The 144,179-nt window shown below is 44.8% G+C and overlaps 1 pseudogene across 1 annotated transcript; it reads right to left on the bottom strand.

Moving 5' to 3' along the window:
- Positions 1 to 31,339: 31,339 nt before the first annotated feature.
- On the bottom strand, positions 31,340 to 137,163 carry LOC147437408 (poly(ADP-ribose) glycohydrolase 1-like; annotated as a pseudogene). Its single transcript, XR_015184857.1, has 11 exons — positions 136,850 to 137,163; positions 97,821 to 98,000; positions 68,963 to 69,067; positions 68,676 to 68,883; positions 68,493 to 68,597; positions 61,379 to 61,497; positions 61,112 to 61,255; positions 34,528 to 34,630; positions 34,128 to 34,388; positions 32,004 to 32,066; positions 31,340 to 31,913 (listed from the first exon to the last, which is right to left on the bottom strand). The product of XR_015184857.1 is annotated as a poly(ADP-ribose) glycohydrolase 1-like (transcript).
- Between the last annotated feature and the right edge of the window lie 7,016 nt (positions 137,164 to 144,179).

Genomic DNA, 144,179 nt, shown 5'->3' with positions numbered 1-144,179 from the left:
TTCCTGGGAAAATTCGGCAGAGTTTCCCCTGTAAACTGACCTCTGAACCAATATCAACCTGTCAAATGAACCAAGAAAGCTTCAGATTCTGCATAAATTTCGGCAGAGTCTCCTTTGTAAAATGGCACTGGTGTACTAAAAAACAGACCAAAAGCAGCTCAAAAACAGTGTCTCTCTGACACTGTAAGCTGTGGGTAAACCTGTCCTGCACCTGTACTGTCTCTCACTGTCCTGTCAGCATAAACTACGACAATGCCTCAACGGCAGTAAAGCAAAGATGCAATCCCAACTGTCTAACTCACAGTCAATACATCCTAGCTGCATATCTAAGGGTGCTCGAGGGATCGCTCCAAGACCTGTATCACCGAAAGGATCTCAACATTCGAGAATCCCCCAGCTCAATAAAACCTCGCTCAACCCTCAACAAAGGCTGCAGTAAATCTGACAGTACATAGACTTCCCACAAAGTCATACATCCACAAATTTCCCACTGTATGCTGTAACCGCTGTGGCGGTTGTTTGTGGCGTGACTCACAGCCAGCAAACCCTCAACAAACATACATCATCTCTGACAATACATCCCATGTGGAAGTACCTGCAATGTCAGGATGAAATCTGGAATATCAAGCAGCAAACACAAGCTACCTGATGAACTAGTGGATGTCGCCTACAGTCTGTGCGTAGATGCGCCTGTGTCGTATGTGACACGCCTCCAAGAACTGTGAGCCGTCCTTCGATGTGTAGACAACCACAAATCAACACTCTGGGAGTGTCAATATCCTCAGCACCTGCAGTCGTAGGCCGAAAACCCCAAATTTGCAAAGTCGGATCTGCATCCGCTGAGACCACGTAATCGAAAATGGCCTGTGCAGAACTTTGTCGAAGCCGAACGGTGGCCGAGATGACCTCAGAATGAAATTCTGAGCACACCGAGCCCTTTGGGCGTTCCCACGAGATTTGGGGCCGTGTCTTCACTTTTCGAATTTCACTCCAATGTGAGCTGGTGACTCTAGCCTCTTGCAGTGCTGCCCCGAGCCTCGATCTGAGCTCTGATACCAGTTGAAGGAGTACGAGCGGAAGTGCGATGCAAGAGAGAGTGCGAGAAGAAGAGCACGACGATATGGTGAACTCGCTCTACTGTAATGTGTAGAGCATAGTGAGTTCTTATTAGGTTTTAACAAGAGAATATGTGTACATACCTGGCGGCCCGTCCACTTACCTGGGCGACCACATTGGGCTTTATACCCCAACACGATGGACAAGACGTATTTCTTTGCAGCACGTTCGTGAAGTTGGTGAGTTTGATCCATTTGTTATAGATCGAGTTGTTGCCAATTACAACTCGTCGAACTCTGACGTTGGCCAACAGGCAGCAATCTTGCAACCCAATAGATGTGTTCGCAGGCGCTTTGGTCAAGCAGCCTACGTGAGGCCACAAGATGTAGCCTCTGATAGCTCGGAGGATGGTCATGCAGACCAAATCCCCAACAAGGCAATGTTTGAGCCTGAGATCAATGAAATGATTAAGCCGATCATGGATTTAGAAAGGCTTATCTATGATGATAGGAAAAGTGAAGCCGATACACCAGGAGCACGTGTGTCTAGAATGAAGGCGCTCCTGGTTCTTCTCAACATGCAGGCAAAGTTTGGATGGAGTGACACTAGCGTCATAGCGCTTTTCAGGTAATCTATTACAACGTTTTTACTTTAATAAAAAATTCTAGATGTAATGATATGATAGATTACTTACACAAGTGAACCGCATTTTTTTGGTTGTGTAGATTGCTCAAAGAGCACATACTGTCAGTTGGTACTGTGATGCCAGATTCCAGAGAGGAAGCAAGAAAGATCTTGTGAAACTTGGGGATGGATTACAAATCGATTCACGCTTGTCCTAATAACTGCATTCTTTTCACCCAACAACAAGGATATTGAACCAAATCAATGCACACAAGATTGAGAGACTACCTTTACCAGCGTAAAGGAGGCTTTGTAGAAGACTCAAACACAACATACACAATAGGTAGACAAGCATCATCACGACTTGTAGTTGAAGGAGAATAATTTGGTGCTACTTAAGTTTGAGGAAGCGTGCCTACAAAAGAGGAAGGGTGAGGAGAGGTTTTTCCCAACGCTTAGTATGCAATACTATGGGCCCTTTGAAATGTAGGAAAGTTAAACAATTTATCCTTTTGACTAAAGTTGCAAGCTGCTTGGAGCATTCATAATGTTTTTGATTGAGTCTCTTGAGACTTTTCAAAGGTCAAGTGCCAGAGGACAGGGAGCCCAAGGAGCAACTAGAACTAGAAGAGATGGAAGAGATTCTCATTCTAGAACAAGTCCCAATGAACAAGGAATGGAAAGTGAAGGTAAGTTGGTCCGCTGACATTTGGTAAAGTTAAGGAACTATGTGGCTCTTGTTGATGCAAAATGGATGGAGGAGGACTTTGTAGAACTAGACCGTGAGGCTTTTGGTTTATCATCACTGACTATTCTCAAAGTGAATGTCAAATCAATCGCTTTAATTAGTGCACTACATGATACATTAGAGAGGAGCACTCCACTCTTTTGTCACATATTGATTGGAATAGAATAAATTTGCTAATGTCTTCATGATATTTTGGGGATATTGGCACATTGACATTGGTCTGCTGAATGAATTTATTGAAAGATGTACATTCTAGTGCATGGGTACATAGAGTCAATGTCTATTGAGCTATTCTTTGTCCTTTGTGTATTTTGCAAGCATTATCGAGGGAGATTACTCTTCTTTCAAGAGGGGGGGATATGTCACATGTGATGACATGGCACCCTATAGTGGACTAAGGCTACTAGAAGTGGACCAAGCATTAAAATTAAAACAAAGTAGCCACATTGCATTGACCAAAGTTTGGCACTGATTTTTGTGAATAGCACCAAAAATCACGGAGTGTCACATGGAAATTTGTACGCAAAAGAGACATTCTAGGGGGGGTGACCTTTTTACAAGAGGTAGCTTTTGGTGATTGTAGCTTTTGGGGGTGCTTGTTTTTGGGCCCTCTTGTAAACATTTATAAGGAATATGAGGGTTCCTCTCTAGCAAGATTAGCTTGAGAGCACTGCAAGAGATAACCCTCGATAAAGTACTTTGTGATGGTCAAAGCACCAATCAAGAAAGAAATATTGCAAGGGGTACCAGTGCATCTGAAGTAGAACTCCACCACTTTGTGCTTACTCTCCTCTCTCTCTCTCTCCTCTCTGTGTGTGTGTGTGTGTGTGTGTGTGTGTGTGTGTGTGTGTTCATGTGTTGCTATTGATTCCTTGCTTGGATGTCCCCTACAAATTTTTTATATTAGAGACCAACCTTGGGAAAGTATAACAATGGACTTTATTTTTTATCTTCCGAAAACTTAAAGTGGGCATGATGGTATTTGAACCATAATCGGTAGATTTAACGATCAAGCTCGTCTTCATATACGAGTAAAGAAGACAATGAAGGCGACCACATGGCTAAACTATTTGGCTAGAAAATTTTTCAATTACATGTCATGACTACTTCTATAGTATCAAAGAGATACCATAGATGGGCAATTGAAGATAGCTAACTTAGTGGGTTTGAGCTTGTTGAAGTCTTAAATATTTGACAACAACATTCAGCGGGATAAGTATTTGCCTCTATTGGAGTTTTCTTACAACAACACTGTTCAAACATCTATGTGGAAGGTGCCATTTGAGATTGTCAAGGGTGGCAGAAAGGTTCCACCTATTCTTTGCACCAAGGACAAAATTTTGGAACTAGATCCACAAGATGTGGAGACTAATTCTTCCAAGGTAAAAGAGGTTTCACAAAAGTCTCAAGAACGGCATAAAAAAGCAACAAACAAGAATCGTCACGACTGGAAATTGAAGGAGAATGATTGGGTGGCACAAAATCTAGAGACTAATTTTGCCAAGGTAAAAGTGGTTTTGCAGAAGTCTCAAGCACATCATAGAAAGGCAACAAACAACTAGCATCACAACTTGCAAGTGAAGGAGAATGATTGGGTGCCACTTTCATTTGAGAAACCATGCCTACAAAAGAGTCTTGTACTTTTGTGATGATCATCAATCAAGAAATAAATACCAACAGGGGCACAAGACTCTGGGGACAATGCATCTAGAAGCAGATGTCCGCCACTTTCACTACAAGAGGTTGTGTGCAGTTGTGACGTTTTTAGTGATAGAAATACATTGGGTTTTTATACTCCTCGGCGTCGCTAAGACCATCGCAAATAGCATCTCTACAGGAACGTCGCTATACTTGTTGCTATATAGAGATGCTTACATGCTATACTTGTTGCTATATAGCGACGCTCATAGCGATGTTATAGAGCCTTATATAGCGACGTTTGAGAATAAAATTTTTTGGTGGCAGGGAATTCACCCACCAACCATATTGATTGTTTCGATGAGAGAGTAAACCTAAATGAATCCAAGATAAGCCCAGATTCACCTTTGAAAGAAAGTGCAAGGTATACACCCAAAGTAGTCACCCACAAGACAATATAACCATTAACTCCATCATCCATAGTATTGTTCGCAGAATAAAGACACAAAACAGACAAAAGTAAATTGATGAAAGTAAATCAATGACAATTGTACACATCATAGGCAAAATCACTTGATTGTTAAGCTTTGCAAATGTAATAGTTACAACACGGCTGTCATTATTGAGGAAATATACATGGTTTTGCAATAGTTACAAAAAGACATATACACGTCATCTCATTATACATACGCTATGACAAAAAGAAACTAATACTATCTAGCTACGGCTAAACTGACATCATTTAATCAGACGTCTCATCACGTCCAAGCAGCATATTTGTCGGATTCTGCAAAAAAAAACAATAAGACAACTTTTTGTAAGTATAAACATATAATTTACAAAACAATACAACAAATAGAAAAGAGTAAACCCTAATACTAACCATGTCGTTGTGAGAACTCAGAATGTCCATCAGGGCGTTTAAGCCCTTTTTGCCTACGTACTCCCGCTTGTAGGGTGTGGGGTCACGTCCTGTCATCGACCACTGTTCAAAACACACAAATAATCCATTATGTTAGAATTTAAAAGTACAAATAGATGTAACTACCAAACATAAAGATAAATGCAAAAAAAATTACAAAATCGGCCTCAAATGATGCCCACCCTTCGCTCCCCAAGTGGTGCGAGCTCCCTGCCTCTACTCGTGTTGTGGCTACCTCCTTTTGTTGCTTCCACTTGTCAGGATTATCGTGCGCTGCTCGCTTTGCATTCTTCCAATCTTCTTTGGCTAGCCAATCCGGTATGTTCCACCCATGCTTTATTTCTTTTTTCACTTCAGAACCCTTGTGCTTGCAGTATTTGCGCATTCGAACCTTCATCAGGTCTTCATTGAAGCGATCATCTCGTGTTGACACGGGAAACTTGTCATGCAGCATGCTAATGACTCTGTCTTTTAATTCACTTGGTACTTCACTCCAGGTGTTTAGTATTTAGTATCTAAACCCCTAAGAGCAAATACTGTGCATGGGGAAGATCACCTTCTTGCCTTCATCATCCAAGATGATGCCGTCGCTGAAGTCGACGAAGTCGGCAAGCCCTCTCACCTGTGACACATGAATCTGGGTGTCCCGACAGGGGTCTCTAGCGGCGTGTCGATGGGGGTACGGACATCAGGTGTCTCCGCTGGAGTCTAGGCCCCGAAGCAAGGAGTGTCGACTGGGGTGACTCCCAGAGGAGTAGGTAGTGGTGTGTAGCTTGGAACGATTGATAGTTGCACAAAACCTGGCGTAGATGGCGATGCCGTAGATGGTGTGGAGGCGGGCACAGAAGGGGAAGGTAAAGAGCCTCTTCAAACAGGAGGTGGTGTCAAGGCATCGGCAGTGGCATCCCCAAAACAACCGCCGCCGCTGCCACTAGAGCGTCGGTGCCTAAATGAGTGTGAAGATCGTCTCATCGACACCGAAGCTTCGGAGCGTGCTGAATGCTCTGAAACAGAGGGAGATGCTAAAGAAGTAGAACAACGTGATGGTGCTCCAGAGCGATGATGATCACCACCTCAGCGGCTTTTGATTGAGCATCTTCTCCAATATCCTCCATTGATGCCGCTGTGATTGGCACATGGTAGCCCTCATACGTCCGTGCACTACGAGGGGCTACCTCTATGACATACCACCAATTTGATGCAGACTTTGTAGGATGAAATATCACCTGCCAGAGCCACATAACTTACATAAGAGCTTCCAAGCACATAACTTCTAAAATTGGATAGCTTCCAAGCACATAACTTACTTGTTCACAATGCTTGGGTAGTACAAAAGTGTCTCTTAGGTCGGTCCATTTTTTAGTTGAATCCACCTCAAGGAAACCAAACTCTCCTCTGCGCACAGTGGTGTTGTGACCCTCCATGTTTATCTTGAACCATTGCACGTCGAACAAGTCGACAAAAAAATCCTCTATAATCAAACCTCAAAATCTCTTGAAGCGTGTCGAAGTAAGTGAGTTCCGCCACCAAGTATCTGCATCAGAGGACCGTCGTCGACTAGACTGTTCAAATTTTGCCATGATTCCACAACCTTGAATAAAACAATTTTTGTTGATTCGTTCCATGCTTGTGCGACATCCTCGGTGGCTCTCTTCCCAAAAAGCCGTCGCGTAACACATGATTCTCTGGAAGATACGGTTGACGACCTTCATAGATTTTCTTCTTCGATGAGGGTGCTCGACGTGCATTCAGTCTAGGTCCACATGTGACAGATGCTTTGTATCCGCTTGTTTGAAGCCCTGCATGTATACACATGACAATAGATAAGCTTGAGAAAAACCAAGATTTACAGTGTTTGAGTTTGAGTGTAAATCACCTGAGCATTTTGTTAGTTCGGGATAGTCATGCATGGTCCACATTAGAATGCCTATGATCAAAGCATTCTGTCGACGTGTGTGTCGGCTCATATCCACCACTTCTATGTCAATCCACAGTTGTTGTAGCTCTTCCAATAGTGGACGAAGATACACATCTATATTCTTCACTGTATACCGCCCCGGCACATTCAAGCTTAGCCACAGGTGCAACTTATTGGTAGTCAACCACGGGGGAATATTGTAGTTGAAGATGACAACGGGTCATACACTGTAAGATGTTGATCTTTGACCAAATGGATCTACATTATCCATAGCTAGGCCTAGGTGCAAATTTTGAGCTTCCGTGGCAAAATCCAGCCATGTTTCGTCTATATGTTTCCAGGCTGCGCAATCTGCAGGAATCCGTAGCACACCATCCAAAGATTTATTCTCCTCATGCCATGATGCTAGGGCGGCCATGGACTTACATTCAAAGAAATGCTTGATGCGAGGAAGCAGAGGAAAATGTCACAAAACCTTTTGTGGAATTTTTGTTCCGTGGAGATCTACTCGATATCTCTTGGAATCACATTTTGGACACTTCTCCATGTCTATGTATTCCCCAATGGTACCTTCCACATAGATGTTTGAATATTATTGTTGATTTGTAAGAAAACTTCAATAGAGGAAAATACTTCTCCCACTGAGTCTTGTTGCCTAATATTTAAGACTTCAACCAATCTAAAACCACTGAGTTGGCTATCTCCGATTGTCCATTTGTGGTCTTTGCATAATACTATAGAAGTAGGCATGCCATGCAGTCTAAAAATTTGTAAGACAAATAGTTTAGCCAAGTGGTCAACTTTCATTGTCTTCTTTATTGGTACCAAGATGAGCTTTCTTGCTGAATTTTTCAATTATGGTCCAAATACCATAATGCTCACGCGGAGTTTTTGGAACATAAAAACTAAAGTCCACTACTATACTTTTCCAAGGTAAATCTCTAATAGATAAAGGCTATTGGTGTAGCAAGCTCGGACATCTAAGCAAGAAATCAATAGCAACACACAAACACACACACACACACACACACACACACACACACACACACACACACACACACACACACACACACACACACACACACACACACACACACACACACACACACACACACACACACACACACACACACACACACACACGGGAAGAAGAAGAAGAAGAAGAAGAAGAAGAAGAGAGTCGGTAGGAAGTGGTGGAGTTCTGCTTCTAGATGCACTGACGCCCCTTTTAGTATTTCTTTCTTGATTGATTCTTTCACCTTCTCAAAGGACAGTAGATGAGGGCTCTCTCTCGCAGTTCTCCCAAGCTAATCTTCCTAGAGAGGAGCCCTCATATTGCTTATAAAGGCTTATAAGTGGGCCCAAAAATAGGCACCCTCAAAAGTTACAATCACCAAAAGCTACCTCTTGCAAAAAGGTCACCCCCCTAGAGGCTGTTGTTTTTGTGTATGAACTTCCACTTGGCAGCCTGTGATTTTTTATGCGATTCTCAAAAATCAGCACCAAACTTTGGTCGATGCAATGTGGTTACTTTGTTTTATTTTTAATACTTGGTATTCTTCTAGTAGCCCTAGGCCACTATAGGGTGCCATGTCATCACATGCGACATATCTCCCCCTCTTGAAAGAAGAGTAATCGCCCTTGATTATGCTTGCAAAATAGTCAAAGGACAAAATAGTCGATAGACACCGGCTCTATGTACCCATGCACTAGACTTCACACATCTAGTACTTGCACAAAGACGTTATTGAAAATGCACATCACATTCACATCATATTCAGATGATATCCCCGTCAAGATCTTAGATGAAAATCATGATCATCCTAGCTTATTTAGCAATCACATCCATACTATGATGATCTTTTCATGGATGTCTTGATGTAATAAGCCTTGTTAATATTACATTCACATCACCCATTAGGTGAAACACATAAAATACTGTAGTCACTTCATCTTTTTGACTTGTACTCAGACAATACACATATGAGAGATCATATATAGAAAGTTCATTTTAGGAATTTCCATTTCAATGTACATCTTTTCATAAAGTCGTCTAGCAAAACACCATCAACGTGTCAATACATGACTAAATCTCATTGAAAATCTATGACAAAGGAGTGGAGTGGATCCTCTCTCATGCAACATGCACTACACCAAATTTAACCTGCTAATTTGATGTGCACTTTCAGAATAGTAAGTGCTAAACCAAAAGCCTCAGGGTCTAATTGCAAATTACTCCTCCTTCATCCATTTTGCATCAAGAGACGAATAGTTCTTGACCTTTACCAAATATCAATGGACTAGCTTACCCTTTAGTTTCCTTTCCTTGTACGTTGGGACATGTTTTGGAATGAGAACCTCTTCCATCTCTTCCACTTCTGGTTGCTCTTTTGGCTTCCTGTCCTCTGGCACCTCACTTTGAAAGGTCTCAAGAGACTCACATGAAAAACATTGTGAATGTTCCAAGTATCTCACAACTTCATCGAAAGGATACACCGTTTATCTTTCCTTGTATCTAGAAGGGCCCATAGTATCACATACTAAGCTTTGAGGAAAGCCTCTCTTTACCCTTCCTCTTTTGTAGGCATGATTCCTGAAACTGAAGTAGCACCCAATTATTCTCATTCAACTACCGGTCCTAATGATGCTTGTCTACCACTTTCTTATGTTGTGCTTGAGACGTCCACAAAGCCTCCTTTACCTTCACAAAAGTAGTGTCTAGATCATGTGCGTACTGATCAACTTCAAAACTTTGTTGTTTGTGCTCAAAATTGGTGGAACATTTCTAGCACCCTCAACTATATCAAATGGCGCCTTCCCCATAGATGTGTCTCGTGTTGTTCCAAGAAAACTCTAACAAATACAAATACTTTTCCCAATAATTTTTGTTATCATAGCTATAAGACTTAAGCAAGTCCAAACCCATTGAGTTGGCTATCTCTGATTGTCCATTTGTCTATGGATGAATAATGATGAGAATTTAAGTTGAACACCTATATTCTCCCACCCTCCCCTCCGAATCAAACTGGTGAATTTTGGGTCTCTATCTAACACTAGAGCAGGTATGCCATGAAGTCTAAAAACTTTTGTGAGAGAAACAATATCACCAAATCATCAGCCTTCACTATCTTCATTACCAGTATGAAGTGTTCCTACTTATTGAATTTGTCGATTACAATCTAAATAGCATGCCTACTCTAAGTCTTCAGAAGACCATTGTTATACTCTCCTAAGATTGTGTTGGAATTAGGGTTGCAGAGAAACACACACACCTTGGAGAAGACGAAGGAAGCTCAAGGCACACAATAGAGAGTGTTACTTAGTGTGCAATGGAAAGATAGATAGCCCTAGAGTGATGGGCGTATATACAATGCACGGGGGAAAAAACCTCCTAAAGAGGGAAAAAATGCCCCGGCGGTCCTAGTGTGTTCACACACATCACTACCACATGTATATGGTAACAAATCCCCCCTGGAGTGATGCGGTGAACGAGAGCTGGCACATGAGTAAAGGGAAGTGCCATGCCCTGAGGACAGGATCAGTCCACAAAGGGGAGTAAGCCCAAAGCTTTGAGGAAAGCTTCAAGCTTCTCACGAGACAATGCCTTTGTGAAAAGATCTGCAAGGTTGTCCTGTGTTGGCACATAAGCCAAGCTGATCTCTCCTGCTGAGAGCCTCTCCCTGACATAGTGGTAATGCACCTCAATGTGCTTTGTGCGAGCATGAAAAACTGGGTTCCTCGCAACTGCCAATGCGCTCTGACTATCAATGTAGATAGTGTTGGTAGTGTTCTGTCCAACACCCAAATCAGCCATAAGGCGTCTGAGCCATACACACTCAATCGTAGCTGTGAAGACTGCCCTATACTCAGCCTCACAACTCGAAGTGGCCACAGTAGGTTGCTTCTTGCTCAACCATGATATACATGAACTGCCAAGCATGAAACAAAAACCACTTGTGGACACTCGCGTGTCAAAACAACCAGCCCAATCTGAGTCTGAAAAAGCATGTAAGTCTGGCTGCAATGATCCCCCCTTGGGATAAAACAAGCCAAGATGTAAAGTGCCACTAAGGTAGCGGAAAATCTTCTTGACAGCCTACCAATGCTTAGACCCTGGGCTATGCATAAATCTGCTAACCTGTGAGACTGCAAACTGAATATCCGGCCTCGTGTTGCATACATAAATGAGGCAGCCAACAACAGTTTGGTAAAGAGTGACATCAACAGGATCGCCACCATCATGTAGACTCAACTTCAAACCTGTTTCCATGGGAGTGGCAATAGGTTTGCAATCCTCAAGTCCAAACTTACATAGCAATGTCTCTATGTAACTTTTCTGACACAAGGCAATACCACCATCACACTGCTTAAACTGTATACCCAAATAATGATGCAACAGCCCCAAATCTTTCATCTTGAAAGTAGCATTCACATCAGCCTTAAATTCAGCAATATGTCTCTCATTTGGTCCAGTGATCAGTAAATCATCAACATAAAGAACCACGATGAGAAATACATCACCCTCACGCTTTACATACAATGTGCTTTCTGTTGGAATGTTACGAAAACCTTGTTTGACCAAATGAGTGTCAGCTTTCTCATACCAAGCACGAGGAGATTGCTTCAACCCATACAAAGCCTTGTTACATTTGCACACTTTGTCCTCTTGTCCTTTTATGACAAAACCGCGAGGCTGCGTTACATAAACTTCCTCAAATATGTCACCATTCAAGAAAGCAGTAACAATGTCTAATTGATGTACATCCCAACCAAAATGAGCTGCCAATGCACATAGAAAACACACAGTAGTCATACGACAAGTGGGAGCAAAAGTCTCTTCATAATCTATGCCTTTTTGCTGTGCATAACCCTTTGCAACAAGTCGAGCCTTATGGTGATCGATCTCACCATCCGGTTTGCGTTTCAACTTGTAAACCCACTTCGTACCAATGGCCTTTTTGCCAGGAGCCAAATCACATAAAGTCCATGTGTCATTTTCTATAAGTGCATCATATTCTGATTGCATGGCAGCCATCCAATTTTCTGAATTCTGTGCTTCATCAAAAGTCAGAGGCTCCTCAACATCATGTAAACTAGACACAGCCAAAGCATAACAATCTGATGCATAAGATGCATGGCGAGAGCCTGAACGAGTACGACTAGACAAAGGTGCATCCAATTTACTGTCACGCAAAGTGTGCACCAGCCATTTTGGCATACCTCTAGCCTGCTCATTTTCAGCCCTTTCCTCATCAAGTACATCATGTACATCTGCATCAGTAATAGGCTGATCTAAAACATTTTCAGAAACCCCCATAGGTTGTACATTTGCCTCATTGGAACTTACATTCGTATTTCCACCTGTGAGCTTACATTACTGTCTCTAGTACATGACAGCAAGGGCTGAACAGAATCTTCCACAAACACTACATCCCGAGAAGCCAGAATACGTTTTGTTTGCGGATGATACAACCTGTAACCTTTGCTTTCAGCACTATAACCAACAAAAATACATTTGACAGCCTTATCATCTAATTTTCTGCGCTGCACTTGTGGCACCAAAGCATATGCCAAACAGCCAAAAACACACATGTGCTCAATAGAAGGCTTTCTATCATGCCATGCTTCATATGGAGTAATAGACTGCAAAGCTTTCGTAGGACACCTGTTTAGTACATAAGTGGCACACATGAAGGCCTCAAGCCAAAAAGAATGCGGTAAAGCTTGACTTTTGACCATACATCGTGCCATTTCCGTCAGTGACCTGTTTTTCCTCTCAGCAACACCATTTTGTTGAGGTGTATAAGGCAATGTACATTGGTGTTTTATCCCACGACTAGCTAGAAATGCATTAAATTCATGAGATATATACTCCCCCCCTCGATCGGAACGGAGGGTGCCCATAGTACATTTTGAGACATTTTCAGCCATAGCCAAAAATTGTTTGAAGCACATAAAAACTTCAGACTTCGCTTTAAGCGGAAATACCCATGCATGCCTGGAGTAATCATCAATGAAAGTCACGAAGTATAGGTAATTGCCCAAGGACGGAGTTTGCATGGGCCCACAAACATCACTATGCACAAGCTGCAACCTGCATGTGGCCCGAACTGAACCATCCTTTGGAAATTTAGAACGCTGCATCTTACCCAAAATACAGCCGTCACAAACATGTTTGACAGGTGCTTCAAGAGGTGGCAAAGATGCAACCATATCAGATTTCTGCAAACGCAGCAAACTGGCAAAATTCAGATGACCAAAACGTGCATGCCAAAGTTTTGCATCTGAAATAGCCCTTGAATATGCAACAACATTTGCAAAGTTTTGTCCACACTTGTCATACAAAGTGAGCTTATACAGCCCACGGCACAAAAGCCCAGATGCAACAATTTCATCACCAAAACTGAGATCATGAACTGTACATCTGTCATCCACAAATTTGACTACAAGTCCAAGTCTAGCAAGTGCGGATACAGACAAGAGATTCTTCTTGATCCTAGGTACATAAAGTGCATCAACAAGTGTGAAGGAACTGCCATTAGCAGCAGTGAGCACAATCTTTCCAACTCCCTGAACTGGATAAGAGGCATTGTTGGCACAAGTGACTAAATTCCCATGAAGGACAGACTCGAGAGAGGTAAACAATTCACGATGTGAGGTAATGTGCTTTGTAGCACCACTGTCGAAATACCACACATGTGAATCTGCAGCAACTGACAAGCATGCATCATGGACAGCAGGATTGTAAGTGCACTCTGCGCTAAAAGCCCATTCTACATCAACATCAGCAACACAGTCTCCTTTCACAGAAGACTCAACAATGGCTGCATTTGTAGTGGAACCAGCCTTTGCATTGGAACCACCCTCTTTCTTCTTAGCCTCTTTGGCCTTCAACTTAGGACACGACTTGATCAAGTGATCATTGGCTTTACAATAATGGCAACGCATCTTCTTTTTGCCCTTATCACCAGAATTGCCAGACGAAGTACTGCCAGCAGAAGCATTAGGAACATAATTTTTGCCACTCGCAGCAGAACCATAAGAAGTGGTTGCATTGCTGTTACCACCCTTTCTTTGAGAAGCAATAAAAGCATGTTCAACTGCACGTTGTCTAGTCCTGTTTTGTCTGGACAGTGACTCTTGCAACAGCAATGTGCATGATGCATCAAACTTGACAACTTCTGGATTTCCTTGGGTCATCAGTCTCCAAGTACTGGCAAAAGTCTGGTAGGAATCTGGTAAGGCATCAAGAACAGTCTGCACAAGGGAACTGTCTGAAATGACTTCACCTGCAGAAATAAGCTGCTCATTGATATCCTTGACACTAGCAAGGAAATTGTCCAAGGAAATTGCAGATTTTGCTGAACGGATGTGAGGAACAATGGTGCGCTTCACAGACAACGCAATCAATGCATGAGCCTACGTATCCTTAACATCCCAACGAGCTTGTTTTGCCGTAGGCAAAACAACTCTAACAACAGCAAGACCTGCAACATCCTCAACATCGCCTACATCCTCAGAACCAGGACGTACATCAATGCCCTGCACAATGTTCCAGACACCTTTTGACACAAGAACATGTTGCATCATATAAGCCCACATAGGGTAGTTGTCCCCATCTAACCTGTCCTCAGCAGCAAACATCTTGAACACATCTGTGTTGTTGTTGTCAGCCATGGTAAATGCTGCACCTGATGTGAAAACTGCCCGAAAATAGGAGAAACGGAGCGAGAACAACCTGTGCTATATAGCACAAACCGTAGAAGACTATAAGGCACCTGTTATGCTGAAAACGGCTCTGACAGAAATTCTGCACAAAATGACGAAATAGCCTATGCAGTACTGCCTGTAGTGGAAACGGAGGCCGAAATGAGCCCAAATCAAAATTCTAAACAGACCAAGCTCTTCGAGGCATCCCAAAATTTTTGCCGACCTGCGAACGCTCGCCAAAGCTCACTGAAATCGGAGAAAGTGAGCAGGCATGTGCTGGAGCAGCTGGAGACTAAGCCCAGGAGGACGTGACCTGCTCTGATACCAATTGTTGGAATTAGGGTTGCAGAGAAACACACACAGCTTGGAGAAGATGAAGGAAGCTCAAGGCACACAATAGAGAAGGTTACTTAGTGTGCAATGGAAAGATAGATAGCCCTAGAGTGATGGGCGTATATACAATGCACCGGGGGAAAAACCTCCTAAAGAGGGAAAAAATGCCCCAGCGGTCCTAGTGTGTTCACACACATCACTACCACATGTATATGGTAACAGGTTGTTCAAGAATATGTAAATGCTTTATGAGTCTTGCAGATTTGTGCCTTTCAAACTTTTGACACACCAAATGAGTGCACACAAACTCGTCCACATCCTTCTTGACCTGAGGCCAATATAAATACTTTTCCATCCCTTTCAAATGCCTCTATGCCCAACAAAAGGAGGATTATGGCAATGTGCCACCACCTTTGTCCTCAGACCACGTCACATACAACATAGTTTTCTGCATCAAGTAAACTTCCTTGATAGTATATCCTGCAATTGTCATCCCACTCTATACCCGATCAAAGATGCTTGCAAAGCTGAGATTTTGTAGCATTAAGATTGATAATTTTCTTAAAGTGATGATGATGTATTGTCAACATGGCTAATATGTGTGGCTTTTGTGAGGATGTGTCTACCACCAAATTCTTATTTCTAGTAACATGAACGATCTAGAAATGACAATGTAACAAAATGTTTGTCCATCTCATCTGCTTATTAGAAAGCTGTTGAAGTATCTCAAACTATGATGAATTGTAAACAATGTGAGATCTTCTTCAAGTAAGGAATACCTCCATTAAGTCAGAGCGTGCATCACTACTAACAATTCCTTGTAAGTTTGTGCAACCCTCTCAGGTCTAGAGAACGCTCTACTGCATTAAGACCGCACCCACATTGCTCATAGTAAGCATCGCCATAAACCTCAAAGTGTTTCACTAAATCTGGCAATATCAAAACATGGCCAATCATTAACTTCTCTTTTAGCTTATTGAACGCTACAAATTTTGAGAGTCCCTAGGTGATTAGAGCACCGTTTGAGTCAAGGTATGCAGAGGCAAAGCAATCTTTGCAAACTTTCTAATGAACCACCTGTAATATGAGCACAAACCCAAAAAGCTTCAAACTTGATGCACATTCTTAAGATCTTGCCAATTCCAATGGCCTCTACTTTGGTGGGCTCTATCTATACACTCTCTAGTGAGACAATGTGTTCCAACCCGTGTTTCCATAGTGAGAAGACCAATATGCATCACCAAATACTTGTACGATCCGAAGCATTTCTTGAACGCAGTCTTGTATACATCTCCACAAGCGCTTGTGATTTGATATGTGTAGTGCAAGAGACTGATGGTGAATGCTCAGTATGAGTGCTCAATGCATAATCAAGGTTCCTTTTACTTCATGAGAGAGTTCATTTTACTTCATAAGAGAACTATGCAATAGAATAGAGAGAAGAGAGAATGGTATTGTGAGTGAAGGTTCTATTAACTATACAATAGACTAGAGAGAGAAGAGAGAATGATATCGTTAGAGAAGAATCTGTCAGTGATAGAGAGAAAAGAAGACTAATACCAAATGGGGTTCCGACCCCCCTCCAAGGGCCCCCCTCTCTATCGCTACAGAGGTATTTGCTTTTGTTTGCACAAATATTGATAAATGGTCTTAGATATTGGTGCAATCTTGTTGTAGGTGCTTGGATCTACAAGGATAAGGGCCAAAAATGCAAAATGCTAAGGGAATTGATGGAATCTGCAATTGAAGACGAGGCTTTGGGCTGATCTAGTGTAGTCAATGTCGAGGGTGTTGATGATAGGTGGAAAGGATGGGTGAAATTTGAAACACGCTGGCTGAATCTGAAAACGCTGAAGTGATTGGTTGAATCTACAACAATACAACGAGGTTAGGGCTTTAAACTATTAATTCTAGGACTGATCTAGTGTTGGAGGGCTATCAAGTGTTGTGGGCTCCTGTTGGGCAAAAATGCTATGGGTGCTCGATGTGTTGGTGAAAATGCTAGGTTGTACTTGTGCTAGTGGATACTGGTACTGCATGTACGTATTGGAAAGGGGACCCCCAAGGTCACTTATATAGGTAAAAGTAGCTTGGTCGAGCAAGCTCATTAAAAAAACATGACTTGCTTAAATACTGCTATATGTCACATTTAGTAATAAGTCATTAAACTCACTAGAAGCAGTGCTTTGTATGCAGATACTACCTAGGCCTATTTACTGATGATTTTTATGGTAACACTCCCAAGTGACTACACCTAACAGACACTGGTGTTGCTCATGTGCAATTAGAGGGTATGAAACTACTCTAAAGTGCTTGGACATGCACGTCATGCGTACAATCTCACAAGGTGCCATAACACTTCATAGACCATATGAAACCCTAGAAGTAGGACTTATAGCTTGTACACTTGCACATAGGGTTAAATGTGCATGTGATATTTCCCAATCGCTTAAGCGATGCAAAAGCGTCGCGCTAAGGAAATTGCTTAAATGATGTATCTGTAGCGACGTCATTTTTGTTGCTTAAGAGACCAAAAAAGCATCCCTAACAACAAAGTATCCTAGTAGTGATTGGGATGTGAGTGAAAAGGGGACCCCCAAGGTCAATTACATAGGTAAAAGTAGCTCGGTTGAGCAAGCTCATTGAAAAAAACACGACTTGCTAAAATGCTGTTATATGTCACTTTTAGTAATAAGTGAGAAATAGGTGACAAATCTTTTTTTTTGCAGAACTCACGATTGTGAGTAATTGTATTATAGAGTCACCAAAAGATAACAAATCAGCCTCAAGCTCATGCCGAGCCTTGAGGGATAAAGGGTTACAGCCGAGCTTAGTTACAAGTACCTCCTACGACCAACCCAAACTTTTACAAAGTGGGGTACGATTGGATGGCGAGGGTTTCCCTAAGCCAATCTTCTAAGTTATTCCTTTTACTTACCACATAAATTATCTCCTTGCTCTCTTGTACAATCTCTGAAAAGCTAGCCACCGAGAGGTCGCTATCAAAGACACGATAGTTCCTAGCCTTCTAGACATTACTAAAGAAGCAATATCTGACAATTTGAGTACAAATTAGAAGTGCAAAACTACGAAACTGTTTGCCACCAAGACACAAATCCCTCTTGAAAAACCCTATCTTCCACGTCCTTTGTATCCATTTTCACATCTTTCTTGCAAGAACACTAACAATCAGGCATTCCATGAAACGGTGGCTGAGGTCTTTGCTAGCCAATCTGCACCCTAAACATCTGTCAGGCCCAATACCATGCGCTTTAATCTTGATGCATGTCGGCAAGGCTCCCCACAATACCTTCCATAGAAATATCTTCATAGATTGAGGCCATTGATGATTCCAAATGTTCTTTTGATCTCTACCCATCGAGCCTCCGGCCATTGTTTCTTCCATTGCTTCTTTAAAGGGGTGAACCAATTAGCCTCATGAATTAACTATAGGTAGATGCCCTTGGTATGGGGTTTAGAGAATCGGCTACTCATGGGCCATTTCCAAGATTTCCACTCAAAAGTAGATTCACAGATAGGCATCAGAACGTTGCCCAGGCCTTCCACAACCCTATTAACAAGTAGCTTCTCAGTGTTATTGAGTTGAAATTGGGCAACCACCTGGTCAGAGGAGTTCCAACACTTGCTATTTCTATCCCAGAAGGGGCCCAGTCGTTGAAGTCCTTTATTGTTCAACTTTCTTGCAATTTCTCTCCAATAAGGGTTTAGGATGACCTCAGCAACTTTAGACAGCCAGGGGGTTCAATGGGATATGGAGTTCTGGAAGTATCTGGTTAGGGAGATCAATCTAGACTTCTCAATACTACACTTTGACCCATAATCCACAACAAATCTTTGCACAATCTTGAGGGCCTTCCTGAGCACGTGAGGGCAGGATAATAGGAAGAGGAGGGAGTCGTCTACAAACATCTTGTCTAGGAGCTGGTCGTTACCTGGAAGAGTTAACCCTTGTATTTCCCCCCACTCATTAGCAGCATCTAGCATCATCATTAGAGGATGCGGCCCAATAGCAAAGAGAAGAGCGGCCAGGGGCATCCTTGCTTGATCAATCTTTTTGCTTCAAAGGAGCCCACAATTCTATCATTGATCAAGAGATCAGATTGGCTACCCACATCCAGCATGTGTATAAGCTGACAGAGGCGTGGAAAATTTTACACTAAGATCTGCAAAGATTGGGCCAAAGATATGTGACCTCAACTCAAAGAAGCCAGTGTAGTAGGCTTCTTCAAATGTCTCCATGGAGTATGCTAGTAAGAAGGTCAAGTGAGAATAAAATCCAAATAAGACATCAATGGATGGCTATTGGGAGAGTTCAAAGCAAAGGCTTGTAGCACATTTTGAAAAACGCATCCATATGCTCGGCATTGCTGAATGTTGAAGATCTTTCGCGTCACTACATATTTGAAATTTGGTACACCTTGTATCTAGTCTTTTCCATGGATAGTCTGAAGGAGTACGAGCGGAAGTGCGACGCAAGAGAGAGTGCGAGAAGAAGAGCACGACGATATGGTGAACTCTCTCTACTGTAATGTGTAGAGCATACTGAGTTCTTATTAGGTTTCTTACAAAAGAATATGTGTACATACCTGGCGGCCCCTCCACTTACCTGGGCGACCACATTGGGCTTTATACCCCAACAACCTCCCACTTAAAGTCCAATGTGGTACTTTCAGTGTGAGAGAAGCTACTATATAAGCTAATATACAAAAGATGTAGAGAAGTGATGTACTACCCTACACCTAACTGCTTGCGAAAATGCGCAAAGCTCTCTGAGGGAAGTCCTTTTGTAAGTAGATCAGCAGGATTTTCTGTGGTGTGAACTTTGACAAGCTGAAGTTGCTTATCCTCGAGCATTTCCCTGATGAAATGATACTTCACATCCACATGCTTTGTCTTTGAGTGATAAATTGGATTGCGAGCCAATTGTATAGCACTTTGACTATCACAATATAACACCGGCATCTCTTCTTTGATTCCCAAATCTGTTACTAGTCAATTAAGCCAAATTGATTCTTTGCATGCCTCTGATGCTGCAACATATTCAGCCTTTGTAGTAGACTGAGTAACACAATCTTGTAATCTAGAACGCCATGATACTGCTCCACCAGCCAATGTAAAGACATACCCTGACGTAGACCTTCGATTGTCTAAGTCACCTGCATAATCTGAGTCTGTAAAACCCTTTACACTTAGCTCCTGACTCCCATAGCATATACGCATACTCTTTGTATCTTTCAGGTATCTCAATATTCCTTTCACTGCCTCCCAATGTTTCTTGCCTGGGTTTGATATATATCGACTTACTACTCCCACTGCAAATGCAATGTCTGGGCGAGTAGCAATCATTGCATACATCAAACTACCCACTGTAGACGCATATGGAATCTTATCCATTTCAGCCTATTCTTCCTCAGACACAGGACAATCTTGTTTGCTAAGTTTCACATATGGTGGCAATGGAACACTCAATGCCTTTCCCTTCTCCATATTGAAACATTGCAAAACCTTGTCAATATAATCTGTTTGAGATAACCAAATCAACTTCTTTGATCTGTCTCTCTCAATGCGCATACCAAGTATATGACTTGCCTCACCCATGTCTTTCATGTCAAACGATTTTGCCATCTTTGACTTCAAAGCTGAAATTTCTTCCAAGTGCTTGCCAGCAATCAACATGTCATCCACATACAAAATAAGGATCAGCCAACTACCATCCTTAGCCTTCTTTGTATATAGACAGTGATCGAACTCACTACGTTTGTAGCCTTGAGAAAGCATAAACTTGTGGAATTTATGGTACCATGCCCTCGGTGATTGTTTTAATCCATAAAGACTCTTTAACAACTGGCATACCCAATCTTCCTTGCCTTTCTCAACAAACCCTTCTGGCTGCTGCATGTAAATTTCCACATCTAAATCAGAATGCAAGAACGCTGTCTTGACATCCATTTGGTGCAACACCAAATCTAATATGGCAACCAATGCAAGAAAGCATCTCAATGTAGTCATCTTGACCACCGGAGAGAAGACTTCATCAAAGTCAATGCCTTGTTCTTGCTTAAAGACCTTGGCAACAAGCCTTGCTTTGTACTTTGGCTGACTATCATGAGCAGTAATCTTATACCTGTAAACCCATTTACAAGGTAGAGCCTTTTTGCCCTGTGATAATTTAACTAGCTTCCATGTCTTGTTTTTATGCAGAGATGTCATCTCTGACTGCATGGCCAATTGCCAATTCCCGGAGTCCTTCATTTGCACTGCTTCCTTGTAACATGAAGGCTCATTGCAATCAGTCAACATGACATAGTTCATAGATGGAACAAACCTATCAGGAGGTCGCGTGACACGTCCAGATCTACACACAATAGGTGGCTCAGGCTCAGCCACAACCTGTGGTTCCACTCTATCCTGTCCTTGCTCCTCTTGAGCCCTGACATTTTGTCTTGCACGTGCAGGTCCATCTTCTTGGAAGACAACTCTTCTAATCTCCTCAACCCTCTCTGGTTTAGAATGATATTTGGATTCATTAAAGTGAACATCATTGCTGCAGACAACCTTTCTGGATTCGGGATCCCAAAGTCTGTACCCCATCTCACCAGAATTACCATAGCCTAGAAAGATGCACTTTCTACTCTTTGGCTCATGTTTGTTCCTAAATTCCTTTGGAACGTGAGTATATGCCTCACAGCCAAAGACTCTGAGATGCTTGTATGAGGACATTTTTCCTGACCATACCATCTCTGGCACTGAATCCTTCTGCAAAACCTTGTTAGGAGATCTATTTACAAGATGAACAGATGTTGATATAGCTTCAGCCCAAAACCCATTTGGCAGCTGTGCATTAGACAACATACTTCTGACCTTCTCTTGTATGGTCCTATTCATCCTCTACGCAACACCATTTTGAGGAGGATTGTAAGGAGCAGTAAGTTCACGTTTTATACCTTTTGACTCACAAAAGTCCTGAAGGCCTTTGAAACATACTCTCCACCATTGTCAGTGCGTAAGCATTTAAGCTTTTTGCCACTCTGATTCTCCACAAGTGTCACAAATGTTTTGAAAACACTAAACGCTTCATCCTTGTGCTTGAGAAAGTAAACCCATACTTTCCTAGATTAATCATCTATAAATGTCATAAAGTAAGAAGCTCCCCCTAGAGATAGGTTAGGCATAGGTCCACACAAATCACTATGAACAAGTGCCAATTGTGTATCTCTTCTACTGCTTCTATGCTTATGTGGCTGTTGTGTTTGCTTACCATACAGACAATGTTCACAGAATGCAAAATCATTAAATGAAAAGCCAAGCAAATAACCAGAACGAGACAAGATTTCCATTCCCTTCTTGGACATATGTCCTAACCGGCTATGCCACAAAGAAACGTTCGGCTGCTCGGTTACATTGATTACATTTTTAGAGACATTTGATACATAAATCATGTAAAGTCCTCCAGACTTTACTCCGTGTGCTACTGTCATAGAACCCTTGGATATCTTCCACATGTTCTGTCCAAAAGTGGTGACGTAGCCAGCATCATCAAGTAAACCTGTGCTGATCAAGCTCTTTGTAATTGCGGGAACATGTCTCACATTCTTCAGCGTGAAAGAAGAGCCATTCTGAAACTTCAATTGAACATCTCCAACACCTAAGATCTCACATGTCTGCCCATTGCCTAGCCGAACATGATCTTTAGTGGTCACATAAGAAGTAAACCACTCCTTGTTTGGAGACACATGAAGTGATGCCCCTGAGTCTATAATCCAGTCACTCAGTGCATTTCCATCAGATGCGGTAAGAAGAGCTGAGTCCATTGTATTCTTCAAGAAGTAGATGTCTCCTGACACTAGACTGTCATCCTCTGCAACAGTGTTTGTCACATTTATTTCTTGAATCTTCACTGAGGACTTGTTCTTCTCACCATGGTCTTCAGCTTTCTCTTTGCCTTTTTTTGCTTTCCATTCTTTGCAGTCTCTTTTCATGTGACCCTTCTTGCCACAATGGTAGCATTCTATGTCACTCTTGCCTTTAGCACTGCGGGACTTTCTACGAGACTGATTCTTCTTTCCACCTTTGTACTTTTCTTTGGTCTATTGTCTTTCTATTGGTTTCTTCAGTAAGCAGACTTCCTTCTACACCTGCTATGTTCAAACCATCTGGAGCTTCAGAATTACTCAAAGCTGTGAGAAAAGTGTCCCAACTTTTCGGCAATGTGATCAACAGGAACATAGCTCTAACAAGCTCATCAAACTTGACACCTTGAGCTGGCAACTGGCTATAGATTGTGTTGAATTCATTCAGATGATTGGACATAGGTGTCCCTTCTTTCATCTTCAAGTCAACAAGCTTCTTAAGCCAGTATACCTGTGAAGCTGCACTCTGCTTCTCATAAAGATCACTCAGCTTTAACCATGCTTGATAAGCCGACATCTCGTCTGCTACATTGAAGTAAACGCTTTCTGCCAAAGTCAGCATAATGGTAGAAAGTGCCAATTCATCCATTTCGCTCCATTCATCTTCGTCCATATCTTCTGGTTTTATCCCCTTGAGCTTTATAGGTTTTATCTGCTTCTTTTGTACCAACACGTGCCAAATCTGCTGCTTCCATAATGGGAAATTGGTTCCATCCAGCTTCTTGATATTGTAAAGAGCAGTGTCTTGTGATCCAGCAATAGCTACGCTTCACAGTAGTTTACTTTCCTGGGAAAAATTCGGCAGAGTTTCCCCTGTAAACTGACCTCTGAACCAATATCAACCTGTCAAATGAACCAAGAAAGCTTCAGATTCTGCATAAATTTCGGCTGAGTCTCCTTTGTAAAATGGCTCTGGTGTACTCAAAAACAGACCAAAAAACAGCTCAAAAAACACTGTCTCTCTGACACTGTAAGTTGTGGGTAAACCTGTCCTGCACATGTACCGTCTCTGACTGTCCTGTCACTGTCCTGTAAGCATAAACTACGACAATGCCTCAACGGCAGTAAAGCAAAGATGCAATCCCAACTGTCTAACTCACAGTCAATGCATCCTAGCTGCATATCTAAGGGTGCTCGAGGGATCGCTCCAAGACCTGTATCACCGAAAGGATCTCAACATTCGAGAATCCCCCAGCTCAATAAAACCTCACTCGACCCTCAACAAAGGCTGCAGTAAATCTGACAGTACATAGACTTCCCACAAAGTCATACATCCATAAATTTCCCACTGTATGCTGTAACCGCTGCGGCGGTTGTTTGCTGCGTGACTCACAGCCAGCAAACCCTCAACAGACATACATCATCTCTGACAATACATCCGATGTGGAAGTAACTGCAATGTCAGGATGAAATCTGGAATATCAAGCAACAAACACAAGCTACCTGATGAACTAGTGGATGTCGCCTACAGTCTGTGCGTAGATGCGCCCGTGTCGTATGTGACACGCCTCCAAGAACTGTGAGCCGTCCTTCGATGTGTAGACAGCCACAAATCAACACTCTGGGAGTGTCGATATCCTCAGCACCTGCAGTCATAGGCCGAAAACCCCAAATTTGCAGAGTCGGATCTGCATCCGCTGAGACCACGTAATCGAAAATGGCCTGTGCAGAACTTTGTCGAACCCGAACGGTAACCGAGATGACCTCAGAATGAATTTCTGAGCACACCAAGTCCTACGGGCTTGCCCACAAGATTTGGGGTCGTGTCTTTGCCTGTCGAATTTCACTCCAATCTGAGCTGGTGACTCTAGCCTCCTGCAGTGCTGCCCCGAGCCTCGATCTGAGCTCTGATACCAGTTGAAGGAGTACGAGCGGAAGTGTGACGCGAGAGAGAGTGCAAGAAGAAGAGCACGACGATATGGTGAACTCGCTCTACTGTAATGTGTAGAGCATAGTGAGTTCTTATTAGGTTTTTTACAAAAGAATATGTGTACATACCTGGCGGCCCGCCCACTTACCTGGGCGACCACATTGGGCTTTATACCCCAAGAAGTTCAGCCATGTTGGCCTATTTTTCCGCGTGTACAAAATTACATCCCATGCTCGTCTCGTGGCAGTGGATAGAGTGTGGATTCTTATCTTAATCTTGTTGGAGCTCTTGTGAGATGGATTTCCCATCTTGGGTGTTTCTATATCCACTTCTTCTGCCAATTGAGCGCCTACTAAGGCAAATTTCTAATGTTATCTTTGAAGTGAAGCACCTCATGCTTGATTAGTGGGTGGGGAGCTCCTACTATGGTAAATTTCTAATGATATCTTTGAAGTGAAGCACCTCATGCTTGATTAGTGGGTGGGAAGCATTCTTTTGTGCTCAATGGTTTCTAGCTTAAGCATGGGTACTTTCAGACTGTGAATAATCCACTATCAGGGGATAATTTGTTTAGGAGGTGACCCAAGACAACCCCAAGCTACACGCCTCAAAAGTTGCAAGAGAGGACAAGAGAAAAAGCACAGAGATGAATGGAAACAAGAACAAAATAAACATTGTACAAGGTATGTTCTAGTCAACCTTTAACAATCACCAAGATAATAAAAAACTTTGGGTAAAGGTCTTAATATAAGATTCATCACATTGAAAGCAGCCTTTTGACTTCCAATCAATCATAATTTTGGAGTTTTCTTGATGCATACGCAAGCCCTTGTTTGGCAGCATACACTCGAGCCCCTCAATGAGCATAGATTGGCTCTGACTTCAAACATGAACAATCATTCATTTGTTGTCAAGCTCAGCCATACTTTCCCAAATCTCTTTCACAAATAACAACCCATTGACCCATCAAGAAAACCTTTTCTTCTTTCCTACTGGACACTTGAGTGAGCTTTGAGTGAGCCCTTCCTTCTTTCTATTTGTTCTCCATCATCAAGGGAGTGTGTTCAATTCCCAAAAACAAGAGTTGAAAGAGCCACTCCCTTACTTCTTCTCATTATTCCTTTGTCGAGAGATGAAACAAGCCTTAAGACACTCCGTTGATATTGAGAGCGAGAGAGCTCTTCCATTTGTGTGTGTGTGTGTGTGTGTGTGTGTGTGTGTGTGTGTGTGTGTGTGTGTGTCAGAGAGAGAGAGAGAGAGAGAGAGAGAGAGAGAGAGAGAGAGAGAGAGAGCGCTCTTCCACTTCCACCCTTCTTTTACTTGTCTTCGAACCAGCCCCAAGAGCAAGATCTCAAAACCCCTTGATCTCCCTTTCTACTGCTACTTATTCCCTTCTTTTTTTTTTGGGTTAAATGTCTGGCAAGAAATCCTTCTTCTTTTTCTCATTTTCTTTCCTTTATCTCCTCCTCTTTTCCCTTCCTCCTCTTCCACTTAAAAAGATTTTCCACCCATTTTTTTAATTCCCAAAATCCCTCAACTTAGTTTCCTTTCCCACCTCGTCCTCTCGGCCACATAGCAAGCATCGAGAAGAGATGACCAAACTATGGTATGTAGAAAATTGTGCAAACATTGGATGTTGCACTACAACCCCTGGGTTATGGAGATAAGTTGACAATAATCCCGAGCCTTATCTAAGGGCTTTTTTTATTGATCAAGGACCCGGACTTCCACAAAGCATGACATGAAAAGCGTGGCTAATGAGAAGCATTGTGTGATCATGCTACTTGCAATGCTGAACATACTTGCATGGCTTAGGCTATATGCTATGGCCAAGGAAAATCCCACTACTATTGTTGCTAGATTACAAGATCTCATAGCCAATATTAACACTATACTTGACGAAGATACCAAGGAACAAAATGAATGGAGATAACACTCCCCGTCTGTGATGAGGAGGTTCATGGAACTTCATGGAAGAAAACTACATGAGGCAAAGAAGGAGGAGTATGCTACAAGGATCCCCAGAATTCCCATTACCCCCCCCCTATGTGTGGGTTTCTATAGAGGGTCAAGAAGCCATCAAAGCCCTCCACATACACATGATTTACAGGGACAAGCTTATGGCCTATATAAAGCATGCATCCCTCTTCCAACAGCCACTACCAAATTCTCTTGGAGGTGAATTGGAGCTATTATTCACAAAGGCAGTATTACCTTCGGGGTAGGATAACATAGATGGAAAGAGAGCTAGGATGGATACACACACCCAAGGGAGGAGTGCAAAACTTAGGAACCAAAACCCTTGGTATTTGACTCAACCGCCCACTCCTGCATGGACCCTCATTGCCTCTCCCTTTGAGTCATCAAGGAGCTACTCCACAGTCAATTGCAACTCGATGACCCCTAATTGTACCCCACCCTCAATATCCATTGTGAATGCAGCCCCATCAAACATGCCTACTGCTAGTAGACGATCTATATACACCCCGCCGCGACATGTGCCCAATCAACTAAAAACCTCTTATATTCTTGATTGCAGGAGCTAATAACCAATGATGAAGTTGGGAGGAGAAGATAAACCTAGCACCAACCTACCACACAAACCCCCCCCCCCGTCCCCCAATTATATCACCTTAAATACCTGAAATATCATTTAAATTTTAACTCAGTAAGAAGATTCCTTAGTCCTTTTGTATATGGACTGAATACCAGGAATGTATTTAAGCTAGCTTGTTCTGGATGGTCTTTTATGGAGTCTATCAAAGATAAAGTCTGTAATGCCAAATCAGTTTTTTGTTTTGAAACACAACACATATTCCTATGCATAACTGTACACAGAGGTTTTTTGGAAGAAACTCAACATGTGCTAACTTAAGATCTTTCTAATATGGATCCCTATATTCTCAAAGTCTTTCATAAATGGTTAAACCACGTATCTACCCATCCTTTATGCATTGACAGAGAAAAAGAAGAACTATGGACTTTCCTCTTTACTTTAATAACCGAAAAAGTGATCACCTTAGAACACCCTATGGATACCATTAAATTTTTTTTTGCCACATTAACTTACAAAGGCCAAAGCCTATCAAGCAGATCCTAAGCCTAGATAACGAGATCAGTCAAATTAGAAGAAACTTCTTTGTCACATGCTTAGACAAAGATCCTAATAACCCAATGTTGGTATGCAAAGCATATATGATACAGCAACTCAAGCTAAGGCTAGTAGGGACTAACTTTATCCCACATAATGAAACCCAAATGAACGCCCTACAAAGAAAATAACTTACATGTGAACCATTTATCGTCAAGAATGCACATCCACTATCCTACCTAATGGCCACATATAAAGTCCCAAAAGGCCTTTAGATGGATAACAAATGGAGCAAACTTTTGCTTCTTTGAGTTATCTTTACTCTTAGTGTGCATCATAAAAACATTCATCCTTGGGATCAAAAGGAGAGCATTCAAATTAAACCAAAAAGCTCTTCTATGCCATAACATAAAGATTCAATGTTGGTGGATTATAAATTCATTGTATGATGTAATTTTAAACCTACTACAACAGCTAGTGCCATTTTCTCTATTGACATTAAAAAATGCTATGAGAATATCCCACATGAAGGGGCTATTGGACTTAAACCTAGAATAGCCCAACTTATTACATATGCTTATGAACAATTGCACAACAAGTACCTATTTAAGAAATTACCAACAGATTGTCTCACTGGAAATTGGTTTAACATAGAATACAAAAAAGGTATCTCCATTACTAAACAATAAGCCATCTTTATTGATTCTTGGTTGATAGACAAAATGATTGTCCAATGTAATGGCCGAACCTACAAAAAAATGAATGGCATTCCAATGGGACTAGCTTGCTCACCGGTATGGTGCAATCTCTACCTACACTCCCTAGAATATGAATACATATCAATGAGATTACAAGAGCCAATGAGTAGACAAAAGCTTACACTACTACAAAATGCTTTCAGATACTTTGATGACATATTATGGGTTGACAATCATAACCATACCTTTTTTCTTCAACGAGATCCAATTTACCCCCCTTGTCTAGCAATTGACCACAATGCAGCATCATTTAAAGATGGGATAGGAAATAAAACCACATTCCTAAGCATGAAATTTGAGATTGTAAATGCCAAATTAGAAAGAAGAAAAGTGGATAAGGATTGTATGTCTCCAATGAAAATCTTCAAGTGCATTCATAGAGGCATAATTAACATAGTCCAAGACATTAAGAAGCTTGTGCAAAACTTTTGTGCCAATGGTTTTGAAAGAGTCGGACTATGGAGGCTAGTAAAGGGTTACCTACTCAACTATCAATCAGAGACCCATGATACCTCAAAAATCTTACAAGTGCTCAATGGTGGGCACTAGGTCCCTGTGGGGGCATAGTGCCCCCTCTGGGACCTCTTACAAAACTTCACTATGGGAAGGAAGGAGGGCCAATTTTTCATAGTAGCATAAAGGAACTTCTTGGTGGGGCCACTAGCTTACTACTTATAAGGGAAATCCTACAAAACTTGGTTTAAACCTAATAAGAGTGCTTTATAGAGGTAAATGGGTTTAGGATACCAAAGGTACCTGCACACAACACCACATGTGCGGAGTACTCCAATACCTTGCATGGCGGTAATACCCCACTACCTTTCGTCCCCCATCACCCCACTTACCCATAACAACTAAAGAAAAATAACTACCCCTCGACTATGGACTTACCAACCATATGCTACTTAAAAGGAACCCTCTAAGCCCAAGGATAGTAGAAATTCTCCTTGGCCCCTACATTGCCACCCACTCTCCAGCCATGGCCAACCAGGTCCCTAATATCCTCAACTCTCCCTATGTGGACATCTATAACACATGCTTTAACCTATTGACACCTGCACTCCATAAACTAATCGTAGTGCTCTTGGTTTATGATGGATGCAAGTAACAAGATTGAAGCTTGCATAGCCGGGAGTTTTTGGATTACTTCAATGGGAACACACTTAAGTTTTTGTACACAATGGTCTTCTTAATGAAAGTGTCACCTTTTTCTTGCCATACTATATATTGAATTCAATAGTGTAGTCTTTAACTGTTTATTGCTCTCACACACACACACACACACACACACACACACACACACACGAGCGTGCACATGCGCATTTCATTCATGTGTTTGAAATATGGAAATGAAGTAACACTCTGAGTACTTGTCATGTAAATAATTTTTAGAAGAAAAAACCTACAAAATTGTAATGCTCAATTTTTTTGATGCAAAATAACATTGAATGTTGAGACAACATGACCACATAGGTGATAGACACATTATTAACTTCTTTTTGGATGTTGGGACAACACAACCATACATAGAGAAAACACATTCTTGAATAGACAAGAGCATGCAAAAGGCAAACTAACATATGTACACACAAGTTCGTGCAATCAAATAAATAAAGACAATGATTTTTTAATAGCCCAAAAAAAAACCATTGTCGTGGGAAGAGGAGACTGCCAAAATAGGCAACATGCATCGCCCAACTTGTAGAGAAGCCAAAGGAGATCTAACTTATGAAATAATAAAGCCTCTCTTAGAAGTTCCTTTTGTAGTATAGTTATCAATTGGAGAGTTGTCAAAGAGTGTAGCATTATAGACCTAGTAGCATTGCTAAAGCTTCTCTCAAAGGTTCCTTTCAAAGTATAGCTTTTCTTTGGAGATTTGTCAAAGAGTGTAGCATTGCAAACATAGTATAGTCTCTTATTCTACCATTACATTCGCCTTACACTAAAGTTACCCTTCTCAATGAAACTTATGACAAATTTTCCCTTGCTCGTATAAATATTTAGACACACTCATGGATAGAGACCTATAGCATTTATATGTCTTCTTGAAGTGCTCAAAGTATTTGAGATAGTGGTTGAAGGCTCCTTTGATATGAAACCTATATTCGACTTTCTTGGCCATCCAACATATGAATGGGGATATTGGTGTACTCAGAGGGCTCCCCCATAGACCTGCTAAAAGCATACGGATGACCTTTATCAACTTAATAGGCCCATGATGGTGGCCTACACTATCCCATAACAACTAAAATTTAAACAAAAGATAGATAAAGACCAAATCATTATTGACTTACAAATGCTTTTAAAAAAGTCGTAGTAAAACTTAGAGCAAGTACTCAACTTTGAACAATCCCAAGAAGAATAAAACATCACAAATACTTAATATGAGAATCAAACCCCACATAACACAACCAAAAGACAAAAGTACAAATCCTAATGTAAGCTAATGAGAAACTAGAACATACCGTCCCTATAAGAGGAAAAATATTGCCAAGCTAGTACAACGTTGAAAACTTGACAGCATGTTACTTTACTACTTGTCTAGATAGGAAGAATAGATAGTCACCATCATCATGCATAGCCTAGACAACAACTACACCATCCCTACTCACATCATGAGTGCCCAAGAGTAGGTGCAAGTTCGTATAGAATTCGTTCATTATTAGTAAATTCTAGAAAACCAATGAAGTAAGTTTATCACACTCTTGAAGTGATGGGCGTACTCAATCATGAGAAAGGCTAGCAATTGTAAAGTAAGAGTAAAATAACTAAAGGCTGATTGCATATCATGAAATCCGGATGAGGATGACACTTATACATTGTACATGGTTTTGTCTCATAGGCCAGTACAAGACGTTGATAAAATCTCTCTCTCTCTCTCTCTCTCTCTCTCACACACACACACACACACACACACACACACACACACACACAAACTGCTTGTAATTTACAAATGCTGGGCATTCACACCCACTAAAGTTTTGTGCAGTTTCCTCAATTCCCACTATCAATACAACCTTGCTCATTTACAATTGTGTGTGTGTGTTTTGCTTGCTCCCTCACTGGCTCTTCTTCAAATTGAAATATAATGTCTGTTCAAGCTACATAACAACCCACCATTACTTATTAGAACCTCTCCGGTTATGTGATCACAATTTGATACCTTTGGAGGCATTGCCTTTCACCAATCGAGGTAAAATCCATTCGAAAAGCTCCTTCTTATGCATTCTCTGCAGTCTGTTTTGTCCATACTCTACTAACAATTTCCATACATCACCAACAAGCCATCTTTCTTTGATTATGATGTCAGAAACCTGTGAAAAAGCCCATTACAAGTCATTATGCCAACTTCCTCATCACTCCATTGTATTACATGAAATAAGGAATCATGGACAGCTCAAGACCTTTTGTAGCATCTTCCCATGAGGACTACCGAAAGTGAAATAATGTAGGAAAGGCCGCCCTGCCTGAAAAGACGAACATTGAAAAATTAACCACATAGAAGTTTATGGAAACACAGCTAATGCAATTGGTGGTCAATGTGGCTTAACTATACTTTCATTTGATTACATTTTATACGTTGACCCATATTATTCAACCGTATTATTCAATGACACGTTAGCTTATTAAAATCTTCGTATATTACTTACACATCAACAATACATATATTGATGGATATACATATAGATCGATACCTTATTGATCGTAATGTACATCTATCAATCTATATAAAAGTAGAAGTTTTTGCCTCCGGAGTACAACTCACCTTCACACAAACTGCAAGGCTAACCCCGAGCAGTGCAAGGTAGAGAAATTTTAGTAAGAGCTATATCTTTGATAGTTTCCTCTTAAACAAGCCTACAGTGCCTATTCTTGGTAGTCTGCCTGTCCTAGAGGAAAGGTTCTAATCCAAAACTTAACCACCCTTCCCACTTCAGTCGAACTGTTAGCGTGAAAATTTGTGGCCATTACAATTTGTATGTGCAAAACACTATAAAGCCACAGACTAATCCATGCATTTTAGAGGTCTACTAGACTGTCAACTTCTAAGTGCCACTGGCAAGAGACAAAAAGCTTACATCAACCGCAAAGCCAGCAAACTCTAGGATGGCACTACCATTATGTCTATAGGAACAGCAAATGCCTGTTCCAGGCCCTTGCCGCACATACCTGCCCATAGGATGTTCCAAAAATGTCGTCAGCCTTGTGCATTTCATTCTGCATTTCAAACAAAGCATTCTGCCCTGTTCCAGTATCGTTCTTATTGTCCAGGGCTAGTTCCAATATTGTAAAGCGGCCAATAATATAAGTTTTTACAGGGTTTTGTAGATAATGTTCACCCTTTTTGGGCATTTTCTGGGGGCCTTGAGGCCATTAAACCCTAGCTCCTAAATAGAATCTTCATTTTTCAATCTCCCTGCCTCTCCCCTTTCCCTCCCCCATTCTCGTTCCCGGACCTGTTCCACATTCCCATTTCCATTTCCATTCCGCATTCCATGTTTCTATACGAATCTGCTACCAAAAAGAACCTTTGCTCTCTTGCTTGGCTATCAAAGCAAGGCATCAACCACAAAAACAAAAGATTAGCACTGGAATTTTTTCCTTTTTCAGGTTCCTCCCCAAGAAACAGATTCTGCTTTTGGTGCTTTGCCTTGCTTAGTGGGCGCCTGGCCCAGCTTCCATATGGATCAGTATTGCACACAGAAAGGACGCACTTTATGATTGTTCTCTTACTGTTTTGAAGCAACATGAGAAGTGGCTAAATCTTAAGAAGATGGATAAATCATGATCCGTAGGTCATAGTTTCTAAAGATGGGTTCATTTAGTGTCAAATTGATGGGCTAAAAGATAGAATATAATCCTGTCTCATTTACACACTAAAATGACCGACCATGTTTAAAACTTTTGACACTAGAATGAATAAGCAGTGTCTTGCTCTTTCATGATATTTTGGTATTATGAGCTTTTAAGAAACTTTTCACTCATCTAGTGTCAAATTATTTTAGTGTCAGAAAAAGTGATCTTACTGTATCACACCAAAAGTCTACCATACCCAAAGGTACTTTCTGGGATTACACCTATGCACTTCTCTGTTTCCCCATGTGGGTATGGATGGGCTTGAATTCTTGAGAGCTTGAGCACTTTCCCTTTGGTTGGCATCCCAGAATCCCAAGGGCCCATTGCTAATACATGGTAAGCTTGAGCTTGAGCACTTTCCCCTGATTGGCATCCCAGAATCCCAAGGGCTCACCCATAATCCATAATACATGGCTAATACTTAGAAAGGAGAATAATTGGTGATGCCTTAATTTTACTTGATTAGAATTCAAGCTGATATAATCACATAGCCCATGCAACCACTTTGATGCCCATTTTGTGTGCCACAATTGTTTTGGTTTCTAAGCTGACATGTTCAATCAATAAAGGAATTTTTTTTCACACCTTGCAACATTCTTTCCAGGGAAACGTCTGTGTGAGTGACGTTTTGTTTGAATTTTGAGACAGGGTGGTGGAGCCTGAAAACAAACCTGAGAAGCAGCCATCCACTGTAATAGACTCTTGAGCTCCACATCACCACCAAATGCACCACAGCCCCAGTTTCCAGTAGCAATGCCCATTGCAATTTCTGATTCAGAGAATGTGTCAGAGTTTAAATGGACATTATGAAGCTGTTTTATCACAGTTGTATTCTCATTGTCGCTTCTAGTATTGGTTATGTCGGCACTAAAAGCAGCATGGTCCTTATTCTCATCCAAATGCAAGCTGTTGCCCTCTGCCACTTCATGGTCCTGAAAAGAGTTGAACTATTTTAGCAGATTTCTCCAAACACAAGCAAATCCAGATCAAGCAGTGCACATCTCCAGAGCAGGAAAAAGCATCACATGTCATGAAAAGATGGAGGTGACGGCTAACGTAAAGAAAACCTACTTGAAGTTCTAAATATGGAGATCTACTGACATCAGTCAGCACTTGATTTGGAAGGCATGTCAGCTTTTGGTTTAAAAACCCACAGAAAGCCTTATTTGTCTCCCTGCATGCAATTCCACGTTGAGCTTAAAATGGCCTTAAAGATGAGAAACTCCATCTATACTCAACCACAACAAGATAGTCACAAAATTTTTGAGATGTTTCAATGAAAACTTTTTGAGACACTGAGAAATAACTGCAAAATTTTCCACTGGAAACAACAAATTGCATGGAAGCAACTATGGCAAGGAAGTAGTACTTGTGTGCGTGCGTGCGTGCGTGCGTGTGTGGGTGTGTGTGTGTGTGTGTGTGAGAGAGAGAGAGAGAGAGAGAGAGAGAGAGAGAGAGAGAGAGAGAGAGAGAGAGAGAGAGAGAGAGAGAAATGAAATGAAATGAAATGTTATATTAACGTCTTCAAAAGGCCAGAGTGACCTATGAGACCAAACTGATACAAAAGTGGTGAATCTGTTACAATGTCTGAAAAGTGTGAAAGTGTGAAAATAAATGCAAAAAAAAGAAAAACTAAATACAAAGTATTAGATAAACTTCTTAGGAGCATTCTGGGTGTCTGGCTAGAATGATTCTAATCCTTTGTTGTAGTCTCCTCCGGTGAAGTGTGCTTCTGCATCTCGGTCGTGGTCGTCTCGATTTCCTAAGCTCAATCGCCCTGTCAATGAGGGTGCCTTTAGTATGAATGTGGGTACTCCTTTGTGCTCGCTGCTGGCCTCTTGCTTCTCCTTCCATTCCTGCTTCTCTCGATCCGAAGAAATCTGTGATCTGCCTCTGAGGCTGTAGTGCTCTTTGTCTTCTCATTAGATTATCCCTGTGCCGATGTAGTTCCAGTAGGTACAGGCCTAAGCACCTTTGATTTGGTATTGCATGACTCTATCTAGAGGTCCAAAGCCTTCTTTAAATAGCCAATGGAAACGCCCACGTATCTCATAGTATACGGTGCAATGGCATATGTAGTGTAATTCTGTCTCCGGCTCCATTCCGCATAACTTGCAAATTCTGCTCTCAGGTGGGATTCCCCTAAATCTGCCAAATTCGATTTCCAGCTGGTGTGAGAATGTACGAATCTGACCAATAGCACATCTCAAACCATGAGACAGGTGGGTATCCATGTAGCTTGGGCGAATCACAAAACCATCTTCAGATAGCTGTAGGAAGTTTTCTTTGTAGTCGGCCATCTTCGTGCCCAATTCTTGTGTAGGGTCTACCCATGTCCTCTTAGTGTCCAACTGTATAAGATCCTGGCGGATGATTTTATTAATCTCCGTTCGTGTGATTGCCAGTGATGGAGCCTCAAGAGAGTATTGGAAGGGGGGTAATCTTTCCATACTGAACCCGTGTCTCTGAAACCACGAGGACAGTTGCGCATACCAGCATGATGTATCTCCTTTCATTGCTAATTGTCGACAGGATTCGAGGGCCAATCTAGCATATCGGCCATTATTTGTATCCCATAAACCATGTATAAAGGACACTGATCTAGTAAGAGCTTCAATTTCTATCGAAGGGGCAGCTAGTTCCGCTCGGGTAATCGCGTGTGGTACGGAGGCCTTGGCTCTAATCATTCGGGAAATCATACATACCAAAGGTCTCTCCATTGACTTCCAATTATCCTGATCCACATATGGTCCCCAAATTTGGACCCCATAAAGCATAGCCGAAGCCACCACACTATCAAAGAGCCAAAGTTTTGTTCGTGGTTCCTGAAACTGCACTCGTGAACACATCCTCTCCAACCCTCCCAAGGCCGTAGAGGCTCTGGACAATCTAGCATCCGCTGCTTCCTTAAGAGTAAACTTCGGTCCTATAAATACCACACCAAGGTATGTGTATGCATCTGTGTACTCTACTGTATCCTGGCCATATGCAAATGTAGGTGCCGATCTCCTAACCCACTGCGGTGTGGTGTTAAACACCATAACTTTGGTTTTACCCAAATTTACCGACAGTCCGCTGTCCTCCGCGAATTTATGTAATGCATCTAATTGCCTCTGCATTCCATCTGGTGATTCTGCTATCAATACAATATCATCTGCATACAACAACAGAGGGATCCATGACCCTGCAAGTTGAGCATCTCTGTCACCCTCTCTATCAATGTAATCTGATACCTCATCTAGATTCTATATACATACCAAATAAAGTAGGGGACAGTGGGCATCCCTAGGGGCTTTACTCCAACGGTGGAATGAACGATGTCGGAGTCCCCTTCTGGAGTACGTACATAACCAGTTACTGACCCATATAAGGCCATGATCCCCCAAATAATCTCTTTGGGGACCCCTAACTCTTGCATTCTGCGCACCAATCTGGCCCTTGGTACTGTATCAAAAGCTTTCTGAAAATCCACAAAGCAACAATACATCCTTCTCCCGCTTGCTCTTCCTTCCTCAATAATGGCTCTGAGCGTAAGAATATGATCTAAAGTGGAATAACCCCTCCTGAATCCAGCTTGCCCTGTTGCCCTTATGCCCTCATTCTCTGCCCATCTACTCAATTTTTGTTCCAGAATGGATGTGTACAGTCGGGTCAATGTGTGACCCACCATAATGGTACGGTAGTTCCCAGGTATCATAGGATCCCCTGACTTGAAAATAGGTACGATAGTAGATAATTTCCAAGATTCAGGTAATCCTTCACACATGACCCGATTAAACAGACGAGCAAGGACTTCTGAAAGTAGATCCCTTGCATGGATCAGATGTTCTGCTACTAAACCCTCATGATCATATGCTCTTCTTGTCTTCATCTTATCAATGGCTTTTTCCACCATTTCCGTAGTAAAGAAAGTATTGGTAGCAGGGCATGGCTCTAGCGGATCTGGTAATGGAGGCTGTCCGAATACCGTATATAATGATGTTACATATTGAGCCCAAATCTCAGGAGAAGTAATTGTCGGAGGCGATGAGTGCTAGTGAAATAAACGCCAGGCCTCATGTGAGTCCTGACTCAAGAAGAGCTGATATAAATCCTTCTCCAGTTTGGCTAAAAATGCCCTTTTCTTGCGACGTACTATATGCCCAAGAGCAATCCGAGACTGCTTATATGTGATGATCCCAAGTGTAAGCTCTTTCTGGACCCGGGTTCTCGTCTCTCTGCATTCCTAGTCGTACCAACTGTTTTGAGGCATGTTCCCAAATCCTCTCTTCTGATCAGGCTGAGTATGTGGGTATGCCTCTTGTGCTGCTCCATGTAGTATCTCTGTTAGCTGAGAAGTAATCTCCTCTACAGTATATACTGGCTCGGCTGCCCACATCCTACTATAGATCTGTTCCACATGGACTGAATCAGTCTCTGGTGTGAAAGTATATCTTGTGTGCGTCTTCTTCCTTTGTACTTGAGAGGCATTGTATTGGAAGGAGATTGATAAGGTCAAGAGAGCATGATCCACCGCAATCCCAACCGGTCTGGGTCCCACCTTAAAGTCCTCGATACTAGAAATAAAGCTTGGTGAAGTCATGACATAATCTACTGTGCTGGCCCCATGCCTGTGCGGGAAGCATGTGAATCCCCCAGATAAAGGGAAATTCTCTAGACCATTAAGTATGGCCAAACCATGTGTAGTTGCCATCTCCATGAGATGTCTCCCATATTCAGTGTGTTCTTTATCCTGTGAGTTTCTAGTAAGCCCCTCCTGTGATAAATCCACTTCTCTGAGCATTTCCTCAGAAGTATCATAGAATACTGCTTGAGATTTGGCCGTTCTGGCATTAAAGTCTCCTAAGAGAACGATGTCTCCATCTCTAGAGAACTCCCATATGTCATTATTCAATATGGAGAAAGGGGACTGTCCTTTAGGTGAGGAGTAGACTGATGTACTTGGAGGGAAGTAGCATATAGCGATATATAGAAATCTACCTGTCTCGGCTCTCATTCTCACCCACATACCTTGCTTGTTCATCTTTCCTGATAATCTGTAGTAGTGGTTTCAGCTCCTCTTTAAATAAGACTGCTACTCCTCCTGAACCCCGGCTACCTCGTAGAGATCTCTTGTCTGGTCGACGAGCTGTTTCCCATAAATACCCCTTCACATGTGGCATAAGCTGTCCCGGTATTGGTGTGTCTCTGAATAGAAAACTATGTCTCTGTCCCTAAAGCTGTCTTCAAAGGCACCTACATCTAGCCTATATGATCCATTACAATTCCACGCCACTATGCGGAGCGTCACCCCATAGGTCTTGCACCGTCATGATGAGCGCTTTTCCAGAACCACTACTTTCCCTCCTCTATAAAAGGCGATTTTCCCCTTTTCTCTTGCTGCCCTGATCTCTGGCATCAACTCTTGCATGTGTGCCACTTGTGCCAATGTAAGGTCATCTCCCAGGAAAATACCGGTTTTCTTAAGAGTTGACCTCTTCTTTAGAAATTCTTTCCTTATTTCTATATTCGGGAAGCGGAGAATAAGTGCCCTATCCTTTACGTTTCCCTTCTCATCGACTCCTTTCTTGCCCACTCTCCATGCACTTATGTGAGTAGGCTCTGTGATGCCCATGCGTTGTAGCAGTTCCCTCACCTCTTCATCTACATTCTCTTTGTCCTTGACTCCTGTGACCCGCACATGCAGAGCCCAATTCTTCCTTTTCTACTCTTCCTCAATGGTCATATTAATAATGGTGGAAGTAGGTGTGGTCTCAGGCATCTGGGCCTTCCCTTTCTTCGCATCCTCAATCCATTTCTCTGCTTCATCAACCTTTTCTTGTGTCTTAACAAGACGTTCCGCCCATGAAGATGCCGTTTTCGATTTCTGTTCATCTCCTTCCCGTAGAGCTTTCATCTGATCCTTCATGTCCTCGAGCTCCTTCAACACCGAAGGTTCGTCGTCTCCCTTCTCCTTAGTTGCAGATTTGCAAGCCGCAAGTTGTCCTTTTAGCTCCTCGATTATTGCATCTTTTTCCTCCATGTGCTTTTCCATATTTGTTCTCCATGCTTCAAAACTTGCTACTGCCTCATCGAGTTTCTTTTGCATAACGCATTCTATTACATTTACTTCAGCCTTGATTAGGTTTCGTAATTCCGTTTTCACGATCTGAATTTCCTCATTCTGTATCCCCCGGATCTCTCTTCTTAGTTCTCTCATCATGTCTCCATACATGGAGTTCCTGTAGCTCTCGGCGTTCGCGTGCATTTCCTTCCTGATGTCATCCCTCATATAGTTTAGCTCTGATTTGAGCATCACCTGGACCTTCTCCATCAATAGCTCATCATGTATCCTGGAGGTTTTCCCAACGCGTAAGGATCCTGGTGATAGTACAGTATCTCTGTTTCTCCGTTTGAAAGTAGCCGTTGTTTTTTTTGGGGTGGTGTAGCTATCTACACCCGGCCCTTCCCCTTCAGTAGGTGGGTCCATCGAACCCGAGCCCCAAATCTGGGATAGGGTACTAGGGTGAGGGATTGAGAGTATGGCAAACTTAACCAGTTTACCTTAAGGCCTTAAATCGCTTTAAATTGGACGCAAAGAGAAGGCTTAAAATCTCTTTTAGACTTAAAGTTTACCTTAGGGCTTAAAATTGAAATAAACTTAAACGTACGGGCTCTTGACTTCCTACGCGTAGAGCAGTTGGGGCGACTCTTGGCCTTGCTACGCGTAGAACAGCTTGACGTGCTACGCGTTGGACTGCGCGGGACAGACGTGCAACGCGAGCCTCAGGGCAATGTGAGCGCGAGCCTAAGGGCGGCATCAGCAGCCCGCCATGGTCTCCTTCTCGCGCGCAAAGAGCAAGGGCATCAGCAGCCCGCCATGGTGTCCGTCACGCGCACAAAGAGCAGGGGCAGCAGCAGTCCTTCACGCGCGCAAAGAGCAGCCCGCCCTCAGCAGTCCTTGACGCCCTCAGCAGTCCTTCACGCCCTCAGAGAGAGCTGTGCGCTCAGCCTGCCATTCTGAGAGAGAGAGAGAGAGAGAGAGAGAGAGAGAGAGAGAGAGAGAGAGAGAGAGAGAGAGAGAGAGAGAGAGAGAGAGAAGAAGAAGAAGAAGAAACATGAGCACTCTCAATCTTGTCGAAAGAGAGAGAGAAATGAAATGAAATGTTATATTAACGTCTTCAAAAGGCCAAAGTGACCTATGAGACCAGAAAGTTACAATGCGGTGTATCTGATACAAAGTCAGATTAACAAAATAAATTAATCTAGGATAACAAAATACAAATAATGCGGGAGAGAGAGAGAGATGAAATGAAATGTAATATTAACGTCTTCAAAAGGCCAAAATGACCTATGAGACCAAAAGGTTACATTTGGTGAATCTAATATCAGGTCTGGGTACAAAAAGTACAAAGAACTGAAAAGAAAATAGTTGGTAGGGGTGGGGTGAAAGCTGATACAAAGGGAAGACAAAGGGTGAGCTGATACAATGGAGCTCTCTGACAGTCGAGGCATCATATACATATACATCAGTATCCGGGACGGCTCCTATGTCGCGCCAGTATGGTATGAATCCTCTGTCGTAGTCTGTGTCGATATCGAGAGGGCCCTCTCATCCGTGGGCGACGGGACCGCCCCAACTCTATCGCCCAATCAAGCAGTATGCCTCTGGTACCTCTCGTATTGTTATGCTATGGGGGCTGCTTGAACTCCTCTGTCTGTGACTGAAAGAAATCTGTGATCTTCCGCTGGCGCTGGATCTCTCTCATTGTCCCCCTCTTCAAGAGGTCCTCTCTGTGTTTGCGAATCTCCAGTAAGTATAATCCGAGGCATCTCTGATCCTCGTATCTCATGACTATAGAAAGTGGCCCAAAACCCTCTTTGAATAGACAGTGAAAGCGGCCTTGTATCGCATAGTATACTAGGCAGTGACATATGTAATGTAGCTCTGTCTCTGGCTCTATTTGGCACACCTGACAAATCCTGGACTCAGCGGGTACTCCTCTAAATCTGCCTGTCTCGATTTGCAGCTGATGTGAGGATGTGCATATGAGAATTTAGCAACAGACCCAGACAGGTTCTGTCAAGAAGCGCAGTATCCTTCACCTTTTGGGAGGCATTTGCCCTTGCATGTCTCCGAGGAGAGGATCTTGTGATACTCCTCGATTTTGAGAAGGCATAAGACAGAGTTGATTGGGAGTTCCTGAAGGGCACTTTGTGCAGGATGGGGTTTTCAGATACTTGGATTAGAGGAGTGTCAGCTCTTTACAGTTGTGCGCACAAATAGGTGCTTTTGGCAGGGGAGAGAGGGGAACACTTCATGCTAATGAGTTCAGTTAGACAGGGCTACCCTCTTGCCCCCTTCCTTTTTCTCTTCTATGATGAGGTGATGAGCAGATTTTTGACTTCACAACAGGTTGGTTTCCGTGGATTAGAGCTTCCTATTAGGGGAGACGAGCTGTTGGACGTTGAGTTTGCTGACGACTCACGCATGTACTTAAGAGGGTCAGGAGGCCAATCTCCATAGGTGTGACCAGGCTCTTGATATGTTTTGTTGTGCATCTGAAGCACTGATCAACTAGAGGAAGACGGTGGCTTTTTGGGTTGGCAATGCTCCCACGCCGATTGGTCACCTGGAGAGGGCTTCAGGTGAATCCCCTAGGGAATCATGTATGTTACTTGGGCTGTCACGTTGGTTTGGATCTGTCTTCACTCTCTTTAGCTAGCAAGGTTATAGTCGTCAACCAAGTGCTTTTGGCTACTATGTGGTACATCACGTCTTGCTGGATCTTCTCAAGCTCCTGCATTAGCCAGCTGGAGAGGCTGATCAAGAACTTTTTGTGGTCAAGGCACGACACCCAGTCGACCCGGGCCAAAGTGTCCTGGCAGGTCATCACTTTACCATGTTCTCATGGAGGGTCGAGAATTATCGACCCAGCACGACAAAGCAGAGCCCTCCTTGAGATGGTCAGAGGACTTCTTATAGGGGAGGAGCCCTGGAAGGAGTTGTTGCTACATCAAATTCATGCCCAAGTCCCACATACGGGCGACCCTTGGAGCCCATCCATCAGGTGGATCTTCACAAGGATGCGGAGAGTTGCTGAGTTTGGAGGACTACTTAGCTGCGAGCTTGCTTAGGTCCTCGGAGCGGCCTTGAGCAACACCAACCCACATGCATTGAGGAGCCTACACTCAAGCTCGCTAGAGAGCTCATCCCATAGGAGTGGAGCAATGATAGAGAGTGGTGTTGGAAGCTCATCTGCCACCTGGCACTTGGTTCATTTGGCGGGTCTACTGCTTTCGCATTTTCGAGGCTCATGTTATCCCTCTAGCACAGACTGTTCGTGATATCTGGCTAGAGCTGATCCATACATTTCGAGGTCAGTTTGAGAGACTTCAGGGAAGCTCCGACTGCATGCGAGAGCGCCGCGAGGCCTGCCTATGACAATGGCGCCCTGGGCCCTTCTTCACCATGGTCCATGGGGTGCCTAGATGGCATAACGGCCACCAATGTGGTTGTTTCTTCCTCCCATCTCGTGATTTAGCCCTCATTGTATATATCTTGTCTTTTCAATGGGGGAGTCTCCCTACGCTTTGATGTAGTCCTCTATAGCTAGTCCTCTATAGCAGAGGCTCGTTGTAGCCCTTTGGGCAGTTCTCTTAACCAATAGAAGGATCTTTTTCTTGGAAAAAAAAAAGATCCAAATGAAGCATGTCTGTGTCTGTGTAACTCCAGCAAGAATAGCCCAAGGCATCTTTGATCAATGTAATCCATCACTCTCGACAAAGGGCAGATGCAAAGTCTATAGAGACAATGAAATCATATGTGCTTGATAGTATACTTGTAATGCTCCTCTATCTCTAGCTTTAAGTTGTACAGCTGGCATATCCGCTGCTCTGGAGGTACCGAAGTGTATCTTGTAGAGAAAAAGCGTCCTATGAAAAGAACTCCCAGATATACGTAGGACTCTACCTACTCAACCACTTCTTGACCATAAAATTGGCTTTGATGCACTCACCCACTTCGTGATGGTGTTAAATATCATCACCTTGGTCTTGCCAAGGTTCACAAACAAGTGCAAAGCTCCGTAATGCATCCAATTGTCTCTGCAGCTCCTCCGGTGAATCAGCTAGAAAATCATCCGCCAAAAGCAACACAGGTATCCAAGTGCCTGATTTCTATGCACCTCTATCACCCTCTATATCAATATAGACTGAAACCTCATCAGTATACATACCAAAAAGTGTAGCAGAGAGCAGGCATCCCTGCTTCACTCAAGCAGTGGACTGCACTATCCCTGATAGCCCCTCTGACACGGCACTCTACCTGTCACCGTCTCATAAAGTGCCAAGATACGCCTTGTAATCTTACTTAGAACAAGCTTTTCTCTTCAGAGCGAGATCCAAGACTAAAGAGGCTCACTGCTGCCTACGCACCCCCCCCTTCGCCTGCTGCCTTCGCGCCCCTCCCCGCCCCGCCCCCCCTTCACTGCTGCCTTCGCGCCCCCTCCCCTGCTGCGCGTGGGCTGTTGCTGCCGCGCGCTGCTCGCTGCTTGTAGCAGCAGTTTTCAGCCAGCACGCGCCCGCCACTGCCCCGCCTCTGCCCACCAATGCCCTCCACAGCCCCCGCCCCCCACTGCCCCCTCCCGCTGCCCTATCCCGCTGCTTATTTTCCAGTCCCCCCCGCTCCTATCCTCGCTTGTCCAATCCCCCCCCCCCCCCCCGCCCGCCGCTCATTTTTCTTTCAGCCTTTCTCTCCCCGAAGGTGTTCTTTCGACTGGCTCAGACAGTGCTGGATTTCTAAGCAGTGCTCGTCAGGGTTTGTTGCAGAGGAACTTCTCTTTCCGACTCTTCTCCGCCACAGTAGCAGACACAGATGGAGGCTCCAGCTCCGCCACAGAGGGACTCATCCGAATCCCCCTCGCCCGACCCCGCTGAGCCCACCATTCGACTTGCTCTTTCACCGACAGAGCAAGCGAGCCTAGCCGCAGAGGTAGAGTGCTTGCAGGCGACTTCTGTCATCTGCAAGATTCTCGGCACCCGACCCAGCACAGAGAGCTACGTGACCTTCTCGAGGCCCGCCTTCTCGTAGAGGTGGGCAAGATCTTAGACGTACAGATACTCGGACGAGGCTACTATCAGATCGAGTTTGAGACCTCCGAGATGACATCCAAGGTCATCGCCATGAGTCCATTGACCAGCTCGAGCCCACTTTAGACAATGGAGACATGGTTTTGACCATGCTTCGGATGTTCTGGTAGAGGAGGCAGACATCCCCATCTACGTCTGCTTTCCTGGTTTGCGGAGGGAGTACCTACCACTTTTGTCCAGGATAGGCTCAACGATTGGGACTGTCCTGGAGACACCTCGCACGGCAGCCTTAGTAGCTGCCAAGGCGACTTGCATTCCCTCAGTTTGCATTCTGGTTAGGGACACTCACACGCTCCCGAAGGTCATTCTTCTGCCTCGGGTAAGTGGGGGTTGGTTTAGACAAGGCGTGGAGTATTCGGGCCTCCCGAACCAGTGCTTCATTTGTCGACAGATGGGCCATCTTGCGAAGGCCTGTCCACAGAGGAGGCCTCGACCTACACCACAGACTCAGCCCCAGCCTGCAAGGACTGGCCAGCAGCCCCAGACAGAGACATAGCGCACACATGCAGAGCCGCCCTCTGAGCTTGGGGCTCCAGCGGAGGAGGGATGGCAACAGGTCCGTCGTCGACGACAACAGGGGCCACAGCGACAGCCTGGCACTCAGAGTGGTCCTAAGGCGCCTGCCCAGCAGCAGTGGGTTCCCACGGGGAACTGTTTCGGTCCTCTTGAGCAGGATGAGGTCCATGCTCCAATCCCCACCTCAGCTTCACCCTCGACAGCCCCTCCCCCCCCAGAGTTCCCCCCCTCCTCATCATCCTCCCCCCCCCCCCGCCTCCTGCTCCCGCCGCCTCTTCCCCCTGCCGCTCCCCCCCGCCCTTCTTCTCCACCTCTTCCCCCTGCTCCTACTCCCCCCCCTCCCGCTCCAGTTCCACAGTCGACCCAGGGGGCACGGCCATCTCCGTCTGCTAGGAGATCTCTTGGCAGTGCCTTTGCCACGAGTCGCTTGGCGAGAGAGGGACAGCCTTTCTTGCAACCCCCTCTACAGGTACAGACGTCTCCTTTTGCAGCTATCCATCGTGGTTTGACGAGCATCGACTTGCGGCGCCGATGGGACTTCTTTGACTACGACTTCACTCATTTTCTCGGCGACCCATCACCAGACCATGAGGCAGTCTGCTTCAAGGTCCATGTTCTGTTCCTTGCAGCTAGGGGGATAGAGGCCTTGGACTCGGTGGTTGGCTTCTCGTTTCCCCTCTGCGGCAGGGACCAGACTGAGTGGACTCTCGACTGAGTGTTGGGGTGGTTACACACACAGGTCCTAGAGTTCTCTCACCACATGGGAGAACTAGGTGTTACAGACATGTTGCAGACTTTGTGGCCACTGGCAGTGACCCCCCCAGATACAGCAGGATGTAGACACATTGTGGTCTACTTCTTTGTCGATACGTAGTGCTTGCCATGCTATGTACACATTCATGAGGACTCCTGGACAGAGGAGGTTGCTTTACGGACCGCTCGCTCTACTTGGGCTTGGGCCAGGCACTCGTTGCAGTCACGCCTATCCAGAGGACGCTCGGATGCGGATTACTCCCCATCCAAGCCAGCCTCGAAGATAGCACGTTTAGCTGCTATGGCAGCATCTGTTCTCTCTCGCTCCCCATGAGGATCGTCTCATGGAAAGTGCAAGGACTTGGTGGGCCCCAGTTTCAACGTCAGCAAGGCCGACTACGTCAGGAGCTTCAACGCTGCCTTGTGGGAGGAGAGATTGATCTCCTTATGCTTCATGAGCACCATCTGTGTGAGAGCCACATTAGACGTTGTTTGTGGTCAGCTCTTGCGTGGACGATATGATACTTTTTGGTGAGCTGCTTTTGGACCTGGAGGCATCCAAGGTGGGGTATGTATGACTATTGCGGATTCTCTGCAGCGGGCCATTGTGGGTAGAGGGATTATTGTGCCAGGTAGGGCTCAATGGATTAATATGCAGGTGCAGGGTTGCCTTGTGGGCTTCCTGAACATCTATGCGCCCAATGTGGCGAGTGCTCGAGCAGAGTTTTGGTCACAGCTAGTTGAGTCTCTGCTGCAGGCAGAACACTAGTGCATAGGGGGGGATTTCAACATGTTTGAGGACCCTTCTGACACGATTGGTGGTAGCCATGCTACTGTGCATGGAGTTGAGCTGGCAGCTTGGGAGAGGTTTTGTATGACTCTGAGGATCTCGGATGTATGGCAGCACTCTAGTTTTGTGAGGCCCCAGGCCCCCAAATAGCCTTGCCTTCTCTCGTTCGGACCGCAGAGTGGGAGGAGTGAATCTATCGCGGATAGATTGCTTCTACACTAGTAACCACTTCAGTGACTTGGGAGGGACAGTTGGCATTCTGGCAGGGACTTCCTTCTCGGACCATGCACCAGTGATCCTCACAGTGGCAGACACGCAGAGGAGAGGGAGCATGATGCTTCGCATCCCAGAGAGGGTCTTGCTGGACTCTGCACTCAGAGAGCGAGTAGAAGCTCTCTGGACAGAGAGCTTGGACAGGCAGGATTCTCCTGCTGACAGAGTGGCCTCATGACTAGCTCGGATTAGTCGTTTCTTTCTCCAAGAGTCTTTGGCTCTATAATGGCTATTGCCCGCACAGGAGAAATAGGCATTACGGGAATGATTACCCGCAACTACATTATGTACACATCAACATATAGAATGACAATAGAAGTAAGTACACAGTACGCAGGCACAGAACACCTCTTGCTTCATTCATGTGTGATCCAGACACAGAGTTACAACAGTAGATGCCATGAATATCATAGAGATTGGTTAAGTTATATCAAAAGACAAATATGCCCCTCCATATACAACCGCTGCTCCAGCGCAGATCGGGAACGGTGCGCACACTCCTGTCCCATGATATCCTGTGAAGAACTGCCGCTACGGCCGCCGCATACCGCATGACTGCTGATCCGCAGTGTCCATACCTCCGCAAGACCGCATGTGCGGCTACTGCCGTAACACCTGGCACGCACGGTGGATTGCGCGAACCCACACTCAGCCCCTTTGGTTGGAAGATTCCGGTTGTTGATCTTCACCCAGCTTTGGTGAAGAGGAAATATCAATGTAGCCAAAGCCTCTAAAATCTGCAATATGTGCCCGATAGACCTCATCCAAAAGATGTGGATCTATCTCAATATGTTCCGGCCAAGGAGCTCGAGGAATAAACTGCGTTGGCAAAGAAATAGATTGAGGCGCCTGTGGCAAAGGAGCAAGAGGTGTATTTAAAGGGTAATAACGAGAAAGGTATCTATTAAGAGCAAACCAAAATGGAGGGCAAGGTGGTAGACTGAGAGAAAAAGAATGAGCCAAGGTCTCCACCCGAAAACAGACCCTGCGCCGCTCCTGACGAAATCGACGAATCATTTTCTGCAAACGAGATACATGAGCCTGGGCTTTAGCACAATCCTCTGTAGCTTGTGCCCAATCAGCAACATCAAAACCCTCGGGAACAACACTCTTACCTCTGTCAGTGTTGGATGACTCGGGTTGTTGCACCACAACCTGCTGAGTGGGTGGCTGTGCTCTCACCTCAGCAACCAAGCGTGTGCTCCAGCTTTGCAGTTGATTATCCAAAAAAACACGGAGATCCTCTTGCATCTCCACTGCCAACGCATCCAAATCATTCATATTGATCATTACATCACCAGGGTGCGAGGCTAAGTATGAGGCCAGGCTATGCTGCGTTCTCAACTGAAGAAGTTCTTGTTGAATAGAGGCCACAAACTCGGCATTAGCCCCTCGTAACATCTGTATTTCTGTCCCTTGCTGACAAGTTGTTGCAGTCAACTCTTCATTTTGAGTGGACAACTCGGGAATGCGAGTCTGCGAGGCCGCTACCTGCGCTTCCAGCTCATTTACTCTTCCCTCTGTGGGCGGGGGCTGGCCAGGCCGCACGAATAGACTCTGCAAGTCTGCTCAAAAAAGTGCCGCATGCCTATAATTGGTCAGCGGGGGTCGCTACCGTAGCCTCCTAGGGTAGCGCTGCGGGAAGAGTATCTCCCGTCGAGGCAGCCGCATTGGTAGTGCCGGAAGTTTCCGATTGAGCGGGAACATCCGCAACCGGAGAGCCCGTTCTCAGCGGAGTAGCACTGCCCACTCTCTCCTGCATTCGGCGGCGCCAGCGAGCCACCGTAGAATCCTCCGAAACAAGAGATGCAGTCGCCGGACGTGGTGTAGAAAATTGTTGTTCCTCCTGCCGCGCTTGCGGTTTGCTGATCCTGCACCTGCAGTGGCCATCTCATGGGCTCCAGAGGATACCACTGCTGTCGATGGACCTGGAAAATCCCCAGTGCCAACATGTTGCTGCTGTGTTTCCCTCTCAGCAGGCACTGCCAAACTTTGCGTTTGCGACAGAGGAGCAACAGTCCCTTGGACCACTAATCGATCATCTTCAAAGTGGCAGAGAGGACGCAGGGCGAGAGGAAAAACTTCTCTTAAAGGAAAAATCAATGTGAGCAGTTGGCCAACTTTTGTGTTGGTTGGGGTATTTCTCCCCAACTGTGCCATCACTCTTTGGCACTCCGCCAGCAGTCGTTCTCTGACAACCGCTGCCCAAGCTACTGGCCCAAAGTTGGCCGAATGCAAAACATTTCTTGCTCGGGTCGAAATGGTATAGGTTTTGGCTTGTAGCCAAATCGCCTCGAGAAACCATCGATACGCATCCTTGGTTGCTACATCTGACAACCCTGAAAGCTTATATTCCCCTTTTACTTTCAAGCCAAACTCCTGCTCGACATCTGCAGCAGGGATCACATGAGAGGCGCGCACCACACCATCGTTGAGCAAACAGCAACACCTGGAGATCCTTTCTGCTGTCATCTGAATCTGTTGATTATTCAGCACCACAATATCGCCAGCAGCCAGTTGCTCAATCAAACCTGCTGCCTGCGGGTAAACTGGTATCCCTTGCCAATCCAAGTTGGCGAACACACGCAGCCGCAAGTCTTGCAGCCATGCGTCCACTCGTCGAAGCGCTAGCTGCTGTACGGGAGTGAAAGGAATACATTGCAGGAGGGAAGCTGTCATGGCGGCGATGAGATGAAGGAGCAGAGAGTATAGAACTAAGAGCGCGCGACACACTAAACAGGAGAAACACAATAAGAATCGTCTGCATGTAGTAGTAACCCTTTCACAATGAGTTCCCAAAATAGGGCGATCCACGGTGTCGCAACCATCATAGTTCCTTTCCTGCTTTCCAAGATTGCATGCAAAAGAATCCCCAATCATGATTAGGGCGGCTTCCGGCTCTTGTACCACAGCAAAGGGGCACTGAATCGGGGTAGGTGAAACATAATGGCGCAGTCTGAAACCATTAACCGGTACAGAAATAACCTCCCCCTGTAAATCCGCCAAATAAAAAGAGATGGGCCCGCATGCTTGAAAAATCCAGAATGGTCCTGACCACCGTAATTTAAGCTTCCCCGGCATCTTCCCGAGGCGGAAATTAAAGACAAGGACCAGCTGTCCCCGAACAAATTGCCGTGCTTTCGGGCAATCCAGCCATTTTTTCCGCCTAGACTGCAGATCCTGCAGCACCGCAAAGCTATTCAACCGCTCTTCGTCCAGTTCCTGCAAAACATCCAATCGATAAATCACAGAATCCTCCGGAAGAAGCCGATCCGCAATCAGCATCCGCAGACTCGGGATCACATGCTCCACCGGGGTGATTGCCTCCATGCCAAATGCCAACTTAAAAGAAGTCAATCCTGTTGCCACTTTATAAGTTGTCCGATAGGCCCATAAGGCGGAGGGAAGTTTCACATCCCAATCTGTTCGATGCATATTAACTAACTTTGTTAAAATCCGAATCAATTACGTATTAGTTGATTCTGCTTGCCCATTCGCCTGAGGATAATATGGAGAAGATTTCCTGTGCAATACAAAATAAAACCGTAGCATTCTCTTCATCACCTTATTCAAAAATCCTGTTGCCACTTTATAAGTTGTCCGATAGGCCCATAAGGCGGAGGGAAGTTTCACATCCCAATCTGTTCGATGCATATTCACTAACTTTGTTAAAATCCGAATCAATTGCTTATTAGTTGATTCTGCTTGCCCATTCGCCTGAGGATAATATGGAGAAGATTTCCTCTGCAATACAAAATAAAACCGTAGCATTCTCTCCATCACCTTATTCAAAAAATGACTTCCCCTGTCACTAACCAGCTCAATAGGGCAGCCATATCTAGAAAAGATATCCTTATATAAGCATCCCGCCACAGAAACTGCAGTGTTATCTCTCAAAGGCCATGCCTCCACCCATTTGGTAGCGTAATCCGTGGCTGTCAAAATATACTTATTACCTGTGTGAGCTGCCACTGGTTTAAAAGGACCAACAAAATCCAAACCCCACTTTTGAAAAGGCTCCAAAGGCAGAACTGGCTGAAAAGGCATTCTGGACCGTTTGGTAGGTTGCCCCAACCGCTGACACACATCACACTGTTGCACATAATTTCTCGCATCCTGAAACAATGTGGGCCACCATAATCCAGATTGGAGAACCTTTCGAGCTGTGATTAATGTTGCAAAGTGACCTCCCACAATACCAGTATGGACTTCCTCTAATACTATTTCCTGCTCCTATGGTAGCACACATCTGAGTAACACATTTGCCACGTACGATAATAGAGCTTTCCCATAATGATCTCAAAATTCCTGCTTCTAATAGCCATACGTTTCCTCTGCTGGCTGGACAAGAAGGAAGGCATTTCGCCGCTATCGAGAAAATGAAACATCTCCTCATACCATGTCCATGGGATGTTAGGAATGACCCTTACCTGTTGCGGAACTGTGATATCCTCTGCATCTACTTCTGTTAGAAACAGAGACGCATCCGGAAATTCATCAGCTACAACCGTCGGCGGCTCTCCGGAATCTAACCTGGATAGGTAGTCAGCCACCGCATGCTGAGTCCCTGGCCGATGTATGACCTCAAAGTCAAATTCCTGCAGAAAAAGCACCCATCTGGCCAATCTTCCCGTCAAATTCTGTTGCCTTACCAGGTATAAAAGAGCCGAATGGTCCACATGGAAGAAAAAACGTCGGCCCAACAGATAGTGCCAGAATTTCTTCACTGAGTAAATCATTCCTAAACATTCCCTTTCGGTTACTGAATAATTTCTTTCTGCGGATGATAATCGTCGACTGGCATAATAGAAAGGTCGGAACCATCCTTGACTCTGTTCCTGCATCAGCACACTGCCAATAGCTCGATCCGAAGCATCCACAAATACATGAAAATCCTGACCCCAATTCGGTGCAAGCATAATCAGAGCTTTGGATAGCTGAAGTTTTAATCTCCGAAAAGCCGAGTCACATTCCTGTGTCCATTCAAAATCTATAGCATGAGCTGCCTGAATAATCGGGATTGCCAAATGCGTGACAAACCGCAAATGCTCCCATGCCAACGGGCTTGACCCAAGAAAATCTGACATTGTTTCTGGTTCCGCTGTGGAGGTGCTTCCATGATTGCGGGCATTTTGTCCGGATCCACGATAATATCATCTTCACAAATTATATGCCCCAATAGCCTGCCACTGCAAACAACAAATGCACACTTTAAAGGATTCAAACTGAATTTTACCTCTCTGCATTTCATAAAGCATAACCGTAATTGCTTTAAATGCTCCAATTGCGCTCCAAAAACATTGAGGTCATCCAGAAAAATTCTCATAAAATCCGTCGAATAAGGACCTAAAATTTGGAACATATCCCTTTGATAAGTGGAAGGTGCATTCCGCAATCCGAACCACATCATTGTGCAGGCAAACACACCCCATGCGGTAATAAAAGTTGTTTTTGGCTGATCCCGCAATGCCATTCGGATTTGATTATATCCACAAAATCCATCCAAAAAAGTATGCATCTCATGTCCTGCTACATCATCCAAAATGGAATCCAAAAATGGAAGAGGAAAAGGATCTGGAACAGTAGCTGCATTCAATTTCCGGTAATCCACACAAATTCGGATTTGCTTGTTTTTCTTTGGTACGACCACAATTGGAGAAATCCACTCCGGATTATCAATAGGGGTAATAAAACCCACTTCCAACAGGCGATCAATTTCCATCTTAACTTGCTTTGCCACATTCGGATTCATCCTATATGAGTGCTGCTTCACTGGCACCGCATCCGGTTTCAGATTTATCGTATGCTGATAAAACTTAGGATCCAATCCCTGCATATCCGCATATTCCCATGCGAAAACATCCTTACACTCTGTCAGTAACTTGATCAAATCATCTCTAAAACTTGCCTCCAGCTGCTTATTAATATATATGGGTCGCGACTCCGCTTGCTCCCCCAGAAAGACCCTCTCTAGTTCATCTTCTTTAACCCTTATAATTTTTTCCATTTGCGCCTCAAACGCACGTTCTTGCTGAATAACGTCCTCCAATGATTCAGGACTTGGAATCACCTGTTGTTGCTCCCCTATTCATGCTGGAATTCCTGAAACCCCCACTGAATTCCCTTTCGGAATCAAAGAAATATCCGCAAGATATAAAGAAACCAAATCCGGATTAGCTTTTAAAAATTGTTCCTCTTCATCCTCTTCGAATCCTTCCACCATATTGACTGTTTCTGCTATCACCGGCCATGCTGCCTTAGCTGGTTGTCTACATGTTCCCAACATCACCCGCACTTTTCTTCTACCCTTCTTTACTGTAAGCATATTTGCTTCCCAATTATGCTTTACCCGCGCTTGTCGTAACCAGGGTCTTCCCAAGATAATGTGATAATCCTGATTATGATCTTCAATATTCAAAACTACTAAGGAAACAGCAAAGGATAAGCCCGCCACATCCAAAACAATGCCCCGAAGTAAACCCACTGGTTGCACTCTTCTTTGATCTGCCATGCGGACTACAAAGGGTGCAGGCTCCCAATCACTGAGGCCAAAACACTCACAAGCTGCTTGGGTAATAATGTTTACTCCCGCTCTTCCATCCAATAGTACCTTGTCAATGTATGTTCCATGGTATCTAACTGAAAGCTCCGGAATGCGGGTATCCGTGATCCTATTCGCCGGCAACGGGGCTGAATCGTCCTCCTTGCTTTCAACTTTCCCAAAGGCGACTTCCCTCAGCTCAGTGGTCGTTTGTCGCAGCAATGCATTATGGAAATTCGGGACCAATTTCAGCAATGAACCCAGAGGTACTTGTATTGGTGACGTGAGGACCTCTTTCCAAACTAAATTCCAATCCTCTTGGTCTTTAATATCATCCTTATTTCCAGCTTTTCCTTCCTTTATTTCCAGGCCCACAGTCGATGGTCCTGCTGACTTCACTGGTGGTGCGGATTGTGGCAACCAGGACACAGTCTTTTTCCGCACTTCTTCTTGAGCCGTCCAATCCGGAATCTTCACATCGGGAGTTGAAACCACATTTTTACCCGATCGCGTGATTAATGAAACCACTGGATCAGACTCCTCTAGTCCTTCAATCTGAACCATAGTCACACTAAGTTGTTTTCCTGCAACGCGTTCCTGCTTCTTCCGATCGTATTCCATAGCTTCAATACACTCGGATCGCCAGTGTCCATCCCCCAAACAGAATAGGCATGTCTTGGGGCGATTAGGATCTCGGCCACCTCTTCCGCGACCTCGTCCTCCCCCTTGACCCCGTCCTCCTACTTGACCTTGCACAGGCGTCTCTGATGTATGAGCATGAGCCATCGCCACAGCACGCTCTTGTCCCTGCCCTATCTGTGGTTGTTGCTAGGTAGAAGAGTCCCCTCGACTCCGATGACCCCGGCCATTGAAATAACATTCCACTGTATTATGAGTATTGGTCGTGCAAATCGCACACCACTTCTGATTCATTGCGCACTCCTGAGCAGCATGGCCCGGATTCCGACATTGGGTACACCATAGTTCCTTTAGACTTTTAGCCACCGCAGCCGATTCCGACGATCTGGATGAAACACCTTTCCCGTGACGCTGGGATTTTTTCCGCGGTGTCTCTTCTGATTCTTTTCCCGAATCGCTGTTGCCTGAGTCTGAGGAATCTGATACTGCGGATTCCGACTCCGAACTATCACTGCCACTGTCTTGCGACTTTCGATGAGATTTCTTCCTGTCTTTTTTCTTTGATTTCTTTGGAGATTCCGTATCCTCTAAAGCCTCTCCTGCTACTACAGCCCTAGCAATTACATTATCCAGTGGAGTAGTTACCTTATCCACTGTTGCTATAGCCGTTCTGAGATCCTTGTTGAGCCCCCGCAAAAAAATAATCATTCAGCACTTCGGCTGCCGGCCTTTGTGCTTGAGGTACCCTCTGCAAAAGCATCCGAAATTTTGCAGCGTAATCCTCCACTGGCAATGACTTCTGCCGAAGCGTTCGAAGCTTTCCCAAATGTTGAGGGACTGTCTTTTCCGTTCGAAACCTTCGTAAAAACGCTATGGATCCGTCAGCATACGTCTGAAAATGATCATCAGGGTATTTGGACAACCATTTCGCAGCTTTCCCCAAGAGTGTAGATTCAAACACTGATTGTTGATGAAGAGGGGTCACCACCCAAGGATGATTCAATCCATAAGCTTTATTGAATTGGCGCAAATGTGCATCAGGGTCTTCACTCGAAAGACCTCGAAACCGACTATACTTAATCTGAAGATGAGCCATCACCCCTTGCCCAACTGTACCTCCTCCTCCCGGAAAAAGCTGACGAGCACTAGGAGGTGGAGACAGTGGCGGAGATACCTCCGGACTGCTTACCGGAGACGGTGGTGGAGCAACCTGTGTGGGTGAGGATGAACGTACGACAGGAGGACATGACTGACTGCGCGGAGTACGTCTCGCTCGCCGCAACCGCCTACCACGCATCGGGCTTGGTGATGGAGATACAGATTCCTCAATCTGCGATGAAGAAAAAACAAATTCATCCGAGCCGCCTCTCCTCCGACGTCTTCCTACAATTGGAACCACAGGGTCAGGCGGACCCTGCGACCTAGTGCGCATGCATATTCATCGCAGGCCGTCCATCACGCATCGTGGTCGCCAGATGTAATGGCTATTGCCCGCACAAGAGCAATAGGCATTACGGGAATGATTACCATCAACTACATTATGTACACATCAACATATAGAATGACAATAGAAGTAAGTACACAGTACGCAGGCACAGAACACCTCTTGCTTCATTTATGTGTGATCCATACACAAAGTTACAACAGTAGATGCCATGAATATCATAGAGATTGGTTAAGTTACATCAAAAGACAGATATGCCCCTCCATATACAACCGCTGCTCCAGCGCAGATCGGGAACGGTGCACACACTCCTGTCCCATGATATCCTGTGAAGAACTGCCGCTACGGCTGCCGCATACTGCATGACTCCTGATCCGTAGTGTCCAGACCTCCACAGGGCCGCAGGACCGCATGTGCGGCTACTGCCGTAACAGGCTCGCCGGGCTGCAGCGAGAGAGGAGGAGCAACGTCTCAGACGCGGCATTGCTTCGTTGCAGAGGATGCAGGAGCAGCATCCAGACAGTCCTTGGTTGGAGGAGCAGCTACAGCACGCTCGCCAGGAGCTTGTTAGCACAGAGGAGCGGCGACATGAGTTTGCTTTCCATCGACAGGCATCTCAATGGACACAGGTGGGCGACAGAGTGACTGGTGCTTTCTTCGAGGCAGTGGGACCTCGACATTCGCATGCCAAGGTCAATCAGTTGAGGAGGCCCGACGGGTCAATTGCTTCTGAGCCCGAGGATATGCGTGCAGTTGCTATTGACTTTTACCGTGAGTTATTGTCTGCAGAGCCTCAGTCAGAGCGTCAGGATGCATGCAGGGAGCAGGTGTGGGCACAGATGCCTTGCCTTGTGACTGAGGAGATGCGTCAGAGGCTTGAGCTGCCACTTCAGCTTGAGGAGCTGCACACGGCTCTTAGTGCCCTCCCCCGTGGTAGCTGTCCAAGTGAGGATGGGTTGACTCCCAGTTTTTTCTTGGAGTACTGGGACTTGCTTGGCCCAGATCTCTGTAGTGCTTTTCAATACATCTTGCACACAAGAGTGATGCCTGACAGCATGAGTGAGGGCTTGATCTACCTCATTCCCAAGGAGGGTGGCTCCTTGGATGAGATTCGACAGTGGCGCCCCATCACCATCCTCAACTCAGCCTACAAAATTCTTGCCAAGGGTCTGAGTTTGAGGATCCAGCCACTTCTAGAGAGCCTTATACATGGGATTCACACAGGTTTTGTCAAGGAATGAAGTATCCTTGACAACATCTTTACTTTTTGGGAGGCTTCTGCCCTAGTGCGGTCCGTGGTGAGGACCTGGTGATTCTTCTTCTCGATTTTGAGAAGGCATACGACAGAGTTGACTGGGAATTTCTAAAGGCACTCTACGAAGGATGGGTGTCAGCTTTGTACAGACAGGCTCACAGTCAGGTACTTTTGGCAGGAGGTAGAGGTAATCGCTTCATGCTCACATGTTCGGTCAGACAGGGTTGTCCCCTTGCCCCCTTCCTCTTTCTGTTCTATGCGGAGGCGATGAGCAGGTATTTGGTGTCGCAGCAGGTTGGTCTACGGGGCTCAGCACTCCCTATTCGGGGAGATGAGCTACTGGACGCTGAGTTTGCCGACGACTCAGCCTTGTACTTAGATGGCCACGAGGCCAACCTTCACAGGTGTGAGCAGGCTCTGGAGACCTGTTGTGCATCTGGCGCACTGATCAACTAGAGAAAGACAGTGGCTTTCTCGGTTGGTAGTGCTCCTGTGCCCGATTGGATGCCAGCAGAGGGTTTTATGTGGATTCCCCCAGGGACCGCAGTTCGGTACTTGGGCTGTCAGGTTGGTTTGGACTTGTCTCCCGAGCAGCAAATTGCTCCTCTCCTCCTGTCTATCAAGAGGAAGTTGTTACACTGGAGCTGAGCACGACTCTCTTTGGCTGGCAGAGTAGTAGTGGCCAACCAGGTGTTGTTGGCGACTATGTGGTACATCACTTCTTGTTGGATCTTCTCGAGTTCTTGTATCAGCCAGGTAGAGAGGCTAATCAGGAACTTCCTTTGGTCAGGACGTGATACTCACATAGCCTGAGCCAAAGTGGCTTGGCAGGTCATCACTCTTCCTTGTTCACAGGGAGGGCTTGGGATCATTGACCCAGCACAGCACAGCAGAGCCCTTCTTGGGAAGTTCATAGTCAGAGGACTTCTTCCAAGTGAGGAGCCCTGGAAGGAGTTCTTGCTACAGCGGCTTCGTGCTAGGGTGCCTCAGGTTGGAGGCCCCTGGCGACCTTTGACCAGATGGATCTTCACAGAGATGCGCAGAGTTGGTTTGAGCAAGAGACTGGAGAACCGCTTCGCTGTGAGTTTGCTTCGATCTTGCGGCGAGGCTTGGAGCAGCGACAGCCTACTTGGAGGGAGAAGCGTCTACGACAGCCCCTTGTTTGGAACCCCATGGTTAGCACTCAGAGAGGCCACTTGGTTGGTAGTCGGCCTCATGTTTCCAAGGGTCCCATGGCAGCGGGTCTAGTGCGCTCTTTAGGTGACTTGCAGAGCATGTGCCAGGACATCTTAGAGGCAGTTCCAACTGAGTGGCTCACACCCAGGTGGATGGGAGCCTTAACACGACTGGAGGTTCTCATCTCACTCCGGGCCTGCTCAGAGACTGTTCCATCCCTTTTCTTCGAGCTACAGGGTGAGGGACGCTTACAGTGAGTTGTAGTAGAGGCCTCGTAGGTGGCTGAGTGTTGTTTTCAAAGGATCCGAGTGGTGGGCATCTGTGGGAGGACTTGTGTCATCAATCATGACCCAGCTGCTGTTCTTTCAGTACACTGTTCGACTGGGACGTCACATACTAGCAGCACAGAGAGAGGCCCGCCCTGCTGCAGCACCTCATTGGCAGGAGGAGGGGAGGGTCTCACAGTTGAGTTCTTGGCAGCCTTCTGGGAGAGGTTGTGGGACTCCAGACAACCGAGGCGAGTCACCTTGTTTTAGTGGCTGGTCGCACACAAAGCTACAGCAGTTGGGAGCTGGCTAGTGCATAGTGACCTCTCGAGTGCATGTGCAGCCTGTGACCATCTTGTAGAGAGTCAGTGTCACTGCCTTTGGGCACAGCAGGTGTGGCTTAGAGTTCTTCGGCTGATGCCTACTCTTTCCACGGCTCGACACTACACTTGGGGAGCAGCGGCTTGGTCCACCCTCACGGGCCCGGCGCTTCAGTTTGAGCTATCTTCCACCAGCAAGATGATAGTGATGCAGGAGGGGCGACCTACACTCCAGCCTGCCACAGAGCTTACTCCAGAGGAGTGGTGCAGTGAGAAAGAGGAGTGTTGGGAGCTCAAGTGGCCTGACACTCTAGTTCATCTGGCGGGCCCGTTGCTTCCGCATCTTTGAGGCTCGCCCTGTGCCACCAGCAGAGACTATTCGCGATCTTTGGCTAGAGCTGATCCACACTCTCAGAGGACAGCTTGAGGGACTTCAAGGCAGCTCCGACCGCATGCGGGAGCGCAGAGAGGCTTTCCTTGGACTATGGCGTCCTGGGCCTTTCTACACCATGGTCCGGGGTGTACTCCGATGGCACTACCGACCACCTGTGTGGCTTTTCCCTCCCCCCATTTCTTGATTTAGCCCCATTGTACATATGCTGGTTTTTCATTGGGAGAGTCTCCCCATCATGGTTGTTGTAGCCCTCTCTTGAAGAGGTGGTTGTAGCCCTATGGGGAGTTTCATTAACTAATAGAAGGATCTTTTTCTCGGAAAAAAATATATCTTACTTAGAACACCCAAATCATACAATCTATGCATCAACCTTGCTCTAGGTACTGTATCAAAAGCTTTGTGGAAGCCCACAAAGCAGTAATAGATAAGACATACATGCGTTCGACCATCCTCACTGATAGCTCAAAAAATTTCACCGTTTCTTGGCCACTTTGGTCTCATCTGAAATTTCAAAACACCAGTTTTCCAGTTGCCATTTTTTCATTTCAGCTTTGAGAATTGACTATGCTCATGAACTATTGAAAGCTCTCTACTTGGCCTATGCACGTGTGCTTACAGATTGTGCCATCCATTTTACTTGCTTACATTCAATCTTTCCTGTCTTCACTACATTAGAATTTGCTTTCATGAAAGAAATCTTTGGAAGTTTTTTAGCGAAATACGTTCATTAAAAAGTCTTGCATTTGCTTGCAATGGAAAATCTTCGTACTCCATGACATTCTGAAAATATGCATTCATGTGTTAGCCTGAAAGGCCAGGCTACTTTGCTGATTGATTTGGCTGCTCAAAAACAGCCTTGGAAACAGATGCTTGCTTCCATGTGTGTCACACTGTGCTCCTCTGCATTTTTGGTCATTCTAATAAAGAACTTTATGAGGCACAATGGTCAATTGCTATGTTGAAAAGGCATGCTTTCATTCTAGCCTCTAGGATGTAGTCTTTTGCAAATTTTGAGGCTCTATACTAGGTTGTCCATATGCCAATCAATTGATTGCTAATTGGTACAGTGACTCAACACCTTCCTTAGCATCCCAGAACTGACTTTTGGCCAGTAATTATTGTTGCTTGGAAATTTTTCTTTGGAGAGCTACCTTGAAACCGAGCCTCAAAAGGCATATTTGTTGGCTCAAAAAGGAGCAAACAAACAAGGTTGATGATATTGTGTACAACAATGGGTATTGTGTTTCATAGATTATAGCTAGGCAATCATTACCGATTATTTTGGCATCAATAACTTATCTTTGCTGCCGATTCCCCTTTTGAATTCTCTAGAACGATGGCACATTTGCAACTTTTTTCATCACTGATTCCAGATTAAGAGGTATATATCCAATTACAATCTTTCTGTTGGCCCTCAGATGTATGTAATGCGTTCTGTCACATGTAGAAAATTGAGGTTTGGTGGCATAAATGTCTTGCTAGGATATGGAAGTGTCACCTTCTTTTATAAGGAAAGATGTTTCTATGGAAATATCTTCTTGGTGTGATTTCAATAGGCACTGTGCTTGCCAAATGCAATGTATCATATATGCAATCTCGTGGTCACCCGTCACTCGAAGGAGACCCATGCACATTTAGTTTTGTATTGTCCTCATTCTCAGTCGTTGTTTCCATGCCTTACAAAATGATCATCATAGATTCCGTTTTGTTCCTTTGGAAGAGTGACTTTGGATGTTTACTTGTGGGTCATATGCCTTAGGATTCCTTAATTTTCTTTGCTTGGGTTCAATTTTGGTCCATTTGGAGTTTTAGGAATGACCTTAAGCTCCTTCACAAACTCCAAGACACCCATTTTAGGTATTTGTGTCATCTTTCTGAGAGATTGACCTTTACATTGAAGACATCTCTCAACAGATTATGGAGATGTCTTTTGACTACTTCTAGTTGTATGCCATGTCAACCCTCTAGTTTAGGGCCTGAGTTTGGGAATTATCTGTGTATTATTTTGATTGTGGTTTTTTGAGCTTTCCCACTCGTAATATATAGTATTGACCCCAAAAAAAAAGTGTGAATGCACGCACCCATGTGCATGTGAGAATTGGTGCAAAAGAAGGGAGACATGATAGGGTGGGACACGCTCCAAGACCAGAGTAGATACCTAAGCAAAAGTGCCTCCTCGTATTGTCGCTGTCCTGGATGCCTCAGAGCATCCATTGCAATTATTCGAGTTTCAAGACGGCCTTGGGAATCCCTTTGTTTTGTATCAAGGTAGTCTCCTGCAAAGCGGAAACTGGAAGAGTAACTGCATGGTATGGAACAAACAGTTCCAGGAAATATTTCAATTGGAGGCATATTTGAAGGTATCAACAAACGGTATGAAGAAAAGCACAAACAAGTAGAAATCAAACATGCAATCTAATCATACCCAGTGTGACAACTGAAGCGCTCTACTCCTCTGATTTCAATAGCCTCGTCAGCCTGCATTGCAGGCATGAACAGCATGCCAGCTATTAGCTCGGGGGATATCACAAAACGAATCTCTTCCTGCATGGAAACCTTGGATCAGCAGCTTTGCTCGGACGACCTAAAGTCAGATTTTATCTTCACACATAAAGGCTGTCCATTATACTGTACTATTGTCCATTCAAAAAAGGCATGCATATACATATAAAGGACTTGTTATCAAATGACTGGAGCAATAGGGCCTTGATAATAAAATTCATAGTAATGCTTTGAACCTTCAAATCTATCGACAGAATCACTAAACATAACTGACTGCAAAAACACAATGAATGCTTAGATACAGTTGAGAATTAGTCGAATCGTGAGAATCATTAAATGCAGCTGACTGAATGGCAAGGCGTATTGAAATAAATTTTTTAATCATGTTTTGAATTTCTACAACAGGCCCAGTGGTTGGACACAATGGTTCACCTTGTTTCTTAACTCTGAAATGATCGTCAACACACAGGGTCCAGTTCAGACTTGTTTGGTTACGGTTCTTCCTATGTATGAGCTAAGACCATCATGTGCACAAAAAAAAAATCATATTACAAGAAATTAAAAAATGGTTGTGAAAAAAAGTAGGCTTTTGGATTATTTTTTGTATTTTAAAATATTATAGGAGTCTCTTCAATGGTTAAGAAGTTGAAGACGTTGTAAAAGACAAAGCTAATCCTTTCAACGAGTCCTCCACATTGATGAAAACAGATTTGATTTAAAAAACCTCCAAAAATTAGGGATTGCAACAGTAAATTAGGGTTTCTGCAAAAATTCAGCGTACATTCTATTGAATATTCTCAATACTCTTGTTGTTTGATAGCACAAAGAGGAATTGTCTCAAACAAAGGAAGATGGACTAGCAAGCATTTCGATGCATGTGAGATGGACATCCACTACTATGGATACATGTAGAAATATCCTTTTGGCATTAAGTGACATAAGAATCTGTTTAAATTTCCTATTTGATCTTGTCGGAACTACCTGCAAGCTTTTGGCCAGTCCAACTCATTTGAGGCATCACAGCAATGTGCCCAATCTACTTGCAAATAAAGTCGAGGCAATTCCTATTAGAGTTACACCTTTTGTCCAATGGTTGCTCCAGTATCTCCCAGGAGCAATTTAGGGAGTAAGGGCTGTTTTGTGGCTGTGCCCAGCCGTATCTGAGATAGGCATACCTTCTCGGCAGTACCAATTAGGTGTCTTGCCCACCGGGTAGGCTGACATGAGACGGGACCCCTGTTCCTAGGGTTTCCCAGTGTTTGAGTCTCTAGTTATATACATTCTCCCCTTCTATGCCTGGCCGAGGACCAGATTTGGTCCCTTGGGCCAGTTTTTTTATCAGTTGAGATGATATGGCATGCCCAGCTACAAGTCGTCTGCCACAAGACCGCTCACCATCTCGGAGAGTGGTGGTACTGTAGAATTTGCAAGAGCGCTACTATGGGGCCATGACATGATGCTTGCCTAGATGAAGGGCCACCTCGAAATCAAACTCCTAAAATAGAAGTAGCCAGCGCCACACCCGACCTGCAACTTGCGTCTTATTCAACAGATAATGCAGAGCATGATGATCAATAATAATGGTGAAGTGAACCCCTAATAGATAGTGGCAGAACTTGTCCGGAGCATAAACAATAGCCAAACCTTCCCTTTCTATTGTGTTGTACTTGCGCTCGGCTTTAGTGAGCAGTTGACTTGCATAGTGAATGGGCCGATCAAGGTTGAACTCCTTGCTAGGCTGAGTCAACACAGCACCCATAGTAGTCTGACTCGCATTTGTATGCACATGAAAAGTGAGAGACCAATCAAGTGCAACAAGAATAGGTGCCTCAGTTAGGCGTTTTTTGAGGTAAGCAATTGTGTGGGCCTCAGGCTTTGACCATTGGTAGGGTGCAGCAGCACTTCTCAAGCGGGGCAGGGGTTGAGCAACCTCCACATACATGCGAATGAACCTACGATGACACCCTATGTAGCCTACAAAGCTCTGAACACCTTTGGGATTGATTAGGGGAGGCAACCGTAGAATGGCGACTATCTTATCAGGGTCAAGAGCGAAACCTTTAGTAGGCACCACATGACCCAAAAGCGTATCTTGAGTGATCGAAAAATGGCATTTGTTAGGATTGAGCTTCAGGCGCGTCTCCCTGTAGGAACACGACAAAGAGCTGAGCGAGATGCTCCTCCAAATTCTCCACTGAGGTGGAACATTGAGAGTCGGAGAAGGTTGAAAAATCATCCATGAATATGCGAAGATGATCAGTGAGCACAAGATAAGAAATGAGATAGACTGTATGATTGAAGGGTAGGGCGTTTTTCAATCCAAAAGACATTCTTGTGTAAATGAAAATACCCCATGGAGTCACAAAAGCAGTTTTTATCTTATCTGCGGGATGAATGCCCAATTGATTGTATCCATTGAACCCGTCCATGAAACTGAAGAGGCATCTTAAAGGACTCGTTCTGTAAAAGGAGTTGAAAAGCCATCCGGGATTGCTACCTTATTCAATGCACAGTAGTCGACACAAACATGGATTTCTTCCACAGTTTCGGACTCTACATCACTTTTTCGGCTATCTGAGGACATATTGCACGAGTCCAGGCAAGCCATTGCTACCATTGAGCTTGGGACAAAGCAGTTGGCTGCTACTCACAGCGCCACTCCGCTACATACGTAGCTATGGAGGGCTCTCTGCGTGTCGCAGAGAGCGCGATTGCGGATAGCGATGCTACTATTTTTGCTTTGCAACACGCATTGCAAGAAAAGTCTAAAATCATTGATGACCTCCGAGCGCAGATATAGGGACTTCGGGAAGTATTACTCCACAGTGATATGGGATTTCAAGCTCCAGTGAGTAGGGGATATGGCTGGACAAGGGAGGGGATACAGGTACGGACTCCTGTTTGGTATGTACAACCAGGTAGCTCTAACCATTTCATGGGACCCTCTACACACACTTCTGTCGGATACGGCCAGCCTCAACACTTTACCTACTATCTTCAGGGTTCCTTACCACATATGCAGTCGACACAGAGCATTCCTTGCGACGGCCTTGCTGGTGCACACCGACATGGCTATGTTAGTCAACACCCTGAGTACACTTCAGGCCAGGTGCTTCCATCAGTTGCACAACACGTGGCAGCTCTAGTCATTGGGAGCCTGTTCGTGCAGAGCAGCAGAGCTCATCAGCAGCAACCTCCCACCATCAATTTGATGGCTCCTCCCCCAGAGGTGGATACTTCAAGTGCAACAGTGGCGACGACTCTCTCTCTCTCTCGGGTGACAGGGCCGCACTGCTCTGCTTAGTCTTCTTTTGTACATATAGTGAGACTTCTCGGTTCTCTTTGTAGCATAGTGTTCCTCTCACCAAGACGGTGAGTGGTTTTGTGGCGGGCAACCTGTAGCAGGGCTACAGTGTCACAGGCACTGGACATACACTTAGTTGCAGTTGGGCTGGGGTTCACGCTGGACGGATTTTTGCCTGGGCAGACGTGGCAAGCATATGGGTGGTGGTCTAGCCGACGTGGGGCCAGACCGCCACGACCACAGTTTGGAGATAGTCTTAGCTAGATTGAATATTTGTGAGCCATTGGTGGCTCTTTATGGTGTATATATCTGTAGCCGTTTTGGGGTTACGATATCATCTAATTTGCGTGGTCAGTAGTCTAGAGTCTACTATCGTGCGTTATACACAGCACGTCTGCACCATCCCTGCACATCTGAGCCTCGACACCCATTGTACCTATGAGTTCTTGGCTGGAGCTAGATGTGCTACCATGCCAAAGTCTGTACGGGTTTCTTTGAGTTAGTCGAGTCTCATATGTTCAAGTTCTATTGTTGATGTCTCTGTGTTGTTGCTCTGTTGTTTCTTGCTTCCTGTATTGTTATTCTGTTGGAGTGAGATGTCACGCACATTGCACTAAGGAGCACCCACTATAGAGATGCTACACTTGATCATGAAGTCTCCTGGTTGCTAGGGAATCTTGGCCGCTAGAGACTTTGTTCTCGTCATGAGTTCTGCAAATGTCTCATCAGGTTGGAGCTGTAACAAACTGCTGACGTGTCAAAGCCTAAAGAATAGAGCCAACTTACAGATGTGGCCAAGGGGCCTAAACTGTCACAAAGTGATGACGTGGCTGCTCGAGAGTAGAAACCCTACCCCTAATTTCTGCCAGAAACCCTAATAGCTGAAACCCTAATTCTGTAAACCCTAACCCTAACTGCTGAAACCCTAATTCTGGAAACCCTAACCCTAAAACCTGCAAACCCCTAATTCTGGAAACCCGAACCCTAAACCCTGCAAACCCTAATTCTGCTGCCAGAAACCCTAAAATTGCAGAAACCCTAACCCTAACCCTAAGGGCAGCAGGGAGATTTCCGCGTTTTGCGCTGGCTGATGACATGGTAGGCTGTACGGATTTCTGTGATTTATGCTGGCAGTTTTTTGGCTTTGCTTTTGGACCAGAAGCTTTTGAGTTTTAAAGGCTTTTTACTGTAACTGCTTTTCAGGCCAAGGGCCTTTAAATATGAGGTTAGGGTTCATTCTCTGGCATGCTTCCTGGAGAAGGTGCAGAGTCTCGAGTACCGGCTTGTACTGTGTTGATGCAATATAAAGAAATACCGAAAGGGGCGCCAAGGTTTGGGGCCAATACTCTTTGGGGTGGAATTCCGCCACTCCGTGTCGCATGTCGTCTCTCTCTCTCAATTAATTGTTATTGAAGTGCTAAAAGTCTGTTCCATCTGTTCTTTTCTATTGGCACGTGGTGCCCGCCTTGTGACAGGAGCACCAAGTTTGCCACCTCATCCAAGACTTTCTCTCGAAAGTTGCCTGATCTGAAAGCTTCACAGAATTGTCGCCTCAATGTTGCCCAAGTCGTAAAGTGGTTCTCCGCAAATTGACTGTAGCATTTGTCTGCTAACCCATCCAAGGTGGACGGAAAGAGCACTAAGTAGGCATCTTCTCTTTCTAGGCCCCGACCTCTACAAAGGTATACAAACCTCCTAGCATGGTCGTCTGCATCCTCGATGGAGAGTCCTTTGAAAGTTGAGAACTTGATGTTCACCTTAGCAAGAACTCTTGTTAGCTCCTCCATGGCTGCCTGCTCAACAGCCTGTTGCTCAAGAGCTTGCTCTAACACAGTTGGCGGAAAGTGTACTAGAAAAGGTGACCTAGGAGGTGAAGAACTAGTTGAGGGAGTGGAGCTAGATGCTTGGGAAGGTAGGGGTAGCGGCATTGGTGGACTTTTACTTGGCACGAAATGCTGGCGCTTTCTGTGGTAGTACTTCAGAGGGCTCGATAGTGGGCTTTGTCAATCTTTAGACTGCCTTGTATGTGTCATGCAGTAACAACAAACCCACCCAACCTCTTAGGCAGGAAGACGCTTGAACTCTAAACCCACTAGGCTAGACTCGACCTGACCAGCTTAACTCGACACAGACTAGACCAGGCAAGACTAGAAGAGACAAAGACCAACTGTACTCGACCAGCTAGACCAAACCGGGCGTGCCAAAAATGAGAGCACCTGTGCCAACTGTTGGAGTGAGATTTTAGTCGAGGTCCACCGGGCATGCCAAAAATGAGAGCATATGTGGCAGGAATAGTGTGTCGTGCTCTCTGGGTAAATTGTGCATGAAACCTCACTCCAACAGAATGGAAACACTGTAAACAATGGAACAGCAGAGCAAACTCAAAAGACTCAACCGTAGACGCCGAACAGCATGGGACTCAACTAACTTATATGAACCAGTACAGACTTTGGCTGCAGCACACTCAGCTCCAAGCCAAGGACTCACGGGTACAATGGGGGTATCGAGGCTCCAATGTGTAGGGAGAGTGCAGATGTGTGGTGCTAGAGTAAACACACGGCGCTAGACTCAAGACTCATAAACCATCTAGAAGAGCATGCCTAGACTAAAGCAAATATGAGCATATATACAAAAGAGCAGCCAACGGATAACTCAAATATCCCTGACAGTCCAGCTGCACCTATCTCCAAACTGTGGCGGCCACGGTGTCCTCTACACCACCACTTCTGCCATGTGTCACTGTCTAGGCGAAAGTCCACCCAGTGTGAACCCACGACCAACTGTAGCTATCTTTCCGTGCAACGTGACATTGTAACCCAGCTACAGCATATCGTCTTCAAATCATCTGCATATCATCATCGTGACATGGTCCATGTCTGCATCTTGCAGTTGGATCATAAGGGGTGAAGTCTTAACCCATGCATCAAAATCAGCCACCCATCCAACATTGACTGGTAGGTGTGAATTGGATCTCTTTACTATATTATTGTGGTATGAATTGGTGGTACCAAATGCCAACCCTCAAGAGATTTCCTTTTGTACTGATTCCCCCTTGGCATGAGATAAAGCCAGATCGGCACACCATTATGTCTGTTCGTTATGTTAGTTCTGTGTTGTATGGCTTGTGTGGTAATATCTACGCTAAGGTGGATATTAAAAGGGCCTTTTACAAGCGCAAGCCACTCTCCCATGTAGTAATTCATGAACTGAAATCAAGGGACTTCCACAGTAGAAGTTTAAGGCTAAAAGAAGCTTAGTAATTTGGCACATACTGAAAGCCAAATGTGGCACACCATCACAAGTTTTTTTAGCAAGAACACACCAAAACCAAACTCAATTTTCAATTTCTTGGAAAAATCAGTCTGATAGTCTACTGGGATAATTCACTGAGGAGTCAGGTTTACTAAACAATCAATGATCCTGCATTTTAAAGCAAGTGCATTTTAATAACAATTAATAGACTCAAACAAAAGGGGCGATATTTTTACGAGGAAAAAAATTCGGTTCTCAGTTTGAGAACAAGGATATACATAAATACATAGCAAATGACAAGATTTAATTCAGATAATTGTGTTGTAGACTTTGATGACAACAAAAATATTTATGAATTCCACTAGACTGCCAGACCCAAAATTGATTAAGCATTGGCCTTGAGAAAGACAGTTAGACCTTTGGAATTGAACTCAAGAAAGCCACTAAAAAAATCTTGTGGAAACATATACACAGAATCTACCTGCACACATCCCTTTCTAAGCACACCGCCACCTAAAAATCGGTTTGCAAAATCCACTTCCAATGCATTTGACCTTTGATTTTCAATTAATCCATCGTCAAATATCTGTTAAAAAATTAAGATAGTGCTTGCTTCTTGAAGATTTAATCAAGAACCATTGAAAGACTGTTGGGAGACACATACCCGTATCGAACAGAAAGAGGAAGAAGAATTTTTCCAGTAATGTTTATCACATCCTGGGATGGGAGGAAATATACCCTGTAGCTGTCTGTGAAGTACTTTTCGCTCAAAGGAAATCATTCCCCGTGGGATTGCTTGGCTCAATCTCGTGAAATAATGCACTATACAGCGAACTTTTTGTTGTTGTTGAGTAGCCACATTGCTAATCCTTCTGTTTCAGACTTCTATGTTAAAAAATGAAAATTTCACAAAAGAGGACCAAAAACTTGAAAGGCTTTGAAGTTTCTTACCCGAACAAGCCATCTAAGTTGGAAATCAGGAAGGTTAGCCTCTTGTCTACCTTCGATAGGATGAAGGCAAAAAAATGCACATGCTAAAATGGCTGCAACCAGCTCCTGTCAATGAACCAACTCCAAATCTCATATGATATACAATTGTCAAAAAAAAATCTAATGCTTCCAACGGCCACATAAGCATGTTGAGCTGACCATGCTACAAACGAGCATATGTGCGAGGGAAATGCATTGACAGAAAAACCCCGGGGCAAAACAAGTACAATACATATATTGTTTGTGTATATAGTGTGTGTGTGCGCATGCGCGCGTGTGTGTGTGTGTGTGTGTGTGTGTGTGTGTGTGTGTGTGTGTGTGTGTGTGTGTGTGTGTGTGTGTGTGTGTGTGTGTGTGTTTGCAAATCTGCTTTGATTAATTTACAAGTGGGAAACCTCAAAACGAGGAAAACCCACGAAAAGAAAGGGATACAAAACACGGAGCACTATGAGGCTCCGAAGGCTAGAAACAGTCAAAATAGATCCTGTAGGTTTCAAGAGTGATGTCTCCAGCGTCATAGGCAAAATGCAGTGCTTGACCAAGCGATAATTTGAAATAGGGAAAGGGGTCAACAAGAGTGCCCTGGAACATTAAGGAGTTCCTATGATGCCAGATGGCCCACATAGTCCAAAATCTGACCCAGGTGAAGAACACCGCAAACTGAGATTGCTGTGACCGAAGCACCCCAAAAGGCCAAAATCGTCTGTGAAAAGAGCCGGAAGGAAAACGCAGCCGAAGAGCACTCGACACTTGCCAAATGAAGGCTCTGGAGTGACGACAACACCACAGTAAGTGTGGCACAGTCTCGTCAGCTTCAAGGCATCTGGGGCAGCGGGAAGGCGCAATATGCCAAGCATGCAACACACTGCCAACAGGTAGAGCTCGCACCAAGCACCGCCACAAAAAAACACGTTCCTTCAAAGGCAGATGACTCTGCCAAATACGAGACAATGTCTGTTGCCACCACAAGGATGACTCGGAAAGCGACCATAGCTGATTACCCCGATGCACAATCCATACATCAGACTGAAGGATGGCATAGACACTGGCAGCTGAGATGCAGTCCAATCTAGTAGTAGCCAGATTCCAATCAGAGAAGCGAGAGTCTTCATCCAGAGGAGGAATGGGCGAATGAGTAGCAAGCATGTTTTGAATCTCTGGCCAAAGAGGAGAATAGTGAAGACCCAACCGAAAGCGGGAGACAGCATCAGCGAAAGACACAACATAACCCGAGTCATCAACCACCTGATGCACCTGACAGATTCCTTTTTGGGAAAGAAAATACGCTTGGCGAGGAGACCGTTGAACCAAAGTCGAAGCAAAAACCCTGGTCCAATGCAGACTCTCCAAGCGAAGAGAGTTACCCCTCGAGGATTGTCGACCATCCCAAGCCAAATGCGAAGTGACAACCTTTCAATCAACAATTAGAGAAGAAGTAAAGGGACATCCAGGAATGTGTCCTTCAAGCTTCCCAAAAACAATATCCCAATAAGTCAGTTTCCAATGACCAAAAGAAGGGGTGACAATGTGCGCACATAAATGTGTTACCATGAAAGCCCAGGGTTGCTGCTGCTCCACCAAAACTGGCAATAACATAGCTTTCCGAGCCAGAAGATGACGTCTCAAGTCCAAAATATTCAACCCTCCAAGCCACTTGGGAGAACACAGCTTGTCCATAGATAGAAGCCGAATGCCCCTCTTGGTAGACGAGGTCCGCCAAAAATGTTCTAAATAGTTGGACATGAGAGACTGCAAGCGCAACCGAGGCCAGGATAACAAAGGCAAGTAAAACTGCACATAAGCCACAAGGATGCATTGGACAATCCTGAGACGCACATGAAGTGGCCACGTGGACAATTTCCAATAATTCAACTTGGAATGTATTTGCTATCGGTGTTCTCTCGCACTGCCTTGCCTTTGCTATAGCAGAGTTCCAGCGGGCCCTCAACACCCTACGCACAGGCCTCTGCTAGTTCGGTGGCGGACAACGCTGCTGTGAGACTCGACAGCAACACCCGAGTGTGTTGGTGATGCGTTTCGTCCCCATCCTCTACGTGTGTGTGTCCTGCATCATACTAGACAAACCCAAAGTATTAAGCGGGTTATGCTCCCCTCAGGCTCTTGGACTTCTACCAAACAGGAGCTTGCTAATGCTATGGTTTCTCACTACAGTTCTGTGTTTGTTGCTCCTCCCTCCGCCTCTGCTGAGGCTCACCGAGCGCGGCAATTATTGTTATCTCGAGTGCAACCAATCCTTTCACCAGAGGCTGCTAATTGCCTTGAGGCAGCATTTACACTGGATGAGTTACACTTGGCCTTGCTTGCTCTTGGTAGATGGCGTTCACCTGGCTGGGATGGTCTCACTGTTGAATTCTTCATCTCGTTCTGGGATTCTCTCAAGGAGCCCCTGCTTCTCATGATGAATGCCGCTTGGGACACTCAGCATCTGCAAGAATCTTGGAAAGAGGGTCTTCTTGTATTGCTACCTAAACGCAAACTCTGCGAGCATTTCTCCCATTGGCGGCCTATTACCCTTATGCCCGTCATTTATAAGATTTTGGCCAAAATGATAGTACTTCACATCAAAGATTATCTTTTTTCAGGTCTTCATCAGGCGCAGTACAGATTTATCCCCCGTCGCCAAATAATGGACAATCTGGCCAATATCCTGGTGGGTATGGAATTTGCTAAATATACTCAACAGGACGTGTTGGTAATGCAAGTTGACATAAATAAGGCTTTTGACACTGTCCTCTGGGATTATATTGCGGATGTCATGCAGTGTCTTGGATTTGGCCCAAAGCTAGCACATCTTGTGTATTTTTTATACGCTCGCAGTACGACCTCAGGGATCCTTGCAGGCAAAGTGACAGATTCTTGGTCTCTTGGATGCTCAGTTCGACAAGGCTGCCCACTTAGTACCTTGTTATTTGCCATTGCCACCCTCTGCTTTTACACTTGGATCACTTGATCTCCCAAGGCCGCCTTCATGGATTACATTTGCCTTCAGGCCAGAATTTGATTGGGCAGGCCTATGCGGATGACTCCTTGTTCACGCCCAAGAATACTCTAGAGGACATGCGCAAAATTATGCATGCGCTGGACTTATTTGGCCTTGCGTCTGGTCTTAAAGTTAGCTTCTACAAGTCTAATCTCTTGCCTCTTCATGCACAAGCTTGGCATTAGCTTTTGTGGCCTGGAAAGATTGTGCCTCCGCATGAAATTACCCGACATTTGGGACATCCTATTGGCTGGCAGGTTACTGGCACACAGCAGATTGAATGGGTTATGCATCATCTCAATATCGAACTCCAATATTGGAAATTGTCTACTTGGCCACTACATGTCAGGCTCCGCATTGTACAGAGCATCATGATGGCATATGTTCAGTTCTATTTGCCCTTATTGCCTTGGCCGCAACACTGAATTACCTCTCTTTAGTCGGCTATATTGTCGCATTTATGGCTTACAAAGGCTAACAAACGTGGTTTGCGCTTGATGTCCATGGGCAAGGTTTGCAGTCCAAAGCGCTTTGGTGGCCTTAACATCTTGGATTTGCGCAGACATGCTCTTGCTCGGAAAGCATCGCTTTTGCCCACGCTTGTTGATCAGCGCGACAACCATGGGCAGTGATGGTTGCTTTCTTATGTGAGCATGTGGTTACCTCCGCATTTGGCCATTGGCATTCATCTCTTTGGGAGTTTGTGTTTGGGAAACTTGATAGACATATCCTGGTTGTCCTCTCATCTCTGCTTTGATATTGGACTGGAAAAAGGTCACCTTGCATTTGACTTGGGCTGGTCACACCGAGCATGAAGGTAACTCCTAGAGGTTGGAAAGCATTCATTGGAGCATGGCTTTCCCATTGACTTTGGTGGATAGCTTCCCACGCAAGGCTTAATTTCTTTCTCGTCGTGGGCTGCGTATGGTTGCTGATGTCGTGAATTCAGAAGGGAATGTGCTTCGTTTTGACGAGATGGCACGCACTTTTGGTTTAGGCATGCATTATCGACCTCTCTGGCGGCAATTGCACCTCATGCCGGCTGACCTACTCCCCATTCCACCTCTGGCTGATGGAGGCCGTATCATGGATTGGCGACTGCATCAATTCAACTTCACTACAGTTTCTGCTCGCCAAGTTTACAACATTTTGTTGCCCGATCCGTGGCTTGCGGACCACTGCAATGCCCTATGGTCACTACAGCGTTCCACCCGGTGGTGGCAGAAACCCCTTACTGCCATTTGGAAGAGCCATTTGCCGCTTAAGGAACGTCTATTTCTGTGGCGTTGCTTGATGGGTGTGTTGTCGGTTGGTTCTTTTCTGCAAAAGCGTCGGATCAGCCCCTCACATTGAGTTCGTTGCTCTGCTTCCGAAGAATCTGTTCAGCACTTGCTATGGGATTGTCACTGTACTCGAGTCTTTATTGCTTGGGTTTCTACACTCATGCGTCTCCGTTTTCCCGCAGCGGTCTTTGGGAAGAAATTCTGGCTTTTTGGATTCGTGTCGCTGGCGTTAAAGCCTTTCGCTACTTTCTTCGTATGGGTCGAATATTGGGCCTTCTGGAGTATTTGGCGCCAACGCAACCCCCGCATGTTTGACCACATTTATCTGGACCCTTTCCCCTACTTTAAGATGTCTCTTCGGCAATCCAGGCGCTTTGCCCTCGCTGATGGGGATATATCCCCTGACCTTTATCAGCTTTCTTATGTTTGTTTCTAGAACCTTTTCATACTTGAACACATTGGTGTTCACCCTGATGTATCGACTTCTTGTTGTGGGTTTTCCTTCTTTGAAGGTTTCCCACTTGTAAATTAATCAAATGCACTTACTATAAAAAAAAAGTGTGTGTGTGTGTGCGCACGCGCGCGCGTGTGTGCGCGTGTGTGGGTGTGGGTGTGGGTGTGGGTGTATGAATGTGTGTGTGTGTGTGCACACGTGGGCGATTTGGGTGTGGTAAATCCTTCGGCCGCTCGTCTGTCACGCAACTTTGTTCTGCACAACAGCTACCCTGTGCAGGCCCTTCACAGCGCGCCAGTGGTTGAAGTTGGATTTCGCCTACACGCAATCCTCCTGTCGTTTTGTGTGAGAGAGAGAGAGATGTGAGTGTTTCTGTACAGCCAGATTCGTGTGTGTGTGTGTGTGTGTGTCTATGTCAATAGTAGTCAAATATCAAAAACCCCAAAAAAAAGAGTGTGTGTCTGTGTGTGACCTTCACATGGATTCGATTGATCAGTGTATATACAAGTGTCGGAAAGTTATGGAATCTTCATATATGGATGCTTTAAGCCTTATCAAAGAATGTTTGCATGAGGACTTCGAGGATGCACGTCAAGCTTGGGAAGGATCCGCTCCCGTCATGGAAGTGCGCATCCCTATACATGAGCTTATGGATCATGTTGCTCAATATGCTCTTAACGCGGTGATTCTTTTTTTCTCGGGTAGAATGCCTACGGCTCAGGATGTAGGCCAATGGGTTGATTTCCTACTCAAACGGCAAGCAGTCCAAGGGGTTTACTTGGCGCGTGAGGGTTCTATGAAGTCTTGTTGGTCGACATGGATGCTCGAGATGCTCTGCTTGAAATGTCTCTTGGCTCATGTACTGCCTTGGGCTCTCACCAAGGACTATCAGAGTCTCATTCGTCACAAGTGTCCCGTCTGGGTTGAGGTGGTCGACTTTCCTCGCACTTGGCATCAATTTCTCCCTATGTTGGCTGCTCAGCTTGGCAAAGTCATTTGCCCTCCTAAGCTGGATGCAAACACCAACCGTTTTTGTATTTTGTGGGACACAGATATCCCCACACCAGCAGGTATTTTGATCGATTTTGGGGATGCAGTGGTTGGAAAGCGTCCATTCAAGCTTAAATGGGGCAAGTTTGCAAATTCTTGCTTCCGCTGTGGCAAATTTGGTCATATGCAGTCCGAATGTTCGGAACCAAATTTGCAACCACCTCCTTCGACTGTCCCTACTCCTCAACCTCACTCACCTCCGAAATCTTCTGAGGTTCAAACCAAAGGTGCTTCAACTTCCTCCCCGACAGCTGGGGCGAATAAAGGCAAAGGGAAACTATTTCAATTGTCTGCACTTTCTGCTTCTCCAAATATTAAAGACAAGGGAAAAGAACAAGTTTTAACCTCTCAAACTTGGTTGGTGCCCAAGAAACCCACTAAAGCTACTACAGCCCGTATTCCGGCATCTTCTCGTAATTATGTGCCCCCTTTGAAGCATGTTGCTCAGAAAAAAATCCCTTGTAATGACAACACTTCTTTGGTTGAAGCTTGGGACAAGGTGGTTCGCTCTGACAAGGAAGTTGTTACAGGAGAAGCCTCTTCATCGCAAGGTGCCTTTATTTTTAATCATCTGGATCCAGGTCTTGACCCATCTCCTCAGGTACCTATAGTTGGGGAGGATGTGTCGATGGGCACTGGTACTTGAGTTTTCTCCTCTTTTTCCCGTTTCCTCGCCCACTGTATATATCATATAGAATGCATAGTTCTTTGAATTGCATCTCCTATAATGACAAGTGGCGGCTTACCTTGCACTATGTACATACATGTAAAACGGACATTGTGGTTCTTGCAATCACGACAAGTGGCGGCTTACCTGACACTATGTACATACATGTAAAACGGACATTGTGGTTCTTTCAAGAGCATAACCAACATCAATTTGCAGGACAGACTTCTTACTTTGTGGGCTACTGGATAGCTTATGCAGGATCAGCTGGCTATCTGGAGTACTTATACTTGTTCGACATGAACTCTTTCCGACCTTGGTTTTCATTGACCCGACTGGGAGATGGATGGTCATCCAATGTATTGTTAATGGGGAAGTTTTCGAATTTGGAGGATTATATGCATACACAGCTTCTGCACATAGGGCACGGTTGTGGAGTGCTATCTCCTCTTATTGTTGGCGCTCCAATGCCTTTCTCTGCGGGGATTTTAATAATGTACCAAACCTTGCGGATAATACTACAGGCCATTCTCACATGCTTCATATGGAACGGCAATCATGGGACCAATTTATGTCGACCTGTAATGGGCTTGATTTGTGGTCCTCTTTGCATGCGGCTGATCCAGGATTCACTTTTCAACATAATGCTCAATCTATGTATCGCGCTCGGCTAGATCGCTGGTATCTTTTTCATGTGCAACAGTATGATGACTTTGTATGCGAGACAGGATTGATTATGGTATGTGTCTCTCCGATCATTTTCCTGTATGCTTGAAACTTAGTTTTGGCTCTTTTGATGTCAATGACCGCCTACCCAAGAAGAGACTTTTGCATATCCATAATGCTTATCTCAAGCATGAACTTTTTGCGCTATGATTGTGGATGTCATTCCGCCTTTGATCTCCCAAATGTATGTTGATATGGACATAGCCTGGTTCCGCTTTGTTATGCTTGTTCAATGTGTTATCCAGGATTATGGCAGGGATTATCTGTCACAATTAAGGGAACAAGTTGATCAAGCAAAGGATGCTTGTAGCAGATTAATCAGGCAAAGGATTCTTGTAGCAAATTAATGCACTTGGTTAATCATTCTTCTCTTACTGCCACTCAAATGACTGAGTTACTTTTTGCTCGCGTTATGTTACGGCACAATGCTGAGAGGAAATTGGCCAAATGGCAGACTCGAGCTCATCAGCAGGCCTTTGCAAATAAAGGATGTGCTTCTAAACAATTCTTCCAGCATTTGCATCACTCCAGGCAGTCTCAAGCTATACGGAGAGTTAAATTACCGTCAGCGGAGTGGACCTCCACTTTCCGAGAGCTGGCACTAACCCTACACTCTCATTATAGCAAGATTTTTGAGGCCCCTTCTTCTCCCACGAGAGAAGCCAACCAAGCGCGTCACATGTTTCTATCGCATGTTGCTCCCATTCTTTCGATGCGGCAGGCTCAAGACTTGGAAGCTGTTTTCACTGAGTCGGAATTATATGCCAGCTTGCTTGATTTGGGTCGATGGAGAGCTCCTGGTTGAGATGGTCTCTCTGTGGAATTTTTCTTGTCTTTCTGGGACTATTTGAAGTTGCCTCTGTTGTTCATGATGAATACAGCTTGGGAACAGCAAGAATTGCCCTCCTCTTGGAAAGAAGGGTTGCTCAAGCTGATACCTAAGCATGCATTGTGTGAAGAATTCTCTCATTGGCGGCCTATTACACTCATGCCTGTGGTATATAAATTAATGGCAAAAATGCTTGCTAACCGACTCAAGTGCTTTTTGCATAAAGGCTTGCATCAATCTCAATACGGCTTCATTCCACGACATCAAATTACTGATAACCTCACGAATGTCATCATTGGAATGGAATATGCAAAATATACTCAACAGGATGTCTTGGTTATGCGGGTCGACATTGAAAAGGCATTTGATACTGTTCTTTGGGATTATATTGCGGATACCGTGCAACACTTGGGCTTTGGGACTAGGCTATCCAGTGTCGTGCTTTGCTTGTATGCACACAACACTTCTGCAGGCTTGCTGGATGGATCTCTCACAGAAACTTGGCCTTTGGGACGGTCGGTAAGGCAGGGCTGCCCTCTGAGTGCTTTGCTTTATGCGATTGCTACTCATCCCTTTTTTATGTATTTGGATTCCTTGACTTCCATTGGTAGGCTACATGGCCTGACTTTACCTTCTGGATGACAGTTTGCTGGTCAGGCTTATGCGGATGACTCTTTGTTCATGCCTCGCAATAACTATGACGATGTACAACAAATTATGCACACTCTTCACTTGTTTGGATTGGCAGCAGGTCTCAAAGTTAACTTTTGCAAATTCAAGTTACTGTCTCTGAAAGAGAGTGACTGGCATAAGATATTGTGGCCTGGGGAGATTGTTCCTCCACATGTTCTGGTTCACTATTTGGGTTATCCGCTAGGTTGGAATGTATCGGCTATGCGGAAACTGGATTGGGTGCTCCAGCGTCTGCATTCCAAGTTGAATTATTGGAAACTGTCCACGTGGCCACTTCATGTACATCTCAAGATTGTCAAATGCATCATTGTGGCTTATCTGCAGTTTTACTTGCCTTTGTTATCCTGGCCTCAGTTGCGTTTGCAGTCCCTCATGTCCAATATTTTAGAGCATTTTTGGCGGACCTCCTCTAGCAAGAAGGGTCTTCGGCTTCTATGGACAAGCTGTGTTCTCCCAAGCGGCTTGGAGAGTTAAATATTTTGGACTTAAGACGTCATCTTCTTGCTCGGATAGCTATGTTGTTGCCAGTTTTGGTGGAGCAGCAGCAACCCTGGGCTCTCATGGCCACACATTTGTGTACACACATTGTCACCCCATCTTTTGGTCATTGGAAACCGACTTATTGGGATGTTGTTTTTGGGAAGCTTGAAGGACACATTCCTGGATGTCCCATTACTTCTGCTCTAATTGTTGATTGGAAGGTTGTCACGTCGCATTTGGCTTGGACTGGTCGACAATCCTCTGTGGGTAACTCTCTTCGCTTAGAGAGTCTGCATTGGAGCAGGGCTTTCGCGTCGACTTGGGTTCAATGGTCTCCTCGCCAAGCGTATTTTCTTTCCCAAAAAGGAATCTGTCGGGTGCATCAGGTGGTTGATGACTCGGGTTATGTTCTTTCGTTTGGTGATGCAGTGTACCGCTTTTGGTTGAGACCTCACTATTCTCCTCTTTGGAGGGAGATTCAAAGGATGTTTGCTGCTCACTCACCCATTCCTCCTTTGATTGTGGGCTCTCGCTTCTCTGACTAGAATCTGGCTACTACTAGATTGGATTGCATCTCAGCTAGCAGTGTCTATGGCATCCTTCAGTCTGATGTATGGATAGTGCATCGAGGTAATCAACTGTGGTCACTTTCCTAGTCATCCTTGTGGTGGCTACACACATTGTCTCGCATTTGGCAGAGTCATCTGCCTTTGAAGGAACGCGTTTTCTTGTGGCGCTACTTGGTGGGAGCTCTACCTGTTGGCAGTGTTACATGCTCGGTATATGCTCAGCCTTCCCGTTATTCCAGATGCCTTGAAGCTAAGTAGACCGTGCCACACTTACTATGGCGTTGTCGTCACTCCAGAGCCTTCATTCGGCAAGTGTCGACTGCTCTTCGGCTTCGTTTTCCTTCTATCTCTTTTCACAGACGCTTTTGGCTTTTTGGGGTGCTCCAGTCACTGCAATCTCAGTTTGCGGTGTTCTTCAGCTGGGTCAGATTTTGGACTATGTGGGCCATCTGGCTGTAAGGTGCAACGGAAGTGAATGTTGAACTTTGCTCAAGATGAGTGCTCCACTGTGCTCAAGGTTGCTTGTTCTTAGAGAAGGGAGAGCCTTCCGTTCTTTAATGAGAGAGTGCAATGGACACAAACAAAGTGAATGGACACTGTGCGTGAAGGTGCATGAGACTCAGAGATAGAGAAGAGAATACGACACCGGAGATGTTGTAAAACCCTCCTCCGAAGGCCCCACTCTCTATGGCGAGAGTGGTCTACTTATGATTGCACAAATCTCTACAATGCTTGGACTTGCCAACGATGTCGACGACGTCGAGACGGGCTGAAATCTGAAAATGCTAAGGGCTGGAATCTACAAATCTTTATCTATTAAATTCTGACTCTATGTCAGTGACGATGTCGATGACCACAGTATGACGACGACGCGCTGAAAACGCAGATACTGAAATCTGCGTTTTCCGTGCTGAATCTGCAAACTTCGCCGGATCTGACCGTGCAGCGCGGGTCTGCTCTGCAGGAAGGTGAGATCTGCGAGGTACGGGACTTGTTCTGCGATGTCTAAGTGCTAAAAACTGAACGTTGGTGCTTGTGTTGGTTCCGTCGCGGTAGATCTGCAAAACGCTAAAATGCCCGACAGATGCAAAAACGCTAGGGCTGAAAATCTGACTTGCGGTGAAAATATGCTAACGCTAGGGCTGATCTACTGTTGCTGTGCAAATCTGCTAACGCTAGGAGTCTTCTGCTTCTTGTTGTCGCCAAGTTGCCAATGCAAAAACGCTAGCTGATCTAGTCCAAAAACGTCAGTCTTCTGCTGTGATGCAAAAATGCTAGGCCTCTTGGGGGTTCTGCTGAGAAGTTGCCTGTTGAGCGTGTGCTCCTGCTGCCTCTTCTGCCAGAAAGTGCTAGAGCTAGGTTTCTATACATACAAGCTTATGAAATTTTCCCTACCTAGTTCCCAACAAAAGTCACTTAAAAATAATAAGTGAAAAATGTCAAAAATAGGGAAAAATAGGTCTATGCACTGTAAAAATGCTCTTGATGGGTTCTAATGGAAATCTGATGATCATGCTCTGTGCAACCAAAGGATATGCATCTAATCTAAGTGTCTGGACATGCACGGTCTGCGAACAGACTCACAAAAGTGCCAGATCACTTCCTATTCTAAATTGACTTGACTGAACTGAACCCTGGTCATGCTGTAGCTTGTCCACAGACACACAGGGTTGGATGTGTCACGTGACATCCCCTCCTTTTCAAAGTGAGGTACTGGTACCGAACTGTATGGCGTCGAGAGAGATCCCCAATAACATCCGAAATCCTGATAAGGACTCTTTGCCGGCCCACTCTGATGTGTGGATCGTGCAATACTTGAACTTCATAAAGGTTTGCAATGCCTTTTTCTTTGGGCCGCGCCGAAAACGACACAAAATCATCTGTAGCTCCTTCAATGCTTCAACTTTGTCTCTGGACGAAGGTCCATCTTCAAGAATCTCCGAGGCTGAAAATTCCTAAAACCACTTCCAACACAAAAACATGAACATACCTATTCCATGTAAAATGACTGGAAAAAATCTGGTCTTCCTTAAAGTCTGTGCATGCAATGTAGATGAACAAATAGACGGAGTGCCAAACCGTTCACCACACACACGCAAACAATGAGATCGAATCTTGTCTTTCTGATTTAAATCAATCAACTGTGGCAAATCATAATGGAAATGCCTATGCTTGATGCTCAATCTTTCTTGTGCTCTGTCTACGACTGTGTCATGCCAAGGAAGAGACATGGAATGTGACTCCCTTGAATGCATACTTTTCAGCTTTTCATGAACAATCCGCATACATCCGTGTTCATTCATGAGTGAAACGTGCTCAATGTACAATATGTCATGCCTAGGAAAAGGGATCAAATAAAGACGCTGACTAAAATACAGGAAACGATCACGAATGAAACACTCGTACAATGCGCGCTGACTAATCATACACGAACACATAGTACTTCCTGTGGAGGTTCTTTGGACCTAGGCTCGAGAGCCAAGATCGGTTCGTCGTGTTTGATCGAAACTTCCTGTGGGGGCTCTGTGGACCTCGACTCGAGATCCAAGATCGGTTCAAGTCGAGGTCCAAGATCGGTTCTTCGTGATTGATCGAATCTGCAATGAGGTTAGCTTCATTAGAGAAAGTATCAACTAACACATCATCCTTGTGAACAATCACATCATCTTTATCTTGCAAATCATCATGCTTGTGAGAAATCACATCTTGATCATGCAAACCATCATGCTCGTGAGAAATCACATCATCTTCATGCAAATCATCATGCTTGTGATTGTCATCCATATCATCATGCTTATCATTATCATTTAAATCATCATGCAAATCATTGTCATTCAAATCATCATGCAAATCCTGTGTGTCATGCTTTGGAAAAGAAGAGACGGAGAGAGTCTCCTTCTCTTGATTCTGTTCAAACGGCGCCTGCACAATTGAAAAGAGTCGCAAGAACTCTTTCATGTGTTGTTCGCTCTTGTCTTTTTGTGCTTTGTTCTCACGATCATATTTTGCTTGTCTTTTTTTGGCTTGCAAGCATGCTTGCTCGTGCTCACGCTCTATGGCTGCCATTCTTTCTTCGTATTCACGATCTATGGCTGCCCGTCTTTCTTCGTAGGCCTTTCTTTCTGCTTTTCTTTCTTCGCGTTCTAACTTTCTTTCCATAAACAACAGCTTCAACTCCTCCATAGGATTTAGTGCAATCCTTGTCGTAGATGGGGAAGGGAGGGTCAGAAAAACCTCCTGGTGGAGAAAATTCTTCTTCGCCTCTCTCATGCTCATCACCTCCAAGCGAAGTATCCATTCCGCTTCGAGTGATGACCATCCACTGAAGTCGTGGGTTCTTGTGGGTTCTTGTGGTCTTGGGTTCTTAAGTTCACGAGGAACTTGGGGTCTTGGGGGTCTTGGTTCTTGGGGTTCTTGAGGGTCTTGATGTTCTTGAGGTTCTTGAGGGTCTTGAGGTTCTTGCGGTTCTTCTTTCGCTTGCAATCTGTGTTAGAGAAGGATCTTCTCTTCACCCGAGTTCTGCTCTTTTCTGCGGCCGCACCCCTTGGCGACCTTGTGCTCACACCAAGATTGCTTTTTCCCACCTCACGTCGATTGGCCAGCCGCTAAGTACACGGTCCGCTCTCAATGAGTGAAAAGAGGCACAAGGGGAGGCTGGACAAGCCCTTCTTTCTTGGGTATCTTGTCACTCTTCAAAAACACGATTAGGAATCGACACGTCCAAGTGAACTTGGGTTCGTGCGACCTCAACAAGCAAAAAAAATTATGTGGTTCTTGTGGTTCTTTCCTTGAGTGATACAGAACACTGCCAAAGCTCTGATACCAATGTAAGGTGCAGCGGAAGTGAATGTTGAACTTTGCTCAAGATGAGTGCTCCACTGTGCTCAAGGTTCCTTGTTCTTAGGGAAGGGAGAGCCTTCCGTTCTTTAATGAGAGAGTGCAATGGACACAAACAAAGTGAATGGACACTGTGCGTGAAGGTGCATGAGACTGAGAGATAGAGAAGAGAATACGACACCGGAGATGTAAAACCCTCCTCCGAAGGCCCCACTCTCTATGGCGAGAGCGATCTACTTATGATTGCACAAATCTCTAGAATGCTGTGGGGGAGCAGGAGAGAGAGCCCACTTGCTGTCCTATGCAATGAGAGTGAAGGAGAAGAGGAGAGTGGCGCAGAAGAAGCACACGCAGAGAAGAACATGAGAGAGAGAGAGAGAGAACGCTCGTCAAAAAACTGGGAGAGGTCACAATGTTTTATTTGGGCTTGACCTTTGAGTATATGAGTAAGTGACTAGGGGGCCATTCACACTTGGGCCCCCTCACTTATAAGTCTTTTAACTTATAAGTTAATAAGTACAAGGCACTTAGGCCTTTATTCCCTAGCAACCTCCACCTAAAGGCAATGTACCTTGGGAGATCAAAGAATCAACTAACTATTATACATCAGCTGATCATGCACTTACTCATCCAACACCCATCATCTGTCGGCAATATGCAAACCGCTCTGCTGGAAGACTCTTGGTCAAAAGATCTGCAGGGTTGTCATCTGTGTGCACCTTGACAAGTGTAATGCTCTTGTCATCAAGCACACTTCTGATAAAATGATACTTCACCTCTATGTGCTTTGTCTTGGCATGAAAAACAGGATTCCTTGCAAGCATAATAGCACTCTGACTATCACAGTGTAGCACAGGAACCGGTGACTTAATGCCAAGCTCTTCTACCAAACGCATGAGCCACAAAGCTTCTTTGCATGCCTCAGTGGCAGCCACATACTCAGCCTCAGTGGTAGACAAAGCAACACATTTTTGCAGTCTAGAAATCCAAGAAACTGCACCTCCTGTGAATGTAAACACATATCCAGAGGTAGACTTCCTGCAATCTGGATGTCCAGCAAAATCTGCATCTGTAAAGCCATGCACAGATGTCTCACTCTTCCCAAAACAAATGCACAAGTCTTTAGTACCTTTCAAGTATCTCAAGATACACTTCACTGCTTCCCAATGCTTTTTGCCAGGATTGCTCATGTACCTGCTTACCACTCCCACCGCAAATGCAATGTCCGGACGTGTAGCAACCATAGCATACATCAAACTGCCAACGGCTGATGCATAAGGAATCTTGGCCATTTCAGCCCGCATATCATCTGTGTTTGGGCAGTCATGTGCAGTCAGTTTTACATATGGAGGCAGCGGAGTACCAAGTGCCTTTCCCCCGTCCATATGAAAACGATGTAGCACCTTAGTAACATAATCTCGTTGAGATAGATACAGACGCCTGTTAGGTCTATCTCGAGAGATACGCATGCCCAAAATATGATTAGCATCACCAAGATCCTTCATGTCAAAGCGATTCTTTAAGCTTTGCTGTAATGCATCCAACTCCGTGACATTTTTACCCGCAATAAGCATGTCATCAACATACAAAATCAGCAATAGAAGAGATCCATCACTTGCCGTTTTGATATACAAACAGTGATCAGAATTACTTCTTTTGTATCCTTGAGACCTCATGAATGTATCAAACTTGTGATACCATGCACGGGGAGACTGTTTCAAACCATACAAGCTCTTCAAGAGTCTACATACTTTCTTCTCTTGCCCCTTTGACACAAAACCTTCTGGCTGCATCATATAGATCATCTCAAGCAAATCGCCATGCAAAAACGCTGTTTTGACATCCATTTGCTTTAACTCCATATCTTCAGAAGCAACCAGGCCTAAAACAAGACGTAATGTGGCAAGCTTTACAACAGGAGAAAAAATCTCATCAAAATCAACACCATGCTTTTGCTTGTACCCTTTAGCAACCAAACGTGCCTTGTACTTAGAAGAAGCATCAGATGTGACCTTGGTCTTGTAAACCCATTTACATGGCAGAGCCTTATGCCCTTTAGGCAAATCAACCAAGTCCCATGTATGGTTTTTCTCCAAAGACTGCATTTCCGAAACCATTGCTTTGAACCATTTCTTACTGTCTTCCCGTTGCATAGCCTCTTTATAGCAAGACGGCTCACCACAATCAGTAAGCATGACATAGTCCAAAAACGGTTCATATCTATCGGGGGGCCTTGTCACCCGAGTAGACCTACGCACCCAATGATCCATAACAGGTGGATTTTCAGCCTGTCTAGGAGCATCAACCTGTTCCCCTACCTGTGGTGCATCAATGGCAACTTGTTGGGGCTGATTTTCAGCAGCTAATGGCTGATTTTCAGCACCATTTTCAGCATGTAAAGGCTACTGAACATTGGGCCTTCTTGGCTGTCCATATGTAACATCTTCACGAAAAACAACCCGGCGCACTTCCTCGACCTTTGTGGGCTGTTTGTGCATGCAATTCTCATTGAAGATGACATCATTGCTGCGTATGATTTTCCGTAATGCGGGATCCCATAATCTATACCCCATTTCACCATCCTCACCATATCCTAGGAAAATGCATTTATGAGACTTTGGTTCTAGTTTGGTGCGCAGTTCACTCCGGATGTGAACATAGGCCTCACAACCAAACACTCTTAAATGTGCATATGAGGGTGGCTTGCCAGACCACACCTCCTCAGGCACCTTTCCACCCAAAGCCTTGCTAGGTGAGCGATTAATCAAGTGAATAGCTGTTTGCACAGCTTCTGCCCAAAAACCATGAGGTAATGCAGCATGTGACAGCATACTCCGAACTTTCTCTTGGATAGTCCGGTTCAACCTCTCTGCAACTCCATTCTGAGAGGGATTAAAAGGAGCCGTGAGAGGGATTAAAAGGGTTGGTGGAAACACCTGTAAGATTGACCTGTGAGACTTGCCCTAATGAAATTGCATCAAATTGACCCCGAAATTGGTCAATTTCAGCAGAAATAGGTTGCTGTTCGCCAGTTTTTGAAACCCTAATTTTGGGAAAACTGTCACCGGAGGTCGATTCTACACGGTGAGAGGATCCCTTCGCGACAGAGTTGATCGAAAACGGTTGAATATCCTTCCCGCAACGAGCAAGAACAGAATTCTGATCTGTGTTGCGAAGATGGCTCTCTTGGAAACCCTAAAGCTCTGATACCATGTGTGGGGGAGCAGGAGAGAGAGCCCACTTGCTGTCCTATGCAATGAGAGTGAAGGAGAAGAGGAGAGTGGCGCAGAAGAAGCACACGCAGAGAAGAACATGAGAGAGAGAGAGAGAACGCTCGTCAAAAAACTGGGAGAGGTCACAATGTTTTATTTGGGCTTGACCTTTGAGTATATAAGTGACTAGGGGGCCATTCACACTTGGGCCCCCTCACTTATAAGTCTTTTAACTTATAAGTTAATAAGTACAAGGCACTTAGGCCTTTATTCCCTAACAAATGCTTGGACTTGCCGACGATGTCGACGACGATGAGGACGACGACGAGACGGGCTGAAATCTGAAAATGCTAAGGGCTGAAATCTGCAAATCTTTATCTGCTGAATTCTGACTCTATGTCGGTGACGATGTCGATGACCACGGTATGACGACGACGCGCTGAAAACGCAGATGCTGAAATCTGCGTTTTCTGGGCTGAATCTGCAAACTTCGCGAGATCTGACCGTGCCGCGGATCTGCTACGGAAAGGTCAGATCTGCGAGGTACAGGACTTGTTTTGCGATGTCTAAGTGCTGAAAACTGAAAACGCTGGTGCTTGTGTTGGTTCCGTCGTGGTAGATCTGCAAAACGCTGAAATGCTTGGCAGATGCAAAAACGCTAGGGCTGAAAATCTGACTTGCGGTGGAAATCTGCTAAAGCTAGGGCTGATCTGCTGTTGCTGTGCAAATCTGCTAACGCTAGGAGTCTTTTGCTTCTTGTTGTCGCCAAGTTGTTGCCAATGCAAAAACGATGGCTGATCTAGTCCAAAAACGCCAGCCTTCTGCTGCGATGCGAAAACGCTAGGCCTCTTGGGGGTTCTGCTGAGAAGTTGTCTGTTGAGCGTGTGCTCCTACTGCCTCTTCTGCCAGAAAGTGCTAGCGCTAGGTTTCTATATATACAAGCTTATGAAATTTTCCTTACCTAGTTCCCAACAAAAGTCACTAAAAAATAATAAGTGAAAAATGTCAAAAATAGGGAAAAATAGGTCTATGCACTGTAAAAATTCTCCTGATGGGTTCTAATGGAAATCTGATGATCATGTTGTGTGCAACCAGAGGATATGCATCTAATCTAAGTGTCTGGACATGCACGGTCTGCGAACAAACTCACAAAAGTGCCAAATCACTTCCTATTCTAGACTGGCTTGACTGAACTGCTGGTCATGTTGTAGCTTGTCCACGGACACATAGGGTTGGATGTGTCACGTGACACTGACACCATAGGAACTCCTTAATGTTCCAAGGCACTTCTGTTGATCCCTTTCCCTATTTCAAATTATCTCTTAGTCAAGTGCTGCACTTTGCCTATGACACTGGAGACATCACTCTTGACGCTGGAGACATCCTCGCTTTGAGGTTTCCCACTGGTAATTAATCAAAGCAGATTTACAAAAAAAAAGTGTGTGTGTGTGTGTGACCAGTTTTGTATCTTATGGGATACACAAATTACCCTTGTCCTGCCATAGTGGATTGATTTGAAATGGGGTGTATTTGCTAGTGCATGTTTTACTTCCAAGAATTTGGACACATGGCCTACATTGAATGTCCTTAAAACACTAAAAACGGGCGAGTCACCTCAGAAGGCGGTAAAACCGTGCAATAATACCAAAACCGACAGAAAAACAGCAAACTGAACTGAAAGAGAACAAATAGTCATACTGGGCGGAGTTCCCCATTCAGAGAGATTGGCCCCTCAACAGGCACCCCTTGGGATAATTCTTTTTATATTAACAGACTAACGCGGTTACAACTGCTAGTGTCAGACCCATTCACATTTTCTGGCTCTTACGTGCCTGATCTGTCATCACCTACCCTCCTTGCCCTAGTGCTCTAGCCTCTCCTAGCTTCCTGGATCGCATTTGATGCATCACCGTCTTTTTGCCTCATTTTATTCCTCCATAGCCTCTTTTATCTCATGTCAGCGTTCTTTTTTCCCCCAAGAAAAAAATCCTTCCATTAGTTAATAAATTATAAAACTACCCATAGGGCTACAATCACCTCTACTAGAGAGGTCTATATCAACAGCAAGAGGAGACTCTCCAAATGAAAAAACACAATAAGTACAATGGGGGCTAAATCACGAGATGGGAGGAGGAAAGAACCACACAGGTGGACGGTAGTGCCATCTGGGTGCACCCTTGACTAAGGTGAAGAAGGGCCCTGGCAATAGAGCCGCACGAAAGCCTCTCTGCGCTCCCACATGCGGTCGGAACTACCCTAGAGTCTCTCAAACTGGCCCTGAGAGAGTGGGTCAGCTCAAACCAAAAATCACGAACAGTCTCTACCAGTGGAACAGGGCGAGCCTCGAAGATACGGAAGCATCGGGCCCGCCAAATGAACCATAGTGTCAGGCCATAAATGAGCTCCCAACACACCTCTCTCTCGCTGCACCACTCCTGGGGGGTAAGCTGTGTGGCAAGCTGAAGTGCAAGTCAACCCCCCTTTACCATGATCATCCTGTTGGTGGAAGCTAACTCAAATTGGAGCACAGGGCCCGTAAGAGTGGCCCATGCTACGAGCTATGGAGAGAGCTGGCATCATTCGAAGAACCCGAAGCCAAACCTTTTGTGCAATGGGGCAGTCCCACAGACAGTGTCGCTGACTCTCCAAAGCATGACCACAAGTTGCACAAGCTGCCGAAAAGCCACTGTGTGAAGGAGAGGAATCGGGAGCACACAAGAAGAGGAAGATGAATATGCGCACACACACACACCACCATAGCCACACACACAGGTTGGAGGGGAAGAGCCAACACACACTGTGTGCCCCCTTTCGTTCTTCTCTATTTTATGCACTTAGACACAATACACACTCTACTTTGTGTTAGTGGCTCACACAAGTGTGTAGCTGTACACTTAGGGTTAGTAGCAGTTAGTGATGGGCGGTCGGCCACATGGCCATTAAACCTAACAATCTCTCACTTGATGGCCAATGTGGGAGACCATAAGAATGGAAGAGAACCACGCTTCACCCAATGCTCATCAACTCACGACAGTGCTGAAACTAATGGTTGGAGAGACTTTTAGTGAGTGCATCCGCTGTGTTCTCTGACGTAGGAAACTTCACTAAATCAAGGCTCTTGTTTGCCATGCATTCACGATTGAAGTGTTAACGCACATCAATGTGCATCGTTCTGAAATGAAACATTGGATTGTTAGCCAAGGCAATAGCACTTTGACTGTCACAATGAAGAACTGGTGTACACTGCTCCAATCCAAGATCTTTCACTACGCGAGCAAGCCAAATAGCTTCTTTGCATGACTCTGTGGTAGAAATGGATATACAGTCTTGAAGAACAGATCTCCAAGAAATAGCAGAACCAACAAATGTGTAAATCTAACCTGTTGTTGATTTACGACTGTCAAAATAACCTGCATAATCACTGTCTACAAATCCCTGAATGGATGACTCTCCAAGACCATAGCATAATTGTCTATCTGCAGTGCCACTCAAGTATCTGAGAAATGACTTACAACATCCCAATGCTTTTTACCAGGGTTAAACATAAATTTGCTGACAACTCCCACTGCATGTGCAATGTCAAGTCTTGTAGTCACCATGGCATACATGAGACTACCACAAGCTGAAGCATAAGGAACCTTAGCCATCGCTGCTTTTTCCTCAGTAGATTTGGGACAATCGTTCTTGCTAAGTTTAAAATATGCAAGCAATAGAGTACTCAAAGCGTTGCCCTTCTGAATGTTGAAACGATCGAGAACCTTGTGCACATACTCTTTTTGAGAAAGGTACAACAACCTCTTCTTACGGTCACAAGTAATGCATATACCCGAAATATGATTGGCTTCACCAAAATCTTTCATGTTAAATTGACTTTTCAGCTTGGTTTTCAAGTCAGCAATGTCCTTGGAATGACCAACAATAAGCATGTCATCTACATAAAGAATAAGCATAATAAGTTGTCCATTGGGTTTTCTTTTCACGTAAAGACATGGATCCTCATTACTGCGCTTATAGCTTAGGAAACGCATAAATGCATCAAACTTTTGATACCATTGTCTGGATGATTGCTTCAAGCCATAGAGACTTTTCAAAAGCTTACAAACCAAATGTTCCTTGCCCTCTAGCACAGACCCTTCAGGTTGCTACATATAAATCTCTTCCTCGAGATCACAATGTAAGAAAGCTGTAATGACATCCATTTGATCAAGCTCCATATCTTCAGTGGCAACCTGTTAGGTGCAGCGGAATGAATGTTAAACTTTGCTCAAGATGAGTGCTCCGAACCGTGATCAAGGTTCCTTTTGTTCTTATAGAAGGGAGAGCCTTCCGTTCTTAATGCGAGAGTGCAATGATCACAAACAAAGTGAATGGACACTGTGCGTGAAAGTGTATGAGACTGAGAGATAGAGAGAGAAGAGAATACGACACAAGAGATGTTGTAAAACCCTCCTCCGAAGGCCCCACTCTCGTCGACGAGAGTGGTCTACTATTGATTGCACAAACGGGTACAAACTGAATGCATGTGACTGATGCAAGTCTAGGCTAGATCGATGACGACAACGGGGATGGCGAGACCGATCTAAAGGCTGAATTCGGCTACTCTTATCTACTGTCAAAAACGCTGATAGGCTGAATTCTGCTGCGGCTGAAAATGCAAGAGAAAACGCTGCCTTTGCTGGTCTTTATGGCTGAAAATCTGCTAACAGTTGTGGGGCTGAACTGGCTATGGAAACTTGCTGAAAATGACCTGCTGAGAATCGCCAAGGGCTGAAATCTGTGGCGATCTTTGCTTGAAGGAAAAACGCTAGGGCTGCAGATGCTTGGCGATGCTGGCTTGGATCAAAAACGCTAGGTCTGGGACTGTCCTTGCTGTGGAGCCTTGATGAAAAAGCCAAGGGCTGAGGTTGATGAAAAACGCTAGGCTAGGGGATCTTCTACTTGGAGGGAAATCGCCACCAAGGGTTCTTGCTGAGAAGTTGCCTGTTGAGCGATAGAGCTCCTGCTGCCTCTTCTACCAGTTGGTGCTAGTCTAGGTTTGCTTATATACAAACTTACTCAATTTGCCCTACCTACTTTCCAACAAAAGTCACTTAAAAATAATAAGTGAAAAATGTCAAAAATAGGGAAAATAGGCAAAATGCACTGGAAAATTCCCCTGAAGGATTCTGATGGATTCTGATGAGAATGCTTATGATTATGCTGTGTGCAACCAGAGGATATGCATCTACACTAAGTGCCTAGCATGCACGGTCTGCGAACAGACTCACAAAAGTGCCAGAAAACTTCTAAATCTAAACTGACTGGACTAACTGAACCCTTGTCGTGATGTAGCTTGTCCACGGACACATAGGGTTGGATGTGTCACGTGACACAACCAAAGCAAGCAACATTCTTAGTGTGGTCATTTTGACCACCACTGGAGAAAAGATTTCTTGGAAATCGACACCATATTCTTGCTTGAAACCTTTGGCCACTAAACGAGCTTTGTAACTGTCAAGCTTCTTCTTGCTTGGACAATAGAGATGCATCAAAGAATAGATCAAAGTCTCTTGGTCGTTGATATGTTCAATGCCATTATTGTGATAAGTTTGGTCACATAAAGAAGGATTGTTATGCTTGGAAGCGTGACAAAGAGAAGGGCAAAGATAAAGGAAAACTTCATGATGATAAACAGGAGAAACCAAAGAGTTCGGTTAAGATTGAAGAACTGAACATAGTTCAGGATGTCAGTGATGCGCAAGACATTAATATGTTGACTGAAAATAATGATATCTTTTATGATGCACAGGAAACTCTATCTTTGCAGAGTTCTATGCCAGTTGAACTCCTTGTTAATATGGATTCTTGATTCAGGTGCTTCGTTGTATGTCACACCTCATAGACATTGGTTTACTACATACGAGGTGTACTTCCACCACTGAAAAGAGGCACAAAGTGTCATAAATGTCGTCAGGCGTGGATTTTGTTTTGCTGATAGATAGTGATGAGCCTTCTTGTTACAAAAAGGCTATGCTAGCCAATGTTAAGGTTCAATGGGAACATGCTATGAAGAGGGAGTTGTCCAGTATTGCAAAGAACAAAACCTGGGAACTTGTTCCGTTGCCAAAAGACAGGAAAGCATTGCCCACGTTACGAAGAACGGCCCTTACGTTGCTTATCATCCATTTGCACATAATAAGCTTCGCCATAATGTGAGTTAATCATGGTCTTTCGATGCATCTCCTTTGACAAAAGTGCACTAGTAACATCATCGTACTATAGCATACCATTAGGAGCAGAGTTACTAACATCTGTGCAAAAGATATCCCAAGAGGATGGCAACGAACAAAGCAAAAAGATTGCTTTCATCTCATCGTCAATGGTCATGCGCTGTGCACGAATCTGGGCAAAAAGAGAATCAAAATTATTGATATGGCTGGCAACGCTAGCTGACTCCTTCATACGAAGGTTGAAAAGTTTTCACATCATGAAAAAATTATTGCTAGCCGTATCCTTTTCATAAGTGTCGTATAATTTCTGCCATAAAGCATGAGCAGTCTCGCATTCTAACACTGAAAAGTACACCGACTCACCAAGGTGCAGTCTAATCGTAGACCTGCATAGCTCATCAAGCTCCTCCCACTGAAACTGAGTCATGTGCATATCTTCAGTTCTAGCCGCATAGGCAATAGGCAACTTTTGCTTCTTTTGGACAAGCACATCATGCATTTGATTCTTCCAAAGCTGAAAATTAGTGCCAACAAACTTATTTGTCATAAATCTTTGCTCGTGACTACCAAAAGATTCTAGAAAAATTTCGACAGAGTCTCCATTGTATTTGGGACTATATCAACCAAAATACGAGCCAAAATGACAAAGTATGTCACTCACAAAGCATTAAAGAGGGCAATGCCTCTCAAAAGCACACTGTATAGAGACCAACTGAAGCGCAAAAACTGTCAAACTGACCATAGACCGCAAACTCAACGTCAAAAGCACCTATACCACTCTATACATGTCCTATGGCGAAGCCTCGTAAGGGATGCTTCAGTTACCTGTATCACCGAAGGTATCTCCACATTTGAGAATACCCCAGCTCAATGAAAACCTCACGCTATCGACCCTCAACAATGTAAGTTATGCAGCAAAACATATAGCTAAGTTTCGAAAATGGCTATCATCCGGACCAAGTCTCAAAAATGACCAGGACTGCCGTACTAGCCAAAAGATGGCTTTACAAAAGCGTACAATGGCAGTATCCACAAAGACGTACAAGTCATAGCTCAAACAGGCGCCAAAAGCATGTGCATGCAAAGAAATATCCTTGTGGGGAGTCAAACTGCTCTCAAAAGAGCTCAAACACTGTCAAAAGTGCCAACATATGCATGTACGTATAAAAAACAGCTTCCACTGGAACCAGAATATCGCAAGCACTGAAACCTGTAGCCTGTGAGTCGATGCCGATGCCGTAGCCGAAGACGAAATCGAGGCCGAGAAACACAGAGGAAGCTACAAGTCGCTCTATGTACCTGTACCTGTATCTGTAGTCGAAGAAGACAATTCTGTAGCCCCACTAGCCTTCCCTGTCCACTAACACGTTAGAACTCTCCAATGAACCATCAGTTGATCCCCTTGCTTCGTCAGAACCCTTGGATGCACTATCATCTGATTCTCTTTCTTCTCCGGAATCCTCTGACGAACTTTCATCCGGTTCCCTTCGTTCATCAAAACCCTCCGATGCACTATCATCTAATTTCCTTACTTCTCAGGAGTCCTCTGATGAACGTTCATCCGGCTCCCTTAGTTCTTTCTCTTCACTAGAAGACTCTTGCCCTATTGAGGTAGACACTCACTTGTCCATTGGATAAGTCAATGAGCCAGCATGCATACCGCAGCAAAACTGCTCAACCTGGTCCCTCAAAGTGACCCTCCAAAATGAGGACACTAGCAAATAGGTATCCCAAAACCTCGGCAGTAGTCATCCAATGTATCTTTCTTAGTCCTTCTCAAATGATGTCGAGCTGTGATGACATCTTCTTCATATTCTTCTGTTATCCAGGAAAAAGTGAAAATTATCTTGAGTTTTACCCACTTCTTAGGTGCTTCTGTGCATAACAACACAGTAGACCACCATGTCTCTGCATACCACCCTTCGCACCTTGGAGTGTCCTGAGAACTCACCTCCTGAGAAGGCGACGTCAATGAATTCAAGGGCTCGATGGGTGTCTTGGTAGCCTGAAAACGTGTCAAACCTCACTGCTTGACCCCCATCCTTGAACTCCTTGGTCTTTTTGTTCTTTTTCTCACTGCCAGAAGAGGACGAGCTCTCCTCCTCTGAACTGCTAAATGGCCTCCCATGCCTTCTTGACCTTTTCAAAAATCTACTTTTCTGGCTTTTTCTCCACTTCTCCAGCCTTTTCTTATCCTCTAAAACTAGACGACAACGGATAGTGTAAACTCTCTATAAACGAAGAAAAATCTGGGTCATCCTCGAAACGAACACGCTTCTTGGATCTGCTTACCACCTCAAAAGTCGACTCCCGGCCCAAATAACCAGGGAAATCCATTGATTTCCTCTTCTTACAAGAGCGCTTTAAGTGTTTTCTTAGCTGGTTCATCTTCTTTTCAATAGCTTTGTCTACGAGTACAGTTCCTCATTTTCTGCACTCGGTTTTTCCTTCAGCTTCCTTACCATCTTGAGAGGAGAATCGACAGCCTCGCGCCATCTCAAGTGAATCTCATCAATCGGGGAATTCTTCACGTGATTCGCATATTTCGGATCTTTGGAGTACTTGATCAATCGTTTCACATACGTGTCAAACTGCAGTTGACGTTTGTACTCCGTAATCTCCGTTGGTTTCTTCATTTCCCATGTTGGGTTTCAAGTTTTCTTTATCTCCCCACCGACCAACATTCTTAGGGGTGTTGTCTCTGTTAGATTCTCCGCAACCCATGTGTGCTGCAGAAGAGATTGGATCCTTCCTTAAAAAAGAATCATTCTTCTAGGATTGTTGCCAGAGATTCATCTGCATATAGCACAGATTGGCAGCATCCTGGGTGTGGTGTTGGGTGAGGGTGGTGCGTCGTCCAGTGGTGTATACACCCCCACTGTCAACTTGATTCTTCACCCCTCTTGTGAAGAATCCTCCTCGATTCATCTCTCCCTACTGTACATGAAGGAGATGACAGCAGAGAGCTTTTTAATTGGGTAACCAAGACATTGTTTTGGTTGTGGCAAAGCAGGACATATGGTAGTTGGATGCACGAAGAGGATAAAGCGTCCAAAGTAGAGACAGCGGACAGTGTCTACAAACGGGATATCATTCGGTCCTAGGTGATCAGAGGCAGAGACAGCAGGAGGAGAGAAGCAAAGAAGAGGAGAAGAAGGCAGCAGAGGCAGACAATGATGCCTCCAATCAGACAAGTTTATAGGTGTAAAGATCCACCGCACGTTCCACCTCTACGGGCTTCATCTTCTTTGGCAGAGATACCATTGGCATCTTCAAAAACCGTTATGGTAACTAGGCATTCTATGGCAAAGATATCAATTGCACCCAAAAATTCTATTGTACCTTATGTAGTTTTAATAGCAATGATGTTCCTCTTGTTGTGTGTGTCGCACAATTTGAACACAATTTTCCCCCTCTTGGATCACATAAGAATGTATATATTAGGAATCCAAGAGAATTAGAAACAAGAAATAGTCTTGGTCATTCATTATATATTTATGGACATTCTGGGGATCACACCTCTGTAGCGATCAGCTTTTGTACCTTTTATCTTGAGGCTATGCCCTTGAGATGTTTATTTTAATGGAATATTTTCTCTTGGGAAAAAAAAACAACTAAAAATATATAACTAGACAAATCCAAGATAAGCCCAGATTCACCATTTAAAGGAACATGGTAGCTATAGACTCATGGTAGGCATCCACAAGACAATATAGACTCATGGTCGTCATCCACACGACAATCCAACCATCAATTCCATCATGCATAGTATTGACTAAGTACTACTACATCCCCACTAGCATCGTCAATGCCGAATAGTGGGTACCCGGTATAGAACTAGGTACCAATATATGCTCCCATACCCACACATGTGTGTGGGCGTGCACGCAGACACATTCGAGCATACATCCATACATAGATCTACATACTGAGTTTCTATCATAACTCAAGATCTAGGGCGGAGTCAACCATAATGAAGCCTAGCACAAAAAAAAAAGCATTAAATAGGAAAATTAGTACAAAAAAAGGTGGTTAATAGGGCATATGTACCACAAAATATAGAAAGAATTATCACAATATCAGTTGGTCATAACATGGACCAAAATTTCATAATGTGAAGTCTGCATGTCTGCTATATGACTAAAAAATATACCTAGATGCATCTAGGATAAACCCAAATTCACCATTAGAGGAAAGTGAAAAATATGGAGTCGTGGTAGTCATCCACAAGACAATACAACCATCAGCCCCACATGCATAGTACCCCATTAACAGAGTCAACAGAGGGCGTAAAATTAGGTTACAATATATGCTCCCACACACACACACACGAACACGCGCATACATCAATACAAAGAGGGGCATCCGCTCACATATCACGCACTTCCCACAACAACGAGAGCTATCAAACTATCCCTTCATCGTTGCATGTTGGTGATGATTCTACCTTGCCTCTAGTATATAGACTTTCTCCTCTAGTTTGTAGCTGCAAGAGTCACACAAGTTGTTCTCCAAATCCAAAGCCCTTATCACAAAGGATGGGAGTATTCTTTGGCACTCCCGCTTTGGTCATGTTCCCATTGCTACTTTGCAGCATCTTGTTGCCAAGGATATAGTTATTGGCTTGCCCAAGCTTCACAGGCCTCATCATGTTTGCTCTCTATGCACAAAAGTCACTTTCGTGCCTCTTGTATTTTAGAGTTTGTTCATGCTGAACTTGCAAGTCTTGGAAGATGGACTCACTTGGTGGTTCAAAATATTATTTGAAACTTGCACATTATTTCTTTAAACAAAAAATTGTTATCTTTTCTCACTACCAACTTTCAAAGTTGAATAATTCAAGTTGAAAACTAATCTAAATTGTTAAGTGCTGCAAGAAGTTGGCCATCTCCCAAGACGAAGAAGAAGAAGTGACCCCCACCATCTGTGCAATTCATGACTGCAACAAGTAGCTCCAAGAGCTTGGAAATGCTCATTCAAGCTGGAGACTCATCTCACAAAGAATGTGTCACTCCTCCAAGATCATCTCACCTATATCCTACAAACTCCAATGCCTCCCCCCCCAAACTCCCAAAGCATGCGATTCAATCAACCCATCTATGCACTATCTAGCTCACTACAAAACTGCAACTAGTCTCCAAGATCTACACCCATCCAATAGCGATATGACCCCAAGTCACATGTTCGAGAGAGTTCAGTAAAAGATTTGTGTGTTTTGATGACATTTGTGACCATCTGTGCATCCCATCATATCGTTAGATCCAAGGCCTACCAGCTAAGTGCTGCATGAATGTGATAAGAGTAGAAATTCCTTCCATGGCTCATCCTATGGAAGGAGCCCATGCATAATGAATGCCACAAGGAAGGCTTTACTTTTCCAAGTGCTTTGCAATTGCTTTACACAAGTCCTCCTGTTGGTCTTGCCTTTTTTGCAAATGAAACCAACGCTCTAGCCTTTTTCATGTGTTCGTGTTTGTGTGTGCGTGTGTGTGTGCACACATGAGTGTTTGTGTGTAGTGTGTGTGCGTGCATGTGTGCACACATGAGTGTTTGTGTGTAGTGTGTGTGCGTGTGCGTGTGGTGTGCGTGTGCATTCGCGTGCGCACGTGCACACTCATTTGCATGCAGACTGGCTTTGTGTATCTGTGTGCGTGCGAATGCACACATGAGTGTTTGTGTGTAGTGTGTGTGCGTGTGCGTGTGGTGTGCGTGTGCATTCGCGTGCGCACGTGCACACTCATTTGCATGCAGACTGACTTTGTGTATCTGTGGGCGCACAAGTAGGATGAAATACAGAATTGCTTCTTACTTGGTGCATGTACACAAGACCTGGCTCTTGTGGCTTAAGCAAGCGTAAATGAACCGGTACAAGGTAGCCTTTTGAATGCTTGAAGTGATCATTCAAGAGAAGTGGAAGACGAAAGGCAAGATCAGCAATAAAGGGCAGCACATCTCTGAAAAAGTCTCGAGAAGTTTCACATGTGGGAAACTGCACAAGAAGCCAAAAACCTGCTTAAATCAGATAAGTTAGCTCTAAACTAGTCATCCACAAATAATAGCACATCCAACAGTGTAAAAGAATTGCAACAAGTAGTGCACCAGTTCAGTTTAAACATGGGCGTAGAACACAAAATCACAAAAAATAACCATAATTCCTTCTAAATATTCCCTAAAAAAGAGTGTAAATAAAAAGCTAATATGATCAACAAACATTTGACCCCTCTATTAATCACACACAAAGGAGTGGCATTTCGTTGTAACAAAAAATGGAGTGGTAAGGCGAATTAAAGCAAAACTAGTTGGCAGCAATGTAGCCCTAAGTGGGCAGAGAAAACAAGTAATCAGCCACCTTGGCCCTTCAGTTCAATTGGACGTTTTAAAAGTTTAAAAATTTGAACCAAAAACATCTTATTAAGTAGCTTTGGCTTTAGAAGTCAAAACGCCTGTCGTAAACTGCCATAGCTTCAGTGATCAGTCAGACAGTATTGGCCACCTCAAGGAATGTTCCTTCTTATTGGAAAGAATTAGTCAGATGTATGTATATGTCAATAGTGAAATTATTTCAGGTTGTGAGCATAAGTTACAAACTTGGAATCAGCCCTGCTGATGAATCTTATTGTTAAGGCTTTACTCTACATTAAAAAACACAGAAGTATGAAGGAAGGACCTCATGAGATTAAGCTTGAATCAGACCAAGATATGAGCAGCCCTTACTGTCGAAAAGCAAGATGCAAAAGAAAAAGGCAATGCTTCTGAGGTGAACTAACATTATTGAATGAAGGGCTTCGTAGAGGCATCAAAAAGAAAAAACCTCACAAGTCAAAGAACAGAAGACATATTCAGAGTAGATAGATGTCACGAAAAAGAGAACATTTGAAACAGGTCAAGGAAAAGGAATAGGACGGCAGGTGTGGAGAAAATCTTGGCGTTCTTTATCAAGGTCAAAACATATTCAACCTTCAATCATCATTCAATTCTCTCCAGAAAATTGAGTAAAGAAACTGAATTTCATCACGTACAATCTCTTTGCCCTTCATTTGTCAAAGTCGCTTTCTCAATCCGATAGTCGACCACTGCGTTGTTCTTCTGGTACCAAGGGATTTCGAGGAGGACGTCACAACCTTCGTAAGGGCATTACGTAGAAGTCCTCGTGCCCTAAATACCGCTGACATTGCAAACAAAGTTTGCCAATGATCGGTGTAATGGCAACATCCCGTCTGGGTGCCGCTAGAACTGCCTCCGCTTGTGGCCTCAGCTTGTCGAGCGTAATTCCAAGTTGAGCCGCCGATTCAAGAAGTTGGCCTTGGCACATGACAAGCATGAAAGCTCAATTTTGAGGTTCAGAGTCACTGGCATTTCAAAGACGGTGAAACCGGCCCGTTGGGCGGTAGGCGTTGGCTTTCACCCGAAATTCTTTACTTTAGACACACACAGAGCACTTTGCAAAGGTAACTAGTAACGGGGATTAACACCTAAATACACACACGGCTCGGAAGCTAGAATGCCCCGTGTCACGAGGACGTGGCAGTTATTAACCATGTCACAGAGATGTGGCAACTGCTAACCTTGGTTGTTGGTTTCTTTCCAATGGGGTTTATTTTATTTGTTTAAGACCCTCTTTTTGAAGTAGCAAACGGTCGGACATTGTATGGCCAATGTGAACGGTAGATTCACCCGCAGACGGGAAGTGGTCGGCACTGGAATTCGTATGGTAAGAGGATGTCTAGGCTCAGAGCAAGATCATATAGGTCCCCCTGTCGCACTTAGCAAGTTGGTGGATGCTAGGAAGTGAACTCAATTAAGGCGTAAAGTCAAGGTGGGACTTCCAACAAAAAGTATGCGACAGTTGGGCCACATTGCATTTTTGGATGCGGTCCCAATGAGGATAGATGGTCAGAAGACCAGTGGGAGCCCAACGGAAGCATCTCCTAAAATTTAGGGAACTGCTATTTTGGGCCGTGAAATGTGTTCGCGTCATTACCTTCGGTATGACTAGGGGAACACTTTATAACTCTGCCGCGAAGTCAACTGACGCGTCGGTTGGGATATTTTTAAGCGGCGAACCCGAAACGGGAAAATGCTTGTAAATGCGCCAAGTGTCACATTTTCAGGGACTTGCCTCTTCCAGAAAAATGGGCGCTGATTTTTAAGCTGGGAGAAGCCTCATTTGCAACCTGTCACAGGTTAAGAGCTATGGAGTGCTTTCTTTCCCTCTGATGTACAGTGTGGTGCTAGGAGTGATGCCCTGCACACTACACACTGCTCTCTCTCTCCCCTACGTGCAGTTATGTGATGCCCCACAAGAGGGCTACTCATTTGACTGATGTACAGATGTGTGGGTTCATGCTTTTGTGCTGAGGCAAGAGCCTCCTTGAGCAGGAACAGGGGTAGCTAGCTGCTGCTCCAAAGCAGGCACTGGTGAGGGTCATAACCTCACCGAACAGGTGCAAAATCAGCGCTGTGTATGCGCTGTAAATTCACTGTTTTTCAGCCGTACGGACGCCAGGATCACTGGGAATCGTGCCCCACTGGCAAAGGACAGTTAGGGGACTGTTTGGGGCTGAAAACAGGGCAAAAACCAGTAAATACAGCGTGCTGAATTTACTGTTTTTGGACAGGAATCAGAGGGTATACGCCAGTGCAAGCGAGTTCCAGCAGGGGAATTGGTTTCGCGCAAGTTTTGGGGCTGTTATGCTGCCGAAATTTGGCCAAATCAAATGGTATCTAGGTGGATACACGTGAAGGATTCCCAGGACCTTACCTTGTAATTTACCCTCCTAAAGAATAAAGAAATACCAAAAGGGGCGCCAATTTTGGGGCCTACGGGTTGTCGGCGTCTGCTCGGAGCATTCCAGCTTCCGAGCCGTGTGTGAGTTGAAGTGTTAATTCCCATTACAGGTTCTCTTTGCAAAGTGCTCTGTGTGTGTGTATAAAGTAAAGAATTTCGGGTGAAAGCCAACGCCTACCGCCCTACGGGCCGGTTCCATGGTTCCGTTGCCGGGACATCAATCACTTTTTCCTCAAAGAGTGAGCCTGGATTGTTCAGGGTAAAGACACACATTGCAAGAATGCGGGGATTACACTATGACCGACAAGGGGAAGGGAATTATGGAAGAGGGTTCCTCTCCAAAGGACAGGCAGGAGATTCCTATGGTTTTTGAGATTGGCGAGAGCTCACGGCCACGTCAATCTGTACCTCCTGTCAACGTGAATGTCCCTCCAGTAGTACAGGGCTTTATGACAGGGCAACTCGAGGATGATGCGTTTAAGACTCAGTTAGTTGCCGCGGTGAATGTCTTTTCGCAGCTGGTGCAGAATCCGAGGTTTATGGAATTCTTGCAAGCGCCACCAGTGCAACATCAAAATAGGCAACCTACGCCGCGTATGGAGCTTGTTGTAGCTCAAGCCCAGGTACTTCATGAGGCGCAGGAGGAAAGGGAACACTCGCATGTTGCGGAGTCGGGGGCTCCAAAGCAGGTTCCTCCCGTGCTTGAACAGGTGGCTAGAACGCCTATTCCACAGGTTATGCCAGTTCAGCCCGCCACCTTTCAGAGCCAGCATGCTGTCTTGAATGGACAGGGAGCTGGATACCAGGCTATGCACTCAATTTTTCCACCACCCACCACGGTACATCCTGGGTATTTCGGGGGTGGATCAGTGTTCCAAAGTATGGCTGGTTATGCGTCTGGAAGTCAGCCGTACATGCCAGGAACAGTGTTCGGGGGTATGCAAGGCATCATGCCAAACCCCATGTATGGTACTATCGGCATGCAGCAAGGTTTCCACGGCAACCAGGGCCAGTTTGGGGTGCCACAGGGTCATTTTGGCATGGCTGGTTTTTCTGGACAGCAGCCAGATATCGCACCTCTGACGCAAAATGTGAATGGCCAACACGTGCCGATCATGCCTACTATAGTGCCCATGTTGCAGACCATCCCGTATGACAACTTGGGGGCACTAGAGAAGCCGAAGGCTTACAAAGAAGGTGGTGCAACAGTAAAGTCAGTACCTTCAGTGGTTTCGAGGACAAGACAAAGGCACTCACTTTCCTCCAGCAGTTTGATACAGCTTATGCTGGAGGGAATTTTACAGAGGCCTCGAAGGTTAGGAAAGCTGCCACTTTCTTAAAGGACAATGCGCTGACATGGTGGACGACATTGTTAATGCAAGGACAGGCACCCGCCACTTGGGTTTACTTCAAGCAAATGTTTGCATCTGCTTGGCTATCAAATGAATTTGAAGCCGATGTCTTGACAGATTGGCACCAGCTTACGACAGCTTCGTGCAAGAGCTTGTTGGAGTACAATAGGAGGTTTTGTAAAGCATTACTCTCAGTGACCTCCTACAGATTTGTGCCACTGACAGAGCAGATAGAGAAGTATTGTTGTGGGTTGCCTAAAGGGCTTCGCGATTACTATACAAAGAATAGAGTGGCTACCCTTACTCAGCTTATGGAAGTTGCGAACACTGGTCTTGCCCTGTTGAAAGGAGAGGACAGTGGATTTCCGAGCAGTAATAAAGGAGGGCAGCAAAAGAAAAATTCAGCGAAGAAGCCCTTTGTGAAGACGGCTCCTGATGCGTCACAGGGGTCTGAACAGGCCACCAAAGACAAGGATTCAGCTGGGACTTCTGGAGCGCAGGCAAAGAAACAGAAAAGGAAGTCTTATGTGCGCAAGTCGCTCGAGGAAAAGAAGGTCCTAATGGCTGAGAACAAATACTTTATATGCGAGCAGCCTGGTCACTTTTCTATCAATTGTCCACAAAGGAAAAGGCCAGCTGACTCAGAGGATAAAGAAGACCAGAAAGGCAAGAAGCCAAAACCCACGGCAGGTTTAGTGCCAGACATGGTGGGTGACAGGCCCAGCACAGATGCCAGTGAGTTATGCAGGGCATGGGGTAAAGTTAGAGATCAGACGGCACTCATCTTCTTTGATCCAGGTGCCAAAGCCAACTTTATCTCACCAGAGTTAGCTATGAAGCTCGGCATCAAAGCTGAAGAGATGGGGTACACAGCAGAGGCAGGGTTGGCATGTCCTGGCCACTCAGAGTGTGTTACTCCCATCATTGGAAAACTGCGTCTGCATATTCAGTCGTATGTGGACATTGAAGAGTTTTACATCATGCCGCTGGAAGGTTGTGACGCCTTGTTGGGGATCCCGTGGATGTTCGGAGTGCATGGAGTCTTGGATGCCTACAACAAAAAGATCACTGTACAGCATAGGGGCAAAACTCACATCTTGGATGTAAAGCTTAAAGGAGAGTCAGTCCCTATTGTATCTGCTTCTGCTATCACTTCTGTAATAAAGAATCATCTTTCTGTGTACTTGATTTTTGCACGTGATGTCTCAGATAGTGATCAGTCAAATTTATCTGTGTTAGATAAAGAAAGGTCAGCATTTTTGCAAAAGTTTAGTGACTGTTTTTCTGATTCATTACCGTCGCAATTGCCGCCAGAGAGACCTGAGGACCATCGGATAGATTTGGTGCAAGGGTGTAGCCCACCAAATAGACCTCCCTACAGGGTTAGTGCGGCGCAGCAGAAAGAGATTATGGGCCAGGTTGAGGAGTTATTAGAGAAGGGGCTGATTCAGCCTAGTTCTTCACCCTTTTGCTCCCCAGTGCTCCTAGTGCAGAAGAAGGATGGCTCATGGCGCATGTGTATTGATTACCGTGCGTTGAATAAGAATACCATCAAGAATAGGTTTCCTATTCCTCGCATTGATGATATTCTCGATCGTTTAGAGGGTGCTGCAATTTTCAGCAGGATAGACCTGAAGAGTGGGTACCATCAGATTCGTATAAGCCCAGAGGATGTGCACAAGACTGCGTTTAGAACGACATTTGGTCTTTATGAGTTTCTAGTGATGCCGTTTGGGCTAACAAATGCTCCAGCCACGTTCAACAGAATGATGGACCGGATTTTCCGCTCGCATCAACAGTTTGTTGGAACATTCTTCGATGACATGATTGTGTATTCGAAGAATGAAGAGGAGCATAGGCGTCACTTGACCATTGTGTTCGAAGAGCTGCGCAGTCACAGGTTACTTGTCAATCCTAAGAAAAGTGAATTCTTCCTTGAAGAGATCCACTTTCTCGGCCACATAGTCTCAAAGGATGGTGTTAGAATGGATCCCGCAAAGGTCGAAGCTATCAAGACATGGCCAGACTTGAAGACTGTGCACGATGTCAGAAGCTTCTTGGGATTGTGTTCCTACTATAGAAGGTTTATCAGAAATTTTGCAGAGATAGCATCGCCTCTTCACGCATTGCAAAAGAAAGAGGTCACTTTCGGATGGACCCAAAAAGAGATTTCAGCTTTTAGTCTCTTAAAGGAAAAGTTGACTTCAGATCTAGTTATTGTTCTGCCAGATCTCAGGAAGTCATTTGTGGTCCAGTGTGACGCGTGTGGCAGTAGCATCGGAGCAGTGCTAATGCAAGATGGACGGGTAGTAGCCTATGAAAGCCGAATTTTGCAAGGGCCAGAGAGGACTATGCAAGTCTATGAGAAAGAGCTCTTGGCCGTGATTCATGCGCTTTCTAGCTGGAAGCACTGCCTCTTAGGTGCTAATTTTGTTGTCCAAACAGATCATCAGACCTTGCGATACTTCTTGACACAGTCAAAGTTATCCGAAAAGCATATGCGATGGGCAAACATTCTTTCCATGTTCCACTTCCAGATTATGCAGGTGGAAGGCAAGAAGAATGTTGTGGCTGATGCGTTATCAAGAAAGCCACAAATTTCAGCTGTGTCAATTCCTTATCATCATGAGTTAGATGACATGAAGGAACAGTATATTGCTGATGAAGATTTTGCAAGGATCTTTGAACAGTTACAAGAGGGGCAACATCACGAGCACTACCTCCTCAGAGATGGTTTTATGATGATGCATGGAAAACCTTGTGTCACTAGGCCACTGCGACATAAGGTCATGGAAGAGAGTCATGTCCCACCGTATGCAGGGCATCGTGGCATTGATGCAACAGTTAAAGCGGTAGAGACGTTCTTCTATTGGCCTACCTTGAGGAGAGATGTGGATGCCTTTGTGTGAGCATGCATAGTTTGCCAAAAGGTCAAGTTTGACAGGCAAAAGGCACCAGGGTTGTTACAACCACTACCGATTCCGGATAAGCCATGGGAAAGCATTGCTATGGACTTTATCTTTGATCTTCCAAGGACACCAACAGGGAATGATGGTATATGGACCATTATCTGCAGGTTCAGCAAGCAGGCCCATTTTATCCCTGTCAGGAAGAAGATAAAATCTGATCAGATGGCACGCTTGTTCATGTACAATGTGTTTAAGTACCATGGTATGCCACAATCGATTATCAGTGATCGTGATCCTCGCATGACCAGTTTGTTCTGGAGAGGATTGTTTGAGAACATGGGTACTACGCTCAAGTTCTCGTCTTCGTTTCATCCACAAACTGATGGACAGTCAGAAGAGGCCAATTCTACTGTCTTAGATCTGCTGAAATGCTATGTGTCAGATAATAAGGGCAAGTGGGAACAGTATTTGCCTATGCTTGAGTATGCGTACAATAATACGGTGCATTCGTCTACTGGCAAAGCACCTTTTGAAATTGTTGAAGGCGGCAAAAAGGTTCCTCCCATTTTGCACACAAAGGACAAGATCTTTGAGGCAGATTGATATGTTGAGAACATGGATGAGATGTATAAGAAGATTAAAGTTGCCTTGGAGAAGACTCAGGCAAAACAGAAAAAGGCTGTTGATCGTCACCGTCGTGAATTGCTACTATCACCTGGTGATTGGGTTCTCTTAAGGTTCGAAAAGGCAAGGTTAAAGAAGATGAAGGGCAAGGAACGGCTGTTTCCTAAGCTCAGCATGCGTTACTATGGGCCTTTTCAAGTGCTTGACAAGATCAGCGATGTGGCTTACAGGCTGAAATTGCCTGATGCATGGAAGATTCATAATGCGTTTCATGTGAGTCTTCTAAGACCCTTCGTGGGTGATGTGCCAGAAGATATGCCAGTTGAGGATCAGCCAGAAGTTGAAGAACTTGATGAGATCTTGGTACCTGAGCAAGTTTTGGCACATAAGGACAGAAAAGTTAAAGGACAAGTTGCAAGACGCTATTTGGTGAAGTTCAAGAACTATCCGCCTATGGATGCAAAGTGGATGGAAGAGCATGAACTGTCAGAGTCACCAAATGTATTGCAGCTTTACCTTGAAGCCTTTGGGTTACAGCCTACTTATGCCCCAACCCAACGTGTGCAAAGGAGGGGTAATGATAGAGCTAGTACATCAAATGTACATATGAATTCAGTGCCATAGATGGAAATGGCAAAAGTATGAAGGCCTCATTAAGTCATTTGTATCTATGTATGTTACGACCTTTCTTGCGGATACATGCGATGATAAAAGAGTGTTAATAGCACAAGATCATCAGTGGCGTGTATTTATGGTATGCAATCGAGGACGTTTGCGATTTCAAGAGGGGGGTATGTCACGAGGACGTGGCAGTTATTAACCATGTCACAGAGATGTGGCAACTGCTAACCTTGGTTGTTGGTTTCTTTCCAATGGGGTTTATTTTATTTGTTTAAGACCCTCTTTTTGAAGTAGCAAACGGTCGGACATTGTATGGCCAATGTGAACGGTAGATTCACCCGCAAACGGGAAGTGGTCGGCACTGGAATTCGTATGGTAAGAGGATGTCTAGGCTCAGAGCAAGATCATATAGGTCCCCCCGTCGCACTTAGCAAGTTGGTGGATGCTAGGAAGTGAACTCAATTAAGGCGTAAAGTCAAGGTGGGACTTCCAACAAAAAGTATGCGACAGTTGGGCCACATTGCATTTTTGGATGCGGTCCCAATGAGGATAGATGGTCAGAAGACCAGTGGGAGCCCAACGGAAGCATCTCCTAAAATTTAGGGAACTGCTATTTTGGGCCGTGAAATGTGTTCGCGTCATTACCTTCAGTATGACTAGGGGAACACTTTATAACTCTGCCGCGAAGTCAACTGACGCGTCGGTTGGGATATTTTTAAGCGGCGAACCCGAAACGGGAAAATGCTTGTAAATGCGCCAAGTGTCACATTTTCAGGGACTTGCCTCTTCCAGAAAAATGGGCGCTGATTTTTAAGCTGGGAGAAGCCTCATTTGCAACCTGTCACAGGTTAAGAGCTATGGAGTGCTTTCTTTCCCTCTGATGTACAGTGTGGTGCTAGGAGTGATGCCCTGCACACTACACACTGCTCTCTCTCTCCCCTACGTGCAGTTATGTGATGCCCCACAAGAGGGCTACTCATTTGACTGATGTACAGATGTGTGGGTTCATGCTTTTGTGCTGAAGCAAGAGCCTCCTTGAGCAGGAACAGGGGTAGCTAGCTGCTGCTCCAAAGCAGGCACTGGTGAGGGTCATAACCTCACCGAACAGGTGCAAAATCAGCGCTGTGTATGCGCTGTAAATTCACTGTTTTTCAGCCGTACGGACGCCAGGATCACTGGGAATCGTGCCCCACTGGCAAAGGACAGTTAGGGGACTGTTTGGGGCTGAAAACAAGGCAAAAACCAGTAAATACAGCGTGCTGAATTTACTGTTTTTGGACAAGAATCAGAGGGTATACGCCAGTGCAAGCGAGTTCCAGCAGGGGAATTGGTTTCGCGCAAGTTTTGGGGCTGTTATGCTGCCGAAATTTGGCCAAATCAAATGGTATCTAGGTGGATACACGTGAAGGATTCCCAGGACCTTACCTTGTAATTTACCCTCCTAAAGAATAAAGAAATACCGAAAGGGGCGCCAATTTTGGGGCCTACAGGTTGTCGGCGTCTGCTCGGAGCATTCTAGCTTCCGAGCCGTGTGTGAGTTGAAGTGTTAATTCCCATTACAGGTTCTCTTTGCAAAGTGCTCTGTGTGTGTGTATAAAGTAAAGAATTTCGGGTGAAAGCCTACCGCCCTACGGGCCGGTTCCACCCCGAGCAGACGCCGACAACCTGTAGGCCCCAAAATTGGCGCCCCTTTCGATATTTCTTTATTCTTTAACAGAGGGAATAAAACCTGTGATCTCCTACGAGCTGCCCCGCATAATCCAGGCTGAGAAACACCAATTCTGGCCCGATTTCGGTAGCATAACTGTACTAGGACGCTTCACAGTCAGTATCCCCACGCAATAGATGACTTTCCCGACGCATATGGACACTTTGCAAAACCTGGCGAGAATCTGCAGCACGCTGAATTCTCTGTTTTCTGCCCCGAAAATGCACCAGATCACCTCTACAACGGTCCCCTCGCGTCCCCGAACCTCCTAGGGGTATTCGGGACCGTTTAGGGCCGAAACCCTAAACCTGCAAAAATACACAGCAGGCTGTAATTGCCTGTTTTGGGCTCCTTTTCGCGTGCCGGTCGCATCTGTAGCAAGTCCTCGAGCTCCCGCACCTGTAGGGCTACTTGCCCTTGAATCGGACGAGATTTCTCACGTGAAACCTCTCCAAATTCACCTGTACCTTCGGGAGATTAGCCACTAGCTAACCCAGTACCTGTGCAAGAGGCTCTTGCCTCGGCAATCGCGCATGAACCCACACAACTGTACATCAATCAAATGAAAAGCCCTCTTGTGGAGCATCACATAACTGCACGTAAGGGAGAGAGAGAGCAGTGTGTAGCGTGCAGGGCATCACTCCTGGCACCACACTGTACATAGAGGGAAAGGAAGCACTCCATAGCTCGTAACCTGTGGCAGGGAACTCAAAAATGAGCCTCCCACCTATAAATTCAACGCCACAAATTCAACGCCACTTCGTGATGCATGAGGCAAGTGCACAGAAATCTGCCACTTGGCGCATTTACAAGCATTTTCCCGTTTCGGGTTTGCTGCCTAAAAATCTCCCGACTGGTTGCTCAGTTGACTTCGCGGCAGAGTTGTAAAGTGTTCCCCTAGTCATACCGGTTGTCACGTGACACATCCCAACCCTATGTGTCCATGGACAAGCTACATTACAGCAAGGTTCAGTCAGTCAAGTCAAGTCTAGAATAGCAGTGATCTGGCACTTTTGTGAGTCTATTCGTAGACCGTGCATGCCCAGTCACTTAGCATAGATGCATAACCTCCGGTTGCACATAGCATGATCATCAGAACTCCCATTAGAATCCATTAGCATCAGTTAGGGGAACTTTTCAGTGCATTTAGCCTATTTTCCTATTTATTGGGATTTTCACTTATTATTTTTAAGTGACTTTCCAACAAAAGTAGGTAGGGCAATTTTGCTAAGTTAATATATAAGCAAACCCAAGTTAGCACTTTCTGGCAGAAGAGGCAGCAGGAGCTTCCGGCTCAACAGGCAACTTCTCAGCAGTATCCCCCAGTACCCCCAGCGTTTTTGGATCCCATCCTCGCCGGGCAAGTTCCTACCTTGGGCATTTTTCTCCCACAGCAACAGCATAGCCATCAAGTCCATTGCGTTTTCCAGCAGACAACCATCGTGTTGTACCCCTTTCATCTAGCGTTTTTGCACCAAGCTTCCTCGCCAAGCAAAGCAGCAGAAGTAGAGTTTTTTACAAGGCCTCTCTAGCGTTTTTGGGTTGCAAGTGCCAGCGTTTTCAGCCCTAATCGCAGCAGCACCATCAGCGTTTCCCAGTCGCAAGGACAGCAGCAAAACGCAGCCAAGTTCAACAGATTTCAGCCTATGACACCGTAGAAGATCAACCCAAAGTTGGTTGCAAATGTTCCCCCATTTTCAGCCATAAAAACGCAGCCAAAACAGTCATTTTCAGCCACCGAAACAGTCCCGAAAATCAGCAGATAGAAGACCTCAGATTTCAGCCACGAAGTCGTCGTCGTCTTCACCGTCGTCGTCATCAGCATAGTCCCATTGCATCAGTCCATTGCATATGCATTGTACACCTTTGTGCAATCAAAGTAGACCACTCTCGCCGACGAGAGTGGGGCCTTCGGAGGAGGGTTTTACAACCTTTCGGGTGTCGTATCTCTTCTCTCTCCTTCTCTCAGTCTCATTCACTTGCACGCACAATATCCACTCACTTTGTTCGTGATCATAGCATTCTCCATAAGACGGAAAGCTCTCTCTTTCCCTAAGAACTAAAAGGAACCTTGAGCAATAAAGATCACTAATCTTGAGAAAATACAACATTCATTCCACTGCACCTCACACTGGAGGTAATGACGCGAACACATTTCGTGGCCCAAAATAGCAGTTCCCTAAATTTTAGGAAATGATTCCGTCGGGCTCCCAATGGTCTTCTGATCATCTATCCTCATTGGGACCGCATCCAAAAGTGCAATGTGGCCCAACTGTCGGATACTTTCTGTTGGTAGTTACACCTTGACTTTAGGCCTTTATTGAGTTCACTTCCTAGTATCCACCAACTTGCTAAGTGCGACGGGGGGATATGATCTTGCTCTAAGCCTAGACATCCTCTTACTATACGAATTCCAGTGCTGACCACTTCCTGTCTGCGGGTGAAACTAGCGTTCACATTGGCCATACAATGTCCGACCGTTTGCTCCTTCAAGAAGAGGGTCTCAAAAATAAAACAAAACCCATTGGAAAGAAACCAACAACTAAAGTTAGCAGTTGCCACGTCCTCGTGACATAGTTAACAGCCGCCACGTCCCCGTGACATACCCCCCTCTTGAAATCGCAAACGTCCTTGATTGCATACCATAAATATACACCACTGATGATCTTGTGCTATCAACACTCTTTTATCATCGCATGTATCCGCAAGAAAGGTCGTAACACACAGATACAAATGACTTAATGAGACCTTCATACTTTTGTCATTTCCATCTATTACAGTGAATTCATATGGTACATTTGATGTACTAGCTCTATCATTACCCCTCTTTTGCACACATTGGGTTGGGGCATAAGTAGGCTGTAACCCAAAGGCTTCAAGGTAAAGCTGCAATACATTTGGTGACTCTTAACAGTTCATGCTCTTCCATCCATTTTGCATCCATAGGCGGATAGTTCTTGAACTTCACCGAATAGCGTCTTGCAACTTGTCCTTTAACTTTTCTGTCCTTATGTGCCAAAACTTGCTCAGCTACCAGAATCTCATCAAGTTCTTCAACTTCTGGCTGATCCTCATCTGGTATATCTTCTGGCACATCACCCACGAAGGGTCTTAGAAGACTCACGTGAAACGCATTATGAATCTTCCACGCATCAGGCAATTTCAGCCTATAAGCCACATCGTTGATCTTGTCAAGCACTTGAAAAGGCCCATAGTAACGCATGCCTACCTTACGAAACAGCCGTTCCTTGCCCTTCATTTTCTTTAACCTTGCCTTTACGAACCTTAACAGAACCCAATCACCAGGTGATAACACCAATTCACGACGGTGACGATCAGCAGCCTTTTTCTGCTTTGCCCGAGTCTTCTCCAAGGCAACTTTACTTTTCTTATACATCTCATCCATGTTGTCAACATATCGATCTGCCTCAAAGATCTTGTCCTTTGTATGCAAAATGGGAGGAACCTTTTTGCCGCCTTCAACAATTTCAAAAGGTGCTTTGCCAGTAGACGAATGCACCGTATTATTGTACGCATACTCAAGCATAGGCACATACTGTTCCCACTTGCCCTTATTATCTGACACATAGCATTTCAACAAATCTAAGACAACAGAACTAGCCTCTTCTGACTGTCCATCAATTTGTGGATGAAACGAAGACGAGAACTTGAGCGTAGTGCCCATGTTCTCAATCAATCCTCTCCAGAACAAATTGGTCATGCGAGGATCACAATCAGTGATAATGGATTGTGGCATACCATGGTACTAAAACACATTGTACATGAACAAGCGTGCCATCTGATCAGATTTTATCTTCTTCCTGACAGGGATAAAATGGGTCTGCTTGCTGAACCTGCAGATAATGGTCCATATACCATCATTCCGTGTTGGCGTTCTTGGAAGATCAAAGATAAAGTCCATAGCAATGCTTTCCCATGGCTTATCCGGAATCGGCAGTGGTTGTAACAACCCTGGTGCCTTTTGCCTGTCAAACTTGACCTTTTGGCAAACTATGCATGCTCGTACAAAAGCATCCACGTCTCTCCTCAAGGTAGGCCAATAGAAGAATGTCTCTACCGCTTTAACTGTTGCATCAATGCCACGATGCCCTGCATACGGTGGGACATGACTCTCTTCCATGACCTTATGTCGCAGTGGCCTAGTGACACAAGGTTTTCCATGCATCATCATAAAACCATCTCTGAGGAGGTAGTGCTCGTGATGTTGCCCCTCTTGTAACTGTTCAAAGATCCTTGCAAAATCTTCATCAGCAGTATATTGTTCCTTCATGTCATCTAGCTCATGATGATAAGGAATTGACACAGTTGAAATTTGTGGCTTTCTTGATAATGAATCAACCACAACATTCTTCTTGCCTTCCACATGCATAATCTGGAAGTGGAACATGGAAAGCATGTTCGCCCATCGCATATGCTTTTCGGATAACTTTGACTGTGTCAAGAAGTATCGCAAGGTCTGATGATCTGTTTGGACAACAAAATCAGCACCTAAGAGGTAGTGCTTCCAGCTAGAAAGCGCATGACTCACGGCCAAGAGCTCTTTTTCATAGACTTGCATAGTCCTCTCTGGCCCTTGCAAAATTCGGCTTTCATAAGCTACTACCCGTCCGTCTTGCATTAGCACTGCTCCGATGCTACTGCCACACGCGTCACACTGGACCACAAATGACTTCCTGAGATCTAGTAAAACAATAACTGGATCTGAAGTCAACTTTTCCTTTAAGAGACTAAAAGCTGAAATCTCTTTTTGGGTCCATCTGAAAGTGACCTCTTTCTTTTGCAAAGAGTGAAGAGGCGATGCTATCTCTGTAAAATTTCTCATAAACCTTCTATAGTAGGAACACGATCCTAAGAAGCTTCTGGCATCGTGCACAGTCTTCAAGTATGGCCATGTCTTGATAGCTTCGACCTTTGCGGGATCCATTCTAACACCATCCTTTGAGACTATGTGGCCAAGAAAGTGGATCTCTTCGAGGAAGAATTCACTTTTTCTTAGGATTGACAAGCAACCTGTTGACTGCGCAGCTCTTCGAACACAATGGTCAAGTGACGCCTATGCTCCTCTTCATTCTTCGAATACACTATCATGTCATCGAAGAATGTCCCAACAAACTGTTGATGCGAGCGGAAAATCCGGTCCATCATTCTATTGAACGTGGCAGCAGCATTTGTTAGCCCAAACGGCATCACTAGAAACTCATAAAGACCAAATGTCGTTCTAAACACACTCTTGTGCACATCCTCTGGGCTTATACGAATCTAATGGTACCCACTCTTAAGGTCTATCCTACTGAAAATTGCAGCACCCTCTAAACGATCGAGAATATCGTCAATTCGAGGAATAGGAAACCTATTCTTGATGGTATTCTTATTCAACGCACGGTAATCAATACACATGCGCCATGAGCCATCCTTCTTCTGCACTAGGAGCACTGGGGAGCAAAAGGGTGAAGAACTAGGCTGAATCAGCCCCTTCTCTAATAACTCCTCAACCTGGCCCATAATCTCTTTCTGGTGCGCCGCGCTAACCCTGTAGGGAGGTCTATTTGGTGGGCTACACCCTCGTACCAAATCTATCCGATGGTCCTCAAGTCTCTCTGGCGGCAATTGCGACGGTAATGAATCAGAAAAACAGTCACTAAACTTTTGCAAAAATGCTGACCTTTCTTTATCTAACACAGATAAATTTGATTGATCACTATCTGAGACATCACATGCAAAAATCAAGTACACAGAAAGATGATTCTTTATTACAGAAGTGATAGCAGAAGCAGATACAATGGGGACTGACTCTCCTTTTAGCTTTACATCCAAGATGTGAGTTTTGCCCCTATGTTGTACAGTGATCTTTTTGTTGTAGGCATCCAAGACTCCATGCACTCAGAACATCCACGGGATCCCCAACAAGGCGTCACATCCTTCCAACGGCATGATGTAGAACTCTTTCTATGTCCACATACGACTAAATATGCAGACACAGTTTTTCAATAATGGGAGTAACACACTCTGAGTGGCCAGGACGTGCCAACCTTGCCTCTGCTGTGTACCCCATCTCTTCAGCTCTGATGCCCAGCTTCATAGCTAACTCTGGTGAGATAAAGTTGGCTTTGGCACCTGGATCAAAAAGGATGAGTACCGTCTGATCTCTAACTTTACCGCATGCCCTGCATAACTCACTGGCATTTGTGTTGGGCCTATCACCAACCATGTCTGGCACTAAACCTGCCGTGGGTTTAGGCTTCTTGCCTTTCTGGTCTTATTTATCATCAGAGTCAGCTGGTCTTTTCCTTTGTGGACAATTGGTAGCAAAGTGACCAGGCTGCTCGCATATAAAGCATTTGTTTTCAGCCATTAGGACCTTCTTTTCCTCGAGCGACTTGCGCACAAAAGGCTTCCTTTTCTGTTTCTTTGCCTGCGCTCCAAAAGTCCCGGCTGAATCCTTGTCTTTGTTGGCCTTTTCCGACCCATGTGACGCATCAGGAGCCGTTTTCACAAAGGGCTTCTTCGCTGAATTTTTCTTTTGCTGCCCTCCTTTCTCATTGCTGGGAAACCCACTGTCCTCTCCTTTCAACAAGGCAAGACCAATGTTCGCAACTTCCATATGCTGAGTGAGGGTAGCCACTCTGTTCTTGGTACAGTAATCGCGAAGCCCTTTAGGCAGCCCACAACAGTACTTCTCTATCTGCTCTGTCAATGGCACAAATCTGTAGGAGGTCACTGAGAGTAACGCTTTACAAAACCTCCTATTGTACTCCAGCAAGCTCTTGCACGAAGCTTAAGTAAGCTGGTGCCAATTTGTCATGACGTCGGCTTCAAATTCATTTGAAAGCCAAGCAGATGCAAATATTTGCTTGAAGTAAACCCAAGTGGCGGGTGCCTGTCCTTGCATTAACAATGTCGTCCACCATGTAAGCGCATTGTCCTTTAAGAAAGTGGCAGCTTTCCTGACCTTCGAGGCCTCTGTAAAATTCCCTCCCGCATAAGCTGTATCAAACTGGTGGAAAAAGGTAGCCTTTGCTTCATCTTCAAAGCCACTGAAAGTACTGAATTTTACAGTTGCACCACCTTCTTTGTAAGCTTTTGGTTTCTCCAGTGCCCCCAAGTTGTCATAAGGAATGGTCTGCAACATGGGCACTGTAGTAGGCATGATCGGCTCATCTTGGCCATTCACATTTTGCATCAGAGGTGCGATATCTGGCTGCTGTCCAAAAAAATCAGCCATGCCAAAATGACCCTATGGCACCCCAAACTGGCCGTGGTTGCTCTAAAAACCCTGTTGCATGCCGATACTACCATACATGGGGTTTGGCATGATGCCTTGCATACCCCCAAACACTGTTCCTGGCATGTACGGCTCACTTCCAGGCGCATAACCAGCCATACTTTGGAACACTGATCCACCCCCAAAATACCCAGGATGTACCGTGGGTGGTGGAAGAGTTGGGTGCATAGCCTGGTATCGAGTTCCCTGTCCATTCAAGACAGCATGCTGGCTCTGAAAGGTGGCGGGCTGAACTGGCATAACCTGTGGAACAGCCACCTGTTCAAGCACGAGAGGAACCTATTTTGGAGCCCCCGACTCCGCAACATATGAGTGTTCCCTATCCTCTTGAGCCGCATAAAGTACCTGGGCTTGAGCCTCAACAAGCTCCGTACGCGGCGTAGGTTGCCTATTTTGTTGTTTCACTAGTGGCGCTTGCAAGAACTCCATAAACCTTGGATTCTGCACCAGCTGCGAAAAGACATTCACCGCGGCAACTAACTGAGTCCTAAACGCATCATCCTCAAGTTGCCCAATCATAAATCCCTGTACTACTGGAGGGACATTCACATTGACAGGAGGTACAGACTGACGTGGCCGTGAGCTCTCGCCAATCTCAAAAACCATAGGGATCTCTTGCATGTCCTTTGAAGAGGAACCCTCTTCCATAATTCCCTTCCCTTTGGCGGCCATAGTGTAATCCCACGTTCTTGCACTCTATGTCTTTACCCAAAACAACCGAGGCTCACTCTTTAAGGAAAAAGTGATTGATGTCCCGGCGATGGAACCTTGAAATCGGCCCATAGGGTGGTAGGCGTTGGCTTTCACCCGAAATTCTTTACTTTAGACACACACAGAGAGCACTTTGCAAAGGTAACCTATAACGGGATTAACACCTAAATACACACACGGCTCGGAAGCTAGAATGCCCCGAGCAGACGCCGACAACCTGTATGCCCCAAAATTGGCGCCCCTTTCGGTATTTCTTTATTCTTTAACAGAGGGAATAAAACTTGTGATCTCCTACGAGCTGCCCCGCATAATCCAGGCTAAGAAACACGTGTTTTGGCCCGATTTCGACAGCATAACTGTACTAGGACGCTTCACAGTCAGTATCCCCACGCAATAGATGACTTTCCCGACGCATACAGACACTTTGCAAAACCTAGCGAGAATCTGCAGCACGCTAAATTCTCTGTTTTCTGCCCCGAAAATGCGCCAGATCACCTCTACAGCGGTCCCCCCGCGTCCCCGAACCTCCTGAGGGTATTAGGGACCGTTTAGGGCCGAAACCCTAAACCTGCAAAAATACACAGCAGGCTGTAATTCCCTATTTTGGGCTCTGTTTCGCGTGCCGGTCGCATCTGTAGCAAGTCCTCGAGCTCTCGCACCTGTAGGGCTACTTGCCCTTGAATCGGACGAGATTTCTCACGTGAAACCTCTCCAAATTCACCTGTACCTGCGGGAGATTAGCCACTAGCTAACCCAGTACCTGTGCAAGAGGCTCTTGCCTCGGCAATCGGGTATGAACCCACACAATTGTACATCAATCAAATGAAAAGCCCTCTTGTGGGGCATCACAAAACTGCACATAAGGGAGAGAGAGAGCAGTGTGTAGCGTGCAGGGCATCACTCCTGGCACCACACTGTACATAGAGGGAAAGGAAGCACTCCATAGCTCGTAACCTGTGGCAAGGAACTCAAAAATGAGCCTCCCAGCTATAAATTCAGCGCCACTTCTTGATGCATGAGGCAAGTGCACAGAAATGTGTCACTTGGCGCATTTACAAGCATTTTTCTGTTTCGGGTTTGCCGCCTAAAAATCTCCCGACTGGTTGCTCAGTTGACTTCGCGGCAGATTTATAAAGTGTTCCCCAAGTCATACCGGAGGTTATGACGCGAACACATTTCGTGGCCCAAAATAGCAGTTCCCTAAATTTTAGGAAATGATTCTGTCGGGCTCCCAATGGTCTTCTGACTATCTATCCTCATTGGAACCGCATCCAAAAGTGCAATGTGGCCCAACTGTTGGATACTTTCTGTTGGTAGTCACACCTTGACTTTAGGCCTTTATTGAGTTCACTTCGTAGTATCCACCAACTTGCTAAGTGCGACGGGGGGACCTATATAATCTTGCTTTGAGCCTAGACATCCTCTTACTATACGAATTCCAGTGCCGACCACTTTCCGTCTGCGGGTGAAACTACCGTTCACATTGGCCATACAAAGTCCGATTGTTTGCTACTTCAAGAAGAGGGTCTCAAAAATAAAACAAAACCCATTGGAAAGAAACCAACAACTAAAGTTAGCAGTTGCCACATCCTCGTGACATAGTTAACAGTTGCCACGTCCCCGTGACAGACGGATCACAGATTTTTTTAGAGCAGACACTGGACAGCCAGAGGAGCTACTCCCACAACAGAGCTCACATTCGTCTCACACCAAAGGCACACTGATCAACCGAGCGATTGAGCTGGGGAGATCCAGACGCCCACGACTACGGAGGACTACATAGCATCGACGGAGGCTGCATCAGAAGATTCGGATCACTCTGGCCAGGCATGCACGATGCCAGGTCAAACTACTGACCATGGAGGAGATTGATGAGATCCGCCAGCGATCGATGCTAGATCTCCTGTGATTTAGCTATTTAGCTATCCCAGCCAACTGCTTACTTTGCTTAGTTCACATCGAACAGCCTAGGATTCCATAGTAATTTTGTTTTGTTATGTTGTTATTTTCTTACTCTGACTTTGTATCACATTCAACACATTGTAACTTTCTAGTCTCGTAGGTCACTTTGGCCTCTTGAAGACGTTAATATAACATTTCATTTCATTTCATCTCTCTCTCTCTCTCTCTCTCTCTCTCTCTCTCTCTCTCTCTCTCTCTCTCTCTCTCTCTCTCTCTCTCTCTCTAGTACAAAAGAACTAGAAAAGAACTAGAAGTGGAACAAAATACTACTACTACTACTACAATCTAAAACTACGTGGGTGTAGCAGCTGATACAATAGGTACCCAGACATGGTATTAGATTCACTATTTTGTAACTGATTGCTCTCATAGGTCATTTTGGCCTTTTGAAGACGTTAATATAACATTTCATTTCATTTCTCTCTCTCTCTCTCTCTCTAAGACACTCCACCAGAATCCCGCAACAAATGAAATCAAGACTCCGGGAATGGGAAAAGAAGAGCCTTCTCCACATCCCTATCTCATGATATTCGCAATGAAGTTGGTTTGGGAATCCTCTAAATATCTGGTCAACCATATTTTCAACACGCCACCCGAAATCATAATGAGCTTTCACAACATCACAATAACTCTTAAAACCGGCAAGTCACCTAACAAGGTGGTCGCCAAGTAACACACAATGACAACAACACGAACAGATTGAAAACAACAAACAGACAAAAACCACGATTTAGTATACCGTGACTCCATGTAATCAAGCCAATGACCATCGCATACAAGACAGTATAATTGCTAAGCATGCACTAGCACAAATTCTAATCCACACTGGATTTGGGACAACAATCAACAATCACATTCACATCTTAGTCCCCATGTAACCTCAAATGCAAACCATAACATCTCAAGTTTCAAGACATAACATGTCATTTTTTGCCCAATTCAACAATTGATCTTTTCAAGGACATTTTCAATCCGGAAGAATGAAAAACTTGAACAAATCAAACAAATTAGATAATTTGAAAAAATGGGAGCGAACTGTCCAAGAGTACAAATTAGAACTTAGCAACATAGGTAGCAGATAAAATTAGAGCAATTATTAGAGAGCAGAAAAAGAGGGAGAGGAGAAAAAGAGATGAAAATAAGAGAGAGAAAAAGGAAAAGATGGCAAGAAGAGGGGCGGGGGGGAAACAAAAGAAGTTAGAACAAGAGAGAGAAAGGTCCGAAGTCACAAGAAGCTCATATATGGGAGAAGCAACACTTGCTTCTACATAATAAACAAAAGCTCGTGCAACATAAAAACCTCACAACAAAAAGGAAAGAGCAATTTTCACTAAGAAAATTTAAGTGTTGGCATAAGTGTTTTAGGCAAAAGTAACCTTTCTTTTGTACAAAGGAAAATTTAAAAAGTTTACTCCATAGATGTGTCTAGATCCTCTACAAAATGATCTGCCTGAAAGATCTTGTCCTTGGTGTACCCTACCACCCTCGACTATCTCAAATGGTGCCTTCCCATTAGACCTATAAACGGTGGTGTTGTAAGCAAACTCCACCAATGGCAGATACTTGTCCACCAAAACTTCGGATCACGGATATAGCATTTCAACAAGTTTAGCATCACTGAGTTGGTAATCTTTAACTGGCCATCAATCTGTAGATGAAACCAAGAAGAGAAATTGAGTGTCATACCCACATCGTAAACAGATCTCCGAAACTAATTCATAAACCTAGGGTCTCTGTCTGGCACAATAGACTTACGCGCCACATGAATCTTAAAGATTTGTGCAATGAATAGTTTAGCCAGATGATCGCCCTCCACTGTCTTCTTCATTGGTACAAAGTGAGCCTCCTTATTGAACCTATCCACAATAGTCTAAGTGCCATCATCCCCAGCCTGAGTCTGGGAGATCAAAGGTAAAATCCGTAGCAATACTTACTACCCCACATGTCACAAACCCATCATGAACGCCCACTCTGATCAGCAAACAAAAAATAGCCCTCCACACTGGCTGAACATACAGACAAACCCAGAAACAATGGCTCGACTCGTGCTGTGAAGTACATCGCTGCCATGCCGGATCATGACTAGTAGTCTCAGACCAAGTGCCAACAAGCAATCCTGCATGCTCAATCACCCACATGAAATAGCATATCCGGCGGCCAATCCGGAAACTCCAAATGCATGACCAAATCTGTCGCTCGAGGGCCTCCCCCAGAAGCCCACCACTCGAATAGGCTGCCAATGAGCCTCTAGGCGTTGATGAAGAGGCCCCTCACCCTGAAAAGCTAGTCTCATGTAATATCCATGACAGCAAGTCTCTGCAATGTCAAAACGCGTGTGTCTCATGCTGCACAACAATCGAACATCCAGAGTCACGGTCAAAAAACACCCAGGACCTCCCCTGACATCTCTTTCTTCTAGTACACTGTCCATCTCAAGTGACATATACTAACTGTGAGGAGGACAGCCATTCCAACAGCATATGAGCATTGGCGGCTTCAAGGACTACCCTAGGATTTCATGGCGAATTTCTGGACCAGGTTATGAGTCAGCCGGAAACCTTGGAAGATCCCCACTTTTCAATGGCTGGTTGCTCACACAAGCGCCGCAGTGGGCAGCTGGCTTGTCTATAGTGGCCTTCCTCTTGCATGTATCTGTTGTGGACATCACTTAGAGACGCAGCGGCACTGTTTGTGAGACTGACCAGAGGCACAGCAGATATGGTTGAGAATTCTGTGTGTCTTGGCTCCTCTCTCACCGGAGGGGATCTACACTTGGGGAGCAGCAGCCTGGTCGACCTCTTCAAGCCCAGCTATGGGCTATGAGACGGAGCCCGCAAGTCAAGCCATTCGCTTCATTGGGAAACAACTTCGCCAAATTCCCTTGCCGGACTTCATGGCGGTACCTTGGACACAGCAAAGAGAGTTGAGATGGGAGCTTTTGAGCAACCTCACCATCTGGTTCATTTGAAGAGCTAGATGCTTCTGAGTCTTTGAGAGACGACTGGAACCACCAGCAGAGACTGTCTGAGCCATATGGCAGGAGTTGATCCACACCTTGTGAGGCCAACACAATCGCTCCTCAGATCGAGTGATTCTACAACGACAGGCTTTCCACGCCGCCTGGAGCAGAGGCCCCTTCTATTCACTCCTTGCAGGTGATACTACCGGCCACCTGTGTGGCTCTTCCCCCCACCTATTGTATGATATAGCCCATCATTTAGGCTATTGTACACACTCTTAGCACAGGAGAGTCTCGCTTTGCTACAACTAGTTTTTTGACTACTACATGCAAGAGACTTTTGTAGCCCTCTGGGCACCCTTTCTTTTTTCATAACTAATAGAAGGATCTCTTTGTCTTTAAAAGGAAAGGAAGCCTCTGACCAACGATGTGAAGACGCTTCCAGACCATCCTCCCATCTAGCCCAATCAATGTGCGTTCTATGTCCCAGCTATCGCCCCTCTGAACTTGTTGCATATGCATTCCAAAGAAGTGACTGCCTCTCTACAACCTCCAAACAATGAGGTGGCTGTCAAATCAAAGCAGTGTGCAGATCCATCCAAACCTAAGCAAGCAGTGCATAAAGGGTGACAAATGAGACATATCAAGGATGCATCTGTGAAAATGATTGGATGGTTGAGCGCCATCGCCATCATTGTTGATGCCCAAAACGAGGAGAGGCTAGTGACAAAGCATGGTATAAAAAGTGCTTACAAGGCTCAGCCCCAATAAAAATTCCATGTACTATGAGCTTGGCAAGCAATGCCTTGCTCTGCATCTCTGGTTCAATAATCCCCAAGCCTCCCTCCTCTTTAGGCAAGATAACTATGTCCCAAAGAACTCCTGGCCGGTTGTTCAGTAGACCCAACTAAACCACTCCACAAAAAGTTGCGCACTAGGCGGCGCAAACGTGCCATGACTCCAGAGTGTTATAAGGTGCAGCCGAAGTGAATGTTGAACTTTGCTCAAGATGAGTGCTCCGAACTATGCTCAAGGTTCCTTTTACTTACGGAAGGGGGAGCCTTCCATTCCTTTGGTAAGAGAGTGCAAATGATCACAAACAAAGTGGCAAGCACTGTAAATGAAGGTGTTGAGACTGAGAGATATAGAGAGAGAGAAGAATACGACACCAGGATGTTGTCAAACCCTCCTCCGAAGGCCCCACTCTCTATGGCGAGAGTGGTCTACTATTGATTGCACAAATCTCTACAATGCAGTGGACTTTCCGACGATGTCGACGACGATGAGGATGACGACGAGACGGGCTGAAATCTGAAAACGCTAAGGGCTAAAATCTACAAATCTTGTATCTACTAAATTCTGACTCTATGTCGATGACGACGGCGATGTCGACGAGGTGACGACGACACGCTGAAAACGCAAATGCTGAAATCTGCAATTTCCGGGCTGAATCTGTAAACTTCAGTGGATTTGACCGTGCGACGAGGATCTGTTGCGGGAAGGTGAGATCTGCGAGGTTTGGGGGTTGATCTGTGGAGTCCAACACTGAAAACTGAAAACGCTGCTCTATCTGCTGGTTCCGTCGTGGAGAATCTGCAAAATGCTAGGTTGCCTGCTGCTCCAAAAACGCTAGGGCTGATTTGGGGTAAATAAAACAAAACGCTAGTAATCTGCTATGTCTGCTGTCGCCAGGCTGCTGCAACTGCAACACGCCATGAAAAACGCTAGGCTGTCTGTTGGCTGAAAACGCTAGGTTTGCTGCCGGGGGAGGTCTTCCTGAGAAGGTGCCCGTTGAACACTAGGTTCCTACTGCCTCTTCTGCCAAAAAGTGCTAGCGCTAGCTTTTCTTATATAGATCCTTGGCCAATTTTCCCTACCCAGTTTCCCAACAAAATCACTTATGGAAACAAAGTCACTTAAAAATAATAAGTGAAAAATGGCTAAAATAGGGAAAATAGGTTTTATGCACTGTAAAATGCTCCTGATAAAAAATGTGATGGTAATGCTGATGATCATGCTGTGTGCAACCAAAGGATATGCATCTACTCTAAGTGTCTCGACATGCACGGTCTGCAAACAGACTCACAAAAGTGCCAGAACACTTCTTGAGCTAACTGATTGAACTGAACCCTAGACATAAAGTAGCTTGTCCACGTACACATAGGGGCACGTCTCCATCGACTTCCTCTAGGTGCGCAGCCAATTGTGCCTCTTGCCATGTGTGGTACCAATTAATGGCATCACCGGCAAGGTACATGGCTGCCGTCAAAACCTTGCTATTCCCTATCTTCTTAGTTGTCACAAAAATAAGCATTAAATTGATGCAACCAAGAATAAATAACACTAGCATCCATCTTACCGTCGTACTTACTGAAAGTCAACTTCTCAGTGACGGGATTGTTGGAGTCCGAATCTCGGCTTGCGCCACTTGATGAACCACCAACATCTTTGGCCGGCTCGAGTTTCAAGGTGAGAACTTGTTGGACCAACTCTTGCATGCGTAGATCTCTCTACGTCTCACGCTCTGACTCCAAGGCCGCTCGTCTTTCTTCGGCCGCCAAGCGCGCTTGCTCACGCTCAATAGCTACCTTTCATTCTGCTTTTCTTTCTTTTTGTTCCCTCCGCCGCCAAGCACGCTTCGCGATCCAAGGCTGCCTGTCTGTCTTGGCGCTCACGCTCCAAGGTAACGCGTTGCACTTCTTGGTGTAACATCATGTCCATCATCGACTTGACCAAAGCCTCCATAGGATTTGGTGCAATCTTTGGCGTAGATGGGAAAGGGGGAGGGTCAGAAAAACCTCCTGGTGGGGAAAATTCTTCTTCGCCACTACCATGCTCATCACCTCCATGCGAAGTATCCATTCCACTTCGGGTAGTGACCATACACTGAAGTCTTAGGTTCTTAAGTTCACGAGGAACTTGGGTTCTTGTAGTTCTTGGGTTCTTGAGGATTTGGAGTCTTCAGATTCTTGAGGTTCTTGAGGATCTTCTTTCGCTTGCAATCTGTGTTAGAGAAGGATCTTCTCTTACCCGAGCTCCTCTCTTTCCCACGGGCGCACCCCTTGGCGGCCTTGCGCTCACACCAAGGTTGCTTTTTCCCACCTCACGTCGATTGGCCGGCCGCTACGGTCCGCTCGCAATGAGTGAAAAGAGAAACAAGGGGAGGCTGGACAAGCCCTTCTTTCTTGGGTTTCCTGTCACTCTTCAAAAACACGACTAGGAATCGATATGCCCAAGTGGACTTGGGTTACGTGCAGCCGCAACAAGCAAAAAAAATTATGGGTTCTTTCCTTGAGTGATACAGAACACTACCAAAGCTCTGATACCAATGTAAGGTGCACCAGAAGTGAATGTTGAACTTTGCTCAAGATGAGTGCTCCGAACTGTGCTCAAGGTTCCTTTTACTTACGGAAGAGAGAGCCTTCCGTTCCTTTAGTGAGAGAGTGCAAATGATCACAAACGAAGTGACAAACACTATGAATGAAGATGCTGAGACCGAGAGATAGAGAGAGAAGAATATGACACCAGAATGTTGTCAAACCCTCCTCCAAAGGCCCCACTCTCTATGGCAAGAGTGGTCTACTATTGATTGCACTATTGATTGCACAAATCTCTACAATGCAATGGACTTGCCGACGATGTTGACGACAATGAGGACGATGACAAGACTGACTGAAATCTGAAAACGCTAAGGGCTGAAAACTGCAAATCTTGTATCTGCTGAATTCTGACTCTATGTCGGTGACGACGGCGATGTCAACAAGGTGACGACGACATGCTGAAAACGCAGATGCTGAAATCTGTGTTTTCCGGGCTGAATCTGCAAACTTCGGTGGATCTGATCGTGCGGCGAGGATCTGTTGCAGGAAGGTGAGATCTGCGAGGTTTGGGATTGATCTGCGGAGTCTATACGCTGAAAACTGAAAACGCTGGTCGTCTGCTGGTCTATCTGCTGGTTCCATCGTGGAGAATCTGTAAAACGCTAGGTTGCCTACTGCTCCAAAAACGCTAGGGCTGATGTGGGGTCTACTGCAGAAAACGCTAGTGATCTGCTGTGTCTGCTGTCGCCAGGCTGCTGCAACTGCAAAACGCCATGGCTGCCTTGATGAAAAATGCTAAGCTGTCTGTTGGCTGAAAATGCTAGGTTTGCTACCGAGCAAGGTCGCCTGTTGAACACTGGGTCCTGCTGCCTCTTCTGCCATAAAGTGCTAGCGCTAGCTTTTCTTATATAGATCCTTGGCCAATTTGCCCTACCCAGTTTCCCAACAAAGTCACTTAAAAATAATAAGTAAAAAATGGCTAAAATAGGGAAAATAGGTTTTCTGCACTGTAAAATGCTCCTGATGGAATCTGATGGTAATGCTGATGATCATCCTCTGTGCAACCTGAGGATATGCATCTACTCTAAGTGTCTGGACATGCACGTCTATGAACAGACTCACAAAAGTGCTAGAACACTTCCTAAGCTAACTGACTGAACTGAACCCTAGACATGAAGTAGCTTGTCCACGTACACATAGGGTTAAATGTGCACGTGACAAGTGGAGTCATACAAGATGCCGTCCCACGAAGAACTTGATTTACCACAAGAGCTCTGCCAGCCAAAGAAAAATACAAGGAAGACCAATGGCAAAGCTTCCTCTTGATAGACTATAAAAATGGCTCAAACTCCTCATAGGACACATCAATGCCAACATGAAAACCCAAGTATCTACAAATGCAAGGAAGACCAATGGAAAAGCTTCCTCTTGATAGACAATAAAACTAGCTCAAACTCCTCCTCATAAGACACATCAATGCCAACATGAAAACCCAAGTATCTACAAGTCTGTCCTCTAGGCAACCAAGAAAAATCACGAAATTTTAGCTATACACCCAACTGGCAGTCCTCATAAATGCCTATCAAAAACCCAAAGGACTTGTGCCAATTCATGAGAGCATCACTGGCCAAGCCAAAGGTAGTGAGCACATCACGTAAGCTAAGAGTGTCATATTGTGCAAAGAGCGAAGAGTCATCTGCATACTCCTGATCCAATAAATCTAGTGAGCCCATCCAAAGGCATAGCAAAACCGCGCAATTGTGGAGTCCTACCTCTCAAGAAAAGTGGCAGGGCCTCAACAAAAGACGGAAACATGTAAGGTGCCAATTGACATTCTTGTTGGACAGAGCGAGAAGGACTCCGCCCAATGTGTCCTCTTATCATCACAGCATTGAAAGCTGTCCGGTAGAGTGCAGCAACTCGTGAAATCCACTATAAGGGAAAGCCCACCCTCTGCATAGTGCCCTTTAGAAAACCCCAATCCACTCAATCATAGGCCTTCTCAAAATCAAGAAGCATGATAGCCACTAGCTGCCTCGACTATCGTGCCCACTCGAGTACCTCATAGAAGGCGAAGATGTTGTCCGATATGCATCAATCATGCACAAAACCTGCCTATGAAGCATGAATGAGGTTAGATGAAAATGGTCACAAACCCGCACTAACCATGCGGGCCAAAATCTTATACACGGAAGACATGAGAGTGATCAGCCCCCACTGTCGAACGGAAGATGCATCTCCCCCTTTTAGTATAAGAGAAATGAGCATCGATGACATACTGGGAGGCATCTGAAATAATATATTGCAAACCAACACGCAAAACTGGAGTGAGCACATCCCAAAATTGCAAGAAAAACTGTCAAATCGACCCATCCTCTCAAAGACAAGAGTAGCAATCTCTACAAGCAATGGCTGCCCCAATCTGTCGTACACCATTTTTGAGTTGCCTATGTTTCCACAGAGGGGGATCCACAACTATAAAAGGGTCGTCCAGTCAATTGTGACCAACTTGGAAGGACATTACGCTCAAGTTGTTCAAATTTTTGATAACCCAACCTACCAACCTGGAGTTTCATAACATTTCCAAGAGTAAGATACCCTAGTTTGGCCTATATGCGCACATATCTCCCAAATGGTTTGTACGATTGGCATGACATCGGAAACATTACTCAATCCTATCCTATTTTGCATGCTGATTTTCCAGATGTCCAATGGAGTGTGACAATACCAGTTAAACAATGTAGGAGCCAGTGTGCGCCGAACAAAAAATCCTTAATGTGACCACACAACGCCATAGTAAATGAGAAATGAAATGAAATGTTATATTAACATCTTCTAGAGGCCATATTGACCTGTGGGACCAGAGAGTTACATCATGGTGAATTTGATTCAAGGTCTGGATTAAAAAAAAGAAAGAAACTGACTAAACAGAAACACTACTAGAGTTATAAAAGGTGGGTATCAAGAACCTGAGAGGTACATATATAAAAAGTGGGTGTGTAACTTAGAGAACAAATACAAAATGGTGATATGTGTATCCAACTCCGGAGATGGCTCGCATCGGTCGTTGCATGATCGTGTCTATAGATGTCCTCCATGGTCAGCGTCTGCACAGGGAGTCTCCCATGTCTCACCAATATAGATTTGATCCCCTGCTGCCTATAGCCTCCTCCGTCGATAGGAGCATCCCCTCATCCTCGGCTCCTAGATCTCCCTAGCTCTGTTCCTCGATCACTCAATATACCTCTGCTAGTGGTGTGCCTTGTATCCCTCCTCTCTCGCTGGTCTCGTCTCTGCTCAATCTCTAGATGGAAGAACATTGTGATTTGTCTCTAGGTGTGTCTCCCGGTGTGCGAGCCTCTCTCTCAGAGTAACCCTGCTCGATATCGTTGATCCCCAATAGATAGAGGCCAAGACACCTCTGATCCTCGCATCTCATAACTCTAGATAGAGGCCCAAAACCCTCTCTAAAGATGCAGTGAAAGCGGCCACGTATCTCATTGTATGTTGTACAGTGGCATGCATAGTGGAGTCTTATCATACACAAAGCGACCTTTACCAAGAAAATGGAAAAACTGAGCAAGACCCTGTGTGTGTGTGTGTGTGTGTGTGTGTGCGCGCGCGCGCGCGTGTGAGAGAGAGCGAGAGAGAGTCGGTAGTGAGAAGAGTTCTATCATCGGTTGTGAGAGGTAACCCAAACATGTGTATTCATACTATAGAAAGCCACAGTCAAAGTTGAATTTGTGCTAAACAAGAATTTAGCAAAAGCAAAAGATTTAGTTTGATTAGCTTTGCACTCTCAAGTTTATTTGTTGCAAACTTGTCAATAGAGCAATCTCGGACACCTCTGTAGCATCAATCATAATACATAAAACTCCGCAGTGGTGTACTTTTCTTTTATGGCTGCAAGCCAAACCTGCCAAGCCACAATTCTACGATCCCCTCCCATACAATGAACATCTTTTGAGAAAGGGACTTAAACCGCAGGTGTGCAGCAAGCTCTTCTTCATACTCATAGTTGCAATTCGTCTCCATATTGCATTGTGGGCCAAAGCACACCATCCAAAGCCACAAGAAATGGGCAAGGAAACCAAGGACTAGAAGACACCGTACAGGGTACTCTGTTGAATGGAGCATGGATAGTTGACTTTAAGATCATAACCTAGAAGCCCCCGTCTAAAAGAGAAGTATCCTCAAAAGTAACAACTGACTCAACCCCACGTAGGAAAAGAGCAAACACTGTCACATTGAAAGCTCCAGAGCTAAAGGCTAGAGCTCCTCTTAGGATATGAAGCCTCCTTCCGGCAATTCAGATATAGAAGAAAACCAAACGATTCTTGGACGAGCTTGTACTCTTTTTCGTGCATGGGGTACCATAATGGTATGTATGACAGTGGCAACTGATAGTATTTTTGTACGAACGTTCCCATTCCTGATAATGGCATTTTAAATAAAAAAAGAAATAAGTTACTATCGTATTGAGCAAAGAGAGCAATGATATTGTAAGACTATTTAGGGTACCTATCGCTTGTGTTTTCTCCTTTTGACATGTGCCCAACGACAGAATGAATGCTCCCTACCCTTTGCTATATCCTGTCCTAGAAAATGTAGACTTCAGACCACTAAATGCATCAAATCTCAAGCCCCAAACTCTCACATGTGGAATGAGCCTTCATAGTGGCACAGGATGGCACTCGAAGCAATTAAAACTCTAGTTTTGGACAAGATATCCTCCCCTCTATCCATATGTAACATGCTATCATCTTCAACAACACCCAATCAGATTTCTGATCTCATTTCAAAGGGAACTATCTGCAATGAGGCTTCAATTGGTGCTTTCCCTTCCCTCAACTTTGTACCTTAGAAGAATGCCATCTTGAGCATCGGTTGCCTTTGTAGAAAATCTGATGTAAGGTGCAGCGGAATGAATGTTTGAACTTTGCTCAAGATGAGTGCTCCGAACTGTGCTCAAGGTTCCTTTTGTTCTTATGGAAGGGAGAGCCTTCCGTTCTTAATGAGAGAGTGCTATGATCACAAACAAAGTGAATGGACACTGTGCGTGCAAGTGTATGAGACTGAGAGATAGAGAGAGAAGAGAGATACGACACCAGAGACATTGTAAAACCCTCCTCCGAAGGCCCCACTCTCGTCGGTGAGAGTGGTCTACTTATGATTGCACAAACTGGTGCAAACTGAATGCATGGGACTCATGCAAGTCTAGGCTATATCGGGGATGACGACACCGACCTAAGGGCTGAAATCTGCAATCTTTTATCTGCTGTCAAAAACGCTAATGGGCTGAAATCTGAGACTGCTTCTACTGCTGTCCAAAAACGCTAATGGCTGAATTCTGCTGCGGCAGAAAAACGCTGATTCGGCTTGTCGAAAACACTGATTTCCTGCGGGTCTTTATGGCTGAAAACTGCACTTCTTGTAGGCTGAAAACTGATAGTCTTTAGGCTCAATCTGCTACTCTTTTAGGGCTGAATTTGCAGGTGCTTCATTGCTGAAAAACGCTACATGGCTGAGGTTGTATCTGCTGAAAACGCTAGGCCAGAACTGGATGGCGATGATGCTTGATGGAAAATGCCAAGGCTGAAGTTTGGCGATGGCTTCTTGAGGAAAACGCTAGGAGACTGCTTGGGGGTAGAATCGCCGAGGTTTAGAAGTTTTGCTTTAGAAGTTGCCTGTTGAACGGTAGAGCTCCTGCTGCCTCTTCTACCAATTAGTGCTAGTCTAGGTTTGCTTATATACAAACTTACTCAATTTGCCCTACCTACTTTCCAACAAAAGTCACTTAAAAATAATAAGTGAAAAATATCAAAAATAGGTAAAATACGCTAAATGCACTGAAAAATTCCCCTGAGGGATTCTGATGGGAATGCTTATGATCATGCTGTGTGCAACCAGAAGATATGCATCTACACTAAGTGATTGGGCATGCACGGTCTACGAATAGACTCACAAAAGTGTCAGATCACTTCTAATCTAGACTGACTGGACTGACTGAACCCTAAGTGAGGTACTCGTACCGAACTGTATGGCATCGAGGGAGATCGCCAACAACATCCGGAATCCGAGAAGGGACTCTTTGCCGGCCCACTCTGATGTGTGGGTCGTGCAGTACTTGAACTTCATAAAGGTCTGCAACGCTTGCTTCTTTGGGCCGCGCCGAAAGCAACACAAAGTCTTCTGTGGCTCCTTCAATGCTTCAACTTCGTCTAGAGTCATGCTTCTTTCTTCTTCAAGAATCTCCATGGCTGAAAAATCCTGAAACCACTTCCAACACAAAACCATGAACAGACCTATTACATGTAAAGCGACTGGAAAAAATCTTGTCTTTTCTAAAGACTGTACATGCAATGTGGATGAACAAAGAGATGGAGTGTCAAACCGTTCACCACACACACACAAACAATGAGATCGAATCTTTCTCTTCTGATCTAAAGCAATCAATTGTGGCAATTCACAACGGAAATGCCCATGCTTGGTGCTCATACTTTCATGTGCTCTTTCTACAACTATGTCGTGCAAAGGAAGAGACATGGAATGTGACTTCCGTGAATGCATACTTTTCAGCTTTTCATGAAAAATCCGCATACATCCGTGCTCATTCATGAGTGAACGTGCTCAACATCCAATATGTCATGCCTAGGAAAAGGGATCACATAAAGATGCTAACGAAAATACAAGAAACGATCAATAATGAAACACTCGAACAATGTGTGCTGACAAATCATTCGAACACATAGTACTTCCTGTAAGGGTTCTTTGGACCTAGGCTCGAGAGCCAAGATCGGGTCTTCCTGAAGGGGTGCTTTGGACCTAGGCTCGAGAGCCAAGATCGATCCTTCGTGATTGATTGAATCTGCAACGAGGTTAGAAAAAGCATCAACTAACACATCATCCTTGTGAACAATCACATCATCTTCATGCAAATCATCATGCTTGTGAGAAATCACATCTTGATCATGCAAATCATTATGCTTGTGAGAAATCGCATCTTGACCATCATGCTTGTCATTGTCATCCAAACCATCATGCTATCATTCAAATCATCATGCTTCTCATAATCATGCAAATCCTGTATGTCGTGCTTGGGAGAAGAAGGGACTGAGAGACTCTCCTTTTCCAGAATCTCTTGCATTTGTGCATGAACTTGAGAAAAGAGTCGCAAAAACTGTTTCATGCATTGGTCGCTCTTCTCTTGTCGTGCTTTGGTCTCGCGGTCATATTCTGCTTGTCTTGCTTTGTTCTCGCGATCCAATTTGGCTTGTCTTTCTTTGTTCTCGCGATGTATGGCTGCCACTCTTACTGTATATTGACGCTCTATGGCTGCAATCTGTTCTTCGTGTTCACGCTCTATTTCTGCTTTTCGGTCTAACTTCTTGTCCATAAAGAATTGCGGCAACTCCTTCATAGGAGTTAGTGCAATCCTTGGTGTAGATGGGGAAGGGGGAGGGTCGGAAAAACCTCCTAGTGGGAAAAATTCTTCTTCGCCTCTCTCATGCTCATCACCTCCAAGCGAAGTATCCATTCCGCTTTGAGTGATGACCATCCACTGAAGTCGTGGTGGTTGTGGGTCTCTTGTGGTCTTGGGTTCTTAAGTTCACGAGGAACTTGGGTTCTTGTGGGTCTTGGTTCTTGGGATTCTTGGGGTTCTTGAGTGTCTTGAGGTTCTTGAGTTCTTGCGGTTCTTGAGGTTCTTCTTTCGCTTGCAATCTGTGTTAGAGAAAGATCTTCTCTTCACCCGAGTTTTGCTCTTTTCCGCGGGCGCACCCCTTGGCGGCCTTGCGCTCACACCAAGGTTGCTTTTTCCCACCTCACGTTGATTGGCCGGCCGCTAAGTGCACGGTCCGCTCTCAATGAGTAAAAAGAGGCACAAGGGGAGGCTGGACAAGCCCTTCTTTCTTGGGTTTCCTGTCACTCTTCAAAAACACGATTAGGAATCGACACACCCAAGCGAACTTGGGTTCGTGCGACCTCAACAAGCACAATCAAAATTATGTGGTTCTTGTGGTTCATTCCTTGAGTGATACAGAACATTGCCGAAGCTCTAATACCAATGTTAGGTGCAGCGGAATGAATGTTTGAACTTTGCTCAAGATGAGTGCTCCGAACTCTGCTCAAGGTTCCTTTTGTTCTTATGGAAGGGAGAGCCTTCCTTTCTTAATGAGAGAGTGCTATGATCACAAACAAAGAGAATGGACACTGTGCGTGCAAGTGTATGAGACTGAGAGATAGAGAGAGAAGAGAGATACGACACCAGAGACGTTGTAAAACCCTCCTCCGAAGGCCCCACTCTCGTCGGCGAGAGTAGTCTACTTATGATTGCACAAACTGGTGCAAACTGAATGCATGGGACTGATGCAAGTCTAGGCTATATCGGCGATGACGACGGGGATGACGAAACCGACCTAAGGGCTAAAATATGCAATCTTTTATCTGCTGTCAAATACGCTAATGGGCTGAAATCTGTGACTGCTTCTACTACTGTCCAAAAACGCTAATGGCTGAATTCTGCTGCGGCAGAAAAACGCTGATTCGGCTTGTCGAAAACGCTGATTTCCTGCGGGTCTTTATGGCTGAAAACTGCACTTCTTGTAGGCTAAAAACTGATGGTCTTTAGGCTCAATCTGCTACTCTTTTAGAGCTGAATTTGCAGGTGCTTCATTGCTGAAAAATGTTGCATGGCTGAGGTTGTATCTGCGGAAAACGCTAGGCCAGAACTGGATGGCGATGATGCTTGATGGAAAACGCCAAGGCTGAAGTCTGGCGATGGCTTCTTGAGGAAAACGCTAGGAGACTCTGCTTGGGGGTAGAATCGCCAAGGTTTAGGAGTCTTGCTTGAGAAGTTGCCTGTTGAGCGGTGGAGCTCCTGCTACCTCTTCTGCCAATTAGTGCTAGTTTAGGTTTGCTTATATACAAACTTACTCAATTTGCCCTACCTACTTTCCAACAAAAGTCACTTAAAACTAGTAAGTGAAAAATGTCAAAACTAGGTAAAGTAGGCTAAATGCACTGGAAAATTCCCCTGAAGGATTCTGATGGATTCTGATGGGAATGCTCATGATCATGCTATGTGCCACCAGAGGATATGCATCTACACTAAGTGACTGGGCATGCACGGTCTACGAATAGACTCACAAAAATGCCAGATCACTTCTAATCTAGACTGACTGGACTGACTGTACCCTTGTCGTGTTGTAGCTTGTCCACGGACACATAGGGTTGGATGTGTCACGTGACATTTGAATTGTAGACCACACTACGTCCAAGAATCCCCATTCGTGAATTGTGAACACATCACGTCCGAAATATAATAATACTCCAAGATAACAAACTATGGAACACACCCTCTCCATAATCCGACCAACAACAATGGATTGGTGCACTCATCCGTTCCCACTCCTCGATAATGGCATTTTAATTAAAAAAAGAAATAAGCTACTATCGTATTGAGCAAAGAGAGCAATGATATTGTAAGACTATTTAGGGTACCTATCGCTTGTGTTTTCTCCTTTTGACATGTGCCCAAAAACACAATGAATGCTCCCTGCCCTTTGCTATATCCTTCCCTAGAAAATGTAGACTTTAGACCACTAAATGCATCAAATCTCAAACCCCAAACTCTCGCATGTGGAATGAGCCTTCATAGTGGCACAGGATGGCACTCGAAGCAACTAAAACTCTAGTTTTGGACAAGATATCCTCCCCTCTATCCATATGTAACATGCTATCATCTTCAACAACACCCAATCAGATTTCTGATCTCATTTCAAAGGAAACTATCTGCAATGAGGCTTCAATTGGTGCTTCCCCTTCCCTCAACTTTGTACCTTAGAAGAATGCCATCTTGAGCATCGGTTGCCTTTGTAGAAAATTTGAATTATAGCCCACACTACGTCCAAGAATCCCCATTCGTGAACTGTGAACACATCACGTCCGAAATATAATAATACTCCAAGATAACGAACTATGGAACACACCCTCTCTATAATCCGACCAAGAACAATGGATTGGTGCACTCGTCCGTAGTGTTTTAGATATGTCTGATTGGTTCCCTGCCAGATGCATGTGCCATGAACTCCAACCTACGGGTTCAAACACCGATAACTTGAACTCCAACACAAGGGCCCAAATTAATTATACGGAGCACTGTTTGCCCCTCTTCCACTCACAAGCCTCTCTCTGGCTGAAGCTTAGACTCCACTACACCAACGGCCGCTTTCAAAGTTTCATGTCCTTCCATCATTGCTTTTCTCCTGATGCTTGCTTTTACCTTTGTCCTTTGTAGAATCTCTGTCTTTGCCTTTGGATCTACAATCCTTGACCAAATGACGACGCTTTCCACAATTGTAAGAACGGTTCTTGGTCCTCTTTCTAGAATCCGACGCAGCAAGTGCTTCCTTACCTGTTGTCTCAGAAATCTGAATTTTGCCTTGAGTTATCAACACGGCTTCCTTCTCAATGAGAAAAGAGCTGAGATCATCAAATTCCACCTTTTCGTTAGTGACTTGTAGCCGAAGTGTCCTAGAGACCGTTTCATACTCCTTAGGCAACTTTGTGAGAACCAAAGCAGCTAATTGAGTACTCATCGGTGCACTTTTCATAGCCGATAATTGATCATGAATAACTTTAGCCTTCATAAGAAATGATTGCATGGAATTTCCTCGTGGAAACTGGATGACAAATAACTCTCCAAGAAGGGTGATGACTGCTCGCATCATAGAATCCTGATCAAACATTCTTACGAGCTTGAACCACATATCGTTGGCATTCTTCAAAGTCTGAATAGGTGAAGAAAGGCCCTTTGTAAGAGATTCCACAATGGCCGACATTGCCTTTGCATTAGCCTCATCCCAATCAACACACGATTTGAGATATTCGTCATCTTGAAGGCGGATGTACCTGTTGTGGGGATCCCTTGTGGGACGGGGCTCCAAGCCCTCAACAACATCCCATAAGCCTTTCCGTCAGAATTAGAGTCGCATGATCAAATTCCAATGAGCATAGTTATTGCCGTTCAATTTGTCGTTGGCGATCGAGCAAGGAGGGGCCATTCTGAAGTTGCAAGAGCTAGAAGTAGGTAAACCTTCTCGCACTCCAAGGGTGGCCGCACAAACCAAGCTTCAAAATTCTCCAAATTGTCCCTCTCTTAAGCTCCAAGTTCCACCTCTTCGTCTCCCAAGCCAATCCACGAAGCTTTGCTGAGCTTCGAAGTGCTCCCAAGCCGCTCCAAAGATCCGCAAAATGGGCTCAAAACCCCACTTCCCTCTATTCTTCCAAAGGGTTCCCTCATAGCCCACGCGTTTTAAAATGTTGTGCGGAAGAGGGGGGGGCGCCACTGCTGCCAAGACAAGGGGGTGGATGCGTTTTAAAACGTTTGGCCGCTGGCCTAGTGTTTCAAAACGTTGGCGGCAACGCCTTCAGGACCGGCGGGCAAGGGGGGCTACGGAGTGGAGTGCCGGCAAGGTCAAAAACGCAAGCGTTTTGAGATGCCGCCAAGGGAGAGGAGGGGGTTGGGGGGGCGGGGGGGGGGGGGGGGGGGGGGGGGGGGGTGGGGGGCACTTGGGTGTGCAGAGATGGAGAGGGCAAACGCTAGGGTTTAGGGCAGCATTTTGGAACGCTAGGGACAGCAAGGGATGTCGGCGACGAAATCTCTTCTCAAGCTCTTCTTTTTGCAGCTCCGCCTCCAAAAGTCTTCACCAACGACACGGCTCTGATACCATGTCAAAGTCAACGACGCGGAAGTGTAGAGACCAAGGAGAGTGAGCACGAGAGAGAGTCTCTTGACCCAATCAACCTTGGCAATGGATAATTGAACGTGTATACAATGGAGGCAAGGGGTTGCTTATATAGCAACCTCAGTAAATTGCCCTACCCAGACTTTGACAAAAAAGTAAAATAAATACATAAAAACCAGAAGAAATAATGGGGTCACATTGGGCAGTTCACATGAGATGCCAAAACTCTAACAAGCTAGAGGAGATATTCGCCAAAATCCAGAGAAACGAGTAGTTTGAGCATTGGAGTGCATGCATAGGCATCGGAGTCGAAGGAGGCGCATCGGAGTCGAAGGAGGCGCAGGTGTATTCTTTGCCCGTCTACTCTTGTTTTTCCCCTTCCCTAGCACCCTAAACCCTCTTAAATTAAAAGTCAAAGGTAAGAGGAGCCAATGTATGTGCTTTTTAAATTCATTAAAATTTATGGTTGTATGGGTTTAAGTTAAATACCCCTAGCTGCAAATTGATCATCAAACTAGCTCATTGACTTTGGTGCTCAACGCAGCACCATCATCTTAGAAGAATTTTCATCGCCATCAGCTCCCTCAAATGCATGCAAGGACTGCCATGTTGTGTGGGGGGACTTGTCTTCTTTTTTCCATGGTTTACTCCATCCACCTCCCAATGTGGCAGGGACTTGTCTTCTTTTTTCTGTTATGTATTGGTACCCGAAGATCAACGCACAGCAAATGATGCATCTGATTTGTCCTACAGGCCAGCTTGGCCGTCTACTGGACGTTAATACAGGCTCTCTCTCTCTCTCTCTCTCTCTCTCTCTCTCTCTCTCTCTCTAACCTCATCAAAGTATGCCGTGAAGCCATGAGAAACAGCAGTTGAAAGGAGGGGAAGGTGGCTCTTTGCACGGACATCATTGATGAAATGACAAAGGGCTGCGCCGCCATTGATACTATGGGTGCCTGCAGCAAGAGAGTGCAGGGTAGAGCCGAGCTCAGAGGACCACTCGAAGCTTCCAGAAACTGTCTTCTGCAGAAGAGGAAGAAAACGGTCGATGGGTGTCTCCATGTCAACACCTCGCCATTTCGGCGCATGAGGTCAACCGTATATATGTACACGACGATGGAGGGAGCCACGTTTTAGGCCTATGTCACACCCCCAAGCTCTTTTTTGGAAGGAGGCCGGCTGCTTTGTGTCACACAAGGGCATATTATAACTGTCACACTCACAGGACATCAAATCAACGATAGCCAAATGGCGGGCTTTCCGGCTTCCAGGCTGCGCATCAGTGTTCAAGCCCTATCTGCGCTCTTCCCGCGTTCACTTTATGCAGTTGGCCACAACCTTCAAAAGTGGGGCGGGCAACATAGGCCGTCCCGCTCGCGGCCACCTGCAGCTTTTGGCGTGCGCGAATAGATGGGTGCCAACTCAGCTTGGCCTGCTTGTGCCCGTCCTAGTGTGACATAGGCCTTATTTGCCACGAGGTCATGCCACTAGTCAACAATACCAAGAAAGAGTGAGGAGGAGGTATACAGGTGATTATTGTATGGTTGACTCTATTGTTAGCTAATCACTGAAATTAAGTGGTTCCTATTGGACCGAGGGATCCACCTCAAAAATGTGTAAGTGTAGCATGTGATTTCATCAAGAGGAGTCTTTGATTGAATTTAAAAGCGTTACATAACTGCATTTGCAATAGGGCGATGTGTCATCAATGTGCTTCAAAGTGAAACAACCTGCAGGTTTTTTTGCACCCCATTTATAGAGGAATTACCACATTTGAAAAACCAAATTTTGTTCTTGGCAGTCTTTGCAATAGTTGTCTGCTTCCAATTTAGGCATGCTTCCACTATGGCATAGTCGCCAAAAATGCAATCATTAGGGCACACGCATATGGAATTGTAATCCATGCCTAGCTTTTGGCACCCTATTTTATGTCATCTTTTGAGCCTACCATTATTGTACAAGCTACCAAGATGTGTTGTTTCATCCCCCTCTAAGAAAAAGCTTTGAGACAATCTAATTGCAAGTGATGTTACATACTCACATATATTGCAAAAAATACACAAATAAGATAATAAAATTCAACAAAAAAGGTCCATGATACTAGCTTCACTCCACCCAACTTTCCTTACGTATTCAAGAGCACCAAGAGTGTGTCCAATCTCAACACTCTTGTCCCCTCAATGCAAAGGAGTATAAATCCTCTTTCTTCTTGTTTTGATGTGTGATCACCTTTTTGTTAGTAGCGTCAACCATGTCATTGATCTTTGGATTTAACACATTGACAACTACAAACTATAATCTAACACGTTGATGTCTATACACTATTATCCACCATGGCTAACTTGCATCACGGAGACTGAAGAGAGCGTAGTGCGGAATGCGTGCACTGTGGTGCGTGCAGGAAGGGAAGAAGGAGAAGAAGTGCAAGGTGTGTGGGTGGAACAACACTCATGAATGAGTTGGCCCTTATTCTTTGTATATGTACAAAATAATAAGGTGGTCAGTGGACGGGCACCCATAGCTGGGTGATCGGGCAAGGCACAGAGGCCTTATCCCAACAATCCTCCACTTAAAGGCGAATGTGCTGATAAATGGATCCTACTAGCTAAACTACTAGGATTTATAAGAAAATGGCTAAGAGACTCTCTCAACCTACGTCCATTCGCTAGCTCATTCAATCTACATGCAGATGTATCGGCTCTAGGGATAAGGGAGCATGCATATCCACTCTAGAGAGTGCATACAAATCCTGCAGACAACTTTGTATGGTCTGCAAAACTCCATTATGCATCATGCTAGTGCCAATCATCGTACGACTAACAATCTTTGTCACAAATGCTCCCACTACAGCTTCTAAGTCGGGCCTCTACACTAGTACGTCATACATGAGACGCTCTAACGTTGACAAAATCTGTGCAAACCTGGCTGTCCTAGCCTCCCCTCCGCTATCTGCATGTACTGCATCATCATGACTACTCATTGTGTATGGATGTGTCAACATTGACACTAGGATGGCTACGTCCCTCTTACCCATAAGCGGAACTGTGCGTTCTGGCATCAACTCATTAGCCTCTAGCATGAGCATATCAAAGAACTCCACGTTTGTCATCTCTGCCTGTGTCTCTAGGGAGCACACCCGCTCTACCTATGTCTGCACAGACTCTCACAACACCTATTGTTGTGTCTCACTAGAGCACTATCGCTATCTCTACAAAGTCTACTGGCACGTCCTGTACAGCTAAATGCTTTGTCTCGTGAGCATAGTGGAGCTCACCTGCAAAGTAGATATGTCTCGTCTCTCGCTCAACCCATGCCAACAACAAAACCGAGACCATGTCGTTTCGAACCTCAAATACATGCATAGGATATACAAAGCCATTGCGGGCTCCCCTGGCAATCACTAATGAACCGCAATGCATCTAGAAAGACTACTCTCTAAGCAATGTCAGACACCCAAAATCTACTAACTATCTCACTGAGATCAAACTATGTCTCAGCTGAAGAACATAGCGCACATTTTGTAGCGTATATGATGCACCGCTTGGAAATGACAAGCAAACATCTCCTCCACCTGCAATGTCAAACTTCGAACCATCGGCCAAGTGCACACAATCAAAGCTCCTGCTAGAGAAACTTTTGAACCACTCACGATGCGGTGTGATGTGGAAAATTGTATCCTCATCTAGTAACCAACGGGAAGGTGTGTCACCTCTAGAAGACATGTAAGGAGGAGGAATGTTAAAGGAAAACGTGACATCACCGCCACTGCCATATAAAGCCACCGCTCTAGCATGTGTCAAAACCTCATCTGCATCTCACATACATCTCTGCTATTGTCTCATGCGTCTAAAACAATGGCGTCTAATGTGCCATGTATGACCACAATGCCAACAACGCAAGTATCCACAACTACAAGACTATCATCTCTCATGAGTAATCACTGTCGACTCAGAACTATCAGACATGTCTGCTAATTGGATGCCAAGAAACCAAACTATGGCGATAAATCTTGGGAGAAAACTGGCAGAGTCTTCCCTGTAAACTGAGAAAAAAACTTAAGTACAATCTCTACCATAAACCATACCAAACTAGCAACAAAGTGGGAGATCACTCAACCACTACACAATCACGAAGACCATGATCAATCGCATCAAAACTAATGCTCATATACGCGTAAAACATATGTCCACAGCATCACTAAATCGAGTGAGCCAAGTCTGGGACACATAGCTCAACCGATCGTAAAGTGCATAACCATATGCACAAGTAGTGAGCAAACAATGTTCAAAACGCATCCTAAGTAGGCCTGCAAAGATCTGCCAAAAAACCTGTAGAACCTGTAAAGGTTGTGACTATCTATATATAGCCACACGAGCATATGCAATCCTCACTCCTGCGAGAGTGGATACAAGAACACTAAAATGTGTCCAAGCTGGCAAAACCTGTCAAAGTTGGAGCCATGCTCGACCTTTAAACCATCAGAGAACAAAATTGTAGATATGCATAAGGTGTGGTGAGAAACTGGGAAAATTTTGGCAACTCAACAAATCTCAGCCATAAACCATCGGCAACACAAACAATGCATAAAATGCATCAATGAAGGTGTTTCAACAATGCGCAAAACAAAGACTCGGCCTCTCATCCACTAGTGTCATACACCAAGTCAAAAATGACTAAACGCTTTCCAACCACGATGGAGAGAAGCAAGACAAAACCTGTGGGTCATAATCAAAAGTGCATAAACCTTTCCGAGAACAATTTGTCTCAATCATAGATCCAGATATGGCGTACATGTATCATAAGCATGGCAACCAAGCTCACTCTTGCACGAGTAGCTGTATGGACAACTTCACATGTCCGAAACACCTATATATATGTGAACATGTCACTTGTGAGCTGTAATAAGTTCAATCCGTATCCACATATGCATACATAGCAAATCCGTACAAAACCGTGCTAAATCACTCTCTGGAAGGACCCAAACAGTCATACAAATGCATACAAAACCACATTCAAATATGTAACAATTCGAAAGTCACATCCCAAAGAATGACTCGCAAATGCAAATACAAGGTAAATTCTCTTTAAAATAGCACCACAGTGTGACATACATAGCCAGAGACTCAAACATCACAACTCTTTGCAATGTAGGAATCCAAACTGTCAAGCTTCTATAAATCGAGAATGTTGTAAAAACTTCAGTGCTCAGAATTTCATAATTTTGATAGACCAACGTGTTCAAAATGTGCCAAAACCCTACGATAGACTCTTGGATCACATAAGTCCGAGTCTGGGTATGAGAGATATGTCAAAAACTTTGTTTTTTGGCTTAAAAACGCAACACAAACTTGATGTTGTTGCACATGCTATATTTTGATCAGATTTCAGGAAAACAAACATCACCATTGCATTCAAAATGTGCCAAAACCCCAACATAGACTCCTAGATTATATCTATCCGACTCCATTGGACGGAGATATGCAAAAAACACTGTTTCAAAAGCCGAACACAACAAAAACTATCTGTAGCACTTCTTGTTCTTGCTCTGCAAAATTCAGCAATGGCTTGATTCACAAGCTCTATACAAGTTGAATACACATGCTTAAGCTCAAATCTACAATATAGGCTTCTCTTGCACTATGGTCTGCATGCACACAATGCCGACATAGAAGCTTCCATGTACACAAGTAAAACCGCTCGCAAACCTGTGATGCACACACATTGCCAAGTTTCCGTCTTATCCTTGCCGGATTCGTGCCATATTGCTTTGATCCGATGTAGCCTAGATCCGTGCTTTTGCACCTAGCCGGGAAGCCGCCGCACAGGCATCGATTGCCAAGCCATAGCCTTGATACTAGTTGAAGAGTGCAAGGTGCAGAATGCATGCGGTGCGGTACGTGAAGGAAGGGGAGAAGGAGGAGGAGTAGAAGGGAGCAACACTCATGAATGAGCTGCCCCTATTCTTTGTATATGTACAAAGCAATAAGGTGGTCAGTGGGTGGGGGCCCATAGCTTGGGCGATCGGGCAAGGCACAGCCTTTACCCCAACAGAGACAACTCTAGGATGGTAGCCTAATCACTAGTGTGTTTGAGTGCATCAAATGCACGTTGTAAATTGCATAATTGCGGCCTCATTTCCAATATAGGGATCCTCCAAGAGAATAGAGTTGAGAAATAGTACATGATACTAAAATATTGGGACTACTTCACACCATCATCCAAACTTACTAAAGAATTATGCTCTACAACAATTTGATCTATCATAGCTGTATCAAATGTGTCCTAATTTTTTAATGTGTTGCATTGAAACATGACAAGTTCAACACACAACCATTATTGAAAGGGCAAGACACTATTTTTAAAAGATGCATCTTACTCAAATGGGCCCATTGCATTGCAATCGCTCTTTGTGCCAATCCATGCAATGATTGTCAAATATGAAAGCAAAATGAAAAAGAAAGAAAATTTTGTTTACTACACTAGGACGCTTTAAATCTAAAGATGCGAGTTACATTCACTGATCTAAATTTCCATTCAACATCTCTTTGACATGAGCACTATATCTTTTGATAACACTAGTAGTTACATTCCCCTCTTAAACCTAGACCTATAGTGTCGCTTCTTTTTTTCTCATAAAATTTCAATTAAAATTTTGAACCATTTTCACCAAAATATCCTATGTGTGTGTATGAGTATACTCAGCGCGCGCACACACATGCACTCAGTCATCTCTTTCTCTTTCAATGTAGAGCTTGCATAACCTTATTATCTTTGACATAATAGATCTTAAACACCACTTTTCCTCTAAAACAACCTTCTTTGTTACACCTTGCAGGTAGGTGCTTCAAATCCATGCTTATTAGAGGTGGATAATCTCATCATCATGTAAATTTCAGCAATGTTTATTGTTTGGTATGATTGTACATGAGAAAACATGATAAAGTAAAAGAGATCTGGAAATGATGTTCAAGGATCAACCTTGGTGAGGTTCCTACCATGCACTTGTGACATCAAAACTAAATATCATGTTATTGAAACCATTGTGTTGCTTTACCACATGCCAAGGTCCCATTTTCACCATATCTCTCCTTGAACCCTTTGATTTTTGGCATGGTGGGGGGTCCAAGAGGGGCTATTTTCAAAGTTTTAGCTATAACTTTTGTTTGAAGGAAATTTTGGCTGTTTTTGAGTTTGTACACAGTTTAGGAGTTCATTGTTACCATATACATGTGGTAGTGATGTGTGTGAACACACTAGGACCGCCGGGGCATTTTTCCCTCTTTAGGAGGTTTTTCCCCCCGAGCATTGTATATACGCCCATCACTCTAGGGCTATCTATCTTTCCATTGCACACTAAGTAATACACTCTCTATTGTGTGCCTTCAGCTTCCTTCGTCTTCTCCAAGCTTTGTGTGTTTCTCTGCAATCCTAATTCCAACAATTGGTATCAGAGCAGATCACGTCCTCCCGGGCTTAGCCGCCAGCTGCTCCAGCACACGCCTGCTCACCTTCTCCGATTTCAGTGAGCTTTGGCAAGCGTTCGCAGGTCGACAAATATTTTGGGAGAGGTCAATAAGCTCGGTTCGCTCAGAATTTTGATTTGGGCTCATTTCGGCCTCCATTTCCACTACAGGCAATACTGCACAGGCTATTTCGTCATTTTGTGCAGAATTTTTGTCAGTGTCGTTTTCTGCATAACAGGTGCCTTATAGTCTTCTACGGTTTGTGCTATATAGCACAGGTTGTTCCCGCTCAGTTTCTCCTATTTTTGGGCAATTTCACATTAGGTGCAGCATTTACCATGGCTGACAACAACAACACAGATGTGTTCAAGATGTTTGCTGTTGAGGACAGGTTGGATGGGGGCAACTACCCTATGTGGGCTTATATGATGCAACACGTTCTTGTGTCAAAGGGTGTCTGGAACATTGTGCAGGGCAATGATGTACATCCTGGTTCTGAGGATGTAGGCGATGTTGACGATGTTGCAGGTCCTGCTGCAAGGATTGCAGCTGTTAGAGTTGTTTTGCCTACGGCAAAACAAGCTCGTTGGGATGTTAAGTATATGCAGGCTCATGCATTGATTGCGTTGTCTGTGAAGTGCACGATTGTTCCTCACATCCGTTCAGCAAAATCTGCAAAACAGGCTTGGGATATTCTAGCA

This window comes from Adiantum capillus-veneris, chromosome 17 (assembly GCF_014529385.1).
Source record: "Adiantum capillus-veneris isolate H3 chromosome 17, ASM1452938v2, whole genome shotgun sequence".
NCBI classification, from domain to species: Eukaryota; Viridiplantae; Streptophyta; class Polypodiopsida; order Polypodiales; family Pteridaceae; genus Adiantum; species Adiantum capillus-veneris.
The sequence above is the reverse complement of the archived record's forward strand: the minus strand, read 5'-3'. Positions and strand labels throughout refer to the sequence as shown.